This window comes from Hippocampus guttulatus, chromosome 6, assembly GCF_054856545.1.
Source record: "Hippocampus guttulatus isolate MCC_2025c chromosome 6, RoL_Hgut_1.0, whole genome shotgun sequence".
NCBI lineage: Eukaryota > Metazoa > Chordata > Actinopteri > Syngnathiformes > Syngnathidae > Hippocampus > Hippocampus guttulatus.
The window spans coordinates 12699027-12843205 of record NC_141266.1 but is presented as its reverse complement, the minus strand read 5'-3'; the positions used below and the strand labels follow the sequence as shown (position 1 = coordinate 12843205).

At 40.4% G+C, this 144179-nt stretch overlaps 7 protein-coding genes across 18 annotated transcripts in view; 3 read left to right on the top strand and 4 right to left on the bottom strand.

Moving 5' to 3' along the window:
• Window positions 1-10278, bottom strand: part of LOC147203559 (focal adhesion kinase 1-like) — a 52321-nt gene extending 42043 nt beyond the window's left edge. For 3 of the 6 annotated variants that reach the window (XM_086113085.1, XM_086113083.1, XM_086113089.1), the window contains exon 1: window positions 1-281. This exon is cut by the window's left edge and continues 954 nt beyond it. The gene's annotated coding sequence lies outside the window, so the exon portion shown is untranslated. Of the gene's footprint in view, window positions 292-6099; window positions 6127-9981 lie in introns of those variants that run through there. The other 3 variants (XR_015101147.1, XM_086113087.1, XM_086113084.1) reach the window with 2 other exon arrangements.
• Window positions 10279-12460: 2182 nt separating this feature from the next.
• On the bottom strand, window positions 12461-17042 carry LOC147203558 (protein NDRG1-like). The gene is made up of 12 exons (XM_086113887.1): window positions 16842-17042; window positions 16479-16584; window positions 16063-16183; window positions 15909-15971; window positions 15758-15818; window positions 15393-15479; window positions 15216-15272; window positions 14954-15120; window positions 13788-13887; window positions 13641-13676; window positions 13496-13547; window positions 12461-13363 (listed from the first exon to the last, which is right to left on the bottom strand). The coding sequence occupies exons 1-12, from the start codon at window positions 16890-16892 to the stop codon at window positions 13173-13175; spliced, it is 1092 nt and encodes a 363-aa protein (XP_085970013.1). The 5' UTR covers window positions 16893-17042; the 3' UTR covers window positions 12461-13172.
• Window positions 17043-30710: 13668 nt separating this feature from the next.
• Window positions 30711-39136, top strand: LOC147203557 (protein tyrosine phosphatase type IVA 3-like). 2 transcript variants are annotated; one of them, XM_086113627.1, is made up of 8 exons: window positions 30711-31001; window positions 33891-34311; window positions 34579-34610; window positions 35073-35218; window positions 35490-35582; window positions 35837-35967; window positions 36203-36277; window positions 36579-39136. In XM_086113627.1, the coding sequence occupies exons 4-8, from the start codon at window positions 35123-35125 to the stop codon at window positions 36697-36699; spliced, it is 516 nt and encodes a 171-aa protein (XP_085969753.1). In that variant the 5' UTR covers window positions 30711-31001; window positions 33891-34311; window positions 34579-34610; window positions 35073-35122; the 3' UTR covers window positions 36700-39136. The 2 variants fall into 2 exon arrangements, with proteins under 2 accessions (XP_085969753.1, XP_085969751.1); XM_086113625.1 differs by lacking the exon at window positions 34579-34610 and having other exon boundaries at window positions 30712-31001.
• A 642-nt stretch (window positions 39137-39778) lies between these two features.
• zfat (zinc finger and AT hook domain containing) lies at window positions 39779-51079 on the top strand. 5 transcript variants are annotated; one of them, XM_086114312.1, is made up of 24 exons: window positions 39779-39907; window positions 41737-41895; window positions 42542-42691; window positions 42778-42909; window positions 43091-43198; window positions 43282-43422; window positions 43514-43587; window positions 43956-44044; window positions 44186-44254; window positions 44641-44789; window positions 44961-45052; window positions 45913-46061; window positions 46135-46969; window positions 47060-47177; window positions 47764-47996; window positions 48332-48413; window positions 48609-48722; window positions 48990-49163; window positions 49348-49436; window positions 49550-49688; window positions 49942-50042; window positions 50330-50417; window positions 50495-50601; window positions 50683-51079. In XM_086114312.1, the coding sequence occupies exons 2-24, from the start codon at window positions 41751-41753 to the stop codon at window positions 50869-50871; spliced, it is 3567 nt and encodes a 1188-aa protein (XP_085970438.1). In that variant the 5' UTR covers window positions 39779-39907; window positions 41737-41750; the 3' UTR covers window positions 50872-51079. The 5 variants fall into 5 exon arrangements, with proteins under 5 accessions (XP_085970438.1, XP_085970439.1, XP_085970435.1 ...); XM_086114313.1 differs by lacking the exon at window positions 39779-39907 and adding an exon at window positions 40290-40461; XM_086114309.1 differs by lacking the exon at window positions 39779-39907 and adding an exon at window positions 40290-40461 and having other exon boundaries at window positions 50495-51079.
• Window positions 51080-51832: 753 nt separating this feature from the next.
• mtbp (MDM2 binding protein) lies at window positions 51833-77369 on the top strand. The gene is made up of 23 exons (XM_086114650.1): window positions 51833-51981; window positions 52617-52700; window positions 52888-52961; window positions 53243-53391; window positions 55515-55573; window positions 55699-55843; window positions 56006-56120; window positions 58717-58824; window positions 62680-62774; window positions 63305-63371; window positions 63496-63613; window positions 64362-64532; window positions 65955-66065; window positions 69251-69394; window positions 71528-71621; window positions 71743-71901; window positions 72241-72336; window positions 72456-72716; window positions 72795-72949; window positions 74810-74922; window positions 75968-76081; window positions 76901-76966; window positions 77050-77369. Exons 1-23 carry the CDS (start codon window positions 51915-51917, stop codon window positions 77086-77088), a joined length of 2604 nt encoding a protein of 867 aa, XP_085970776.1. The 5' UTR covers window positions 51833-51914; the 3' UTR covers window positions 77089-77369.
• Window positions 77370-95429: 18060 nt separating this feature from the next.
• Window positions 95430-130117, bottom strand: sntb1 (syntrophin, basic 1). Of its 2 annotated transcripts, XM_086113629.1 has the most exons (8): window positions 129634-130117; window positions 114726-114975; window positions 111385-111502; window positions 111181-111270; window positions 109038-109177; window positions 108120-108316; window positions 101634-101863; window positions 95430-99039 (listed from the first exon to the last, which is right to left on the bottom strand). In XM_086113629.1, exons 1-8 carry the CDS (start codon window positions 130115-130117, stop codon window positions 98947-98949), a joined length of 1602 nt encoding a protein of 533 aa, XP_085969755.1. In that variant the 3' UTR covers window positions 95430-98946. The 2 variants fall into 2 exon arrangements, with proteins under 2 accessions (XP_085969755.1, XP_085969756.1); XM_086113630.1 differs by lacking the exon at window positions 95430-99039 and having other exon boundaries at window positions 101679-101863; window positions 108130-108316.
• A 4334-nt stretch (window positions 130118-134451) lies between these two features.
• On the bottom strand, window positions 134452-138438 carry LOC147203553 (CCN family member 3-like). The gene is made up of 5 exons (XM_086113582.1): window positions 138199-138438; window positions 137518-137746; window positions 137164-137418; window positions 135853-136076; window positions 134452-135619 (listed from the first exon to the last, which is right to left on the bottom strand). Exons 1-5 carry the CDS (start codon window positions 138247-138249, stop codon window positions 135326-135328), a joined length of 1053 nt encoding a protein of 350 aa, XP_085969708.1. The 5' UTR covers window positions 138250-138438; the 3' UTR covers window positions 134452-135325.
• Window positions 138439-144179: the final 5741 nt, after the last annotated feature.

Sequence of the window (144179 nt, the reverse complement as noted above, 5' to 3'; positions counted from 1 at the left end):
GACAGAAACAGCTGACAGCGAGGTGAGCAGGAAAAACGAGAGACACGACGTGACTAAAGTGAGCGTGTCGCATGAGGAAAGACCACAGAGAGGAAATGCTCAGCTTTACATCATGCAAAGCGTCCAGGTGAATGAGGTCAAGCAGGTGTGTGATGTCAGAACAACAAATTCCCAGAGACCAAACGGATGAAGTGAAGCAAAAGTATGCTGGGAGCAACAAAAGTAGAATGAACGGGTGTCCAAAATGTTGCAGAAATGGGTTGAGGAGAAATGACACATGCGGGTGATCCAATTCCGAGTCAGGCACTGTTCTGTAGCAGCAGAGATCCCAACATCGCTTCAAAGGCTGCTGCTGCTGATCACGAGTGCAGTGCGCATGCAGTGAAGTGCTTCAGCTGTGAGTGCAGGAGCATTTGTGTGTGTGTGTGTGGGTGTGTGTGCTTAAGCTTGAGAAAAGGGGTTTACATATGCAAAAGCGGGAGCGTGTGACTGCAGATAAACATGTAGGTGACAGCAAGGGGTAGATTTGTTTGAGACCAAGCAAGTATGAGTCGACGAGATACCCAAAGGGAGCGTGTGAGGGTGCAACACGCTCTGTTATGTCTTCAGTGAACGCTGCAGTATAAATAGTTGGTCAGGGGCAAGATGTGTGTGTGTGGGTTTGAGTGGTGTTGGGAGAGCTTGGTATTGAGTGAAACACCACAAGAGTAATAAGAATAGATGCTAAAATATAAATAGGGTCACCCACTAACTTGGATAAACGGGTATCTTACACAGAATGATTTTAGCAGGTTCACATATTAGCAACTAATATATTACAGTATAAACATACATTACCTTCTTTGAATCTTATTTCATTTTTGTGTGTGTTTTTGTACGGTTAAATCCCATTTGGATTTCCGTCATCTGAAAATGATACAAATGAGTTGGTTTTTTTCCCTTCTCGACATGCTTTTGCTTACATATAGCTTGCGTTGGTCTTTTATGCATTTGACCCTGTTTATGCTCGCCCTCTCCTTCGCTCACATCAGATGCCATTCTTTTAATATTTAATTGTCGTTTTCATGGCTAACTTGCCATCTATCCAAGCAGCAACACTGGAAAAGAACCATCTGGCTAACAACGGCCGATTGTGATGCTGAAAAATTTCCCGTTGAAGTAAACAACCCTCTGGCTTGTTTTTTTTTTTTATTATGAGAAATACATTAATACAGTTCTTTCTATTGTACAGTTGTTATGTTCCTTATTTGCAGGCAACCTTTCAAGTCTTGTGATAGAAAATTCCATCCATAGTGTCTCTAATTAAATTTCTAAGCGGCCATGGACTGATGTGAATTACACTGGTTGGTTTGTCAGATAACACAATTATTATGAATATTTGTACCTCACACGCAAGAATGTTATTGGTCATCGTTGCCAAATGTTAAATAATTATTTGTTCATGAGTTAAAGTCTAAACTTAAACGGCTTTTTAGCACATTTTCAATTTCTTTTAATGTTATTCCCCTGAAGTCAAATATTTAGACTGTTAGCTATTAGATGGAATATAGTGAGAATTTAAACAGATTGATGTAGTTTCCAGACTATAGGCCGCAACTCTTTTCTCCATACTTTGAACCCTGCTACTTTTAATGTAACTGGTTATTTATGATTTTTTATTGACAATCTTCAAGACACCAATAGATTTTTACACATTATGTCGTCACAGGGGACCAATGAAACTGTCCGAGTCTGACCTCTCATATATTGAATATTCTTCAGCCATTTGCTGTTGCCATGTGCATTCGCGGGGTGGGGTGGGCTACCTGACAGAGCAATGCGGTAGTGTTTGTTTGAAGTGGCACCCAGCTATGTAAGGAGCAATTGAGAGCGAAAATAGAAGCATCTTGAGTTTGGTTCAAAGAGCATAGGGAACGAGTGCCATAAATGCAGCCAACTCTGTAGCGCGACCCCCGTCTCTCTGCTGTTTGTTTGGTGGCCGACTCCCACCATCCCTGGCAATGGACGACAGGTGCTATCCCCTAGGGACAGCAACTCCGGCCATGGAGCGACATCCAAACACCTGACTGATGGCTTTCCAAAGGCTGCACTGCGGGATGATGAAGAAGACATCATCTACAGGTGTTAAACTTTGAAAATTATCCTCATTCCATAGCCATTCTCTAGGTTGCCCAGCTTTCAGTAGTGTGTATTTTAGATTTTGTTTTGTCCAATCAAATTTTATCTTGTAAGTGTCCCCATGTCAATGTAATCTGCCCTGAGCATTAATTTCCAAAAGTACTGGCCCATGACAGACACTATTGGCAATAGTTGTTCTTTTTTTAACCAATCAGATTTCAGATTCACCAAACAAGGCCTGATCACTGCTAACAGGTATCTTGGTATGTTTCCATTCATGGACAGGTTGAGCTAAGTAGTCTTGCGATGTGCAAAAATTATCGAGGAGGACGAAGGCCAAATATTGAAAAACAAACAAAAAAAAAATTTCAAGGCGGCCTTTTCAAGACAAACAGGACATTGTGAAGATAGGTCAGACAACATGATCACTGGCTGGCTTGTTTCAATCCAGAAAAAGATTTATTTGCCACTTCCAGAGCAGACAGCTATCTTACAGCAGGAACAAAGAAAGTATAGGATGTGCTTATTTTTTCACCTATAAGGAATTCATTTACATTTTTGTTTCATGTTACTACATATAAATTGTCGTGTAGATGTTTGTAGTTGCTTGGAGGAAGATAAATAATTATAATGGTATTAAAATACTTTTTCAAATACATGAAATGCCTCCTCCATCTCTCACTCTGTCATGTACTGCAATGTTATATTGCGTTTCTGCATATTATTTTGTAAAATTGCAACAAGAGGTAGGTTAGATCACTTAATCCCCACTGAAGCCCCAGGTCTGAAATGCACCACCCACTACTGATTGGTAAAATCCAATTGGTATAATCAGGTATTACTGTATCAATGTTCAAATAGGTGATATAATTTAGGAAATCTGTGTTTTATTTTTCATTCTTGCAGGTAAACAAATTTGCCCTGTCTTAACCCCTGACATGAGTATTTTGGTCTGTTTAACTGCCTCTTCTCCTTTCCTCCTCTTCCCTTTTTCGTTTCATGGGCTTTTGACTTTTTCCGTGCCCGAATGGATTCGTCAAAAGCAAGGGATTTCGTTGATTTATGTGAACTGTGTAGGACAGTGAAGTCCTTTGAGACCCTTTTGTGAGTAGGGGCTATATAAATAAAGTGACTTCACAAAACAAGACAATTATATCTTTTTTACATTTGCTAAAGCCCATTTGCAAAACATGACTGCAGGATGAATGGATTTTCACACCTAAATTGTGTCCTGAGAGAGTTATAGTCATAAATGCTATGGGTTGAAGGCACAGTATTCTCAAGGTTGAAGTTGTCACAGCCATCGTGTTCCAAAACAGCAAGAGTGCATCATCTCATCAAGTTACAGGCCACAACACTGACGTCAGCCACAGAACAAATATCCCACTGACGTTTTACAAGTACATGTTCAGAAACGTGACTTATCTTTGAAATCTTCTCCAGCATCACATACACGCCCTTGCAAAAGTATTGGAACAGTGAGACCAATTCCTTTATTTCTGCTGTAGACCAGAAATATGTTTGTTTGACAGCGAAAGTTGAATATGAGCAAAGAAATCAGTGTTCAGGTTTACTCCCGATGTGTTTGTATCTGGATCGAACACACAACTTGAAGGTGGCATTTTTTGTTTGAATCTACCCATTTATCATGTGAGCTAAAGTATTGTAACATGTAACTGACAATTGTGTCTTGTTCTCCAAGTGTGCTCTGTTAGGTAGCACTAAATGTCTCAGATTTTGATTTGTGATTTGCCAATAGACTATATTAATACTAGTTATACAAGCGAAGCCAAGATTAAAACAAGGGAGCTGTCTACATTGCATTGCTCATTGCCAACCACTTTTAATGTCCTGAAGAAAAATGTAATCATTAGTGTAGACACCGAACACATAGACCAAAGTAAATAGCAGCAGTTGATGATAGAAACATCAGGAGAGCAGTAAGGAAAGCACCCAAAACGACAGTGACATCGGCCACAACCTCCTACGTCACTGTTATTCAATCAGGGGTATGTGATGCAAATGACTCATTCGCAAGATGAATAGGAAGGCCAGACTGAAATTTGCCAAAAGAAAGAATCAACTCATGATTCCAAAAATTCAAGCTCGTGTGAAACTCCATGGAGGTTTATGTCATGGCTTTGGCTTGCATGGCTTCTTAGGGGACAGGCCCATAATCTTCACTGGTAAAGGAAAATTAACTCTTTGATGTCCTTTCATCAAATTTGCAAGATTATTTGGGTTGAAAATGCTGAGAATGCCCTTTTGTCAAGCTATTCCAGTTGGCCAAAAATGCCTCGCACCCTGAATGGAGCAATTTCTCAGTAATATTCAGTATGTAAGTAAGCTTTGCCCTGATTGGAGAGCTACCGGTACTTGGTAGATGGAGAAATCTCAATGTCTTTTGACAGCACCAAGTGATGGCGACTCATACTAGCACGTTGAGAGCTCAACTGATGATTTCGAGTCTCATATTTAATTTTTGGTGCCAAACCCAATTTCTTTTCAGTTGATGGCAAAAACAAAGGCATTGTCCTCTGTGTTATGACACCTTTAGAGGAGAGTGTATTTCCAGTTCCAAATATACAATATGTGACTGAAGTACAGTTATCTAGTGACTGCTAAGGGAGGCTTACAACTCATGAAGTCTAGTTTTATACCATAACTAAATTCATGCTAGGACACAATAAACACAAGAAAAAGCTCTTAAGGCAAGAACTTGCGGTTGCCTAAGGAAAAAGTCTATCCATCCATTTTCACAACCGCTTATCCTGAACAGGGTCGCAGGGGGTTGCTGGAATCTATGCCAGCTGATGTCGGGGGGAAGGTGGACTACACCCTGACTGGTTGCCAGTCAGTTGCAGGGCATATATAGAGACAAACAACCGTTCACAGCTACATCAATAACGTCACAGAGTGGGAACCGATCCCAAAAGGTCCACACACAAGTCAGGCGAGTGTACCACGACACCAGGGGTGCCTAACCTTTTTTGACCAAAGATCTACTTTTCGATCAGCCAAACTCCCGCGATCGACCAATGACCACCCACGCACGCATTTACACAGGCATGGCATAATGAGCAACAGCCATAACGGCTGAACCAAACAGAAAAATAAAGTAGACAGAAACGTTTGTGAGTTTGTGAAAAGCGAATCACTGCCTACCGTAGTAGAGACCTGACGCGGCGTAAAAACGAACGTAACTCACGTGTAGCATTTTAAAATGCTTCTCTCTGCACTCCAGATTCCCATTCTTTGCCCGTGCCCTCGGTGAATTGTACATGAAACAAACTGAATGAGAACAACAATAACAATAAACGATATCGCGCAACAGCTCTGATCGCGAGCTGCACTTCCAGACTGCTGACCGCTAACTACTTCCAGTGATGCAGGTCACGCACCACCGCAAGTTAAAGGTGACCTGATTTTTAATTTAATTTAATTTTTAAAATATTTTTTGTCAAAGTGAGACTGATAGGATGCTAAGATGCAACACAAAAAGATATCATATTAATAACACACACACAGACACACAAATGTTTTGGGGTGTTTTTTTGTTTTGTTTTTCTCCTCTACACCCCTTGCGATCGACTTGGGACCAGTCAGCGAGCTACCGGTCGATCACCATCGATGTATCGGGCACCCCTGCACTAGACTATCAGTGACCTCAGAAAATGCGTGGAAGGCAAAGAGATTGCAAAGATATACTGTATTGGGTGAGCTTGAATGCAAAAGACAAATGATTTCAAGGAAGCCCATAGCATTCCTTCCAAACGGAAGCTTAGCAAGTGCTTTCTCTTGGCACATATGATTCTTTGGTTGAAGTAGTATTAGTTTATTATACTGCTTCAGTTGGTTAGTTGGTTGAGCAAAAAAGCTTTGCCAGCTTTGCCAGCAGGATATGACAGCAGAAATATTGCAAAGTAGATACTCTGGACACATGTTTAACATAACAAAGGTATGGTACAAGTTTTTACTCACCAGCATAGTGGGATATTCCAGAAATATCTGAAACACAAAAGAATTAAAGACAAATTATTATTTAGAATCACTGAATCCCAATATGATGGCAAAGCATGACTGATTTAAAATCCATAATTCCAAGGAAATCGGGACATTATGTCAAACAGAAATCAAAACAGAACTACAATGATGTGCAAAAAAACATTTCAAGCTTTATACGGTCGTACATTAAGATTTTTTTTGGGTGGTGGCCCTGCTGGAATCAGCACAGGCCTTTGTATATTCATGAATCCTGATATAGTATAAGTTTCAATTATAATTTGAAATTTTGCATTTTTATTACATCTGTATTATTTAAGTCTTTAAGAAAATACAGCATGATCATCCAAATTAAAAATGGTCATCAAAGACAGCACAGAAACATCTGCCATTGCTGTTGGTTCAAGTCATTTCATTTGCATAAACATTAACGCTTTACACTCCTATGCGTGATGCTCTTAGAATTTCTTCTCTCTCTCTCTCTCTCTCTCTCTCTCTCCCTCTCTCTCTCTCTCTTCTCTCTCTCTCTCTTCAGCTCAGAGAAGAAAATGACTGCCTCTGGGTGCAAACCAAGAACTGACCCTACTCTGAGGGCATTGCACAACTGTTATTGTTATTGTGGCAAAAACAGATTTAAATAGCTCTCACTCAGAACAGACTGTTGTGGTGGATAATAGATAGGGCTACAATTTGGACTAGAACCGTCACACAATGCAGTACTCAATATTTATTGTACTGAGAGTTGAGACCAGGAAAAAAGGCACTACTTCACACAGGAAATGTTCCAATGTGATAAGGGCTTGATATTGGTCAATACTCCAGGATTTATTTTTATCGAAACAAATGTACTGTATCTCTGGAGATGTACAGTTTATATGGTAATTTTTTGCTCGTTACTTAACAGGATAATGCTGAAAATAAATTGCATGGTTACTTAAAACATGGCTGATGGGTGGGCATAAATAACCCATTGCATTTTAAGATAAGGTAAGATAAGATATCCTTTATTTGTCCCACACACATTTTGGTAAGAATAATACAAAAGATCAAAGAATTTGACTGTTTTAAATCACGTTTGTTGTTTCAATAAGTCTGCAAGAGCAAATCTAGTTTATCTATTGAATACAGTGTGAAGTCTTAAATAACTGCAACAATGCATTAACGCTAAGCTCTACAAGGAAGCAAAGGAGATGATGTGTCCTATAACCTTCACTCAATTTTTGATGAGGTGGCAGAAAGTACTGACAAGAGAAAGAAGAGTATAAAGCAATGAGACTGTATAGAGCGGATGAGTAAATATGCTCAAAAATAAGCAAGTTCAAATGTGACATGCAACCACAGTAAAAATAGATGGCATAGCGGGCGATTAATTTTTAAAAAGGCCACTGAAAAAAGGAGGATCGCTTCGCCTGCAATTCTCATCCAACATGTTCAAATCAACTAAGTTGCGTCTCTTTGTCAGAACCAAGAATCATATATGGTGATAAAATACCCTCACCTTCAGTTGTATTTTAACTAGTTTCAGGAACTATTAAATGTTATTGCAGAAGTTTGCCGTTGCAAGAGTTAACAGTGCACTTTTCAGTGTCCAGAACACTGCTGTCGTATAAACAAGCACCCAGAGCGACCCCCACCCCCATCTTTCTATAGTTTAATACAGTTATTACAACAGGTAATTCTTTGCGTTTTCCCCACGTCGCTATGCTGCATGAAAAGCACCGACATGGAATGGGTATTGAATACACCACACCACACGCTGACACCACAGTGCATCTAATTAACTGTTTGGGCGAAGCAGAGTTGCTGTGTGAACCCATACACAGACACAGCAATGTCATTTTAGGGTTCTCCTTGAAAAACGCAGGCATATAAATGTCAGCTCCACTGTTATGTATTAGGGAGCATTTACAGTAGCAACAGAAGTACAGTCGCTATAATCTTCCACAATACATTTAATTTTCAGAACTCCACAGTCCGCATGAAAACAGACTTAGTACGACAGGTAACCGATCAAAACAAAACTGTGTAGAAGGTGGGGAAAACTGTGTCTTGGCAGTAGGATCAGAAATCACAGGGCAAATATCCGAAGCAGCACATTTTACTCGTTTCCATCCATTCATTTGTCAAAACAACCAACTAGCTTTATCAAAGAAACACAGAGCAGGCTGACACCATATCAGAGGCGTCTGTGTTCTTGTTTGCGTTGCACACTGAGCCTGTGCGCGAGGTTTCCACATGCAACTGCTTGCATGATGGCGAGCAACGCAAATTCCTTTCCAGCCCTCAACCTTTCAGACCCTTTCTACCTGGCTTCCAGCGAGGACCCACACACACCAGCTCAAATAGACTATCCTGAGCCATCTTGCCACCTACATACCTCTATTGGAGCAGCCCAGAAAATCCCAGAAGTGCATGTTGGTCGCCTTTAGGAAGAAGACTACACCTCCAGCTCAAAGCTTGCATGTATTCCCCTTGTCCTCCCCTCTCCACTTCCTCGTTGTGCACTATGTCGTCATATAGCAGGAGAACACCCGCCCCAATTGCTTCCAATTCACACACGTTTGAGTATCATAACAGATGCCTCCCTCCAGTTGATTTGTTTCTCTTCCCATGGTGCACCACTGCCATGCATCCCTCTTGCACCCAATTTCATCCACAAGCCCCTGTCCCTCGTCTTTATTTCCCCCTGTCAGAAGCCAGACAGGTGTGACCATCGATCCAACATTGTCAGTGTTGCTTCTCTCATTCCTGCCTCTTTGGATTAGTGACAGAAATGTGAGAAGTGATGCTGTAGGACACATGGAGACAAGCCTTAAGCTAGCAGAGCGATCATTTTGGGTTAAAAAAAAAAGAGTCCAGGAATTGTTTTGCAAATTACAGTTTAAACGAGAATGACTAACTATGTGTCAGTAGCCTCTTTGCAGAAAAACTAATGATAAATACAAGGTCGCACACAGTATCAGTGAGGGTGGGAATCCTAGCACTAACTCGACAAACAGTGTGTAACCAATGGAATGAAAGAACCCTGTTTAGTGCGACAGTGAGGGCAAGTACTTGATGATTCACCTAGTGACAATAAAAGCTGACAAGTCCAGGAATTGTGGTAAGTGTGTCAGGAATGCCAACAATAGCCTTAATTGTACTGTATATTTGGGTGTTCAGACAATCTTAATGAACATGTGCTGAATTATTAGTACGTAAACTTGGGGTTTTCATAGGGGTCTTGACTCATTGACTAGGAGGGAGCATGTACAGAGAGAGGGCACCCATAGGACAATCTCACAAATTATATAATATGTTATCAATCTACATTAATGAAGCAGTTTAAATTTGTGATTTGTGGAAATGGAGTAAAATCCTTAGTATGAGAGCAGACGGGAGTGACCAATGTTGTGACTACCCACACAGCCAGCGACCCAAACACCTGAAGATGGTTGAGCAACACCTATTATTATTGTTCTTGTTTGCAAGAAATCAATGGCTGCAACAGTGCATCACAACGTGGACGGCTCACTTAGACACATGACACAACGTGTTTCAGAATTGTTTTTGTGCATGACATAAATCATTCATCTTTGCACCCAAGTTACAAGAGAAGCCCAGAGGGGTGGTTTCGGCCACTGCATCACTCACTACTATCTGCTAAGAATACAAATGACTGCATCGTGTCAAAAATGACCACACTATATGGCTACACACTGCGTGGTATTTCCTACAATATCACCACACCGGTCGACAATAATGCAAGCCCCGTGCAGCATCCAGCCCATTGTCTGACTGTTAGCCCTTTAATGCTAAGCTAGCTCAGCTAACGGTGGGCTATTCCCAAGCATTCCGCTCCAAAGACGGATCAATACTCACCCGCTGAACGCTCCCAGAGCCAGGCCGCACCTACTTCCAGTCACCGGCCACCCTTTCCAGTCAGTAAGCAGGCCTTTCATGCAGTAGTCCCGGTGGTATTAAATCCGACTTTTGGAGGCTGAGTCTGCCCGCTGTTGGCTGCCTCCCTATGTCTGAGTGAGTCCACAACAGCGCCGTGGCCGGCTGTCGGTGTCACTGGCGCGAAGACGCGCGGTAGAAATCAGTTTAGCAACCGTGCGGTGCCGTGCCGCTCTGCTGCATCTGGAGCGCCGAGATTTTCCAACATGGCTGCAGCTGTCGCGAGGATTGGAGGTCCTGAATGGTCCACGCCACCGGCAGGAGCCCCAGGAAACACCCCCGCTACACCCACATAATCGCACGTATGTTACATAGATGCATTCTGACTCAATGTCAAATTCAGTATGCAACGTCACACGTTCATAATCTTGAGTTCTTCCAAGCACCGCGTCAAGGAAGGATGTCAAGAGGCGAAAATGGTCCTACCCACTCTTTTACAGATTATTTGCCCCAACAGTACTGTGAAAACAGACCTCCCAAGCATCCACTTTCCATCCATCCCTCCATCCAACTGTTCATTTGGTTTCTATACAGATTGTAGACATTAGGGTTGCAGATGAGATGACTAAAGGGAGAGGCAGCTACACCCTGCAGTGGTTCACGTGCAGACAAACAACCATTCACATCCACACCAATGGATAACTTCCATCCATCCATGCCGGCGCCTGGTGGCCATTGGGAAATTTAAGATGACTCCCGAAGAGCCATAACATGGCCTAACAATTTTTTTTCCTAAATAGGCTTTAATTCCTAGATAATTTCCTATACACTCAGTCATCTTTTGATGAAACATAATTCCAGACCAAAATCAGGACAATTTATTGGGGTAGCCCACATGCACAACACAGTGCACCATTGGCCACGTGCGCACACCAAGGGGCTGCAGCACACACGGCTCGCAGAGTGCACTTGGCCAGAGTAGTCCAGGGACAGACAGAACAAAAAATGTGTTTATGCTTTGCTGGACAGTTGCTTGTTGTGCGACCAACAAAGCAGCGGAGTAACAAGCCCTGTGCGCGTTGGATTTCAATGAGTGGTATTTTGAGTTCCATTTAATTATGACTACCTTACTGCTATTTTCAAATGGTAACACTATATTGAGGCTCTTTAGAAGCCATGCCTCCATATTTTCAACTTGATCATTCAAACACATTGATACTATTAAGCAACATCCAGACTGTGGATGGTATGATAAACAATGACATTTTAGCTATGCTCACTGTGCAGCCAAGGCCGCTCTGGGAACCTCTAAGTTGTGAGTTCTAGGTATGTACTAATGTGCTTACATGTGATCCCCACCCAATTGAAGTGGCTCCCCTCATACCCTTTAAATTCAGCATAGGAAAGGCACGCAAGTCTGCCAAATTCTCAAAATAAGCTTGTAAATTAGACTTCCCCCGGAATGACAGAAGCAAGGATTCGCTGCACTATGTGCAGACGACTTTAAATATATTCTTAAGAGATTCCTTTCATCCATTATTCATCAGGGCGTCAAATTACAAAGATTATCTTTGCGATCCAGATGCATCACCCTTCACATAAATAGATGTGATTTTCAACACAGACAGCTCATGTTTTCAATTTGTACCATCCATTTTCATCAACCTACACACTTAAACACTCAGTGCATTCATACCTCTTCATAAGATTCTTTCTGCACATACAGTACATTCATTCATGAAGTACACACTCACATTCACCGACATACAAGCCATGCTGAGAAGGAGAGTGATACTGTTTGCATGATGTATGCAATGTGCTATGCGTGTCTGCATGTAAAAAAAAAAAGGAATGATATCCCCCCCACAAATCGTTACGATACTGTGTTTCAAGTTGAAGCTTTTCAAAATTGATAAAACTGGGTGTGCGCGTATGCGCCTGTGTGGACTGCGATAATAAAGAAACCAAAAATCTCTAACGTTCAACCTTTTTTAATGCATACCATCTGTAATGGGTCAAGGCTTAAGATAAACCCATAAATGTCTCCAATACTGAGCCAGGTGAATGGTAGTCCTGTTGATACTTGACCGGGATGCACGCGGTACAGGGTTCTATTCTGACTCTGGTCTTCCTGTGTGGAGTTTACATATTCTCTCCGTGCCTGCATGGGTTTTCTCTAGGTACTCTGGTTTCCTCCCACATTCCAAAAACATGTATGGCAGGTTAATGGAACACTGCAAATTGTCCCTAGGTGTGATTGTGAGTGCTAATGGCTGTTTGTCTATGTGTGCCCAGTGACTGGCTGGCAACCAGTTCAGGGTGTACCCCGCCTAATGGCCCTCGGCAGCTAGGAAAGGCTTGCGGCCCACGCGTGGATAAAACGATTAGAAAATGGATGGATGAATAGACTTTGTGTGTAGACCAAGTTCAATGCACTGAGCACCATCTAGTGACCAAAAGGGACACTCCAAGTACAATATTTATTTGAGGATAACATTTTATTCTCTTCAGTACAGTATATTACTTGCTAATTTTATGTTCACAAGGTTTAAAACAACAATTTACACCAGAAGGAGTCACTGCACTCCCCTCACCACCAATTTCAACCAATAGAATCAACTGTATTGTAGACTCATAGCTTTCTTAATCTGAAGTAATAAAATGAAAAATAAAATAAAAATCACATCATTTTATCTAGTATGAAGAAAAGCTGTATATATTTGATCTGATTTGATATTTCTCTGAATCGTTTCTGCTAAAAAGTTTCGAAAAAAAATGATCACATTACTGTATGTCACTGTTCAGCAAAGTAGCACATACTGTAAAACACGTAGTGATAGGAACCGATTTGATCTCTTTTCATCAGTAATAAATAAAATAATTACAAAAAATAATTATTAAATCAAAATGCATGGATATTCTTATTAATAATACATCACATGTTTGCGCAATTAGTGGCAGTGGTAAGAAGAGGAGAATGTCCCTAATTGGAAAACCAAATTTTCAGCTACATCCAGGATGACAGGAGAAGCAGATTGTGGCAAATATGAAAAGGAGGCTAAAAAAAAGCATATGTTAGTCACATTTATCTTTGACTTTGACCCTAAGTAGTTGCAGAGATCAGCAAAAACCAGATGCAAGAGCAAGCTGGGTGGATCCGTGCAGCATGTGCTCTAGCATGCTACTTCATGTGTGGATTTTGAAATGATCCGGTCCATGTTGCTGTTAGAGATGCTCTCCATGGAGACATCAGTATGGGAGCGTCCTCGCTTCTCATGTGCCCGGCTCCGAGAGTTCTCCAGGGATGAGACACTGGAGCTAGATGTTGTCCGTGACCGAAGTCTGGTCATACTGGCACTGGATACTATAGAGAGAGACATTTGGTGTACTCAGTGTGGATTTCAAGGGGCTTCATATTTATGAATATCAATTTAAAGTTAAGAAAACAGGAACTGTGGCTTGTGAATTCAAGTCAGGTGAATTTGTTGTTACTTACAGTATCCAAGGCCTTGGATGAAATATTTGAGGGCTTCAATCACTTTGGCTGGCTGTTATGAGACAAAAAATAATAATTATAAACACAATTATTTTCTGCTTGGAGTGGCGATTTACTTCACTTGTCCATCAACAGACTGGCATACCTGAACCACTTGAGGAAGTCCTCCACAGTCCGCCATCTAGAAGGTCAAAGTAACAATAGCTTCGGTCACACAAAAAGGTTCAGTTTGATAAGTTACCCAACAATAATAGATGATTTAGAACACATATTTTATATTGTCCATGGTTACCTTAAGCAGCGTTGTCTTTGTTGGGTTCAGTTTGGAGTTGCAGTCAACCACAACCTCCACAAATGGAGAGCTGTCGCCTACAACCAGCAATGTGGAGCATCTGTGATTAGAACATGAATGGAGAAGTGGTTAATTGAATGTTCAGTTGTGCCTGACAACAACAAGATTTCCCCAACCACATCCACAACACTTCCAGACACTAAATGAACAAGCGCACAAGGCTCGACCCCTTGCGCCCCCCTGAATATAAATTCTTCAGCACACCAAGCTATTTGGTAAATGCTAAACTTCCACATTTCATAGTTTGGGGAAGGCCCTTTCTGTTTCAACATCCTTGTGCATGAGTGCACAAAGCAAGGTTCGTAAAGGCAGAGTTTAACTCATTCAGTACCAGTCAATTCTAGGCCAAGTCTGAAAAGACGTTTAAAAACGTCTTTGGGAGTGAATGAGTTTTAATGAGCTTGGTATTGAAGAACTTCAAAGCCCTGACTTTCTGTCATCTACTGATGGTGTGATTCCGATTCGCCTTTATTGTATAATTTTGAAAAAGATTGTCCCGGACATTCAAGAAAAAAGAATGGTGTTGCATTAGATATCCATCCATCCATCCATTTTCCGAACCGCTTGATCCTCACTAGGGTCGCGGGGGGTGCTGGAGCCTATCCCAGCCATCTCCGGGCAGTAGGCGGGGGACACCCTGAATCAGTTGCCAGCCAATCGCAGGGCACACAGAGACGAACAACCATCCACGCCCACACTCACACCTCGGGACAATTTAGAGCGTCCAATCAGCCTGACATGCATGTTTTTGGAATGTGGGAGGAAACCGGAGCACCCGGAGAAAACCCACGCAGGCCCGGGGAGAACATGCAAACTCCACACAGGGAGGCCGGAGCTGGAATCGAACCCGGTACCTCTGCACTGTGAAGCCGACGTGCTAACCACTGGACTGCCGGGCCGCCCTTGCATTAGATATATTTAAAAAAATTATACTTTCTCTACACCTGAACACACTTGCAGTACATCGCGTCACACTTCAATAGTGTTATTGACAATGGAGCAATTGAGAATTTATTCTGGGCTACTCACATCATTTTTAATTTGTAAAGAAAAAGAAATCAAATCTGGGACTTTTAGTCACAACTGAGCGAGAAGGTGGTTCTTACCTGAGGGTCCGGACATTGACATTTCCTCCAGGAACAGGCCTCTCCACCTCAAGAGCACTGCGGCTGTTGTAAGCGCGGAAGAACTGGCCCACGTTGTACTGGTTCATGGTTGTGCTGATGTTGTGGCGGTATGTAGCTATGAGGTCTTGGTTGGACTGGATCTCTTCCTAAAAGTCAGTTGTGGAAGGAAGACCAAGAGAGTGAATTAATGCAGTATCCAATGATCAGCTAATATTTTCTTGTGGTTGTCAAGGTAATTTACCTTTCCGAATAAGTGTGTGATAATTGTGTCAGGGAGAGTGTGGGTCCATTCAGTAATCTGGAGCGTAGAGGGACAAATAAATACGCGTTCACATATGGAGCATACATTTGATAATCAATCATTTTGAGTTTGGCAAATAGAGTAATCACACACACACTGACATGACACATGGCTGACCTTGTTTGTGACAGCATCTATTAATCCTTCAGCATTAGGGTTGATGTTGATCAGAACCAATCCATCCACCAGATCGGGGTGATTCAGCTATATGCGTCAACGGAAGACACAGATGTAATTAGTAGTCATAGTTGCATCTGATTCAGGCAACACATACATAAGTCAACAGCATTTGCAACATTGCATTTATCTTGGTGAAAGGTAAAATATAATGAAGTCTATTTATTTTACAAGTTGTTCTTCAGGCTTGTTGGAATCCTAAATGTCAATTACATCACAGGTATGGATATATTTCTTTCTGTGTATTTTCACTTGGAGCAACGATATTCTCACAAATGGGATTAAAAGAAGAAATGTGGACTGACGGCAAAATTGGCCAAAATGCAGGCACCTGCTCCAACTCCCAGTCCAATCACACTGTGCAACCTGTGAATCACATTCAGAATAAAGGCGTGATCTGTCGTATTAGGTGGAGATTATCATGGTAAAACCTCAGGATTATCAGGTCTGTCTCACCCGTAGCGTTTGAGCACAGCGAGCAGCGCTTCGGACAGTTGGTCTATGGTCGGGTAGGAATACCTTCAAAGTCAGAAGTCAACATTTTAGAGTGATATTATCACACAGTTAAAGCACGGTTTGAATACATTTATGAATTATGGAGACTACTCACGATGTAGGGAAAGTTTGGGCCGCTTCGTGTTGCCCTGGCGCTTCAACATGACAAACAGCAAAATGTCTGAGGATTTCCTGCATGTCCTCATGTGTAAACAGAGTCTCAAAACATGACTTGTCTGTAGAAAGCGGGGAAAAAATAGATATACTCAGACACTGTTTTATGCAATACTATTGAAATTAATAAATGAATATGAATGAATTACAATTGTGTAAACCATTTCTCACAAGACAATTCATAGTTAAAGATTCATGTTTTTAAACAATGCTATGTGAGAATTTGGCACAGCCATTAAAATTTCTGATCTAGGTATTCATTTTATTGACTACATCATGGTTAAATTTCAGTTGGAATAACAGTTCCATGTGGCTACCATTAATTTCTGGCGGATAAAGAGCTTCAGTAATACGTACGATTCAGTCCAACGTCATGATACGTCAGAATGACTGGACGATTTGCTCTCGGCAACCCCGTCATGACGCAGTGGACCTTCCCATACTGAGTGTCAACATGCTCCTCCTAAATAAAGACAAAAGAATTCACACCTGGAGATACATTGGCATGAGGATGCTTGGCCGGGGTCATTGGGTCGCTGAAGGAAACAAAAGCAGTTGGAAAAAAAACCCGATCTTACATGCTTTGCTACAAAAGAGAAACGTTCACATTTTGTTGCTGCACATTCATGCAAGACAATTCAAAAACGTGTTGAAATCCAGGTGTAACAGCCAAACCAAACAACCGTGTAAAATAGTTGATTTCTGTGTCATAATACTCACAGTGATGTGAGGCTCAAAGACAGAATCACTCTCATTCTCTTCCAGAACCATGACTCCTTTTGCACTCAAGGCCCAAATTACCGACACAAAGAAAACGTGCTAAAGATGCCGAGCAGTCCTGTGAATTCTTTCTTGCAGTAAAATATTCGTAGGGAGCACAATTATGCAGCAACCACTGCAGGATGTGTGGCAGACAATTTGCTTGAGCTGCTTTATATACACTCCAGCACTGATCTGCTGCTAAAGCTTCAAGTCCCACCTGGCTTACATGTGGCCAACTGACCTCAGTTTTAATCTCACCTGAGACTGTTCCAGTCCCACTGAGCCAGCACAGGATTTCTACATCAAGAATTAACTAAGCACCAAAGATCACCAAGACATGACGTTAAGCTTCAGTCTGATCATGTATCTGATGACACAGAGAGCAAAATAACAATTCTACATGTGGCTGGTTACTTTATTGAAGACTGAAACACATAACAGAATATAATAGAAAGTAAATGCAATTTTTAAAATTAAAGAAAGCACATCAGTGGCTTCATCATTAAGCATAGTGCACATGTTCAAAAGGGAGTGGGAATAAGTTAAAAAAAAATCATCACCGATTCTATACTTTTTCAAATGATCAAAACTCGACTTAAATAGTAAACGTTTTAAAAAGTAAACTCTAACAGGGTGTCATAATTTGAATATATGTTTCCGTGCATTCTGTAAATAGCTATGGTAGCACAATAAACAAGATGTATGTGTCAGCCACAACATCTTCAGCCAAGCCATGAAGTGGCATGTCAATTTCTTAATCCTAAATGTGCCATCTGTTCACAGAATTCTGCTTACTTGTCCTTGACACTTGACTGCAATTTACTAATGTACTGCACTGCACTATATCTTACTTTGAAAAATCTGCATGTCTTCACCAAAGTATATGTGCACACAAATGAAATACAAAAATATGCAATGTAACAAGTCAAACATATACTTCTGAAAAGTATTTGCATATGTGGCCACTGGACCTACAGAAGAAAACATGATGCTGGTCTTGCCGAGGTTCTTGTTAGTTTTTCTACAAAATTTTATTAAAAGTCCATTCATTTAGTTAATGTTGGATGAAAGGACCTGGCTCAGAATCTCTTTTTTTTCCTGAAATGTCCAATTCAGGGCCAATTGAATGTAGGTTTGGGCTAAATTTTTGCACTGACAACAACCACTCTGCAAGAAAAACCTTCTACACTCACAGTGAGAGAAATAGTAGCATTGTCAAACGCGTATTGTTTTGTGTACATTGTGTACACAAAAACAGCACAGCACAGCAAAATAGATACCGGTATTTCATTTTTGGGCTACACTGGATATTTGATTTATTTTTCTTTGTTTAGGTAAAAAAAACAACAACTGAACATTTATTTTTTATTTTTTAAAAAGTGACTCCTAAGCATAAACTGGAGATAGACTGTATGTGTTACATAAATGAAGTGCTTATACCGGAGTGAAAATTTGTCTAAAGTTTCTGTCATGTTGACAGATTAATTATAGATAACAGAAGACAGTAGAAACTAAAGGTGTGAATGTGCAATCTGAAATTTCACATTTCCCTATATCATTGCTGTTGGACAACCTTTTTTGGGTTGGAGGATAAATTCAAATGCATACAATAGAGACAGTAACATCTGGTTGAACGGAAACTAAAGCAGACTGGTTCCGCCTTTAAGATTTATTTACAATGCCGAGAACTGTGCAGCCAGAGCAGGTAATCCCTTTAGTCATGGCTGAAAGTAGAGGGCAGCAGATGGGTCGCATTCAGCTTCACGTCAGCGTGAAGCCTGTTCATCATCTTTGGAGTCCTAATGAAACACTGACCTGCTGGCCTAATTCATCACCGATGGCTGTGCCACATTCTTTAAAATTATTGCCTACCAATGTGGGCCTTTTACTCAAATTTACATGTGACATCATGACTAACCTTACTTTACCTGTTCGACTGAGGTCGGCCTGGACCTCGGCACTGTGCATATATGACTCACTGAAAAGGCTTTAACTTAATTAAAGTCTAACCATAGGAATGAAAATTAACTTACTCGGCAGTAATGTTGTGTACATAATCATAATTGTTGTTATTAGTTGAGTGAGAGGTGAGGCACTTCCTTGGGTGCCAGTCAATTGCAAAATGCAACCATTCACGTCTAATTGAGGGCCAATTAACTTTAACAACATGCTTGTGGAAAGCTGGGGAAAATCCACGCGAACACAGGATGAATATGCAAATTTCACATAGGGGCCACACGTAGCCAAGATTCGAACCCAGGACCTATTTAAGGTGAGGCACGTGTGCTAACCGCTGGTTTGTAGTGTTGTCTAAAATGACATCAATTATAAGAACATGTCTTATGGAATTTTTAAATTATGTTCTGACAAAAGTACAATGTAATCATCTTCATAAAAGCACAGGCGGTACACTGAACCCACGTGATATGTCATTTACTTGTAGAATCCACTAGATGGAGATTTGAGCTGCAGTGCTGCTGCTTGACTTGGTAAGATAACAAATTAGGACGAAATAAAGTGTGTGGTACTATTCCTGACTGATTTATTAATTACTCAAGGACTGTGTCTGATATACCTTTTTCTATAGTGCATGTGTTCCAAGGGGAGGATTTGGACCAGGGGTGGGCGACTCCCATCCACGAGGGTCACTATCCTGTGTGATTGAGATGTTTGCCTCCTCCAACAAACCTGATTCAAATGATCAAGATCATTATCTGGCTTCTACAGTTCACTGAGCTGATCATTTCAATCAGGTGTGTTGGAGGTGGGAAACATCTCAATTATGCTGGATAGCGGCCCTCGAGGACCTTAGTAGCCCACTCCTGATTTGAACAGTGAGATGGAAACTTTTGCAAGCGCTATCACAAACTGTTTCATGGAAAACATTGTCCATAGATCAGATAAAACTTCTATTTGTTTCTCTTTTTCTCAACATGTACTTTCTTTGTGATGCTGACAATAGGCTGCCATGGTAAGTACTTAGCGTGCAGGTGAAGTCCCAATCTCTGACTCTCAGCTTTCAAAACATTCTAAATATAACACAGCAGCTGCTGCTTCTTGCAACATGCTTGACTGTGTGGACGTGTTTTTTTTTTTTGTATAACTGTGTGTGTATTGTATCATGCTATTTGTGTAAATGAGCCGACATGCATGTGTTCAAGTTTTATGAGCATGGCAATATATGAGTGTATGTGTGTTTGTGCGCACGCCTACATCCAAAAGCCCACCAGAGTTTCCATGTTTCCTTTTATAGTATGAGTGCCAGTCAGGATGTGTGGTGGTCTTGTCAGGTCAAGCAAAGAACTACCGGTACTTATATTAATTTAATTGTACTTTGCTGCAAAGATCAAGGCAAAGCTTCTGAAGCCTTCAAAAAAAAAAGAAAAACAGTACAGCCACAAGCAAAGGTTTCATTTCAATAGCCCCATAATATAAAATAGAATATACGGTGTTGTAACAAGACGTATGTAAAACCTTTAGTGTAATCTGTATTTCTGCATAAATTGCTCATAATATATGATCTGATCTCCATTTAAGTGACAACTTGATGAACATTATTTTCTTAAACTATTACCACCGATGTGTTTCTGTGTTTTTACTGAACACAACATCAACACCTCAATTGTACCCCAAACAGAAAATGGTGAATTTGAGCCATCCATCCTTTTTCTGATCCGCTTATCCTCACAAGGGTCGCGGGGCGTGCTGGAGCCTATCCCAACTGTCTTTGAGCAGTAGGCGGGGTACACCCTGAACTGCTTGTCAGCCAATTGCAGGGCACACATTGACAAACAGTGCTCACACTCATACCTAGGGACAATTTAGTGTGTTCCAATTTAGTCTATTCCACATTCCAAAAACCTGCCATGCACGTTTTTAGAATGTGGGAGGAAACCTGAGCACCTGGAGAAAACCCACACAGGCACGGGGAGAACATGCAAACTCCACACAGGAATCGAACCCTGCACCTCTGCACTGTGAGGCTGACACGCTAACCAGTCGACAACTGGGCTGACGAATTTGAGCCCAATTAGCCATTTTCCTTGCCCACTGTCATGTGACTCATTCGTGTTCCAAGGTCTCAGGTGTGAATGAAGAATGTGCGGTAAAATTGGTCTGATACTTTTCTAATACTGATCACTTTCAGTTTAATATGACACATCACAGCAAAAAAGATATGAATGTGTTGTTATGATTTGTTTTGTTCCATCAAAATGACTCTCAATTGTCCTTAGCAGAGTCTGAATGCTTGTTTGTCTCTGTGTCCCACGATTGACTGGCCTCCAATCCAGGGTATACCTGTGCCTCCAACCCCTTTGTCAGCTGGAATAGGCTCCAGCACACTCGCAACCCTAATAAGGATAAGCAGTATATAAAAATGAATGGATGTCTTATACTTCAGAGTTAAATACAACTGGACTGATTGGGAGGCACACATGCTGTCCCATAATTATATTATAAGTATATAAACAGCAATCTTTTGCTTCATGGAGGCCATCCTCATTGGTCCCTTCACTTTCAGGTTTATTTTTTGTTGCCTGGAGAGCACTCAGCACCAGGCGGGGAAACCCTGCAATAAATAATACTCACTGGTAGTACACATGTAACTCTTTGTATCTATCAAATTACATGGTCTCTTAAAACTAGCTAGCAACATAGTGACTCTTCTGTTTGAACCCTAGTATCCCAGATAGCGAAGACATTTGGCCCACATTCGGCATGAAGCTGGCACAGGTGGCATTGTGTCGGCACTGGCATAAGGCATGTGGGCCAAACATGGCCCAGGAGCGGTAAAGAAGGCACTGGCTTGACTCTGGCAAACAAGATGTGGGCCAGTTGTTGAGTGAAGTATGTGGCCCAGAAATCAATTTACAACTCTGGGCCATATATGGGCAGCCAGTATTGTGCCACCCTTAAATGCAGTTTCAGATTTTTTTTCTACACACAGCGTTATTTTACATTGCAGACGTAAGCAGAATTCTATTCATCACACACACGCGCACAAACACATTGGCACACGAACACACTCATGCTTGTGCACGCTTGCTCATGCGCACACACAAATTAAACGTGGTAAAGTAAGATTATGTTGAAGTCGACTGACATCAGCGAAGGAAGGTACAAGTATTGAATTTTAGGGTGGGGGGTTGTGTTTTTTTTTTCCCTCGTACGCATATTATTTTGTTATTTTATGTTTACTGTTCTTTTAAGCGCTTTATTGCATCTGCAGCTGTTGTGAAAGCATTATATATATATAAAGATGTATTGTATGTATCACAGCCAATCAAAAGTGGAAAGAACATATAAATTGTTCTTGTACATACAGAGTCAGCCAAAATAAGGTAAAAGGAAAAATATAATCATATTTTAATGTATTATTTAATTAACTTAATAGATTATCGGTACATTTATTCAGAAATCATGACAGTAATATAGGTTACCTTCCGCCTCTATACAATTAGAAGAGGTGCTCAAACTGGTGGCCATTAGATTTCATACCAGATATTTACGCGCTTGGGTAGCTTCGGCCAAAGTGTTCAATGGGATTGTTGTGCATGCAATTCAATTTCTTATGGGCACCAATGGAAATCTGTTTTCTGCGATACACAACATCCTTTAGGGACACCTATGCAAGCTCCGTCGTTTCCTTGACTGTTAAGTGTGAAGATAACAAGTGCTCTCAAATACATTGTTCTCTCGCGACTACGCGGTTCTGCTATTGTAGATTCTGTTGTGACTGTTCCTCCTTAATTTTTCGGTTGCTGTGCAGTTTCTGAAGCTCTTTTATGCATTTCATCTTTATTCTGTCATATAGGTTTGATGTCTCACAGTAACGAAACTTGGATTACTCAGTGACATTTTGTCAGCATGTCGAGCTTTCTCCCAGTGAGAGTGTTGGCTCTCTTCCGTGTCATCAGTATCCAGCCCTGCACTCTGTTATTACTTTGTATTGTCTTCAATAAAAACTTTTACTTGTGATGTCACATGTCTTGTCAATTTCTGGGTCCTAATCCCAATCCTCACGAGACAGATTCACGATCTAATTCGTTGTTACTGTGTTACTTGTTCCATGGGGATCCTAGTATTATTGGTGTCCACTTGCACTGAAAAAAAAGTACTTGATTTTCGTTTGCGCATGATTGAACTCGGTTAAACTAACACATATCATTGGTTTATTTTTGTGGAAAAAATACAAATATTACATCAGATTACCACATTTTATTCATGTCTAACCGATGCATACGTTCAAATTAAGTACATTCAAAGGATCTTTTTATTCAGTGTAGAGTTACCCTTCATTGTTTCTTTTGTTTCGGTGTACAGAAAGCTTGACTCTTTTCATGCTGATACACAAGGTGTGCTGCCTGTTTATTCCTGTTTGTCCATCTTTATAGCAATTCAACTTTCTTTGTCGATTCAAAATTGCTTCTGGTAAATAGTAAAATGAGACTTTGGCCCGCCCAGCTGTGTTGTTGCAGCAATTAGCACACAGTAATTCACAACCTTAATAAGCACAAGAACAAAACGTGAAACTACAAAAAAATGTGTAGACTCCACCCCATCATGGCAGTCACATTTCTTAAATGATAATTATAGTTAAGTGCTCATATTCTCTTCATGTGTTTTCAATTTTACGTGTAATACACACATTACAACTTCCGCTAATTGTTATAAACCCAGACTGTGATTTTTGTAATGTTGAAAATGGCATTCTACCTGCAATAACTGTCTTAAACTGATAAGCATGTGCTCACACTGATAAATATCCTCAAACTAAAGCTGACTTATGTTACCTGTTGCAGGTTACAGCATACACTAGCCCCCCACATTGCAAACCAGCCACCAGGCCGGCGGTGAGATGCCGCAAGGCAACCAACTAGCCGCTAACATTGGCGAGCTGGCATCGTATTATATAAATGTATATAAATTTAGCCAATGACAGCTTTCCAGGTATTAATTAGCATTTCTTTGGCGTATTAATTTACCAACAGCTGTTGTGAATCAGCTGGGATCCCACCCCACAGCCATGATGTATTCCTTGTAGTTGCTGAGTATTTACTAATGCCGTATGGGTTTTTTTTTGTAAAAGCTGCAGAGTTAGACAGAACTGGCAACTATAAATCACATTCTCGCAAATTTGTTCAATCTTGAGAGTGAAAAGACCTAAAAAATGGGGGCCTCTATGATACGATGTTTTATGTATTTTTTGGAATTAATCACTTATAGACTTAAGCAAACAGCAAAAGGATGATATGCATGTTCAAAATACAACAGGAAGTTTTGACATCTTGCCCTTACATTGAAAAAAATGGTGTGTTGAATTTATTCAATTTTATTTTGTCAAGTGTTTGCACAAAATCAAAGAATCAAACTTGAAATCGTAAATCAACCATAACTTTTTTTCATTGTAGTTCCCCTTGAATGTTGTACTGCTACTTTAATGGCAAATATGACAATATGTATTGTAAATGTGTTAATCTGACTTGGATGTCAGTGCCTTAAAACTTCCTGCGCATGGCTGACCAAACTTCTGAAACATGTTTTGTGACATTCACCGGGTGAACAAAGGAACAAACAAAAAGAAAAAAAACCCGACATATTTTGGAAGAGGTATTAAACCAATGCACGCATAACCTTGGCAGAGCTGGCAGACCAACAGGCTTGAGCAGTTTATGTGTCAAATGAAGCCTGTGGCCTTCATACGTCGGAAGTGAGAGAGGCCCTGCCCTGAACCCAAGTGTCCTTTGGGCTATTCAAAAATCACAAGACTGCCAGCTGAGATTTGACGTGCAAGATCTCAGATCATATTTCCTGAGGACATTGCGACAACCATGTTCAAGCCAACTGCGCTGCGCTGTTTGAGGCATCAACACCGACGGCACTTTCATGGAGGATCAAATTGACTACTAAAGTGTTATGGTCTGTTATGACTTGGTTTGTGGCAAATTAGTCATCTCATTGTTGATCACAGATTATTGCACATCACGCCCCAGAAAGACAGCAAATGATTGCTTGATTTGGTTTTAAGTGTCCGAGGGGGTCTGACCTGTTTGGTCAGTGGTTGATCCGAAAGTTATGAAATTATGTTCATGGGTCTTGAATAATTGATTTAATGATAATTCAATGTGACACTAAAATCCATCAACCTTTGAGTTTTGTGTTTTTTTTTTGTGTTTCACTTTCTTATTGTAAAGACATCCACTCATGTTCTACTGTTTGTCGTGAGTAAGGTGGAGCCAATCCCTTTTGACTTTGAGGCGAGACAAAGCCTGGACTGGTCACCGGTCAAGAGCAGGGCATGTACAGACAAGCAATTACTTACACTGACGTTCATACGTATGGAAGGTTATCTAATCCATGAACCTCACATTAGATACGGATTATTTTGGGTCGATGCTGATACTAATATTCAGGGTTTTAAAAAAGCCCATGCCCGATATATCAGTCAACAACAATGATTCAAGACAAATAAGGAGAACATTACTATATAAAAATCTCAAAATTAAAAGTTGAATTCGTTACACTGTCAACATGAGACCTGTAAACTGCACAAGTTATGTATTGTGATTGTTTTGCAATTGTGGGCACGGGTATGGACGGTTGCATAAATGTTTATTTATCTCACAAACATCATTTACGCAACTTTAAAACACTGTATACTAGTCTTACATTGATAATGTTGGACATGGGAGTTAGCAGTTGCCTATATTTTTATTTTTAAAAATTATGCAAATCGCCATTTAATAGTACTGTATTACATTAGGTCAGTGGTTCTCAACCTTCTTAGAGGTACCGAACACAACCAGTTAATGTGCACATTGACCGAACCCTTAATTAGTGAAAAATAAATACTTTTTTTTTTTTACAAATTCAAGATGTAAAAAAAAAACACAATTATTAAAAACAGAAAAAAGTAAATAACATTTCAAGAGAAACGTTTTGTTTTTGTTTTTTTGGTACTACGTACTATCATGACAGTCACACTTGACTACTAAACGAACAAAATTTCCCACAGCACTGATTGGACAAGCAATGCCATGTGATCATCTGCAGCCAGTGATGGCCAAGCGGGCGTGTCATAACTAATACACATGTTGAGTCGGGTGTGGTGTCTTACCCTCTATGGCAGAGGTTTAGTCGAACCCCTGAGACCGATTCACTGAATCCCTAGGGTTCGATCGAACCCAGGTTCAGAACCACTGCATTAGGTAATGGTGGTTATGGAATCAACAGTTACATATAGATTTGTAAATTTCACAAAGATGCCATTGATATACTGTTAATTGCTGTAATAAACCCTAAAACTTGTGTGGAAAAACTGTAATGCTCTCCTTGATGTGCCCCAAACAGCTTGTTTCTGCACGGATGTTATTGTCGTGTTAACCATTGCATCGATTAACCGGTCGGGCTCTATTTCTCCTCCATGTTTGTTTCTGGAATGGGGAAGAAAAGGGGAATTGTATACCAATTCCACACAGGGAGGCCTAAGCTCGGATTCTGAACCTAGACTTTCAGATGCACCACCTGGCCACCTTCTTCAGAGGTTCATTGGCAGGAAATATTTGACATATAAAGTAGTGTATTTCAAAAGTCTATGCATCGCTGTTCAAAGTGGGCTGAGATAAGATTCAGCTCGCCCACAATTCTTGTGAGAATAAGCGGTCTGGAAAATTGTTGGATGGATGGGTTTATTTTAAATTGTGGCAGGTGTGTGCTGAGCACATTTAACATGACTGTGACAGTTTAATTCTGAACATAGACATATTCCTAGTTATGAGACACTGCATACTTCTGAGGTGCAAATTTTTACCTCTCCTCCATAAAATACTTTTTTAAAAAATTGAGATGTACAGATTATGTTGAAAGTAAACATTGGCCAGTAATGCGCTGGAAGAAAAATGTGTCTCGCTACTTGTTACTACCTTTATCCATTCTTTATGTTGAGTTGTAGGATTTCACATTTAAAATGCACCAAAATGCCACACGTTCAAGCAATGTGGTTATTTTTATCTGGAGGAGGCTTTTTTTAAGCAGTTCATGTGCTAGATCAGTCACTTTAACCTCCACTTCAAGTGATTGATAGTAAAGAGAGGCCCCAGTCTGGTCTGCTTTAAAAAGGTTGTGCCTGTGTCAGTCTTGTGACTCTCTGGCCTGACATACTGCACATACTCTAACCAAGTTTAAAAAAAAAAAAAAACCTGAACAAAGACCTAAGACTGCATGGATCTAAGTTTACAGGTACTGAGTTGTTGGCTCCATCAATGACTGTTGGTCCGGAAAATATTTGATTTCTACTAAATTAAGCACATATACATGTCATTTTCACATTTCACATTTTTCATGAGCTGAACCGAAGGATCCAAGACTTTTTGTGCAGAGAAAGCTAAATTGAGTTTACACATTGTTCACTAATTAGTCTAAATATTTGTTGGTGAGCACTTCTCCTGTGCCAAGATAATCCATCCCCCTCACGCGTGTGGCATATCAAGATGCTGATTAGACCGCATGATTGTCATGCAGGCGGCTCGGTGGTTGACAGGTTAGTGGTCGGCCTCAGAGTGCAGTGGTGCAGGTTTCGATTTCGGCTTCGGCCTTCCAGTATGGAGTTGCATGTTTTTCCCGTGCCTGTGTGGGTTTTTCCGGGTATTCCCACATTCTAAAAACATGCGTGGCAGATTAATGGCACACTCTAAATTGTCCCGAGGTGTGAATGTGGTTGTTCATCTATGTGTGCCCTGCAATTAGCTGGCAATCAGTTCAGGGAATACCCCGCCTACTGCCCGAAGACAGCTGGGATAGGCTCCAGCACGCCCCGGGACTCTTGTAATTTTTTTTTCCCCCAAGATGGCGCCCGAGTAGGCAGCCAGCAAGTGCTCTTCAAGAGCCTTGCGTTTTTTGTTGTTTTTGTCTTTTGTTTTGTCACATGGTGCTGTTGTTCCGTCGTGTGGACCTGATGTGGACTGTTTTCAGCATTTTTAGCCACAACATTCGTCGAAGAAGAAGAATCTGTGCTTGGTGGTTGCACCTTCCAGCACTGATTTTGATTGGGAGGAATGTCGTTGCTGGATAGCCCCGGGGCGATTGTGTTTTGCGCCTGTAATGGGCAGCATTTTCACAGCCTCGCTTTGTTCAACGGAAAAGTCAGTGCTGTTGGATAGTCTGCGGCTGGATGGATGCATGCCTAGAGGAGCCAATGATGAGAAGAAAGGAGTGTCAGCGCAGAGCGCCAATGTGTATGTGGAACTGGGAGTCGCGGTTTGGAATTGAAGCGGATTTACATGGGACAGGAGATGAGAGCCAATCTCTCTTTCGTTAATGGACACTACAGCTTCTTGTTGCTTTCAAACTTAGCTTGTAGCAGACGTGTGAACATTTTGAGCATGATGTGTTTGACCCACTGGTGAAAAGGATTCGCTCCTTTTTCATCTATAACTGCTTCAAACAACAAAGTGTATGCAGGAAAAGTGGTTAACATTGCACAACTGTCTGCATCTTATGAGTTGTGTTGTATTATTTTGTCATTTTATGTTAACTGTTCTTTTGATGGCGGCGTGGGCACCCGCAGCGGCTCCTCTTGTTGTCTTGTTGTCTGGTTGAGAGGGAAGAAATTTCATCTGTGCTGTCTGTTGCACATACAGCACATTTGACAATAAAGTTGTACTTGACTTGTGAGGATAAGCGGATCAGTAAATGGATGGATGGAAGGATACCATCCCATACAATAACCCCACCAGCACCACTATGGCCGACTCATTCCACAACATAACAATCGCATACTGCCACCACCTGACGCGATACATGCCGTCTGCCATTGCACTGTACAGTGAACATCGGGATTCATCAAGAACACCTCATCAAAGTGTGAATGTGAGTGGAATGCCCACTCAAATCGAATACGATGGTGAACAGCAGTCTGATCGAAACGCCGGTGGGGACGATAAGCGTGCAGATGAGCTTTCCTAAAATGGTTTCTCACAGGTTTTACAAACCAAGATGTCCAGGCGGCTGGCCTCAGAAAATGTTGGGGTTGAAGATGGCTTCAGTAGAGTACCGGTACTGTTGGGTTTTTCTCTCAATCAGATTTCAGCCTATATGTGCTGTAATGTCAGTCTAATCTGCTTTCAGTAATACAGGTCAATGTAACTTAAAGTATTAGAAGCAAGCACTTGATGATGCTATAGCAAAACAAATCTGCAGCAATCTTCACACATTAAACTATTCACTAATCAGCATCTACAGTGAGTATGGTGTATATTTTTCGTATGGTATTAGATCAATATTGATTTGGAACTTCCACCCCCCACTCAATCATCTCTTGTCACATCTCCTAGAGAGGGGGACACGACAATGAGGTACAAATTTCCCATTCAAATGACATTGATTTTATGCCATGATGCCAATAGAAATGCATTTCATGTAGCCTTTATTGTGTCATGTTCAGCTGTTACATATCGCACAATGCACATTCCAAAAACTACCACTGACGTTACTAATCAAAACCGGGGACATACTGTTATGTCTTTAAAGAATCCAGACATTCATTCCCAGGTACATATTATTGTTGTTTTTTTTCACAAGGCGGGTCTGAAAATGGCTGACATTGAATGAATGAAGAAGTGGTTAAGTTGGATAAGTTCCTACTGAAGGCCCAAATACCAAATGCACGGCTGGCACTAGTTATAATACACCCAAATTTCATGGAAGAAAAAGTGACAAAATCCATCCAGTCTTGACAAACTGCCTCCCAAAACAGATGTCTTTTTGAAAGCTTCATAAAAATATCCACGGAAGCTGTTCTCAGCCCCTTGTGTCAGTGAGAAACAGCTTCAAACAATAGTGAGGTTGCAGTAAAAACAAAACAAACAAGCAACCCTTCTCTGGTGATAGTTAATGCCAAGGAGTGCATTCAAAGGTTTGACTTGTCCAACCTGTCTGGTAGCTTGAAGGGCTGTCTATTTTTAGAAGGAGGAATAAGGAGGAGAAAACCCGAGAAGGCACAACCCTGGAGACCAAGATTTATTTTTATTTTATTTTTTCGCAGACGACTTCCAACTGCTGAAGAATGATTAGTTAGCACCTTATAACCAACAGTGTTGTTTGGAGTAGGGATTCCCTACTAGGGAACCACGCTATAATCGTCACAAGTGCATACCTGTCAACTCATACGGTTTAGCCAAGTTCATACGGATTTTGTGGTGAATCTTACGCATATGGCCGTATCGCACAAATCATACGGATTCTGAAAATTTCCCTTTTGTTTTATTTTAATTTTTCCCCTAACAGGTAGTTCCGTTTGCTTTTGCCCATAATGCTGCTAGTCTACTCGAATGCTTTCATTTCCAAAGTAAATATGAATGGATGCTGTAACTTCGAGCCGATGGGTCAGCATTTGGAGTTGGTGAAAAAAGTAACGCAGGAATACAACTCTGAACACAGTAATGCCACTAAGTAGAATGATGATTAGACATTAACCAGACATTGTATTATGGAGATCTACAATAAATATAATTGAAAATTTCGTGGGTTTTATTTTGACATATAAAATGCTTTGGTATGTTATAAGGATTTTTTGCTCTTTATAAGGATTTTTTTGGTAGTTTATACAGGTTGGCGCTCCGAAAAGTTGACAGGTATGCAAGTGCTAACCAAATACCTGCAAGGTGGAAGAGAAGAGAAGGGAAGGGAAGGAAGGGGAAGGGAAGGAAGGGGAAGGGAAGAAACGGAAAGGAAAAGAAAGGAAAGGGAAGGGAGGGAAGAAAGGGGTGAGGTGGATGTAGAGGAGGCGGCGACGGGGGAGGAGTGAGGCTCTTCTTCCTCTAAGAGCATTAACTGTCGAGTGTTCTGGCGGTGACAGGACTGTCAGGGTCAGATGGCTGCTCAGCCTGATTACACCGGCTCACCGTATATCCTCGTCTACGATACTACATACTGCCAAGCTAGCACGTTCTAGTTGTGCGGCGCATTTCGCTTCTTTTCTCGGGGAGGCAGAGGCAGCTCGGCGTCATCCAGGAAGGAGCTACAGGTGGTTGCACAAAAGCGTCAAGACTACAGTTTTCTGCTGGGCGTCGTAGAGAGAACCACGCGTGTTACGTCTCTCGAGAGAGATGACTTAAAGCGGTAAGGGCAATTCTCACCAGATTGTTTTTGTTGTCGCTGAACTCCCGAGATGCGCGCTGACTTTGCAGGTTGCTGCCATCTAGAAGCTAGTGCATGTGGATATAAATACTGTACTCCCGTGTGTATTCGGTGTCAAAAGGGGTTTACGAACAGACGAGCTGCAGCCTCTGCAATATCGTAGCGTAACCGCGGCTCGTCAGTTTGTGGAGCTTCCCATTCCTCTGAACCTTCCAAGCAAGAGACGTACTGAGCAGGCTCATAGAATAAATACAGAGGTGGCGAAAGTACTCTCATTCTACTTTGGTAGAAGTACAGAAATCAAAAATACTTTGGTAAACATAGATTACCGATTCGTCTCCTTGACTGCAGTACAAAAGAGAGAAGATTACAAATAAAAATCTTCCTGGCAAATCGGTACAGTGCTGGGACTTAATAACTGTGTTTAACCTGGAAGGTCAATTGTTTGGGAGAATGATTTGAACCTGTAAAGCACTTTGAGCCAAAATATAAATAAATTTTACATGTACTGTATCTGTACATGACTGTTTCTATAACGGCGTTTACTTTTACTCTCTACATTTAGACACTATACCTGGAGTTTCTACGCCTTATTTTGCCACATCAGACTTGTTCCTGTTTTCAACCTGTGGTGATGATGACAGGAAAAAGACGTAAATAGAGAAAGACAAAGTGAATTGCAGTTAAGATAATGGTTGAGATTTTGGAGTCTTCAAGGTGTAAAAACAAAAACAAAACAAAACAAACAAAAAAAACCCAAGCAGGAGCGACATTGAGGAACGGAACCAAAGAACAATTAAAAACATTGCATCAGATTGAGAGAAGCAAGATATCACCAATCCATGGAATTGTTTAAGAGAACTGTGATATTTTCGGCACATACAAGTTGGGTGCATTTTTTCAGGTTTCCTTGCCAATTTAGCTTTTTTTTTTACTCAATTGACAATTACAGCAAAGTTGGATGGAAACACTTCATTTTACCAGAAAAGTCAAACTGGCACTAGCTAGCTTTTGGTTTAAAAAATGTTTTTTAAATGGGTATTGTATAAAACTGACAGTAAAAAAATCATTTAAAATCTTTTATTTAAGTATATTTTTTAATCCATGATCTTTAAAGAAATACACACGTTTAATCAGTATGTTTAATTCTAGTAGTATTTTTCATTTATTTAACACAAATATCTGTACTTTTACTTAAGTATAGAGTGTAAGTACTTTTTCCATTTCATATACTGTGCCTGAATTGATAGTTTGTCACAAGGAAAAACAAAACAAGAAACACCTGGGCGCAAAATACTTTCCCTCTTTTTTTAAAGTACTGAGCATTGGCTCAGGCTTTTATGTTTTTAAAATAACATACTGTAGCTTTGTTAACTATGTAAACCAAATTGCTAAATTAGACACAGTAATGATAAAGAATCATTTTAGCTGTCAACATCAAATAGGTCCCCCCTGAATAGCACCCTGGATGGGGAATGTCTTGCTTCTATGAGTTTGTTACAACATCATTGCTTTTCAGGCTCCCTGGTTCATGTTGCATCTGAAAGGTCTCAAAGATCTCAGTTAATCAATCAATATCTCAACGGGGGTTGACTTCACCTCTCTCCATTTATGTCTTTTTTGTGGTGCGTCATTTACAGAGGTTGAAAAGGTTTTGACAAAGTAATAAGTAGAAAGTACGGGTACAGTACATAAACCTGTTTTAAAATGTAGGGAGTTCAGTGAAAACATCATCAGAAAAATACTTGGGTACAGATACCTGAAAAATCAACTGAAGTACAGTAACAAAGTATTTGTACTCCATTACTTGCCACCTGTGCACACAAACGATGCACAACTACATGTGTCAATCTCATCGGGTATTTAGCACGTTCCCCCCCAGCGTGACCTAGGACAGGTGGTAAGCAATGCTCCGCCCCTTTTAGGTGTTAACTGGGTGTAATTTTTATGGCAGTACAACACTGTAACAGGAATGATCCATTTTTGCCAGACTGCCTCGCTGGGTTCTATACCCTCAACCCATAGTAAACTCACTGCAGTCAGTTGTGCAGTTCTATAGAAAGTTAAGTTGTGTGTGTGTGTGTTTATTCAGCTAAACAGTTAAAAATATAATAATTTTACGTTTTTACACATTAAGTGATGCAGGGATGAGTTGAATAACATGTTGATTATTGTAATTTCACTGCATCAAATTTAAAGCTGCTTCACCCTTTTATGAACAGTAAACAAAACATTAAAAAGTCATTTTAGAAACCTTTATCAGAACTGTTTACTGATCATAAGAAGTATATTTTTTTAAATTCACATGTTCAATTCATCTCTCTCTGAAAGTGGCGATCAAAAGTTAGAATTATTGATACACATCTTAACTTGTTATTATTACAAATGATTATGTGTTTCCCATGAGTAGTTCCTCATGGCCTGTGAGTGTAAACTACTATGATAGGAAATAATCTGCAACCCACCACGGGATAATAACTAAATATAGATGGTCAACAACCTAGAATAGACGACACTGTTGTGGAACAGTCAGTGTCGTCTTTTGAGTAATTGGTGAGTAATTTGCCATGTGACAGAGTGCTTGTGCCTACTTGTGTGTGTGTGTGTGTGTTGCCAGAGGTGAAAAGGTGATCACAGATTACTCAGATTACCCTTTCGACATTCCCTGGGTGTTTGGTTGAGCCTTTGCACACGTGAATCAGAGAAGGGATTCACATTCAATCACATTGCCACACATTTATCAATAATGTAGTGTACTTACTAAATTAATTTGTCTACCATAACTGTAGTCTTTGTGATGAAAGATTTGTATGTGGGAGTGCTATTGGCAGGAATTTTGTAGTTATGGTTTGTTTATTTTTGCCTTCACAGAAGCACTGGTTGATGGCGTTTGTGCGACAAAGTGGTGACTACTGCCACGCCCAACACATGTAGACCCAACCAATGATGTACTTGTACCATGCAGTTGTGGGACCCTGAAGTCTGAAACAAAACAAATTGTGCCTGGCCAAACAAGCCATCTGATGGGGTAACAAGTGGGGCCTCCAAATTTAAGTGGAGAAGGACTGGAAGACCTTCACTTGCAGAGCATAAAGGACTGGAAAAAACTGATATCAGTTTTGTGATATTAAAACACAGAGCTGACACATTGTTGCCTCCTGGGCTACGCAAAACCGATGGGGTAAAATATTTTTCTCCATTTTGAAATCATCTTTTTTAAAACAACATTTACATCCACCCAACGATTCAGGCATCCATTGAAGTCTCAGCAGCTATACAGCTGGAAATAAAGGTAAGAAGTTTCATCAATGTGGTGACCACATTTTGAACCATAACTATGCACTGTGCTGTATTTTTGATTTCACTAGTTGGAAATGAAGTGAATTGTTTGTTGATCAGTGTAACTTTTGATGTTATCCGTCTATTTATCAGCACTCTAACAAAAATAGTTGCTGCAAACACGTTTGGGCATGCAAGGCATCCGTGATTACGGCATTTTAAATTGCATTCCAAACTGTTAACACGTTCCTGTTATCTCATGTCCCTTATTTGCATACAGGAACATGATTAAACAGTATGACACCGTACAAGGTAACACTCAGTTGGTATTGTTACATGTCACGTTTTTCTTAGACATTATGCATGTTTGGAATTCAGGTGGACATTTCATTGTGCTTTATGGCATAACTGTAATGAAGTTATTGGAAATAATCAGTAACCCCCCCAAACAGCGTTCTATGATAGCTGACGTCTGCAGTACATCACATTATTGGCTCAACAGTGGAATTTTCTCCAGGTTGGGTGAACGTTTTTTTTAAATTTATTTTTTATAGTGGACTTTGTCACAGGATTCAAATAGGGATTATTTGCCAGCAAAACCAAATCTCAACACACACACACACACACACACACACACACACACACGGTCGGACGATTCTTGCGCTAGAATTAGCGTGTTGTTTGGACTTTAAATATCTTTTGTGACAGCAGTCCTGGAATCTTTCTGACACTGAAAGACTTCAATTTCTGATATCTCCCTTCTAAAATGTATAGGTTAGAACTCTTCCCTGGACAATTGTGGGCCAAAAGTCAAACAGGTCATCATGAACCGTCCAGCTCCTGTGGAACTGTGCCACAACCACATGCGATTTCTTATTACACATAACCCAACAGACAGCACCCTGGGCTCCTTCACGGAGGTAAGACTCTTTGTATCAAACAATGTCACACAGAACAAAAACCGCAAGAAAATTTCAGTTGCACATGGTTCAAATGTGGTAAAGTGGCAGAATTTTCCCCAAAAACAATCAAACGATATATGTTGGTTTAACACATAATAATCGTGCACAACAAACGTACATGAATTAAGGAAATTCAAAGGGTTTTTTGTTGTTGTTGTTGTTGTTTTTTTTAATATGTTACTGAGGAAGTAAACTTGCAGGACTAAATGGATCTACTATTGTGTTCCAGGACCTGAAGCGATTCGGAGTCACAACAGTGGTTCGAGTCTGTGACATCACATATGATAAAACGCCACTGGAGAAAGAAGGCATTACTGTGGTGGTGAGGACACACCTATGTACACAACATTTTAGGTTCATCTGAAAATTTCGTCTCCCAAGCTTGCTGAGTAGTGTACGTCTCTCACTGATTCACTTTCACACATTGTTGGCAGCGCTCCCTCTCTCAGTCTGTGCCACCATAAATGTCCAGACAAAAACAAGTCATCACAACAAAACAAGTCATTTAAGTGTCGGTCGGGATGGACACACATACCGGTACAAGTATATGAAGGTTTCTCGCTGCTTCTCATTTAGGACTGGCCATTTGATGATGGTGCCCCGCCCCCCAGTACACTAGTTGATGATTGGGTGAGTTTACTGAAGAAGAAGTTTCAGGAGGAACCTGGATGCTGTGTGGCTGTTCACTGTGTGGCAGGCCTCGGAAGGTTAGCTCCACCTCAAATGAGGTTCAGAGTTCATACAGTACAGAAAGCACACACATGATTACAACGTTATTGCCAGACATTCCTAGATGTTGGTACAGATTTATTTAAACTACCGGTACTGTAAATGTGGGAATGGGCTGTGAGTACAAATAGCCACCGTTCTAAGACATTGACAAAGAATGCTTATTTATCATAGACGTACAGTAATTGTGTTTGTGCCTATATGTCCACACAGGGCTCCCGTGCTGGTTGCACTGGCTTTGATAGAGAGTGGAATGAAGTATGAAGATGCTATTCAACTGATCCGACAGTTAGTATATTCCAACCTTATTTTTAATTAACTCAATAGTTGCAAGAAATAATTGTGATAGGGATCACGGCAACTTGTTTATAACCTCAAATCTCCAGTCAGAATATGGAGGCCACTTGGTCCTCATGCTCTTTGGGGATGTAATTACTAATGAGCAGCCTTTTTTGTTTGGCAAAACACCCAAGTATTCTTCCCTATTTTACTCACTAAATATGTTAAACTTTCAAAAGGATGTATACATCTGGAGTTAGAATTTATTTGAAATCACTGAATTCCTATCTCAACTTTTTCTATGTTAAAGAAATCGTCGTGGAGCCATCAACAGTAAACAACTAACTTACCTGGAGAAGTATCGATCCAAGCAACGACTCCGCTTTAAAGACTCTCACGCCAACAAGAACAAGAAGTGTTGCACGATGTGAAGACACACAAACACAAAGTCAGTCACGATTTGGGGCAAAAGAAGATTGCTATACCCTATAGAGGCCTTGCCTAGGAAGTAATGCTTTTTGTTACCCCCTTTCACTGTAATGCACTGTTTTCCCGGTTTGCAATAACATTGGGTCTTTAAAAAGAGTATTTTATTTTGGATGTTTGCTTCAGTAGCTCGACCAGCGATGAGGGAATGGAAAAAGTGGGCAAGTCTGATTGTTGAGGCTTGGTGAGGTTGCTTGGTAACAGATAAGACAGTTCATTGAGGAAAGGGCGGGTTAATCTTGCAGCTTGTGATTCCAAATATATTGGGACATTTAGGTTGTTGTTGTTGTTGTACAAATATTCCGTATAATTTATTGACATCTAATTTTTTTATTCTTGGATGCCCCAAAGTTGTCTAACTTGAAACAATTCGGAGAAAAAAAGGAAGCCCGGAAGGGCTCATCTTGTCCGAGATGTTTTTCACATGAAAATGTTAATGCTGTAAGCATGTTGGTACGCATCAAGCCTTCTCTCTGGTTTTCACAGCCAATGTTTGAGTGTTTACATTTCAGAGTGTGCATTTTTTTATCCATCTGCAACTGATTGTTTTTATAGAGAAGGTTTTGGAATAAACAATATGTCAACAATAACCGTACATGTACACATGTGTTAATGACAGAAAAATTAGAATAAAAGAGAAAATAATAACAGTAATAATAAATGAAAATTAACCAGTGAAAGTCAGACAAAGCTTTTGACAGAGGTGGCCATTTTACAAAATTTTGCCAGTCCGTCTTGCGTCATTATCATTTTTTCAAGCCGAACAAAACTATAATCGTCAGTCGACCAGACCGTCATGTTATTTTAACCGGGTTTCCTTCAGTGCTTAGTCTGTCATTACATTTTTATTTTTATTTTTGTATGTTCCTTTCATTCGTCAACAGTCAGCAAAATGGGCATCCGTCATTGATGGACTGACGGACATTCCGTCAGTACTGACAAAACGCCCACCTTTGTGGTTCGGCTGAATTATTGTAAAACAACAACCAACCCGTGAACCAGGCCTGGACAAAAATGATGGTACATTTTAACTCATTTTATTACATAAACATTTGAGGCAGTTACTGCAATCAAACAATTTTTCTAACTTTCAAAGAGATGTATGCCGCTCTCACAAGGTATTTTGGCCCACTCTTCAGAAGCAAACTGCTCCAGTTGTCCCAGGTTTGAAACGTGCTCTCTCCAGTGGCATGTTTCAGCTCCTGTCACAGCTGGTCCATTGAATTTCGATCAAGACACATAGAAACCAATTAAGAATAGTCCAATGTTTTGCTCTTGATTGTTTTTGAAGCTATGTTTTGGGTCATTGTCCTCTTGCAAGACTTGTGACCTGCGACGGAGACTACGATTTCTGACACCTTGAGATTTCATTGTACCCTGTACAGATTCAAGACACCCAGCGCAGATGTAGCAGATCAGCCCCAGAACTAGAACAGAGTGTTCTGCATGTTTCATAACAGGCACACTGTTCTTTTCGTGGCATGTCTCATTTCTGAGTCTGTGAACACACAGCTGAAGTGCCTTGCCAAAAAGTTCTAGTTTTGTACCATCTGTCCAATGGACATTGTCCCAGAAGGTTTGTGGATTGTCAACCTACAGTTGTTGTTGTTGTTGTTGTTTTGGTGATTCATTTTCAACAGCTTTTTCCTCCTTGGTCATCTCCCACAAAGTTCACTTTGGCTCAGAAACGACGGAGGGTGTACTCTGACGCTGACTTACCTTGACGCTAGAGTTGACCTTTCCTGTTATTTCTTTGGGGTTTGCTCTGGGCTCTTATTTCACAATTTGTATTCTCATTGATTTTTCTTCTGGATCCGGTTCCAGGGAGTTTGGCTACAGTCCCGTGGACCTTAAATTTCTGAATAACATGTGCAGCTTCAGGAACACCAAGCTGCATGTGGGTGATCTTGTACCATTAATGTGTTTGTCTATAATTTTGTTTCCGTTTACCTTTGCTTCATTTGGTCCTTGTTTATTGTGTTTACACACCATGTCACCAAACAGCACAGGGACTACTTGTCACCCTTAATATAAGCCTAAAATGGTAATTAGTGGACACTTATTGGTTGAACATTTCCCTCTTGTCAAATTATTTACAATCTTTTCAAGGGGTCTTATCATTTATTTTCAGGCCTGTCAATTAGTTTTTTTCAAACACAGTAATTCTATTGAACTACAAATTGAACAACATCTGATTTTCATTAGTTAATTTTCATAGTTTTTTTCATGTATTTATTATTATTATTATTATTATTATGATTAGTAGTAGTTGGTTTCTTTCATTAACAGATGGGTGCTAACAATTTTGCTCCCGTGTGTACATGATCAAAAAATGCCTGAAAGGTGTGGACTAAATGTAAATATAAAAGTATATATGCTTGAGTCAATGTCTTGTGTCATTTCTTTTCTTCTTTAAGACGCAACAGCTCCAGAATTAAATATTGGAGAAAATAGTGCACAAACAACTGCCATGGCCCAAAACATTTGTTTGATTGAACAATCTAATCGTTTCATTTAGGTTCTGTAATAGAAATACACATGACAAGCACAATTGAGACAAATTTTCACTGTATAGTTTTGTTTTTTTTGAGTTTTCTTTTAACTGTTAAAACACTGTAGTCAAATTGAGCCTCACAGTTTGAACTTAGTTAACAGTACATCTCAGCAGTAGAGGTCACATTTGCTTCCTCCACGAAGAAAAACAGATGGCCTTTTCATTTCAAATTTATGAAGGTGATTTACTGTATAGCATGAACTGAAACTCTTCATGCTGAATGGTTTCAGTGTTACCAAAGCGGCCCCCTTTGAAACTACAACAGCTTCACAAGATGCAAAAGTGTAACAACTGTCATAACTGTGCACACCGACCTAGTTTTATTGCTTATCATAGGCGGAGTCATGGGATGATTACAGTATTCTTGCGAACATCAAGCAAGTTTTAGGTCGGGCCTATTACAATAGCTGAAAGGCCGAAATGCGGGTCATAGCTGGTATTTTTCAGTGAGCAGTTTGAAGCTGTATTCAGTTCTAAAGTGACAATTGTCTGCCATTATGTAATATTATCTAAACTGATTACTCGTTTGAAATAAGCAAATCACATCGAGGGCATCGGAACTGTCAGACAGCAGCTGTGAGCACAATACACAAACAGAGGTAAGTCCTCCGTCCCTCATTTTTTCCAATGATCTGCGATTTTATTATGTTCATCTGCGACCCGAGTGAGGTTTCGCGATACAGAATGGATGGATGGATTTACAGTACTGTGTATTAAAATATTGTAATTCAAGACTTTACCACTACCACTCATGACGTGGAATAGACACAAAAAAACATTGAAGAAACCTTTTTTCATTCTCATTATTTATTATTATATGCAACACTTAACATTTTGAATGTTGCGATTTCTTGTGAAAGCGTGAGCGAAGCTGAAAAAACAGGTTGAACAACCAGTTGACCCAAATTGCAGTGTCGTCCTCCTCTAAAGAGGAGGCGCTATCGGTTGTAGGAGCCACAAACCCAATCCCCTTCCGCTGGATAGGAGGACATGTTTCACACATTCGTCAGAAATGTATTATATTCGAAGTAATAATCAGACCCAAAATTATATATTTGGAATAATACTCACTTTGTTTCCAAGTTATACTGATTAATAAATTGCTACATATTTTCTTTGATTACGTGAAAGAAAATGGACGGGCAACAAACAGGTATGATTTTACGTTAGCTTTACGTCGAATATGTTAGTCGGTGCTGACTGTTAGGCCGAGTCGACATAAACAACTGTGTCAATAGTCGCTTTTTCGGTACACAAGAATATTTCGGACGACTTGCCCATTCCCCCCACCTCTCATACAAGTTTGATACGCTAGTGGCTCATACAGTTCGCAAGTTTTGAGACAACGTGACCGTCGTCGTATGGCGATGCGTTGTAGCCATTATAATTGATTACAGTATTACTTGATAGCAGAGGACTGCCCGCCTTGTACTAACACGAGTCTACCTATCTTTTTGAGTTTTGCAAAATTACAAGAAAGTTGAACGAAGTGACGTCTAATTAATTCTCATGGTGGACAGTAGTTAATTGCCCGAAGATACTCCTGATTTGTGCACGCTGTCTGCTAATGATTATCCCACACAATGAATGGAGGAACACCACTTGGCTTTCAAAAGCACGAAAACTGTCACCGAAACATTTAAACGATGTCCATGAAATTTGAATGGGAGCAACATGTCCTGGGCAAAAGAGAAAATGCCCTTTTGGATAAAAGATGGAAATCAGGCTATATAAACACAAACACTGAATGTAATTTAAAGGCATGGCTAGAGTGGTGATAGCTGCTGAACTGAAAGTCTTAACAAAATGAAACATGAGGATCAACAAACAAAAAACACATGAAACAACTCCCACTGTTATGTTTTACCAATTTGCAGGAAGAATGAGACACAAATTCACGTGAAACACATTTCTTCATTTAGGCTTAATGAAGGTTCAATAATCCAAATGTAAAATGAAATTGTGGTTACTCTATTTAATATCCTGCCCATGCATTATTTGTTGATTGGTTGGTTGGTCCATGGATTCATTTTTTTATACCAATAAAACAATTTCCATGAGATTGCTAGAGTGTCATGAGTTGTGTGGTCTGGAACTTCCACCAAATAACAGTCACAATTCAAAATGAGTAATTTACGCAGTTTGGGGTTCAAATATCGACTCTGGCTTTCGTGTGGAGCTTGCACATTTTCCCTGTGTTTGTGGGGTGTTTTTCCCCATGCCCTCTGGATTTTCTCCCACATTACAAGCCCATGCATGTTAGGTTAATTGAAGTCTCCTACTCTTCCTCCTCTTTCCCAATGTCAGCCGGGACAGGTTACAACACTACAGGCAACCCAAATAAGGACCAGTGGTTTAGATAATGAATGGATGGAAAGTCAATCCACAATGTATCTGTCTCATAATCCCGTTCTTTTTGTCTCCCCAGCTGGTTCTGTGTTCATGTGTCGGCTCTGCAACCAGTTCTCTCCCAATCACTCACTGCTACTGGACCATTGCACCCAACTGCACCCGCTTCAGGAACCTTATGAAGACATCATTGTTGCACTAAAGCCTCTTGCAGGAGTGCCCTTGGAGACCTTCGCAGGTCAGATCAAGATTATCTGGACTTCCTCATTCACAATCATTAAGCATTGACATTTTCTGGAATAACAAATACTAAACAAACATTATTCTAGCTAAATTCCCTTTTAATTTGACTCTGAAAACAATGATGAAAAGAGCAAATGAAATGTATGACAAAATATTTATATGTTATACGTTCTTGGGCATAAATGCAATTCAGATTTCAATTATGGCTAGAGCTAAAAGAACAGCGTAAATGACTTTAAGAGGTTGTGTTGGGGATTTTCATGAAAAGTCTTCACATTTTTTTTCTTTTCTTTCTTTTTTTTTACTTTTCAAAAATGCAAGATCAATATTGAGAAAATGCATTGTTTGTACCGCTTAAAGTGATCATGATAAATTCTAGCAAAATCTAGAACACTCAAATCCATAATTTAGAACATTAGATACCGTATGCCTGCCCTGTATTACAAACTATGGAAACAGGAACAAAATACTACTACTACTACAACGATGACGACCATTGATGAATAATAATAATAATAAGAAGAAGAAGAATAAAAGCTTTTTACTTCTACCCAACAGTCTTTTGCAACTTCTTTGTGTGATTTCGAGCTAAGATACTTATTGACCAAAAAAACCCCCATAATTTTGTGTGTTCCGCACAGAGGGCTCAGTAAAGCGAAAACGAGGACGACCGAAAGGCTCCACAAACAAAGCACTCACAGGTCGGAGGGATGACGGAGAAGACTCCACGCAGTCTCCAGAAGACAAAGTCCAAAGACAAGAAGGGCAGAAAGAGGAAGTAGACAAAAAAGGTAAAGCACTAAATGATAGATAGCATAGAAAGTAATCTGCTCTTCAATATGTATGCCACTTGCCAGTGTTTTCATCTCTCTACCAGGTGATGACAGCAGGGTATCGGGGCTGAAATGCAAGGACTGCCATCGTTTGTTCAGCAACAGACGGCAGATCGTCAAACATATCTGCCTGAAAGCACAGTGTGAGGAAGAGGAATATGAGGACGATGACACAGGTAATGGGGGGCGGGGGGGAACCATACAACAGCGTAACGTAAAAACCTAAAATGTCACATGTCCGAGCGGCATTCAATAATGGGTGGCCAAGGCACTCATATTGAGAGCTAATTCATAACTAACGTAAAAAATAAAATGTGCTTGATTACTCAAGGCACACATAATTTGCATGCCTTTCAGACAGCGTTTGCAGAGGTCCTGAGGATTCTGAAAATTTGGACCCTCTTGGACCAGATAAAAAACAAAAACAACAAACCCCTAAAAGATTATGGATGAAGAAAAGAAAAGGTAAACACTCTTTCATGAATAGTATTTTCCAGATTATACTGTAGTCGTGTAATTCATGGCCTAGTCTTGTTTTCTGCATGTAGGAATGACGAATTTTCAACGAAACAAGAAAAATCAAATGCTTTCTGATGGGGAAAGTCTAAACTCCAAAGAAGATGGACTTGCATCTGCAACCAAAAAAAGTGTCATTGATGTTCTTCTCACTGAAGACAAGTCACTCCCAGGTCCGTTATGTGTTGTCAAATTGTCTTTTATTTCTAGCAAGATGGGTGAGAGTACACTTTTAATTTTCTAAACTCTTTATACTTTATATAGGTATTATTAAAATGATTCCAGTAGAGAACATCTTTTCAGGTTCAGAGCGTGTCAACATTCAGGGTGAGTCTCAGGTGAGTCTGTTTGTGTACTGAACGTAAGTTACTGACCTCCCACCACTACATGTGGAAATGTGTCCTGCCCCAAGCCATACGGCTGTATAACTCCTGACAAGTGAAGCTGTATTTTTTTTTCCAGCTTTTATTCCATCATTCAAATAACCTAACCTTACCTAACCTGACCTATTTAGTGATTCAAATCCCAAATGAGAAAAACCTAAACCTGCAGTGTGTCATAATGGAAATATACTTGTATTAATAAATCTTAAATAACAACAACTACTCCTACTCCGACTACAAGAAAAATAATATATAGTAGCATATTTAATTTTATGGTTACACCTCATCTAAATATGCGCATTCATTATTTTGTGAATATCCAGGTCACGGCAGTCTCTCAGGATGAGCCAGCAGACATTGCAAGTCCGTCTGCAGCCAATGTTGAAGACCCCAAAGGAGAACAGGACCCAAGGTACTGAATCACACACTACATCTGCCAGCATACGAGAAATGTCTTTAAATAGGATACACAGTCAGGTGGTGTTTCTTTTTATTCTACGCATGAAACTGTAACATGCCACATTTGACATTTTCTCATCTATTCTAACTGCAGTTCTGACAATATAGAACCGACACCTGGAAAAGGCTTCCAGGAATATTCCATCAAGCAAGATCTTCCCAAGTACTGTGGACATGTCTATTTATTTGCATGTGTTATTATACTTCAACATCCATTACTTAATTTGGAGATGTACCTGAGTGCTCCTACGATTCATGGAAATGTTTCGAGACATGATGTTTAATAACTCTTAAATTAATGACTTAATGTATCAATCATGGGGTGGGATTTAATTTCACATGAATATGGGTTTGGTCATTGACTGAGCTCAACTCAGGATTGGTGTGTGGGTGTCCCAATACTTTTGTCCATGTACATCTCAGTCTCTGTTATTATACATAGGTTTACAGTGCTAATCATAAAATTGATTAAAACAGAGGCATGGTAGTACAGAAATCAATTTCAGTGATGATATAGTTGATAAACATGATATGTTTCTCTGTCATCAGTTTACTTCCAAGCCAACTGAAGGTCTTTGGCTGCGAGATCTGTAATAAAATCTTTAAGTTTCGACACTCGCTGATGTCCCACCTCAGGACACACACCCAAGAGAAACCGTTCAAGTGTCCACACTGTGACTATGCATCTGCCATCAAGGGTAAACCAACCTTTCTTTTTACAAAAGAGAATTGGTTTCTCCTACTCCCAACCTTGTTACATAGGTTCCATGCAGAAAATGCAATTGATGTCTTGAACTCCCAATTTCAATTCGAAAAAACATTCAACTAATCAATTCCTATTCTTTGTTTTGTTTTATTTTTGTCTGAAGCCAACCTGAATGTTCACCTGAGGAAGCACACAGGAGAGAAATTCAGTTGCCAACAGTGTTCCTTCAAATGCCTCAACCCAGGACACCTCAAGGTCTGATTTAATATTTGTGTTCGTTTGACTCAGGTCATTTTTCACAAGCAATAGTGTTTAGCATATTAGCCTCACAGTTGAGAGTCCGCGGATTAAAAATCGCAGCCCAGAACCTCTTGTGTTGAATGCAATGCCCATGACATTAAATGCAAATGCACTTGATATTTTTTTTTCTCCTCAACATTGTTGAATGACATTTTACCTTTAGCAATGTGGTTAGCCCCCAAGTATGTTGCTCTCAAGGCACTTACATATTGTACAGAGCAGGTTTGGTGCGTGGGAATAACTTGTTGCGATAAATCCATAAATCAGATCTCAAGTATTTCTCCTGGTATTCTCTGTGAATTCACCTTTCTCGTTCTTCTTGGGCATAGTCTCTTGTGTCGAATCAATCCTCTCTGGCTCTTTTCCCCATTGCAAAGAAATTTTATAAATGTCTTTTTTTTTTTTTTCGTAACTCACTTGGATAACTTTTGGGTTTAATATTAGCGCGGTGCGACCGAGACAATTAGCATGTTCACCTGCTTCAACAGTCAGTCAAAGACGGTACGTAATGGAGAGCATCCTGTGATTTTTCAAAATAGAATATTTTTCAGCTTTGGATAATAAATAAACTGAAGGATTGTAATTTTTTTTCTTTCTTTTATCTGTGCGGAACTCTTGGCCCGCAGCCCAGTGATTGGGGACCACTGTCGTACAACATGGATTCATATACTGTATAGATTTAGTCCCCATAAAGCACTATTCTGTTGTGCATCAGTGGCAGCAGATTTGGAAATTTTGTTTCCGATGTTTTTCTAAGCACCACATCGCGATATATGCGCGTACAAGTGTGCCTCTTTTGTTTGTATGTCCTTTAGGTCCACATTGAACGAGTTCATTTGAAGGTGAAGCAGCATTGCAGCTTCTGTCAAAAGAAGTACTCTGATGTGAAGAACTTGATCAAACATATAGAAAAGAGTCATAATCTGAGCGACCCGCTCATCTACAAGAGTTACCAACAACTGAGGTTTTTACATACTCCATGTTAATATTTGACACTCATTATATCCACAGCTAACCTGTTTAATGGTTTTGTCCAGGCTGAAGACTCGTCAGGGTCTCAGACAACTCCTCTACCACTGTCCCACCTGCAGCCGCTGCTTTAAGAACCAGACGGAGCGCGAGCGCCACTTACTGGTCCACGGGCCTCAGCGTCCCTTCGCCTGCTTGCTCTGTGACCACGCCAGAACCAGCCTTGCCACCCTCGCCGCTCATGTCAAGAAGCATCCCTTTTTGTACGTGTGCTGCGTGTGTGAGAAGAAGTTTGTCAGCAGTCAGAGACTCAAGAATCACCTCACAGAGGATCACCCTGAGCTGGAGCAAGAGCAGGCATTCGCGGAGTGTATTAAAAACAGCTTCTGCCTGATGAATGCAGGGGAAGTGTTGTCGGTCAATGAAGAAAGAGAGGGCAAAGAGGGAAATTTAAACATAGAGGGAAGCACAGAGGCAGGAGATGAGCGCAGTGAAGAGGTGATCAGAGTTGGCGAAAATGTTGAGTGGCGGGATGGCGAAGGTGAGTCGCAGAAAGCGGCAGCACTGGAAGATGCAGAGCCAGAAAAGGAGGACACCAAATCTCAGGATGAAAATGTGGAAGCGGGGTGGACAAGTGAAATATGTACTCAAAGTCTGGAAAGCAAAACCATTCCTGAGACACAGAAGGACGTGTGTGTTGAGTCCTCGACAACACGCAACTCTGTCGATACCAATAAGCAAGGACACACGCCTTCCTCGGATGACGCGGCCATGAATCCAGACGTTCAGTCGGCTGATGATAACGCATGCGCCATTAACACTCAAGTGACCAATCTCAGCCCATACACTCATTTGCCTTCAGCACCATCAGAGGAAAACATCCAAACAACACAATCAGAGAGGGTACATTTCTATTACTTGTGAAGACACTATTTTCTACATTACTTAAATTTCATCGAATAACATTTGTCCACATTGCTTATATCTTACCAGGACTTCCAATTAAGTGCATTCGAGCAGGTGTTGTCATCACTTCCGAAGACTCTTCTTGATATGGAGACTTTCCAGCGGCTCAGGAAAATGTATGGAGACCTGGAGTGTGAATACTGCGGTGAGATGAGGCAGAGATTTTTTTTTTAAACTTTGACCAGTAAAAGCTTGCGCATTTTACCATGCATTGTAATTCATAGCTATGACGTTTGAGAAAATTGCACCTATTGCCGAACTAAACACGAATTTATAAATATTACCATATATATTATTGTCTTACATATTATGATGATGACGACGATTAGTATTAGTAGTATATTAGCATTATTATTATTGTAAATGTGCGAGAGAGAAAAAAAATAAGGGCAGATTTGGAATCGGCGCCAAAAAAGAAGTCATCTTGAAAAGTTTACTTTTTACTTGCACCTCTGATTTAAAAAAAATTGCAAAACTCTGTTAACCAGTGTTATTAAAATAATTGTCAGTTCCCAGTCCATTGTTAAATTTAAATGCTTCTGATTGTGTTTCACAACAACAGTGTGCCACAAAGTGCGAAAAAGAAGCACAGAGTGCGACAAGAAAGCAATGCAGTATTTTATTGCTTCGTGAGCGTGCTAGCCAATTTAGCTTGCTTATTGTTATAGCAATTGCATTGTTATCTAAGTGCATTGTTCTAATGCTCAAAATTGCTTTTGTGTTCCCCATAGGAAAACTGTTCTGGTACAAAGTCCACTATAACGCCCATGTACGCACACACACCAAGGAGCACCTGCACTACTGCTCAAAGTGTAACTACTCATCCATCACCAAAAACTCTTTGAAGAGGCACCTGATTCAGAAGCACAGCGGCTTGCTGCTTTCATGTTCGAGTCCGGGATGCAAATACACCACACCTGACAAATACAAACTACAAGCCCATCAGAGGAGTCATCAACAAGAGGTAACAAATCTATAACAATCTAGATCTACTTAAATCTTGCCTATAGATCCCAGATCCCAAGACTGCCTGATATTGGTGGACGCATTTACACGTACGGCTTTGATGAAATGTCTTAAATTATTTTTTTGTTTGTTTTTGTGTAGTGGATTCTGCAAATTTGGGATATTTAGGGTGTGTTTAAATAAGCGGACAACTGAATAGAACGTAACTTTCATTGAGCTATTGAAACCCAAATAAAGCCTTGTTTGTCATTTAAAATGTTTAATATTGAATTTCACGGTGTCTTTTGATTTTATTTTTTTAATTAAATGTCACTGTTATTGCGTTGATTGCAGAGGAAGAGTGCACCCTGTCCCATCTGCCATCAAAGCTTTCCAGAGCACAGAATTCAACGACACATCCGAATATCCCACCCTGGTAAAAGACACATAAATATAGCAACATACTGAGGCCGATATACGGATTCAAGTTAAAAGAAATAAGGATAGTAGTAAAATGTCATTAGAATTCATTTAGGCTGTGACTTTGGTACTATGCTGTAACATCTGTCGACTTACCAAAGCTGTATCCTAAATACGGGACTTGACGCGTGCTTAATTGTGTGTTGAACAGATACATTGCCAGTTAAAGGGCAGATGGTGAAGCGAGCAGAGAAGTGCCCATATTGCGACTCTTACTATCTCAAGAACAGCAGTGAATTTCAGCAGCACATCTGGGCCCACCAAGGTAAGATGTCTCCCTACCATTGACAATTGTACTGATTGACTCATGAAATTACAAGTTAAGGGGAAACTCATATCGATGAAACAGACAAAATATCACCTTATTCTCCTCAAAATACACTTTTCTGTGGTCAAATACAAGAATTCTGCCTTTGTGTACATTTTATTGTGGTTGTAATTTGGAGCGGCATAGAACAATCCTTGCGTACCGACTTGCTTTGTTTGAGTTTGTTTTCACACAGTTGTAAATTTCATTTCTTTTCATTTGCAGGTGTGAAACCATTTGTCTGCAATATTTGTGACTACGCGAGCCGCAGCAAGAATAACTTGAAAAATCACATGAACCGACATAACAAGGAAAGATGTCATATCTGTGACCTGTGCGGTAAAACATTTAAATCTAAAGTGTCGTTGAAGAACCACAGACTGAGCCACACTGACCAAGGTATGTCCTCTTTAGCGGTGCGGATCCTTGGCTTGACTTAGCATTGTTTTCTTTATTTGCTTATACTTTATATTATTTCTATTTTTGGCATTGGTCAATATGTTTTCTCAAGACTTTTTGATGAATAAGGCCCTCGCATATTGACCCCCTCCTCTTTTTTTTCTTCCTTTTTATTTAACTCAAGGAAAGCAGTTCAAGTGCTCAGAGTGCGACTTCAGTTCAGTTTTCAAGGCTCCTTTGGTCAGACACATGGAGCAGCATGCCAAATTTAAGGTCAGAATTGTTTGTGGTCCCCTTTGCAAAAGACTACCGTGGCTTGTCAATTCTTGCCTGACACACATTTCATGTACAGTCTTGTCTGCCTAACTTCCTTTACTTGTGTGTAGCCATTTCAATGTGCTCACTGCCTCTACTCCTGCAACACAACCGGTCCCCTGAAACGACACTACAAGACCAAACACCCAGACCAGGAATATCAAAATGTCAGAGAAGGTCTCTCAGAGGCAGAGTATTCTACAGAGCAAGGTTTGAACTTAAGTTTCTGGCTTTCCGTTCAGTGACAGGCATTTTTTTATTCATGGACTCTCAGCAAAAATATACCTTGTGATGACCTGACATTCTCTAAGTGGCCGATTGCTCTTTTGAAGCATACATGCGTAAAATATGATGACTCCTATAATTCTCAAATTGTGACCATGCTTTTCCGTCATTTTTTTTCACACAACACAAAAAGTGTTCTGAGAATTAATGTATGGATTTTGTCTCTGTCCATGTTCAGCCCTCAAATGCCCTGAATGTAATTTTGTTTATGGCACCAAATGGGAGCTGAATCGACACATGAAGAAGCATGCTTCAAAAGAGGTGGAATGCACCTGGGAGGTACACACTCAGACATGATAATGCTCATATTGTTAAAGCACGAGAGGTAAAAATTTAACCCTATGTTTATTATTGAGGTTGTGTCATAAAGCGGAGTACTGCACATAACCATACTGAGAACTCTTTAAACTGGTTAAACCCTGTCGTATAACGAAAATAGTAACCAACATATTTTAAACAACTTTCAACAACGTCAATCACAATCATAACCACATTATTTGAATACATCTCAGGGTTTATTTATTCAGTTGGTGCTATATATGTTCTCTGTGTGAATCCATATTCAGGTGGAAGAGACTGTAGAGAGCCAATATGTCCCTTTGGTGCAAGAAGAAGCGTTGACAGAAGAACATGTAGCTGCACTACAAGACAACGGTGATGAAAGTACTCTGCAAGCAAAATAACAAATCAGTGGCATATAACAGTTGTTGTTTATGATTACGTGTGTACAGGGACTGATCGTATTCTCCAGCAAATTGTTGAGTTAAGCTCAGAAACCCACGACGCCATCACATCTATGGTCGCCATGGCTCCCGGCACTGTTGCTGTGGTTGAACAGGTAAACACCATTCTGTGTGACTCAGGGCGTCGCAGCTTTGAAAAAATTGATGCTGATTTAGAGTCATGGTGGCATTTGCAGGTGGCGGATGAGGAGGAGGCCGGCAACCACCAGCTGATGGTTGTGAACGCAGATGGGGATCTTTCTGGCGAGCAGGTGATGGTGGTGGAGGAGGGACATGAACTGGAGGCCCTGACAGTCCTCACTCAAGATGACAACACTCACCACTTTATTGTCTATGTCGAGGAACAGACTGTGGAATTCAACTAATAATGGTTATATTTCATAATAGGTTGTCAATATCTTTGAGTTATCCATAACCACACATATTGGGATATTATACAGTACATACACAAAATACCAATAAGCAGTACAGTATGAATTGTTCCACAGGTTAATAAGTTATCATTACATGTGCAAAACCTTAATATGTCATTTTTTACTTACACAGCGCATTAAAAAAAAAACCTGGTTTGTACTTGTTGGCGTGTTAAGTGGTTTTATTTACCAAGTGAAACAGAATTTCTATTCAGTGAATAAATGGAGTATTTAGCAAAGACAAAAAGCCAGTAGTTTATGTGCTACTTTACAAACTGTCCCTTGTAATGTTATTCTTGATAATTAATGGATTTCTTTCATGGGCAGACACTGATCATAATCTCAAGAATTAGTGAACAGATAAATATCAATATACTAGAAATCTAAGCCAGTGTCAACATTCCCAGAAAATCACAATGTTCCCTCACCGGTGAGCTATTTTTAGAACAGGCTCGCAGGATACTCATGGTCCTTGGGGCTACCTGGTACCTGCGGGCACCGTGTTTGTGAACCCTGATGTACATAATTATTCACTTTTTAAAAATTGAACTACTCAATCAAATGACATTTTCCCACAATAGTATTTATTGAAATGGAGCAGTATGCTGCATTTGGTACACAAATTAGTGGCATCCTTAGAAAACTAAATAAGATGAATTTAGGTTGGGCAAGCATCCTGCAGTTCTACATTTTCAATAGAAAATGTTCGAATCAACTTAACTATGGGAAAATACGGGGACAGGAGAGGCATAAAATGTAATCCGTAACGAGCAAGTGAAAAGTGAAACAAAGTTAAAAAGTAAAGTAAAAAGAAAAAAAAAATACTCAATTGTATTTCTGTCCAGTGGGTGGCAGTTGTGTATTTTCCTGCCTAGACTTGCAAACATGAAAGAGAAGAAGACCTAGTGGTGGGAAATTTGACAGATGGGCAAAATTTGTTGTCAGCAGTTTTAAACAAGCGGGCTTTTATGCTATTATTCGCAAGATAATACGACATGGACAAATATGTGCTTGTTTTATCCGTCTGTCAGGCAGATAACGAAGAAACTGAGGAGTGCAAATGTAAGTTTTGACTTCCTTGTGTGAATTACCGCGCTACCAGCGTTTACTAACTAACCTTTCGATCGTGGTGGTTTTTGTTAGATAATGAACGTGTCTTTTAAAGACGAAAGGAAGATTTACATTTGACAATACATTACTAGAGTCACTTAAAGACGGTACAAACACGCCGATTACGTGCGAACCATTTCCAAGCTAACTGTAAGTTTGCATTGTTTTGCTCACTCACTTAAAACAATTTGCATGGTTTCATTTTATTTTTTTTGTTGTTTCGAATGTTACAGCTAACGTTCAAGAGATTCGATGACAATACACAAACTGTCCCCATCATTAGGTACACTTAGACAATTTGATGTACAGTAATGTCAAGAGTACAGTTTATATTCAAGACAACAGCGCTCAGCTCTGACTGGCACGTCACAGAGTTATATATATATATATTAATTTATTAACGTTTTAATCACTGGATTTATTTTGTGGTGATACTGGACTAAGTGTAACATTTTGATTATTTAGCTTTTGTAAAGTGCATTTTCAAACACGCCCCTGGGATGTTTGGGCTTAGATTTCGCATGTGTACCGAATGTTGTGACTGGTTGTCGTGATTGTCAGTTTACATCTAATGTTGTCTTGCACAGGTCTGGACCAATCGAAGCAGATTTATGAAGAAATTGTGACATTTTCCTCTCAGGAAACAGCCAGAGGAATCTCTGTGCTCCCACGTGCGTTTTTACATCTATCTATCTATCTATCTATCTATATCTATCTATGTCTATCTATGTCTATCTATGTCTATCTGTCTATCTGTCTATCTGTCTGTCTGTCTGTCTGTCTGACTGACTGACTGACTGACTGACTGACTGACAAAACCATGTTGTTACTGTAAAATTTACTTCCTTCTCTTTGTAGCGTGTTCTCTCAGTGGAAGCCCTTCATTTCAGAGGTGGTACTTTGCTGTTCAGGCTTGCCATGGCGAAATGCAGGTAGAATTTTGAAGTTGAAGTGCCCCAAAACACACAGTTGCTGTTTGTGCTTGCTTTATTTTGTGATTCAAGAAATGCCATAGCCTATGCACAGAAGAAAAATTAATCTTCCGGTAATTGCTTCATCCAACACAACAGAGTCATAAGATACTGGTAAAAATACAAAATGCCCAAAATTCATAAATGAAATCAAAATAATGTAACGAACTGAAAAACAATTGAGGTAACTCTATTGAATGAAAGGTGACAATAAATATGTGCATATACTGTATGTGTTGTAGTTTTGTAGCTCAGACTGGGAAGATGTGGGTGCAGTCCACCAGAGAGTGGACAATGAAGAGGAGAACCAAACTGCTTTGGAGCTGTGTGTTGCTTCCCTGAGTCTTCAGGAGGGATCGGTTCAAAAGTGTGACGAAGCAACTCTAACTGAGTGAGTTTTGATTTTCTCTGCAGTTATGTAGCTGATCCTTCATTATTTTTCTATATGCATGGTGTGAGGCTGTCCTGAAATTGTTTGCAGAATACATGCATATTCAAGTATGAAGACATTGATGAATCACACAAATGCGCATCAAATGTGTGGACACACATTTTGTGCACAAATTGGTGCGTACGCATGGGTTGTAAATGAGGGCCAGTGTTTCAATGAATTAATTTGATCATGGCACAAAACTGTCACCGTGACAAGACCTTTATTAACTGCAGAGGCAATATTTTAAGTAAGATTTAACATTCCAAACTGTCATGAAAGTCTTAAGAGAAGTCAAATCTTCAGCAAAATCCCGAACAGTCAAGTAAAGGAGTCTACACAATGTTCTCCTTGATCAGAGATATTTGCAAAGTTTGATGTGAAGTGTTCAAAGGTCGACCATATCCAGCTACTATCGCAGTCAGAATGAGAAAAAAAAATCTCATTTGAAATACGATGGTTTGTGGCAAATATCCCTGGAATATGCCATTTGTGGATGGTGCTTAACACAGACGGTAAGAGAAATACAACTGCAACTGAATGTTATGAATGTTATGAATATATAAATATGAAACACCCGGCCAACTTTTACCCTCTCGCATTAATGTAGGTAAGTGATTGCGGCGTGAGTGATGTCTCGCCAACTATTCTTGCTTTGTCAGTGGTACAGGATGTGTCTATTCAACTTAGCCAAGTAACACATCATCCGTCATCTGTTTGGTGGAACAAAAAGTCTTGGCGACTTGCTCTTTAAGGCAACTGTTTTGCAGCATATTTTAATTTTTTTTCATTTTTTTTTTCACCAATGTAAGTCTTGTCAAACCCCAGATCTTTGTTTTTGTACGGTCGGTTTTGGTGACAGTATTAATACCTGATTATTTAAAATTGCACGTGGTGAAAGAAACTTTGATGCTAACATCCAGTGATAGATTTCGTCGATAGGCATTGCTGGAATGAGTAAAGCCTTCTGATATTTAAATGCACGATACAGCACAGATTGTCAGCAAATAGTTGAGAGTGATTGATGTCTGAAAATGTATATGATTGCCTGTATTCGTAGATATCAAAATAGATTAATGCAATTTAACCTAAAAAAAAATAAATGGCTTACATTACAGATAATTTGATTAGTTTGTGTGTACATGCAGATCCAGCGAAGATTAACAACCCTGGCTAAATTTAGTTCCTGTCCAACATACAAAGCTTGCCTCTCAGTCCAGAGGTATCAATGAAATATACCTCCTTGACAACAATTTGCATACAGTTTTTTTTATAAAATTGCTTATCTAGACAGGGGCTTGATGGCATATTGTGGCATGTTTCAGGAACAACACAAAAACTACAAATATGTTTTTCAGTAAATTGATGGGAATAGGTTCCATAGAGGAAAAAAAAAATTAATCCATGAATGGACCAATACATTTCCTGGTTCAATTAGAATTTGCATTTAAATTGCTCTCTTCAGCCTGCTGTTCACATTTTTGACATCATGAGACCAGGACACATCTGATAGTTGATGTGCTATATCACGCTCTTGCAAGGCTTCAAAAAATATCTTTTCAGAGGATGGTGCCCACTCATCTTTGAGTATCACTGAGTGTCATCAGCAGGTTGGAACATGGATGCAAAGTGATTGAAAGGCATAGAAATGAATGTCTTTGAAGAAGTGCTGATCGAATGTATCAAAAACCCTCTGCGATTTTTGCATTTCACCTTCTTGTGAGAAACACTGAACAGTTGAGCATTCATAAATTTAGAAAAGGTGAAATTGTGTTGATCTGTAAAGTTTATATTGCATTTAGGTTCATCCTGAAATTTCACCCAAAAGCTGAATAGCCCTCACTTTTCGTTAGTAGTGTATATATAGTGGCACTATTCAGATTCCATTCAAATATACCTTTGAGGGCCTTTGAGATGAAATATCAAAGCTGTAAATGCTGCAAACCTGTTTTGCATTTTATTTTGCAAAATAACATTAGTGCAAATGCTCTCATCATTCACTTCACACAGCTATTACCCAATATGTGGCGTTATGAGAAAGAAAATCATCGTGAAAAAAACTTGTCCCGTTGGTTCTTTAATAGATTGCTCGAGGAGGCTGCAGAAGGAGTGCATGCATTGTCAGACAAACTTCCACCTCCAGGTAGAGTTAACCAGTCCATATTAAATAATTGATTAGATTTTTTTAATATGCTTTTATAGGTCCTTTTATACTGTCAAATCTGTAAAATCCATCTATTTTTTTTTCTGCCCGATCCCTGTTCCTAGGTAAAGCATTGTTAGATGTGCTGGTGTTTGGCTGTGTTGAGGAGTGTCCTGCATTAAAAATCTTCCTACCACTGCTGGGAGCCCTTCGACACATGAGCTCCTGGCACTCTGCCAAGATCACTGTCATCACTCAGCATACGACAGGGTATGAATGTGTTTCTATTTTTGTACCGCTGGGGGGCATTAGAGGCGTACTCAATTGCACATGGTACATTATCTGCTCTTGAACTTGAATCTATGATTATATGGACTAAAATCTTGGATTTTACAGTTTAAAGTGAATGTTAACTCACGATCTTTGTCTCAGGTGGCAAAAAACTGCATCATACCTGAGTGCTGGTCTGTTGGAGTGTACCGAGTTAACCAGCTGTATCAATGCCAGTGAACTTTGGAGAGGGGGCTTGGCCATCAGAGAGAAGAAGGTAATGCTGGAAGTGTGTGTGTGTGTGTGTTATGGTTACATATTTTTTTAAATTACATGCAGTTTTCAATTCTTTTTGCCCATATGTATTTTTTACCCTCACCATTATTTGGCCTCGGAGTGTTCATGGATGAAAATATGTTTGCCAAACTGGAAATAATTTTTTTTCTCCCTGGACATTACTAGAGTATTGCTCTTCAGTAATCACACAGACAGTGCTGCATAGCAAATAATGTAAGATGTGAGAAATCATCCTGTTGTTATCAGGTGTGTTTGCATGCAGTGTGTGATCATGTATGAATAATCACTGGAGGGCATGAGAGTTGCATCTTTTGAAAATCACTGGCCCGACTAGTAAGTACTTTGTTGTCTTACTGCTATGAACACTGGACAGCACAGCTCAACAAGCCGACATAAGTTTAATGGCATCTAGGGTGATTTAGTCAAGTGAAAAGCTCACAAAAAACCCCAACCAAACAAACAAACAAATAACAATAGAGTATAGCTTGAAAATAATTAATTTATCCTGGAGTACTGCAGAAGAGGCGCCATGATGTCGACTGGTTAGCACGTCCGTCTCGCAGTGTAGAGAGGTGCAGGGTTCGATTCCGGCTCCGGTCTTTCTGTGTGGAGTTTGCAAAAGTCGGATTCTTGATGGCCTTCTGTTATATTTCATCCTCATAACATTTTTAATTTTACCTTAATTTAAATCACATATGAACGTAGCAAGCACACAGCTTCTCGTTGACCTTTTCCAATAAACTGCTGCGAGGAGATGTGAGCAGGCTTAGGCTGGCAGTTGGAGAAAGCTGCTCAGCGGGAGAGCACAGGATGAAGGAATTCCCGGAGGAGCGAAAACCAGCAAACAGATCCTCGAACTGCGTTGTGTGTGTATTTGCACTATAGGCGTGTGTGTGTGAATGCGCGTGTTCCTCTCTGGTGGCTCCTTTCCGAATCTTCTGCGAAATGCACGTTGAACAACAGTCCATGATTCCGTTTTTACAAATTCAAGCACACAAAATGCCTTTTCTGGTTGAGTGAACGCCATTAATGGGCCTGAAAAGAAATAAAAAAATCAATAGCCTTACAAAAAACTTAATGTAATTAGCTTTAAAATGGCAAGACTTTTATCTTACTACCATTCATAGTTAAGGAGATATGAGAACTTCATATATGCCCAAGACTTTTGGAACACCTTGTATATCCCATTTTTCATTACCATCATTTTTCATGTGTCCCTGAATATAGTTGTTAACAGTACAGCCAGCTTGCTAACTGAAGCATGTTGCTAGTGAAGGTCCACCAATTGCTTATCGAACACTAACATGAGCCAAGATCGTCCACCATGTCTGCAAGCTCCAATATTGTGCTGTTAACATGTACTTTACATTGTCTGTCTGCAGTTATTTTATTTTTATATGAAATTATGGGAGCTTGACTAGTATGTATTTCTAACAGCATAACATCTACCCCAGGGTCTACAACCTTGTTGAAACTGAGAGCTACTTCTTGAGTACTAATTAATGCATAGTGCTACCAGTTTTGAGACACACTTTATAAGTACCGTACCTTTAAGATTTTATCATTAATAAATGATGGAAATGATCTATGTAATGAGGTTGATCATGTTAATGCATTTTTTTACAATAATTGTCAACATTGATCTATCTAGATAGTCAACAGATACAGTTCATATCAATATGCAACACTAAGGACTTTCTTTCCGTGACTAGCTCAAGTCTGACGCCGTGTGCTGCATAAATCTGCACGGAAGTGTGTTAAACCGGGTGTTGGTAATTGATGTATTAGGGGAAAAAAAGGGGAGGGGCAAGGTTGTTGCCGTGAACGCAACTGACACCATTCACCACCACTCAATTAAATTTAAATGTGGTGCACTCACATCACACATGGAGACATCTCTGCTCAGAAAAGGACACAGCGATCCCTTGCCTGACCAGAATATTGTCGCTGTGCTTAGTCGGTGTGGCAACAGACAACGTAAGAGGTTACCCTCATTAAATGAGCCGGTGATAACCGCTACCGACTTAAAAAGTATATGTCCACGGATCTCATGTAGCCATCACCACACTCAAGTCATGAGCATCACATTGTTCACTTTTCACCTGTTTAAGCATAATGCTGGCGCCAGGCCGAAACTTCCTATGTCCCGAATTGGTAAATTTCATATTTTTTCACAAATTTATACAATGAGTCAATCCACATGCCTGGGCGTTATATTTTTACTAATTATTGACCAATCTAAAATGTTTAAATGGGTTGCTCTTGCTGATTTTGGAGGTACCCTGATTCTGTCCAACACCAGCGATAACAAGAATTTCTTTTTGTTTCATATCAAATTTTTTGTCTTTCATTTTTTTTCCATTCCCATGACAGCCATTTATATGGCCTGAATCTGAATCAGTGCTACAGTTTGCTTCTCAGAAGAACCATGCAAAATTGCCTCCATTCCATCAACAGTTTGACTTATATACTGTCCGTACCTAATTCAGCCTGAGAAACCGCGTTTGAGTTCATCACCTGCTGCCGCTGCAACTACATCTGGCATTTTCTGATATTTTATTGTTTGTTTCATTCAGCATGTGTCCGAGCTTCGTTTCGATGGCTTTTCTCTGCGCACTCCTGATTATAAATCCGGTCACATGGAAGAGCCACACTTTACTGCTGACCCCAAACTAGAGCCTGAGGTAATTTCTTTCGACATAACTTTCTTTTCAAGCTTCATTCACTCTTGTTGTGGAACTTGATTGCACAGGAAACTGTCAAGTCAAAAGCACCTCCAAAAATGTCAACTAAAATTCTGAAAATATTCCTCAAAACCTGTGTTTTGGAGAAATTTGGAGTTCTCATCATCAGTGTGCATGATTTCATGCACATTTTTCAGGGCAAGACAGTGAGTGTCTGAATGTTTAATTGTCAATGTGTAAATAACATAAGCCATAGACCCAGAATTGTAATTTATTGTTTATCTATTAAATACCAGTTGTATTCACAAGAAAATCCAAACATAAATAGTGTGTAGAGACTAGCAAAACAGCAAATGATGAAAGTGAATATAAACATAAACCTTCTGTCAAACATCTTCAAAGAGCCAGTGTTTTTACCTAGCATGATAGTTTGAGTCATTATTTCCAATGGAAAATCATTTTGTTTGTCTTAACACAAAACCATTTTACCTTCAAGAGCGGTTAAAATAATTTCCCATTCCCTTCTTTCATGAGTTGCTAGTGTTGTGGAAACCTGTTAACCAGATTGTTAAAACAGATGACATCACTGCCGCTTTGTGCCCTCTAAGTATTAAAGCCCATGGCCCACTGTTCAAGCAAGTAATGATAGTGCTGTGTGAATTTGTGGCGCAGCTCCCCGGTGTTTGTTTAAAAGGTGTGTAGTGCACAGTGTGAAAGCTGTGAATTGATTTAGAGAGAACACTTGATGTGAGACAAGGTCTTTAATAACATTTGGTAGAGAGCTGAATTATAATGAGCTTTTTGATGTAGATTAATAGCCATAACAATAAAAACCAAGAGGTCTGCACTGTGCATACAAAGTTATGGTTAGTATGGGGTCCATCACACACACAAAAGTGTGCGCGAGCGGGTGTGTGTGCATTAGAGTGAGAGTGAGAGAAGGATCAAATGAAAGCTCAGAGAGGCAGATGGTCGGGATCGTCTTGGCACACAATAAAAAAAATATGTATATACTGAAGGACAGCAAAACTGTCCCAGTGCTGTTGTACAAACTATATGCTTGCAATGACTCCATCGTAATCGTGACTCTTCACTCCCCCAATACGTTTGACCACAGGAGACATGGTGGCCACACTCCGATGAGCTATGGAAAAGCCAGACAAGTTTATCTAGTGAGGCATTTATTAGAAATATGAGTATTTTCTAACCCTTCTTTTGCCGTCCACATGCGAACGCTTTAATGATCACAATTTGAGCAGCAGAAATGAGGGATCACATCACGGTATTATACTCACCATCAACCAATAAATTATCATTACGAGGCAGAATCTTATTGGTGCTGCATTTATCCATAGCAGCAATTTCAATGGTACTATATGGTGTGTAAAGTGAAAATGTTTAGTCAAAATGTATGACAGTTACAAATGAGCTGAATACAATGGTAAAGGTCCAAAGGGAAGAAACATGAATGTTTGCCACAGCTTAGTGGGCAAATATGAATACCGGTAAATACATTCGTTTTTTGTTTTTTTTTAATTGAGAAGGCAGCCGTCACAAAGATATTTTGCTCTTAAGATTTTCAGTGGAACGTTTAAATAATTGCTTTGGCACATCAGTGTGAAGCCAAATTGCAAACTTGACCTTTGGCAGCAGTCTGAGTGACTTTTTAGAAAGAACACTCACGACATTACGTGACTGAAAATAAACACTGCTTGGTGATGTGGGCTTGAATTCTTCTCCGATATTTGCATTGGAGGTGTTTATGACTGAATTGTGTTTTATCGCTTCATTCAGTTTGATCTGATTGAAATGAAGACCCTCGTTTTACAGGAAATAAAAATCAGGAACAGTGATTAGCTTAAATGCACCCCACTCAAAACCCCCAAGAAATAAAATTACTGTATGTTTTGATTATTTTGTAATTATAATCATCTACCATCAGAATCAGGATGTGAGTCATTTATTATACTGGTCCACAAATGTAAAGAAGGATTTTTTATGGTTCATTTGTAACAGGTGAAACAAAGTGGTATTTACTTGAACATTGAAGACTTATGGGGTAATTGGAGTGGCCCAGTGGTCGACTGGTTAGTGTGTCGACCTCACAGTGCAGAGGTGCAGGGTTCAATTCGGGTTCCGGCGTTCCTGTGTGGAGTTTGCATGCTCTCCTCGTGCCTGTGTGGGTTTTCTCTGGGTACTCCAATTTCCTCCCAAATTCCAAAAAACATGCATGGCAGGTAAATGGAACAGTCTAAATCAGTGGTCCTCAACTAGAAATGCTGTCGGTCCACTTTTATTTTTATTTTTATAAGACCAATGTCCCATGCACGGCTGTCATGGGGAGCAGGGCTATATGCCAATTTAGTATGGTCAAGCCAAGCTTATACAAATCAACACTCCTCACAACCAACCAATAATGGGGTGCATGAAAATAACAATTATTCACTTTGCCAGTACGCAGCAAATAATGAGAGGTATTGTGTTGAGGCAGAGGAACTCTTTTATTTTGTTAAGTTGTGCCTGCTTAATAATAGAAATAGCCCTTTTAGGGAAATAAGACATTTTTACTTTAACTTTGTTAAACAGTAGTTGTCTTTTTTCCCTTAATTTAACGAAAGCAAAACAAAATACTCATTTTACCCAAATAAATAATAAATATGAAAACAAAAATATCCTTTTCATTTGTACAGTTCCCCTTTTCAAATCCCCTCTGAAATCACTGAAAAATATATCAGAAGAGGAGTTAAGAACCATTTTAAATACTGACACAAGGGAGCACAGGAATGTGCAGTGCTGTTCTTCCACTAAAGGTGAATGCAATGTCTGAGGCATGCAAATATTATTTGAGTACGCCATTGTGATGTTCATTTACCATGTTGCGGTGTTGTGCTGTTAAACAGCCGCAAAGATCTCCGGGTAGACGGTAGCAAAACTGCACACGATCGAAACCTCCCGCGATTCGTCCTGTCTAATTGTCTGTGTGCGGCTCTTCTGTGCTGAAGCTGTGAGCACACTGTGGCGTCGCGCATGCGTCTGTTTCCTGACACAATCAACCATTTTGAATGCGTGGCGCTTATGTATGGGCACACCTTAAGTTCAGAGGAGCCAATCAGCGCATCGTATATGCTGACGCTTATGTATGGGCACACCTTCAGTTCAGAGGAGCCAATCAGCGCATCGTTATCGCCGACATGCCCTGCTCAGCCTGCTCGTCTCCAGTTCGTCAAACATTATACACACACAGTCGCGCTGCTGCGTCCTCTGCAATACATCTGTTCGTGCACGCAAATAATACAACGGATAATTTTAACAAGCGATCGCGGTAATGCGCAGATTATAGTCCAAAAATAGAAAATGTATAACGTAAAAATCACTTTATAATTTATTATTTTATAAAATTCGCTGAGGGTCCGGACAGAGGAGGTCGGCGGTCCGGACAGAGGAGGTCGGCGGTCCGGTCGTGGATCGCGGTCCGCCAGTTGAGGAAGACTGGTCTAAATTGTCCCTAGGTGTGAGTGTGAGCGCGGATGGTTGTTCGTCTATGTGTGCCCTGCGATTGGCTGGCAACCGGTTCAGGGTGTCCCCTGCCTGCTTCCTGACGAGAGCTGGGATATGCTCGCTCCAACATGCCCCGCGACCCTTGTGAGGACAAGCGGATCAGAAAATGGATGGATAGGATAATTGGATTGATCTTCTAGTTGTGCAATTGACATGACGATCGTCATTGGAAAAAAATCTAGATGGCTGAGACAGTCGTGTTAATATAATCAGCTGTCTGGACAAATAATTATTTAATATTCCTTGTTTACAAGTGTGTTTGAGACATGTTGTCATTCCTGTTCTTCACGTTTGCAGGTCTTCCAGTACTACGCCCCGGTTTTAGACCTGCTTCATCTGGTTACCCTGTCAGACCTGCCAAGCTTTCTGATGTCCAGCACACACTTTGAACTGTATCCTCACTTCTGAAGTCTGTGTTTCCATGCAATGAGTCAGACTCAGAGTCCCCCATTAGTGTTCATAATAGTGCTGTACCAATTTCAATTTCAAGGACCTGTAATAAGTTACCCTTAGTTTTAGATGCGAAGCGTAGAGATATGTATGTATGCAAATTGAGGAAGCCTTTAAACGCAGGAAAACATTAAAGAACCTGCAAACCAGCACCTGCAGGCTAAAAAAAATGCTTTGATTAGACTTGGAATGATGGAACTTTGCAAAACACTGCCATGCTACCACCACCCGCTCATCGTCATCATAAATATCAAACATAAAACCTTTAAGATTGTGTTTGCTTTGGAATTGACCAAATATTATCCCATTTATCAGTTATATTTCCAAGATACATTTTGGGCATGAGGCATAAAATATGGAATCACTTGTTTTGAAGCCTGCATTTTTTAATATATAATTTCAACTTCTTCTGCAGCACCCTCTTACTTGTCTTGCTCTATTTTATGCACCTTGACAAGAAAAACAACTCAAGAGTGCTGTCTGGTAAGTCAGTGAAATCTAAACTTCTTTTGGAACAGCTCAAGTCACTGCGTGGAAAGGTATTAGTCTGACTACTTGACTTTTTTTTCTCTGACATAACTTTTAACCTGCCATACTCAAATGCATTTTGGTCAATGAGAGGTTGTCTGCTAGGGGCAATCAAATATATATTTATATGCTCAGGTAGGAGCTTTGTTCAGCCTTTCCTGCATCGTCACCTCCATGGCCCAACCGTCAGCAGCCCAAATCAGCTCCCAGCGCTGGAGAGAATCTCTAGTCAGGAGACCCAAGTCCTTGCTCAGTCAGTTCTTTCATTACCTCATTAAATGACGCATATCTTGCGTATCGGAAATAAACTGGTAACATTGTTACAGATGACAAAGCTTTCTTTGCATGAGGCAGACTCGCAAGTCAAAAACACTTGATAGAAAAAAATATGATTGAAATATGATCTTAATATAGTGGGTTTTAGGGACGTGCTGATCACACTTTTTCGGCACCCGAGCCTTTGCTTCTAAGTATCTGCTGATACTGAGGCAACTTTAAAAAAAAAAAAGTGTGCATACAAATGATTTCAAATTAATGTAGAAATGTACATACAGACATGTATAAATGGTACATAAATATATATACACTTGTATATGTTAAATGTTAATACAAACAAAGTATAGACACATTTATATTATATGGGCCAATCCAGTGATTTAATGCAAGTTGCTTTTTGTAACTCTCAAAATAAACATGTTTTTAAATTTTTTTATTTTATTATTATTATTTTTTTAGCCATATGTTTGATGATACACCTTGGGGGTGGGAATGGGGTGAAAACTCCTATGTTAGTGCCCAATAGATCGAAGGCACATTAAATGAAGTGAAAAGTCACATATGGCATGATGCACCAGGCTAAATCAGCGCCAGCTAATGCTAACCTTAGCGCACGTGACATCCCTCATGGGTTTCATATTGTAGTGCAGTAGCAAGTCTTACTGTAATAGCTTCAGCCAGAAGAATATATCTGTCTTGACTGACACTAATATTTCATCTTGCAGTACCTGATGTCGAGGTCAAGGGAGAGAGTGCTCACTACTTCTTGTTGGTCCAGGGTTCAGACAATACTGAAGATGGAGTCTGCACAGTCAGGGTGTTGCACTCTGACTGTCAAATTAATGGCGTGCCAGCCATGGCATCATTCTTGGGACAGAAGCTGCTGCCATCATCAGGTACAGTGTATTATAATACTGGATGTATGTATATTTTTGTGAGGTCCTACACACCAACATGTTCCTACTTGATTTAGTTTTCCTTTGATTTATTATTGAGTAAGCATGTTGAAGCCATGAAGAGTAATCACAAGAAAAGAGTTATCCACATCAATATTTGGGACTTATAGAGTGTAATGAATGCCAGCAGTTCCATTCACCTATCCTATGCACAATGAAAGGACAAGATGGCAGGGTTGTGTGCAAACATAAATCATTAGTTGAGAGATGAGAGAAAAGAAAATGTATTAAGTGGAAGAAAAATAAATAATGCATCAGACTCCAAGCAAAAAAATAAATATATAAATCTATAATTGAGTAATTGAAAAAAGAGGAGTTATTGCCGTGGGAAGTGAAGGTTTCAACTTGGTGTTTGTATTTGTAATCCACAAGTGGAGCTCCAAATAAAAATGTATTGGATGGAATCACACATTCAGAAGTTGTAAGAAATTTACGCTCACCTTTAAAGAAAAAAAAAGATATATATGATTATTTTTGTCATGCAGGCACTAGGACTGAACCATTGACATGGCATTGGGGTAGAATGCAATTTTCAATTCGCCGATAAAAAATGCTATGGTATATTTTGGTCGTTCGGTAGCCACTGATTTGTTTGCATTATTCTTGTCATCAGATTTATGATTTGCTGTCTTTTACTGATGTTTACGCCACACTTGTTTGTTAGTGTTTTGTGAAGGTATAGTGAATGCTGCAGACTGCAAAAGTCCTGATAAATCTGATATTGTTTAATGCAATGCACAATACAGATTAATTTTTTACTTGTTTATTAAAAAAATACATAGCAAACAGACCTTGAAAAAAATGAATTTTTAATTGAAAGGAAAACAGTAAAAAGCCACCATTAGATTTTTTTTCAAAATCGTTCATCCCCGGCAGGCCCTAATGTGTGTGCATTGGTCCATTCTCGGCAAGCATCACCCTATTGTTTTAAAGGGTGTCCTTGTCTGCTCTTCGACTGCAAATGATATTCAAGATAGTTCCTACCATTGTTAACATTTTATGCAACCTTCAGAAGACATCTTTAAAATACTGTCAAATATGCCCCAACTGCGCTGCCATGAGTCAGCAGAGTTTTCACGATCACTAATCTCCCCCCCCCCCCCCCCCCACACTCAAGTGTGGAAAACCATGTCTTGCAATTTTTGGACATGTCTTCTACTGCCCTTTGTGTTTATTTTTGTCTGCTGAAATTTTGGTGTTTACTGTGCTTGATATTGCTTTGAGGTGTAGCTTAAGGCAGTGTCACATATCCCATGAGACCTTGCCCCAATTCAGAATGAAGCTTTGCACGGAACATTCTCAGCTGGGCTGGTAATGCACATTCATCTGGCCTTATTCATTCTCCGCTTTTTCTCCATCCAGGAGGTACAATAAGCGACATCCTATCTCTGCCTTGTCTCCAAGGAGACGGTCTGCTGAGGAGAGAGCGGAAGGTGGCCCAGGTCCAGGCACTGGTAATTAAAGAATACTTCAGTAAGTACTTGTTCGATAAAGCTGGTGACATGAAAAAATAATGTGACCAGATTCAGAGGGGTACGGAATGTGGTACATCCTGAGCATATTACATTGTTGAAAGTGACCACAACAGTGTGTAATGTGGCATGCAAAAAATCACTGAATTCATTTTGTTAATACTGTAATAATAATAAAAATAATATAACCAGGAAGTATCGACTAAAGAATATGAAAATGTTATATTGTAATCATCACGAGTAATCATTACGATTCTCAGTACTACTACACTAATAATAAAAGGATCAACCGACTCCAAGAAATGCGCTAACTTGATGAGACAACAGTGATGTATTTCATAGTGGTGTGTCTCCATCAAAATCTAATTTATATGGGGCTTCTTTTTATCAAATAAAAACACTTGGCACACGAAACAATGTTTTGGATTTTAATCGATGAATAAACAACAAAGTTCATGGATAAATATTTGTTTTTCATTAGGCTCCTACTCACACAAACAGATTACTGTGGTGCCAATTTTCAGTGAAAAAATAATGAACCGGTTGCACTTGAGGCTCCAAAACCAACCTTTGTCTTTTACGTACTCTGAAGCAGTGTTTGCTGAAACCTTTTACATCAAGTATAAAAAAATAGCATGATTTGCCATGAATTAATATGCCACCTTATTTAATATGCTTCTCCCAAAAATCACCCTTAAAAAGCAAAAATCTTTATTTGTGGATAAATCGGCCCCCTATTTGCTGGTATCCTTTCTCATCAGAGTGAATAATATGAATGAATAAAGAAAGGACAAAGACAGGACCTGATTATGATATCATTGCGATGCCTAAGCATTCGAGCTAACACGTCAAAGAAGTCCTTTACTTCTACACTGTGAAACCATCTGGAGGTGTTTAATTGGGTTCGTTTGCACATCTTTCCATCCACCCATTTTCTGATCCGCTTATCGTCACAAGGGTCGCGGGGTGTGCTGGAGCTGATCCCAGCTGTCTTCGGACAGTAGGCGGGGGACACCCTGAACCGTGTGCCCTCCAATCGCAGGGCACACGTAGAAGAACAACCATCTGCGCTCACACTCATACCTAAGGACAATTTAGAGTGTTCCATCAACCTGTTGGGCATGTTTTTGGAATGTGGTAGGAAACTGGAATACCGGGAGAAAACCCACGCAGGCTCAGGTAGAACAGGCAAACTCCACACAAGAAGGCTGTAGCTGGAATCGAACCCTGTACCACAGCTTTTTGTGACCGACACACTAACCTGTCGACCACCGGGCCGCCTTCGTTTGCACAATGTAGTCTTATTACAAGAGCAGAACTGAGGCAGTCTTTCATTTCAAACAGTGTTAAGCCCCATTTTTGTTTGGCGTGTGTACACCACACGCACACACATTCATGTTTTTTATTCTCCTTGGGTTCAATTGGCTTCTTCTTTGTACAAAACACACTATTTGTACAAAACACACTATTGTGCTCACGTCTTCTTCTGTGCTTGTAATTGTGGTATAAATCGAAGTACAGTATTCATACTATGGCCTCTACGCAGAATATCGGGGTTGGGATTTTCTTCTTGATTTTTTTTCAACCGAGCATTTTATCAAATGCATTTTGAGTTAAACGTATTGTGCTGTACTAAAAGTTAATTAAAACTGGACTGTCCTGAAAAACTTCTCACTCACTCACACAACACTTGCTCGCTTCCTCCCTTCTGCCTGATCGCTGTTGAAGGGGCTGCAGACAAGAAAGCACCTACTAAGGAGTTGACATTAATGAAGAATTTAAACGGCTATATTATTATTTTTTTCTCGCTTCATTGGTCTACTATAAACTCTTTCATTTCCACTTGCACAATAGACATATTTTAATTATAGTAAAAGTTGAAGCCCAAAATCTGTGAGTCATCCCTTCTGCCGTATCAGCCATTTTGGGGATTATTTTCAAGTGATGTGGTATGACCAAACGTCATGCTGCTCACACTGAAGTAAAAACAGAGAGCAGAAGAAAAACAAATACAATTTATTCCAAACTTTACTTTTTTTTTCTTGGTCGATACCTCACCGGACTTGTTTTTAGTGTGTGTGTGTGTGTGTGTGCGTGTGCGTGTGTGTGTGTGTGTGTGTGTGTGTGCGTGTGTGTGTTCAATCCCATAGGAAGACATCAAACCGATAGCTGAAAATGAAAAACAAAGACTACATTTCATAGAATGATACTCATTGGCAGAGGAGAACAGATATGAGTCAAAATATTGTCTTTTCATGTGTGTTGCATTGATTGATTTGCTTGTTATTGGGGTTGTAATTTGCAGTAGAAAAATGGTCATATTGAGATTATTTTCTCGTAGTTTGCCACACAGAGATGGCTAAACAATTTACCGGTACCTAAGATGTCAATTTGCAACAAACTAATGTCGGTATAAATTATGCTGTTTGAGGTTCAGTCTCAATAAACAAAGGCATTGTTTTTTTGTTTGTTTTTCTCGTAGCTACAGTGAAGGAGATCTAACACCATCCCATCAGTGGCCTCGCTCAGCTTCCTCGTTATTGCTTTAGGCATTGCTGGTGCATAGGATGATTCGCAATATCATTAATTTCAGACACAGAGCAGACAGCGCAAGTGAAGCTATAGTGGAGTACAGTGAGATAAAAGAAAATGAAGTTCTTCAACCTTGAGGAAACAAACTCCGACTGCGCTTTGACAAGACTGCGAGGAGAGCTGACATACCACAGGGCTAATTGAAAATCGCTATATATACAATTATTTCACATTAAAATGAGGAGGCCGCCTGTCTAGTTACAAAAGTTAAGAAGAAAAATTGAAATGGAACAGCAAGTTTAGTTACTGTCTGATGGTTAAGCAAAAAAAAAAAAGCGGGGGGCAGTTGCAGTATTTCTGAATTTATTTTCTGTATTTTATGACTCTTGGTTGAGGTGTGGAAGTCATTACTTTCATGTGCCATATGTGACTATGTACCCTGAACAAGCATTTCATCAAGTGGTTGCACAAAATAAGATCATCTACTACTACTCCACAAAAATGAAAACATGTAATTGGGTTTTGATGCTTTTTTGTTTGTGCAACCACTTGATGAAATAAAAATTGAGTTAATTCAACATACCATTTTTTTATGTGTACTAATGAGAACTTGTCTACCAAAGTGTCACTAGGCCACTCTGTTTGTGTTTTTAGGACAGAACAAAAAATCCTCTTTGGGACCCCACAGTGACTTGAAGGCTATTCTGAACATGGCTAGGGAGCAATACTTGAGGAAGTCTGACTCCATGCTTCCCCACGCTTCTTCCCTGACCGACAGCATGGCCACGAAGAACCCAGGTACGATTAGAGTGATACAAGTTGATGCGTGCACAGAGTAGTCCCAAACTGTTTGGACGGATTTATGCAATACCCGTTTGAATGAAGAGTACGCTCGTTGTGCTTGTAAATCTCTAACTAAAATGTTATGATTGAACTGCTTGTTGTATTTGACCTTTGAGAAGTCTTTCATAATTAAATCAATTCAAAACTAGGTAATCAGAAATATGAGCAGTGCAGGACGCATTGACAATACATATAACAGAAACAGATAAAGATTTCGCTGTCACTCTTGCAGTTTCCCAAAGCAAATATTCTGACTTGCCGATGGATTCTTACACAGTTCTGTATCTGTTCGCTTAAGTCAGCAATGCATTTATTACGAAAAATGTTGTGCACTTCGAGCTGGAAATGAAAACAAGAAAGACGATTCTGCCTTTAAGGTCCAAGGTCAACTTTATTGTCAAATATGCTTACATGTGACATGCAGCAGAGGTGAAATTTCTTTCTCTCAATCCTCAGTGCAAATATGTATCTCAAGCACTTCACATATACGAAACACTAGAGTTAAAAATGTATGCAACTAGACAAATGCTAACCATTTGATAAGTATTTATTTATTTATTATTTATTACTAGTTCGCAAAAATAATTTCAAACCTACTCAGTTGTCATCTGTGTAAAATTACACAGGGGTGGGGCATTGGCAAAGCAGGAGCCATTGCGTTTTGGTGTCGATCTGGTTGGTGGGATTTTTAAAAAAAATTTATTTGCACCTTGAAATAGCCTATACAATGACTTAATCACATTTTACATGAGTTCATGTGCACGGTTTAATTAGCTTTGTAGGAACTGTCGTAATCACTTACAACCAGAGGTCATCTTTGGGCATGAATCAGCTACTACTTGAAACCGCTAGGTCAGGGGTATGTGAGTTTCATTTACAAACTCAATGAGCCGCTACAGAATATGCAATTTTAATAAAGTTTTTAACAAAAACCTTTTGAATTCTGAAGAAAAGACACTTTGTTCTTTCAAATAAAGTAGTCAATGTCTATTGGAGTTGTCCTCATATTCATGAAAGTCAAACTGAAACGATCCAGCCACAGCGAACCAAAAATGCCATCTGCGTCCGTGTTCCGTCATCATTTCATTGTGTATGCTCTGTGGCGTGCGAAGGTGTGTTGATGCCCAATGCCAACGTGCAGTTGCAGGCAGACTTTTACCCACGGGAAACCAATTGTCAACAGGGTGGATGAATGCCCACCTGCCTTGTTTGACTGCCCCCAAGCGATGTTTGTAAATATAGCTCCTGCTGGCTGTAGTACTGTATTATTAAACATTCAATTTTTTTTTAGCAACTTTTCTTGGATTTATCGATGGCTTACCTACCGGCAGGGGAATAGCTCAATGAATCACCAGGCACCAGTTGTCGCACATTGGCGGCTGTGACGCATAATTTTGAGCGACAAAAAAAATTCATAAATACATTAAAAAAGCATTGTTTTGCATATTGGTGAAATTAATTATTTCATTTGAAAAATGCACAAATTAAAATAAAAACTAGTTGAAATGAATTACTCAATATTTATTATTTTCCAAAGTCACAGATGGATGAAATAGTTAGATGCAGCTTTTGAGCCGCAATTTGCTGACCCCTGCGCTAGATCTTTTTTGACCTTTTCTGCACTCTCGGTCACCCAAACAGTCTGATCGCCCAAACACAAAAAATGCAGTGGTCATACATCAATGTATTACTCACATTTTGGGCAGTGAGATTTCAGTTCCATCTGCCATGGGTTAAGCATCTTGAACTGGCTCGAGCTAAAAGTTTGTATAACAGCTGCAATCCATCATACTGTGCAGCTTACCGTGTAGGGTATGCGCATGGAGGGAGACTTGTAGGTTTGTTTATGATTGCACCACAGGTCTTTTGTTGCCCTTACAAAATGCTTTCCTTGGGTAGTAAATTAATTGAGATGTACAGCTCTCATATGTGTTTTTCCAACCTTCATCTTGTTCTTCACCTCATCTGAAGGTCAAGGTATGGCTCAACAACATAACAGCGACTTAAAATCTATTATAAAGCTGAAAGACAATGTGATTTGACTTGTCAACTCGCTACACCAAGTCCCACTTCTTTCTTTTCTAACAGCATTAGAAACAATGTCCCACACGCAATCTGTTTGGCCCGAGAGGAGTGTACTCCATAACATTGAGAACCTACAGAAAAGACGACAGAGGGGAAGGTAAAGTTTACTCTGTGGCATCTAAATTATCTGTTCACATCGTTGTATATTATTCAACATGCTGTATGAGCATTCAACATGAAGTATATCGCAATTATTCATATTCTATATTGTCCATTAGACTTGGCTTGTTAGGTTCTGGCTCCAGTGACAACCTTCTGGGTCCAAAAGAATTTGCTAAGGGTTCCACAACCTTACTGGATGCCAAAGAACTTTTAAAACACTTCACACTCGATGGCAAGCCAACCAGTGAGCTACAACCTCTGCCCCTTATTAGAGGGTAAGATGAGTCGTTTGAATGAGCACTGTTTATACCTTTTTCTGAAAGTATAGAAAAGCATTAGAGTCGGAGACAACTTGAAAACATGATTGGGGTAAAAAAAAAAACCCACAACCACAATTTTATTGGCAGACAGAAAAAAAGGCTAACACAAAATGACTGTATTCTGCAGTTCATTGCTAAGAAGCTCGTGCAAGGTGAGAATTTTATTTTGATCATTAGTCTCCCTCTGTAATACCTGTGTGACCTTTGTTGGAACACCATTTGGAGGGAAACATGATTAATTTTGGCTGACAGACCATCTCATTCTACTCTATTATCTGTGCTGTTTTGCTTCAGTCATAATGCGTTCCAGTTGTCATCGGACTTGTGTCCCGGGAGTGTCAGTAAGATGTCCTTTAAAAAGGCCACATCATCCCATTACCACGGCATCGAGTAAGTATCTCCCACCTCAAATTCCTTTGTGAGTTGGTGATTGGATTCTTTTCACTGCACATTTAAAATTTTTATTTTATTTAACAGTCTGACGGCTTCCTATCTTTGGGTTTTTATAGCTTCTGCCTGGATAACCAGTGCTCCTTAGACCGAGACCAGGCTTTTGTACGCCTCCAGTCCCGTCTCATTCGCTACGAGACGCAAACCACCTGCTCCAGGGAACCATGTGTCCTACCGTTTGCGACCAGCCCCGCCCCTTCTCCCGCAGTGATGTCAGAACCAGGAAGCGTTCCTGATGGGGAGACTCTGCAGAACACTGACGTAGCTCGACTCAAACGCAGGTCCTGGGACACAGATGTTGGAGGCTATCCCCGCAAGAGGTAGTGGAGGCGTGGCTTAATGAGTCGGTGGAACCATTCCAGTCTTTAACTGTGAAACAATTGAAATGAATGATATAGGCAGGCCAAGTCAGAGAGCAGCGACTCCTTGTGTTCTCAAAGCAGTGGCGGTAATGGGACACACATTAACATCAACTCACAACGACAAACACCCAGATCCCAGTCGGTCTCCTCTTCCACACCCTCTTCCTCTTCTGCTCCAAGAACATCATCTGGTAAAGTCAAATCAACCCAACCTTAACCGAACAACTTCATCTTTTGTACACATTTTATTCCTGTTCACAATTTTGGAGAAACGTAGCAACTCAATGACCAATTGAGCATTGTCAAAGCTGAACTGAAGTAAGCAAAACATATTTGTCAATACATTTTACAATCTCTTTCTTTGGGTTTATCAATACCGTGGTACCATGACTTATCCCTTTCATTCGGCCAAAAATCTCCAAGCTCATAACTCAATTTTCTTGTGTATCCAGTCAGTTTTCCCTATTAAAATGAAGTGAATTTGATTCAATTCGAGCCCCCATAAAGCGAGCACAATTATTTGTTATTGTATAAAACATAGTGAAGCATAAACAAATGCATTACTGGTATTAACATTACTGTATTGTATGTCCTTTGATAGTGTTACTGTATTTGTGTGTTGAATGTGGTGTGTTGTGACGGTGTGCCTTTTAAGGTACGTAGTGGCTTTTTGAGTGACGTCAGGGCCTGGAGTCAGCTTGTGAGCAGAGGTGGGCATCGTCAGTCCGGTGAGTCCATCAGTGAGTTGCCGTCAGTATTTCAGGCCGTTCCAGTCCGATGAGTCGGCGTCGGCAGCTAAATGGCGTCGCACGAACGTACTGGTGGTCATACGTAGGTGGCGCACACTTGACACTCAGCCAAATACAGGAAAATCTCAAAACTAAAACTGTGTTGTACTGTAAATCTTGCAGTCCCACAGACCTCAACAACATGTCCTGTATTGGTGTTATTTGACCAATCACCACGCTGTGCGTGTGTATGTCTCTTGTTTTTATTAATTTTTTTCTTTATTTGGCTGTGTGTCGGTTGGCGCGCCGCCTGTATGCGATATGGAAATTATGTTCTCACGTGGGTCCGCCTGAAACAGCTGACATGAATCAGTGACAGACTGACAGACCTTCCGTCAGTCTGACGGAATGCCCACCTCTGCTTGCGAGTGTTCTCATTTTGTGTTTGTGTGTTTGACCGTTTGTCCCATTTAATAAACCTCCTTGCCGACATGCAAGGGTGTTAGAGTAGCGATTTTTGTTTTTTCCTTTCACTTGAGCGGTGGCTCGTCGTTCGAAAAATTTGTAAGTTAGGGCACTCTTAAGTCAAGGTATTGTTTTTACACCGAACATCATTGTACAGTGATCCCTCGCTACTTCGCGGTTCGTTTATATATATATAAAAAAAAATATATATATATATATATATATTTACATATACATGGAGTACGCGGCCCGGTAGTCCAGTGGTTAGCACGTCGGCTTCACAGTGCAGAGGTACCGGGTTCGATTCCAGCTCCGGCCTCCCTGTGTGGAGTTTGCATGTTCTCCCCGGGCCTGCGTGGGTTTTCTCCGGGTGCTCCGGTTTCCTCCCACATTCCAAAAACATGCATGGCAGGTTGATTGGACGCGCTAAATTGTCCCTAGGTGTGAGTGTGGGCGTGGATGGTTGTTCGTCTCTGTGTGCCCTGCGATTGGCTGGCAACTGATTCAGGGTGTCCCCCGCCTACTGCCCGAAGACGGCTGGGATAGGCTCCAGCACCCCCCGCGACCCTAGTGAGGATCAAGTGGTTCGGAAAATGGATGGATGGATACATGGAGTACAGTACTGTATATGTTGCTCTATGTGACTCGCTGTTGTTTTGCAGCTTCTCGCGGACCGTTTGCGGACTTAAAAAACAAGTTTTTTTTTTACCTGTTTATGTTAATTGGACGCTACTTCGCGGATTTTCGTTTATCGCGGGTGGTTTTGGTCCCCATTAATCGCGATAAACGAGGGATTACTGTATCTCTCTCTGTCGACGCAGTTACATTGCTTTAAGGTTAGCTTTGGTTTCTTCCCAGGTTTGTTGAATCAATCTTCAGCCGACAAGCATAAAACGCAGGGGCAGAAGACCGATCACAGGCTGACAGACAATAACAATGCCAAGGAATCACGTTCCCAGAAACACAATAGGGTGAGTTTTTTGTGTGCCGACGAAAAAATAAATACAATTTACGATCATTACTCATTACATTATTATTTTACCTAACACTTAGTGACTCTTTTCTTTTGAAACTGTTGCTTTTTGTGTCTGTATAAGAAAGAGAAACATTATCAACAATTTTACAAACACTTGTGTGTAGGAAACTTTCTAAGAAAAAAATGAAAACATTATGCAGACCCCCTGAAATCTTTCATGAATAAAAGCCTTAAATTAAGACTGCCACTTACCAACACACACCATCTTACACTCTGGAGGCCGACAACAAATTCAACCACAGTCCTTCCAACAAATCAGAGTTGTATAATTGGTTTAGCAAATATACATGATGTATGTTTTGGATGTTATCGCTTGCCGTGATTTCCGCTTATTTACAACCTGCTTGTGCACACATATAATAAAGCGGTTCGGAAGATGAATGAATGAATGAATGTGCACACATATGGAAATGACGCATGACGACACACTCACTCGATTACCTGCGCACACGTCGCGGGCTGAATCCTGACCTTGATGTGTTCTGATCTCTGAACATTATGCTAACAGGATGTGTGTGCAGTCAGCAATACTAATGTGCAGGCGTCTGCACGTGTACAAAAACAGTTGGCACAATTCAGGAATAACGACAGCGGTTAATTTAGGACAGAGATTAAAAACAGTCTCTTTCTTTGGACCTGAAATGATCTCTGTGTAATTTAGTACATTTATTCGGATCTGCTTCTGTCGAAAGAGTGGTTCGACAGAAGGTGGCTCCTTTTATTCCCGAGCGTGCGCTGTCAACTCTTTGACTAAAACGGTGTGCCTTTTACCTGAGAGCTCACACAATCGTTTTAGAGATAGTAAGGCCATCCTTCTTCAAAGTCATGACGTTTCGACATCCATTCTGGAAGAAGGCAGCCTTGCTAAAATTAGTTTCTGTGAAGCGAGATGACGTTTGGCGATAAGGGAATTAACACAAGTAGATTTAAGGTTTCAGTATTGTGTCCATGAGAACGTGGGTGTCCTCTGTTGCCCTCAGATGCTGCAGGAGGTGGTCATTAAAACCCTCAAACAGCACGGGATCAGTGCCGAGCATAAATGCTTTGAGGCTTGCAGCAAGAGACTGTTTGATATCTCCAAATTCTTTCTCAAGGTTGGTGCCCACACACTCTAAGCGCTGTCCACTCGTTCACTCCGAACTCTCTTTTTCAGTTGGCTCCCTCCCGCCAGGATTGCAATGTCCACCATATGTTGTTTTTTGGTTACAAATTGTGCGACAAATAAACCTCAATGGGAACGGTTTGACTGAACCTCCCTTGCTTTTCTTCCCACTATGTATTCTTTATTTATTTTGAGCTCCAATTGTAAAGGGGACGCATAAAGGAAAGTGGACTTTCAATATTTATGTACAAGTAATTTGATCTCTGGGGTGCCTGGACACCTATTAAGTGTTAAATTCAACAATTAAGTAAATAATTGGGTATCTGCCTAGTTTTGAAAAATGTTTCTCTGAACAAGATGTTCTGTACCTCTGCCCCAACTGTTACGGCAATTACAGACTAATTAACATAATAACCATCCCATACCAAGTTTTTCAGCCAGTGACTTGACACTTTGGCTGGTCAAAGATTCAGAACAAAAGAACCACTTTCACATGTTGGCGGAAGCTCTTTTCAACAACAGTGGCAAACCGAGTTGCAGTGTCAGCACAGATTAGTGTGCCAACAGTGCAAACATTAGTTTCTAACGTTATAATGTTCCTCTAATTTATCGGCCTAGGCAAAAGTGAACACTGTTATGAATAAGTTATATTGATTTTAAAATAATGGCTAAAAAAATATTTGTGGTCTTTTTCAAGTGTATTCGTTTTTGTACATTTTAGAAGACGCTCTTTTAAACTTTTGAGCATTGACTTCAAATCTTCACATAGCTCGACAAAAAAAAGAATAAGAGTGGAAATGTTTGTTCTCAGGACCTGAAGACATCTCGCGGTCTGCATGATGAGATGAAGAAGGCAGCTTGCAGCAATGCTAAACAGGTTACCATCAACGTGCATCAATGTTCCCTTCCACACGTTAACGCATTCAAATCCTCTTCAACTCATATGTTGTGTTATCATAGGTCATTGACTGGGTGCTGGAGAAGACCTTGAAGAGCTGAAGATGTTTTTGACAAACACATATTGAGTCCTACTTTCAAATTTCCATGTTTTACTTTGACATGTTTTTGTATTATTGTGTACCTGTTATTTTATATTTTTTATTGAGTCAATTTTAATTACTTTTAAAAAAGGCCCCACTTCTGTTTTAACTATATACAGTATATATATACATATATATACAGTATATATATATATATATATAGTTATATATATATATATAGTTATATATAAATATATAGTTTTATATATATATAGTTATAGTTATATATACTGTTTTATTTTTTTTACCATTTGAAGGACAATAAAATTTTACATTTTCCTTCCCTCTTGTCTGCCTGTATGCATCCATTTAATGGCATAGTTAAAAATATAATGAAGACAACTGGGATAGACTCCAACACGCCCGCAAGGCTAAAGACAATGACAATGACTAAAGACAATGACTGTGGACCATATAAAGTTTAGATTATTAGTTGAAGTTATGAACCACTTACTGTCATCCGTGATTGTCATTGACCATTTGGTCACTGACGTTTTCACATTTCTCACTCTTGAAACTTGTTGCTTGGTTCAAATGTTGCCCATGCAAGGCATGTGGGAAGGAGCTGCCTGATTTTTGTTCGTTAGTAGAATGGTATCTCCCTTCCCCTGCCCCCGGCACATTGTTGAACTCCTGCACAGCTCATCAAAAACTCAAGTCATGTCCATCTTTGGTGTCCATACAGATTCACGGCGTCTGTCTCTGCTTCAAAATTGCCATCAGTACTGTCTGATGTATGACAGCTTGTCTTGCCTATGCATTTATGCACTTTGCCCATAATGCATTGCGCGCACTTGGGTTTATTACTTATTCATCGTGGATCATGAAACGGTGAAGAACATTTAGACGCAAAAGTGAGATAGAGGCATTCAGGGGTGCTACAGGGACTTGGCAATGGTGTCCAGAACATTCCACACACACACACACACTGCACAATTTACATCTCTTTTATCATGCAGTTACCAGTGAGTGGAAGTATAAAAACAGGAACCGTCACAGTGCTTCTGCACACAGAGAGGCCATGGTGAGGGCAACCAATGGAAACACACATGAACAAACGTTATGTTTCAAATGTGTGTGTGTGTGTGTGTGTGTGTGTGTGTGTGTGTGTGTGTGTGTGTGTGTGTGTGTGTGTGTGTGTGTGTGTGTGTGAGTGTGAGTGTTTTGCACTCAGACAGCAAGAGTCCTGCAACAACAAACATGATCCTGTCTGGTGTTGAACTGAAGATGGCGTTATTGTTTGAAGCACGGTGTGCGGAAGGGTCATCCATCATCATCTTTTCCATCAACAGATGGTAACAGGGACGCACGGAGGGGATGATCATGTTCTTTCCATGCCTTTTTACTTAAATGAGGGACTAATTGTGTCACTCGACAGCTGGAATATTGCACAAGTCATGTAACCGCTTTGTTTTTTGGTTTGTTTGTTTATTTAAACTTTTTTTTTGCACATTGTGGGCTTTTTTTTTTAACTTCCTTTTAATGTAACTGACTTAAATGACGTGCAGAGGCACTGTCAGTTACCTGATGAAAACGTCATCTGTACTATTCCAGAAAGTGCAGCATAAATCAACAATTCACACAATTGCCACATTTACGAGTTTGAAAACTGTATTAACACTATACCTGCATGTATATATGCATGCTAAAAAAAACAACTAATTATGGCATTTGCCATTGCTTTGTATTCATTTGAAGAGCCTGGGAAAGATGGTTTTACATCAGTGGTGTCAAATTTATTTTTGTTGTGGGCCATTTTGAGTCACGTCTTCTGACAGAGAGCCGTTACAACAGTGAAACCACAAAATGTTTAATCGCATTATTACTTTTATGGGAAACTAAATTATTGCAAAATCTCAACGTCATTTATCACATGACAATTTGACATGTTGGTACATTTTTTTAGCAAGGACATTGATGATTTTCTTTTGGGGGCGGGGGGGGGGGGGTCACATAAAATGATGTGGCGGGCCGGATTTGGCCCCCGAGCCTTGAGTTTGACTCTTGTGCTTGACGTTGATGCCGTTTCAAATTAGTTAGAAAGTGTGACGCTAAGCTAAAAGCATTTCGGTAACAATGACGTCTGCTACCCAGAAGCAATGCTCAGTCCCATTTGCTTCAAACTGTTTCTCTTTTTTTTTCTTTACTTGTCCATACACATGAAGGCAGAAGGGGGGGGGGCACATTTAACAAAGTGAAGACTTTGAAAGCAAACTCAGGGGACAAACATCTCGTTTGCAATTATATCTTGTTTGAGTAATCAATGTAAATCCTACAAACATTTAAGTTCAGATTTCTTTGGGTCTGCCTGCCTCATCTTGCTCAATACCTTTCCAATTTCGAACGTTGTCAGTTGGGTCCCTCTCTCCCTCCTGCCAACTTCAACCTATAAAGCCCTCGCATGCAAACATGTATGTCTTTGGAAGTGAACGGGTTTTTAAGGTCACCCAGGGTTCCACTTGCTTTTTATTGATGGACCTTTTGAGGGCTAATTTACCATTTTTAAAGGACTTTTTCTCCATTCAGCAGGGGATTCACAGTGGACTTATTGAACAGAAAGCCACATATCACTGAGCTAGTGTTCAAATCATTGCTGCCAAAGGAAGGGCACATCTTTATTTTTAGGGGCAATCAGCTAACCCTTAATTTGACATACTGTATGTCAAATTGGCCCAAAATGACCCGAAGTGATCACGTGATCATCATTGGAACTGATCGGAGACGGCGGGAAAAACAGAGCGGGAACCAGGAAGGCATGTAGCCCGACAGCGAGGTTTGGCGGGGAAGATAAGATAAGATATCCCTTTATTTGTCCCGCAATGGGGAAATTACAGTCAGAATTCAGAAAGGAAAACGCTGGGTAGGGTGCCAGGCGCATTTTACGACAAAACTATTCATTGGAAGGGTGGGGAAAATGACATACAGAAATGAAATGAACACCACAGGCTCATTTTTAAGGATTTTTATTGATTTTAGAAGCTTTCCCTGAAAATTAAGAACATAATTTCCAACTTTTCTTTTTATGGATTTTTATTAACTTTAAGAACCGTGGGCACCCTGTCATCAAACAAATGTAAAGAGCATACAAAGATAACCTAAGTCAATCTAAAATGCAATTACTAAATAGTCATTTGGATGTAATGAAATCTACCTAACACATTTTCAGTTCATTTTTCACTAACCACACCTAAGCCAGATCTGTTCACTCCAAAAAAAAAAACTTGTCTGACCAAATGAAGGTGGCCAAAAGATCTCAAAAAGCTGCAACAAAAGGCCATGATCCAAATTAACTCAAGAACAGGTACGAAATGAAGTAATTGACATCCATCAGTCTGGAAAGGGTTAAAAAGTCATTCCTAAGGCTTTAGGACTCTAGCGAATAACGGTGAGAGTCATTATTCACAAATTGAAAACGCTTGTAACGGTGGTGAATCTCCTCAGGAGAGGCCAGCCTACGGAAATGACCCCAAGAGAAGAGCACAGCGACAACTCATCCAGGACAGTGTCCAAAGAACTGCAGGCCTCCCTCCCTCACCTCAGTCAAGGTCAGTGTTCATGACTCAACAATGAGGAAGAGACTGGGCAAAAACGACATCCATGGCAGAGTTCCAAGGTGAAAACCACTGCCGACCAAAAGGAGCATCAAGTCTTGTCGTACTTTTGCAAAACACATCTGAATAATTTCCAAGACTTTTGGAGTAATGTTCTATGGACTAACAAAACGAAAGTTGAACTTTTTGGAATTCTGCCCATCATTTTTCCACAGAAAAGTGAAAGCTCATTGGCATGATAGAAAAAGCTTGATTTCCATTGTTGCTGCTGAGACGTTAACTGGTGATCAGATTGGAATGGCGAGCTGTGTGGCAACTGAATTTAAGATTAATAGTTGCTAGCGAAATATGTTCAGTATTAGCATTTTATCTTCTCCTAATAAAGGGTGTCCCAAAAAATGTATACACACCTTAAATAATTGTAAATTTGGGGTGTATTATAATTCGAATAATTGTCAACATGTAAAAGAATTTACAAATATCATTCTATTGTCTTGTTATTGCATGTTCTCAAACTGATGTCCGTTCTGCTCCAGACACTGCTGACAACGCGAAGCGATGGAATGGCACACATCATGGCTACCTCACGACTAGCTTGCCACAAAGACTTTCTTGGACTTCGTTGAAACGTTTCCAGTAATCTTTCTTCTTTTGTAGGAATTGTCGTTGTACGTGGTCTTCCGGAACGCTTCTTATGGACGTCCTGAACAGTTCCATCAGCTTCAAACTTACCTCTAATTCGAGTTGTTGGTGGTTCTTTGTTAAACTCCCTCCTAAATTGTCTTTGCACTTCTACTGCGTTTCCATACTTCCAGTAGCATTTTAGAATGAATTTCCTTTCTACAAAGTCAAGTCTGGCTGCCATCACTCGGTTCAATGGGTTCAGTCTATCAAGAAAGAATAAGTAATTGAGTTATCAGCTGAAATGTGTATAAAAATTTTTGGGACACCCTATATTCTACTTTGGAACAAACAAAAGGACAGGTTTTAATTTGTTTTTGTCTTTAACGGTTTCAAACATTTGTGGCCAGTTGCTTATGCATCCTGCCGACAGTTAGAATAAAGAGGCGTCAGTGTGTGTCACCGAGGCCATTCTTCTCTGAGTCAATGGGAAAGCTCAGTGACCGTGCATGTTTGGGTATTCAACAATTTCTTTGTGTATCCGCCCTCACACAACACTGCCTCACAGAAAATTTGTTGGTATTATGGTTTATGATCCACAGAGGAAAGAGGGCCTAATTCATCGGGTTGAAAACATTATCATAAATCTTGTGGTGAACAATCTAAGTCTGTCGAGTTTTTATTGAACCACGCAAATGTGTTCATTAATGCCTGGGAGCGTGGATGCTGGCTCTTTAATTGCAACTAAACAATGTCAGAGTCCCAATTGTGCACAAAGTACTTCGTGCGGCGTTGTTATTCCCTGGCCTCTTCTCCACTTCAAGACACTTGGATCTTTTCTGCCGAGTGGGCAGAAAGAAACGCCACTGTATAAGCCACTATCTCTACAATAAACTACCCAGTCAGCAAAGGCATCTGGCCCGGATTCGGCATGAAGCTGGCACAGCTGGCCTTGAGTCGCCACTGGCATAATGCATGTGGGCCGAACACGGCCCAGGAGTGGCAAATGAGGCACTGGCTTGACTCTGGCAAACCAGATGAGGGCCAGTTGTGGAGTGAAGTATTTGGGCCAGAAATCAATTTACAACTCCGGCCCGTATATGCCCAGCCAGTATTGAGCCACCCTGAAATGCAGTTCCAGATTTATTTTTTCAACACAGAGCCTTGTTTTACAATTGCACACACACACACACACACACACACACACACACACATATACACACACACACACACGCACGCACACACACACACACACACACACACACACACACACACACACGCGCGCGAGGTTCAATCAGGACCGCAGGATAATTTAAAAATGAAAGTCATAAAAGTCACAGTAGTAATATTTTTAATAGGGTGCAATTCAGTATCCGCAAGGGGACACTGTTTTGATCAGAGAAGAAGACAACAGCAGCCTCAGTCCGTCACTGAGACAGACCCATGACAGTAGACGCTATCAATAGCTCTCTCCTTAGTTTTTAAGGTGTAGGCAGGGATTTTATATGCACGTGTAAATGGTTTAAAACTTCCTTTCTTTATAAATCTTGTTTAATCATAAAGTGCATTACTATATTTTTCAATACCAATTACTTGTTAAAGTTTGTACAATCAGTGGGATCAGTTGCAATGCATATATGTGAATGATAAAAGTAAATTGCACATTTGTTGAAGGAAATGTAAGGTGCTTCATGAAATGTTTTGTAAAAGATACGTTCATTAAATTTCAACATTTTCAAAATGTTCTTGTGCTTCTTTATATCAAAACAAAGGAAAGACATATTGTTTTGGTTGTTTATAGCAAAGTATGGTATCATTTTAATGGTCCGGTCCACTTGACATCTACCGAGGCCGTATGTGGCCCATCATGTGAAAGGAGTTTGACACCAGTGATGTGTAGTAAGGCATTTTTAGCCGAAAAAACCCCACCATGTACAGAAAGGTGTTTTTAGCCGAAGAAAACGACCATGTACAGTGTAATAAGGCGTTTTTAGCCGAAAAAAACGACCATGTGAAGTAAGGTGTTTTTAGCCGAAAAAAACGACCATGTATAGTAAGGCGATTTAAGCCGAAAAAAAAAAGGACCACGTATCGTAAGGCGTTTTTAGCCGAAAAAACCAACCATGTATAGTAAGGTGTTTTTAGCCGAAAAAAACGACCATGTATAGTAAAGCGGTTTTAGCCGAAAAAAACGACCATGTATAGTAAGGTGTTTTTAGCCCAAAAAAACGACAACGCATAGTAAGGTGTTTTTAGCCCAAAAAAAAAAGACCATGTATAGTAAGGTGTTTTTAGCCGAAAAAAACGACAACGCATAGTAAGGTGTTTTTAGCCCAAAAAAAAAGACCATGTATAGTAAGGCGTTTTTAGCCGAAAACCCCCCGACCATGAATAGTAAGGCGTTTTTAGCCGAAAAAAACCAGACCATGTCTCGTAAGCCATTTTTAGACTAAAAAACGACCATGTATAGTAAGGCGTTTTTAGCCGAAAAAAAACGACCATGTATAGTAAGGCGTTTTTAGCCGAAAAAAGGACCATGAATAGTAAGGCGTTTTTAGCCGGAAAAAAAACGACCATGTATAGTAAGAAGTTTTTAGCCGAAAAAAAACTACCATGTATAGAAAGGTGTTTTGAGCCGAAAAAAACCCGACAATGAATGGTAAGGCGTTTTAACTAAAACAAAAAAAAAAACGACCATGTATAGTAAGGCGTTTTTCGACGAAAAAACCAACCATGTACGGTATATATGAAGGCGTTTTTAGCCGAAAAAAACAACCATGTATAGTAAGGTGTTTTTAGCCGAAAAAAACGACCATGTATATAGTAAGGCGTTTTTAGCCGAAAAAAAACGACCATGTATAGTAAGGCCTTTTTGGACGAAAAAAACGAACATGTATAGTAAGGCATTTTTGGACGAAATTTTTAGCCAGAAAAAATGACCATGTATAGTAAGGCGTTTTTAACCGAAAAAAAACGACCATGTATAGTCAGGCGTTTTTAGCCCAAAAAAAACGACCATGGATAGTAAGCCGTTTTAACCCCAAAAAACGACCATGTATATAGTAAGGCGTTTTTCGACGAAAAAAAACGACCATGAATAGTAAGGTGTTTTGAGCCGAAAAAACCGACCATGAATAGGAAGGTGTTTTTTGCCGAAAAAATACGACCACGCATAGTCAGGTAATTTTCGCCCGAAAAAAAGACCATGTATCTAGTAAGGCGTTTTTAGCCGAAAAAAACGACCATGTATAGAAAGGTGTTTTGAGCCGAAACCCCCCCGACAATGAATGGTAAGGCGTTTTAACTAAAACAAAAACAAAAAAACGTCCATGTATAGTAAGGCGTTTTTTGCCGAAAAAAAAGACCACGTATAGTAAGGTGTTTTTAGCCGAAAAAAACGACCATGCATAGTAAGGTGTTTTTAGCCGGAAAAAAACCCCAGATCATGTCTAGTAAGCCGTTTTTAGCCAGAAAAAAAACGACCATGAATAGTAAGGTGTTTTTTCCGAAAAATACGACCGCGTATAAAAAGGTGTTTTAGCCGAAAAAAACGACCATATAGTCAGATTCAGGCGTTTTTAGCCGAAAAAAAAGACCATGTATAGTAAGGCGTTTTTAGCCAACCGCCCCCCCCCCCCGAGCATGGATAGTTAGCCGTTTTTAGACGAAAAAAAACGACCATGCATAGTAAGGCATTTTTAGCCGTAAAAAAAGACCATGTTAGTTAGCCGTTTTTAGCCGAAAAACCCCCCCGACTATGTCTAGTAAGCCGTTTTTAGACGAAAAAAAGGGCCATGTATATATCAAGGCGTTTTTAGCCGAAAAAACACGACCATGTAGTGTGAGGTGTTTTTAGCCGAAAAAACGACAATGTATAGTAGGGCGTTTTTCGACGAAAAAAACAACCATGTACTGTATATATGAAGGCGTTTTTGGCCGAAAAAAACAACCATGTATAGTAAGGTGTTTTTAGCCGAAAAAAAAGACCATGTATATAGTAAGGCGTTTTTAGCCGGAAAAATAAAACGACCATGTATTGTAAGGCATTTTTGGACGAAATTTTTAGCCAGAAAAAATGACCATGTATAGTAAGGCGTTTTTTGCAGAAAAAAACGACCACGCAGAGTCAGGTAATTTTACCCCGAAAAAAAGACCATGTATATAGTCAGGCGTTTTTAGCCGAAAAAAAACTATCATGTCAAGTAAGCCATTTTTAGACAAAAAAAAAAACGACCATGTATAGTAAGATGTTTTTAGACGTAAACAAACGACCATGTATAGAAAGGTGTTTTGAGCCGAAAAAACCCCGACCATGAATGGTAAGGTGTTATGAGCCGAAAAAACCGACCATGAATAGGAAGGTGTTTTTTGCAGAAAAAAACGACCACGCAGAGTCAGGTAATTTTACCCCGAAAAAAAGACCATGTATATAGTAAGGCGTTTTTAGCCGAAAAAAAACTATCATGTCAAGTAAGCCATTTTTAGACAAAAAAAAAAACGACCATGTATAGTAAGATGTTTTTAGACGTAAACAAACGACCATGTGTAGTAAGGCGTTTGTAGCCGAAAAACACCCCCACCATGTATAGTAACGTGTTTTTAGCGGAAAAAAACGACCATGAGTAGTAAGGCGTTTTTAGCCCAAAAAAAACGACCATGTATAGAAAGGCATTTTTGGCTGAAAAAAAACGACCATGTACTGTCTATGTATTTTTTTCGGCTAAAAACGCCTTACTATACGTGGTCGTTTTTTTCGGCTAAAAACACCTTATTATAGGTGGTCGTTTTTTTTCGTCTAAAAACGCCTTACTGCTTTTTTCAGCTAAAAACGCCTTACTAAACATGGTTGTTTTTTTCGTCTAAAAACACCTTATGGTCGTTTTTTTTCCGGCTAAAAACGCCTGACTACACATGGTCGTTTTTTTTTCGTCGAAAAAGAGCCTTACTATAAATGGTCGTTTTTTTCGGCTAAAAATTTCATCCAAAAATGCCTCACTATACATGGGTCGTTTTTTTCGGTCAAAAATGCCTTACTATACATGGTCGTTTTTTTCCGGCTAAAAACGGCTTACTATACATGGTCGTTTTTTTCGGCTAAAAACAAGTTTCTATACATGGTCTTTTTTTTCGGCTAAAAACGCCTTACTATACATGCTCGTTTTTTTTTCGGCTAAAAACGCCTTACTATACATGGTCGTTTTTTTCGGCTAAAAATTTCGTCAAAAAACCCTTACTATACAAGGTCGTTTTTTTGAGTCAAAAACGCCTTACTATACACGGTTGTTTTCTATACATGGTCGTTTTTTCCCGCTAAAAATGCCTTACTCTAATTGGTCGTTTTTTTCGGCAAAAAATTTCGTCCAAAAACGCCTTACTATACATGGTCGTTTTTTTCGGCTAAAAATGCCTTACTATACATGCTCGTTTTTTTCGGCTAAAATTTTCGTCCAAAAACGCCTTACTATACATGGTCGTTTTTTTCGGCTAAAAATGCCTTACTATACATGGTCGTTTTTTTCGGCTAAAAAAATTCATCCAAAAATGCCTTACTATACAAGGTCGTTTTCTTCGGTCAAAAACGCCTTACTATACATGGTCGTTTTTTTCGGCTAAAAACGCCTTACTGTACATGGTCGTTTTTTTCGGCTAAAAACGCCTTACTATACATGGTCGTTTTTTTTCCGCAAAAGATTTCATCCAAAAACGCCTTACTATACATGGTCGTTTTTTTCCAGTCAAAAACGCCTTACTATACATGGTCGTTTTTTTCGGCTAAAAATGCCTTACTATACATGGTCGTTTTTTTCCGCAAAAAATTTCGTCCAAAAACGCCTTACGATAGATGGTGGTTTTTTTCGGCCAAAAATGTCGTCCAAAAATGCCTTACTATACATGGTCGTTTTTTTCGGTCAAAAACACCTTACTATACATGGTCGTTTTTTTCGGCTAAAAAAATTTCGTCCAAAAACGCCTTACTATACATGGTCGTTTGTATCGGCTAAAAACACCTTACTATACATGGTAGTTGTTTTCGGCAAAAAACGCCTTACTATACATGGTCGTTTTTTTCGTCCAAAAACACCTTATTATACATGGTCCTTGTTTTCGGCTAAAAACACCTTACTATTCATGGTCCTTTTTTTCGGCTAAAAATTTCATCCAAAAACGCCTTACTATACATGGTCGTTGTTTTGGGCTAAAAACGCCTTCCTATACATGGTTGTTTTTTTCGTTCAAAAATGCCTTACTATAAATGGACGTTTTTTTTCGGTTAAAAACGCCTTACTATACATGGTCATTTTTTCTGGCTAAATATTTCGTCCAAAAATGCCTTACTATACATGGTGGTTTTTTTCGGTCAAAAACGCCTTACTATATACATGGTCGTTTTTTTCATCCAAAAACGCCTTATTATACATGGTCCTTGTTTTCGGCTAAAAACACCTTACTATACATGGTCGTTTTTTTCGGCTAAAAATTTCGTCCAAAAATGCCTTACTATACATGGTCGTTTTTTTCAGTCAAAAACGCCTTACTATACATGGTCGTTTTTTTCGGCTAAAAACGCCTTACTAGACATGGTCGTTTTTTTCGGCTAAAAATTTCATCCAAAAATGCCTTACTATACATGGTCGTTTTTTTCGGTCAAAAACGCCTTACTATACATGGTCGTTTTTTTCCGCAAAACATTTCGTCCAAAAACGCCTTACTACACATGGTCGTTTTTTTCGGCTAAAAACGCCTTACTATACATGGTCGTTTTTTTCGGCTAAAAATTTCGTCCAAAAATGCCTTACTATACATGGTCATTTTTTTCGGCTAAAAATTTCGTCCAAAAATGCCTTACTATACATGGTCGTTTTTTTCAGTCAAAAACGCCTTACTATACATGGTCGTTTTTTTCGGCTAAAAACGCCTTACTATATACATGGTCGTTTTTTTCCGCAAAAAAATTCGTCCAAAAACGCCTTACTATACATGGTCGTTTTTTTCGGCTAAAAACGCCTTACTATACATGGTCGTTTTTTTCGGTCAAAAACGCCTTACTATACATGGTCGTTTGTTTCGTCCAAAAACGCCTTATTATACATGGTCCTTGTTTTCGGCTAAAAACACCTTACTATACATGGTCGTTTTTTTCGGCTAAAAATTTCGTCCAAAAATGCCTTACTATACATGGTCGTTTTTTTCGTCCAAAAACGCCTTACTATACATGGTCCTTTTTTTCGGCTAAAAACACCTTACTATTCATGGTCCTTTTTTTGGGCTAAAGATTTCGTCCAAAAATGCCTTACTATACATGGTCGTTGTTTTGGGCTAAAAACGCCTTCCTATACATGGTTGTTTTTTTGGGTCAAAAACGCCTTACGATACATGGTCGTTTTTTTCGGCTAAAAATTTCGTCCAAAAATGCCTTACTATACATGGTTGTTTTTTTCGGCCAAAAACGCCTTACGATACATGGTCGTTTTTTTTCGGTCAAAAACGCCTTACTATACATGGTCGTTTTTTTCGGCTAAAAACGCCTTACTATACATGGTCATTTTTTTCGGTCAAAAACGCCTTACTATACATGGTCGTTTTTTTCAGTCAAAAACGCCTTACTATACATGGTAGTTGTTTTCGGCTAAAAACGCCTTACTATACATGGTCGTTTTTTTTTGGTCAAAAACGCCTTACAATGCATGGTCGTTTTTTTCGTTCAAAAACGCCTTACAATACATGGTCGTTTTTTTCGGCTAAAAACACCTTTCTATACATGGTCGTTTTTTTCGGCTAAAAACTTCTTACTATACATGGTCGTTTTTTTTCCGGCTAAAAACGCCTTACTATTCATGGTCCTTTTTTCGGCTAAAAACGCCTTACTATACATGGTCGTTTTTTTCGGCTAAAAACGCCTTACTATACATGGTTGTTTTTTTCGGCTAAAAAATTCATCCAAAAACGCCTTACTATACATGGTCGTTTTCTTCGGCTAAAAACGCCTTACTATACATGGTCGTTTTTATCGGCTAAAAACACCTTACTATACATGGTAGTTGTTTTCGGCAAAAAACGCCTTACTATACATGGTCGTTTTTTTCGTCCAAAAACGCCTTATTATACATGGTCCTTGTTTTCGGCTAAAAACACCTTACTATTCATGGTCCTTTTTTTCGGCTAAAAATTTCGTCCAAAAACGCCTTACTATACATGGTCGTTGTTTTGGGCTAAAAACGCCTTCCTATACATGGTTGTTTTTTTCGGTCAAAAATGCCTTACTATAAATGGACGTTTTTTTCGGCTAAAAATTTCGTCCAAAAATGCCTTACTATACATGGTCGTTTTTTTCGGTCAAAAACGCCTTACTATACATGGTCGTTTTTTTCGTCCAAAAAAGCCTTATTATACATGGTCCTTGTTTTCGGCTAAAAACACCTTACTATACATGGTCGTTTTTTTCGGCTAAAAATTTCGTCCAAAAATGCTTTACTATACATGGTCGTTTTTTTCAGTCAAAAACGCCTTACTATACATGGTCGTTTTTTTCGGCTAAAAACGCCTTACTATTCATGGTCGTTTTTTTTCGTCGAAAAACGCCTTACTATATACATGGTCGTTTTTTGGGGTTAAAACGGCTTACTATCCATGGTCTTTTTTTTCCGCAAAAAAATTCGTCCAAAAAAGCCTTACTATATACATGGTCGTTTTTTTCGGCTAAAAACGCCTTACTAGACATGGTCGTTTTTTTCGGCTAAAAATTTCATCCAAAAATGCCTTACTATACATGGTCGTTTTTTTCGGTCAAAAACGCCTTACTATACATGGTCGTTTTTTTTCAGTCAAAAACGCCTTACTATACATGGTCGTTTTTTTTCAGTCAAAAACGCCTTACTATACATGGTCGTTTTTTTTCAGTCAAAAACGCCTTACTATACATGGTCCTTTTTTTCGGCTAAAAACACCTTACTATTCATGGTCCTTTTTTTTCGGCTAAAAATTTCGTCCAAAAACGCCTTACTATACATGGTGGTTGTTTTGGGCTAAAAACGCCTTCCTATACATGGTTGTTTTTTTCGGTCAAAAACGCCTTACTATACATGGTCATTTTTTTCGGCTAAAAATTTCGTCCAAAAATGCCTTACTATACATGGTTGTTTTTTTCGGTCAAAAACGCCTTACTATACATGGTTGTTTTTTTCGGTCAAAAACGCCTTACGATACATGATCGTTTTTTTCGGCTAAAAGTGTCGTCCAAAAATGCCTTACTATACATGGTCGTTTTTTTCGGTCAAAAACGCCTTACTATACATGGTCGTTTTTTTCGGCTAAAAACGCCTTACTATATATACATGGTCGTTTTTTTTGGCTAAAACTTTTTTTGGTCTTTTTTTTCGGTCAAAAACGCCTTACTATACATGGTCGTTTTTTTCAGTCAAAAACGCCTTACTATACATGGTAGTTGTTTTCGGCTAAAAACGCCTTACTATACATGGTCGTTTTTTTCGGTCAAAAACGCCTTACTATGCATGGTCGTTTTTTTCGGTCAAAAACGCCTTACAATACATGGTCGTTTTTTTCGGCTAAAAATGTCGACCAAAAATGCCTTACTATACATGGTCGTTTTTTTCGGCTAAAAACGCCTTACTATACACGGTCGTTTTTTTCGGTCAAAAACGCCTTACTATACTGTACATGGTAGTTTTTTCCGGTCAAAAACGCCTTACTATACGTGGTCGTTTTTTACCGCAAAAATTTTCGTCCAAAAACGCCTTATTATACATGGTCGTTTTTTTCGGCTAAAAATTACGTCCAAAAACGCCTTACTATACAAGGTTGTTTTTTTCGGTTAAAAACGCCTTACTATACATGGTCGTATTTTTCGGCTAAAAATTTCATCCGAAAACGCCTTCCTATACATGGTCGTTTTTTTCGGTCAAAAATGCCTTACAATACATGGTAGTTTTTTTTGGCTAAAAACGCCTTACTGTACATTGTCGTTTTTTTCCGTCTCAAAACGCCTTACTATTCATGTTCGTTTTTTTTGGTCGAAAAACGCCTTTTATACATGGTCGTTTTTTTTCGTCTAAAAACGCATTACTATACAGGGTGGGTTTTTTTTGGGCTAAAAACGCCTTACTATACATGGCCTTTTTTTTTGTCTAAAAACGGCTTACTATACATGGTCATTTTTTTCGGCTAAAAGCGCCTTACTATACGTGGTCGTTTTTTTCTGCTAAAAACACCTTATGATACGTGGTCCTTTTTTTTCGGCTCAAAACGCCTTACTATACATGGTCGTTTTTTTTCGGCTAAAAACACCTTACTATACGTGGTCCTTTTTTTTCGGGTTAAAACGCCTTACTATACATGGTCGTTTTTTTCAGCTAAAAACGCCTTACTATACATGGTCGTTTTTTTCAGCTAAAAACGCCTTCCTATACATGGTCGTTTTTTTTTTCCGGCTCAAAACACCTTACTATACATGGTCGTTTTTTTCGGCTAAAAACACCTTAATATACGTGGTCCTTTTTTCAGCTAAAAACGCCTTAAATGGTCGTTTTTTTTCAGCTAAAAACGGCTTCCTATACATGGTCGTTTTTTTCGTCTAAAAACGCATTACTCTACAGGGTGGGGTTTTTTTGGGCTAAAAACGCCTTACTATACATGGCCTTTTTTTTTGTCTAAAAACGGCTTACTATACATGGTCATTTTTTTCGGCTAAAAGCGCCTTACTATACGTGGTCGTTTTTTTCTGCTAAAAACACCTTATGATACATGGTCGTTTTTTTTCGGCTAAAAACACCTTACTATACGTGGTCCTTTTTTTTCGGGTTAAAACGCCTTACTATACATGGTCGTTTTTTTCAGCTAAAAACGCCTTACTATACATGGTCGTTTTTTTCAGCTAAAAACGCCTTCCTATACATGGTCGTTTTTTTTTTCCGGCTCAAAACACCTTACTATACATGGTCGTTTTTTTCGGCTAAAAACACCTTAATATACGTGGTCCTTTTTTTTCGGGTTAAAACGCCTTACTATACATGGTCGTTTTTTTGGGCTCAAAACGCCTTACTATACATGGTCGCTTTTTTCAGCTAAAAACGCCTTAAATGGTCGTTTTTTTTCAGCTAAAAACGGCTTCCTATACATGGTCGTTTTTTTCGTCTAAAAACGCATTACTCTACAGGGTGGGGTTTTTTTGGGCTAAAAACGCCTTACTATACATGGCCTTTTTTTTTGTCTAAAAACGGCTTACTATACATGGTCATTTTTTTCGGCTAAAAGCGCCTTACTATACGTGGTCGTTTTTTTCTGCTAAAAACACCTTATGATACATGGTCGTTTTTTTTCGGCTAAAAACACCTTACTATACGTGGTCCTTTTTTTTCGGGTTAAAACGCCTTACTATACATGGTCGTTTTTTTCAGCTAAAAACGCCTTACTATACATGGTCGTTTTTTTCAGCTAAAAACGCCTTCCTATACATGGTCGTTTTTTTTTTCCGGCTCAAAACACCTTACTATACATGGTCGTTTTTTTCGGCTAAAAACACCTTAATATACGTGGTCCTTTTTTTTCGGGTTAAAACGCCTTACTATACATGGTCGTTTTTTTGGGCTCAAAACGCCTTACTATACATGGTCGCTTTTTTCAGCTAAAAACGCCTTACATGGACGTTTTTTTTCAGCTAAAAACGGCTTCCTATACATGGTCGTTTTTTTCGGCTCAAAACGCCTTACTATTCATGGTAGTTTTTTTAGGCTAAAAACGCCTTACTATACATGGTCGGTTTTTTTCGTCTAAAAACGGCTCATCGTTCACTTCACTCTTTGTACCGGCTCGTTCGCGACCGACACATCACTTGTGAAAATGTAGGTGATTGAACAGTCAGAGGTGCTGCCAAAAAGAACCCTTTCTGCACTGAAATACAATGAAATTAATTTTTATTCTGTTTGCTGCAATACAAACCGGATACTTCATACTTGACCATAAAGTTAATTCAAAACCTCAATTCAAAAACAAAATTTGACGTTGGAAAAAAAGTCGTTTTGTATTTGTAAGACTGTATATGAAAATAAACAGAATTTAATTTTCAGTGAGGATCAAATACAGTTTCAAAGAAAAAAAAATCTATCGTTTCAAATTCAGATTGTACAATTCAGATTCAGTTATTCAATATGATTCAGAGTAAAATATTCAAATCCATCCATTTTCTGAGCCACTGACCTTAAATTCACGTAATTCAAATTCAGTATAAACTATTTAAAAGTTATTCACATTTAGTTTTTGGTGGCAAATATTCCGCCCCACAGCGTCACACCTAGTTTAGTTTTGGTTGTAAAGTGTCCTTGAGTGTCTTGAAAGACGCCTATAAATGAAATGTATTATTATTATTATTATAAGAAATCTCAGGGGTTATTTTTACTGACCATTCATTGTTCCTGACATGTACAAATGTTTGTTTTCCTAACACACTGTCCATTCTTGTTTTCTTACAGTTCTTACAGCCGCTGTGAGACCTAACAGCCTAACATCTAGGGCCTCATGTGATTGATGTCACAATCTAAAGATGGCTACATCTGGCTCCTGATCGGGATGGTGACAGGAAGGAGAGCATGAGAAGAAAAGAGGACATGGACAGCGCAACAATTTGATGGACAGAAAAATACCGTTCAAGAGTAAGCTGCATCCCAAGTTGGACTTTGTGTTTACTGTTAAATAAAGAAAAGTGCATTTTTCCAGTGTATGTGGAGTTATATGTGAGGTTCACGAATTATGACAATAAACATATTTTTATAACAGTCGTTTTCGAGACTTTCTTTTTTTAAATGTGGATCAAATATGGCTCATGAAAGATGTGGCTTGGTTGAGGTTGAATTCAGGCTGATATCAGGAACCTGTTCTGGCCCAGCGTCGGGCCGGAGTAGGGCCATATATGGTTTTACAATGCGGCTCAGATCTGGGCCGAATGCGGCCCACATCATGGATGCCAGACGTGGGCCACTGCAGGACCGTCATTCATTGAGGTAAGTGGGCCGAGTGTACGTGCCGTGTCTGCCCCAGAGATGGGCCAGACCAATTTTGCTGACTGGGTAGTCAGACACCTGAAAGCTTTGTGATCAGGAAATATGTCTGGGGCAAGGTCAAGTACATTTCCCTTGGGGAATACTTGGGAAATACACTATTTTAAAGCCAGTAAATACAGCGTTTGTATTATTTTTAGCTGTCCTTTTTGGCTTTCCTGTGTGGAGTTTGCATGTTCTGCCCGCACTTGCGTGGGTTTTCTCGAGGTACTCTGGTTTCCTCCCACATTCCAAAGACATGCATGACAGGTTAATGGAACACTCAAAATAGTCCGTATGTATGATTGTGAATGTGAATTGTTGTTCGTCTTCATGTGCCCTGTGGGTGGCTGGCAACCAGTTCAGGGTGTCCCCTGCCTACTACCCGAAGACATGAGGATAAAGGGGTTTCAGATAATGGATGGATGGAAGGATAAACATTTGTTTTGAGTGTATCTTTTTGCATTATCATAAACCTTCTATAGTACATTTGTTTTGTGTGCCCAAATATATTTCCTTTACCTCTAATGGGTGAATTGTGCTGACAGATGAGCATTAATCCCAAATGAGACAAGCAGGCCAATGAAAACAATCGTAATCCATTTTAAATATGTCATTTATGTGCATCCATTGACTTAAAAACATCGATTTGTTATTCAGCATGACAAATGAAGGCATTATTCCAAAGCAGCATAAAACCTCTCACCGCCCACTTTGTGATTGTGGCATTCGTTGCTGTTATACCATTGTTGCGGTGCCTTTATGATGTGTAACGATCAAGTGAGCAAGACGCAAAACATGTTGTAAAATCATCATTGCAGTGCACAACAAAAGGGAACAAAGCTGTGAAAACTCAAAACATCAAATGACTGCTGCCAATGTGACAAATTAGAGACACAATGTTACTCCGCCTTCATCCTATGATGTATTCCTCCCAAAACGATCCGTTTCCAAGGCACAAGAATGACGTGGTTGCGTTAATGCTTGATTGCCTCACTGTGAAAGTCCTACAAACAATACTTAATTATAGTATCCTGTCTTTGATTAGTATTATTTTGGTGAATTAAAGATGTTCACCCCCCCCCCCCCACCCCCCCTCGCTAGCAGTGGTTGTATGAATAGCAGAATGTAATTGAGGTTTGCGCAAAGATCATCATTTTGATCTTGTCTGGGTGGCCAGCGTGAAATGAAGGAAGTTCAACGAGACCATCATCCCCCACAAATACATCCATATTTTTTTACGTTTAAATTTTTTTTTATATATAGTTGTCCAACAAAGCCTTGCGAAGTGACTCTTTTTGTTTTAATTTCAAAATTCCCCAACATAATTTACTATTTCCATTCACATGACAAGTAACACATGTCAGTTTTCCAAAGACAAAAACATGAATGGGAATTGTGTCAAGTGAATCATGCCGTGTAAAACCAGCCACTGTTATTGAGTGACTGTAGCTCAGTTTCAAACTGTGGCCATGATAATACAGTGGTACCTCTACTTACGAAATTAATTGGTTCTGGAAGAAATTTCTTAACTTGAAAATCTTGTAATTAGAGATGGGTTTTCCATGCAAATGCCCTAATCCGTTTCAAGACGACCCAAATTCAGACATAAATGTTTCCGAAAACATAAAAATGCATCAAAATATTTAACAAATACATGCTACAATTAGATTAATGCACAACAAATGAGAGCTGTGCATCATGTAAAAAACAAAGAATAAAGAATAAAAATGATGGTGATTGAACTTTTAACTGCATCCTCATTGTTTTTTGCCCTCTTTAGTTCATGGTCTCTCTCAGAAGTGGTTTTTGGCTGGGGTATTGTAAAGAACTGATCCAAGGATGTTTGCTTTTGTCGGCTTTTAACAATCCTTCGAAAATGTCCAAGGCAAACATCAGCATAGTGAGCGATCGCCCGATTGGTGAACACTTTTTCTGGGTGATTCATTTATGTAAAACTGTCGGAACGCCTCATGGCCCGGACGAATGACGAGGACGCTGCATAGCCAATGGGATGCCAGGATGATGCTCGGTCATAGCTAATGGCAGAGCAGCTATGAATATGTTGCGTTCAGAAAACTCGGAGCTGTGAGTTGCAGGCCATACTGTATATTAACTCATTCACTCCCAAAGACGTTTTTAAACGTCTTTTCAGACTTGGTCCAGAATTGGCTGGTACTGAATGAGTTAATCTTTCGTATCTCGACATTTCTTTCATAACAAGAGGAAATATTTTCCTGTTGAGACGTTTCGTAACTTGAAAATTTCATATGAAGAGACAGACGTTCGTAAGTAGAGGTATCACTGTTCTACGGTTATTTCTACAGGCAGATATTTTCAACTGTATAAAAACACTAAAAACAAAACAAAGTCATTTATCTGTAACATAATGGAGAGGGAATAGGAAGGTGTTTGCAAAGTATTGCTGAATCTTCATTTTTGGGAGGGGGCCAGTGGGGAGTATTTTACTTCGAATTGTATGTTTGACTTTGGAGCTTCCGCTCTAAGATAATGTGGTGTAAGTAGGTGAATTTTGTCACATTAACGCGCTCAGTTACATGTACAGTACAGTGTGTTACAAATAAAAAATAATAAAATCCAGGCCACCATACAATACATAATTAAATGGAATGTTGACTACCTGCTGTCACTACAACAAATGGTGAGAAGGCCGACAAAGACAAAACGACCATGATGACCTTTGGATCAGAATAAAATAGATCTACAGGATGTAATTAATGGGATTGCATTTATTGCTCCAGGCAGAAAAAAAAATCCTTTTAAGAACAGTTGAAATCTTTGACCATTAGAGCGATGACAGTAAAGTGGTCATACCCTACATCGTCCTTAGCTTTCATTTCGTTGCTTTTTTCATGGGGCCTCAAATACAAGCACATCAATATTAGTGCTTGTACTTCGCTGGCAAAAAACAATCACGCCCTCACTGGGAGTCGCGGCTTGGAGTTTGAAGCGGATTACGTGGGACAGGAGAAGTGAACTAATCTCCTTTTGTCAATGGACGCTACAGCTTCGTGTTTGCTTTCAAAACTTAGCTTGTAGCAGACGTGAGCACATTTTCAGCATGACGTCTCTGACCCACTGGTGAAAGGACACTTTGATCCTCTCCTCTTTCATCTATAAACTGCTTCAGACAACAAGTGTATGCAGAAAAGTGGTGAAGATTGCACGACTGTCTGTGTCCTATGTGTTGTGTTGTGTTATTTTTGTTATTTTGACTTCAAAATGGCGCCGCGAGAGTGGCTGCCTTTCCAGCAGCTCCTATATTTTGTTTTCTATTTCTTCCTTTCATAACTTTGCTGCTATTCAGTTGAATTGCTCCAATTGAATTGGGAATTTCTCCATTGCGAGACTAATAAAGGTTTTCTTATCTTATTTCAAGATGAGCAGTGTATATGCATGCACGATTACCGGTAGTTGTAAGGAACAGACAGCCGGATTTGTGCCAGTGGTATAGCTACATTATTCCGTGAGACACTGGAGCTCCAAAAATATAATTTGAGTCGCAACACTGTAATATAAAGCACAGCTGGCTTTTGAATGACAACATTTTAAAGCAATACTGTCACGTAATTACACTTAACTGAGTTTTCTATTCTGGGAACATACGACTTCATCGTAGTGAAATACACATAACATTTCTCACAAAATGTTAAGTATATTTGGCTTTGGATGAAAATTCCAGGATGAATCGCCAGTGTACTAAAAATTCTAAGTTGACTCAATTTGACCTTGTGTAAAATTTTGAATGCAAATGCTTAACTGTCCAATTTTTCAGTGCTCTTTGCACAACTTACTGTTCCCGAACAAGGAGCTGAACAGACAAGAGGTGTTTGATCCATGGATGCACAAATACATTTTTTGAGCCGAAGAGAATTTGCTATTTAAAGATGCGGCTGACATTTGGACATCATGACACCTCGCAACTGATCAACACTGAGCTTTGAGTGTCACAGAGCGCCATCGGCATGTTGCAACAGTGCTGCGTTTGGGAATTGTGCCATTTAGCTCCTTCGAAATAGAGAGCAGCAAGTTGTGCAAAGGTCTACTGAATAGCTGCACAAGTGCATTCAAGTTTACTGAAGCTCAAATGAACTTCACCTGTAAAAGTTAAAGCGCATTTTCAGTTTACCTTTAAGTTTCACCCAAAAGCCGGATAACATTTTGTGTGCATTATATGGTTGATGAGAAATGCTAACATTGCTAACAAGACAAACAGAAAACAGAGTGAATTTCTGAAAGTTTGCACATAGATCATCAATAAATTAAATAAAACTAGTAAATGAAGTCAATTTACGACAATATTAACCAAAACAAAAGTCATGAATATGTCAGTAATGCCCTATCGTTCTTCACATTTGTCACATCCATCATTCTGCTTCGAGTCCACTCGAGGTTTTGTTCTCTGACGGCAGTTTTCAGTCTTCACAGCTCTTCAACAAATGACCAGGAACCCTCAACGTGTTTCTTCATTGTTACTTTGACCAAAGAGAGGCTCCATCTTGGACTCAATGTCGTCTTCTGCACGTGGGTTGCAGAGATGTGGACACACAATAACAGAAATCCATTCGGGGGTCACGATCAGGCCACTAACCCCAGCCTGGACATCTTAGCGGAGAGGAAGGAGTGGACGATAAAGACGATTGGCTTGGGACACGAGTGGAGATCCAGTTGCTAGAAGGAGAACAATGGATACAGTGACATTCTGCACATGTAGCATGAAACACGAAGGAAGGAAAATAAACAGGCATATCCTAACGTAGTGTAAAAATGACATGAAAAGGTCAACATTTCCCATTGCAATGCAAATTAGCCGTCATGTAAAAGAACAAGCCCCTTTTTTTCTTCCTCATTTTACCATGAGCAATTTCACGGCTCTATGACTCACTTTCTTTCCTGAGGCTCGTAAGGAAGCTTCAACCTATAAATTCCCTCTTAAACCACTGTTTGCTTCCTCCAATAAAACTTGGATAATGACTGCTTTTCTCCAGTAAAACGCATCGCATTAATTGTAGGCTGTCTATATCAGACCGTTTAAAATAGGGGGGGGGCACACTGGGGATGGGGGGGGGGGGCATGTGTGACTGAAGGAACTTTTTTCTTGTTGTTGCTGTAGGCAGAATATCCTAACATTAAAAATTTGAGTTCTTGCATTTAATGTTGGTTTCTTGGTCAGCAGTTTTGTGCCGTCCTTGAATGGTCGTTCTTATGTAAGGCAGCCCTTTGCACTACAGGATGTGGTTATTTTGTTGTTTCCTTCAACCCCCTTTTTTTGTTGAGGAAAGAAAATGAATCTTTTATACATTGAAAACTATACTATTCAAAATGAAATATATCAAGAGGATGTATTTTGCACATGTACACACATTTCATTACACAATATGTAACCCATATTTAACACAGCTTTTTTGGTCATATATCTGGTGAAGAAAGTGCGCGGTCCGAGGTGCCCCCCCCGGCCTCCCCAAGTTGGTCTAATGAAAAATTTAGGTCCCTTCTGACATTTAAGTAGCCCATCCCTGATCTAGATGAGTCTAATAAACTTAAATTTAGATTAGTGGTTTTTGTATTGAGAATGTAAGAGTTTTGGACCTTTTGAATTCTTTTTTTTGCACACCCCCTAAAAAAACCCAAAAATAAAAACAAAAACAAACAAAAAAACATCTTAAAGTGTTTTGCCAGGTGTGTAATTTTCAGATTTTTTTCCCCCCCTGCTCAACTCAATTTGCCAGTGTATAAATAATTTTGGGCAAAAGTGTATTTCTATTTGGAGACAGACAATTCAGACTGCTTGTAAACATTTCAAAACAGTCATTATACTTCAATGTCTGTTAAAGGCTATATTTATGTTCATAGTGCGACAGCTGTCTAATAACAATTGTTTAGTGCCGTGTTTTTATGGAACACGGTACCGTAAAAAACGCTTTTTTATTGATCCTGAAAAAAGTCTTGATAAGTAACCTTTTACACCACGGCGATTTATTCTTCATTTTGGAGGACTTGAAGAAGCCCGACAGTGTTTCTAAAGTGCTGTCAAAAATATTTGGGCCCGATTTCCATTCTTTTCATTTTTATTTCACGCAGCTCTTCGGATGGTGACCAAACATCTCTCCACCGACGGCATTGTACTCGTGCTCGGTATGTACAAGTTAGTGATAATAGTTTTCGCATGCTGATGAATGCATGACGCACAAAACAACCTTGTTCTCTCTTTAGTGCAGCCTTTAAATGTAGCTCAAGCATATGCAGAACTGCAATCTAATTTTCAGATGCCTATTTTAGTTTGGTTCAGTCCAACTGTCTCTCCGGGAAAGGTAAACAGTCAAGTGCGGAGACAAATTTAGAAACACAGCGTGTCTGTGCCAAATAATGACAGTACAGTCAACATGATGAAGGGAAAAGGGCCAGCGGATTTGTCTTTCAAAAGTTGAGCTAATGAGCCATCAGCCAAATCCACGAGTGCCTTGGGATTTTTATGAAGCCGTGTTGACAATAAAATCCCTCTTCATAGCCAACAGAGAATTTTCATTTATACTGAGCTGTAAATGGCGAGTGAGACATCTTTACACAAACAGAACATCTCCATTTACATTACTTCATTCCCATTAGCCAAGAGGGCGATTAATTTAGTGCCTTTTAGCATTTTGACTGCTGTCTTCCTAAAAACTGTTTGTCTTGCAACTGTAACCCACATTAATATTCATAGCGTCATCATAAGTTCTTCAGGGAATAGAAAAAAAAGTGACGTTTTCCCAAATGAAAATGCCAACATTTCATAAGGCAGAGGCACATGTGCTGTTGATTTGTTAAGTTTGACTGTAATCGGTCCTGACTGCTGCGTAAAAAGAGCAAGCTCGACCAGTTACGCAGTGATTGGACCTGATTAAAAGTCGAACAGGATGGGAGAGACCTCAGGCTGCGGGTGATTTTATTTCAGGAGTTTTTCTGTGATGGTGTGCGGGAATTTTCCAATGCATCGCCGCTTAAAGGTTAGGCCAATAAAATATATATTAGGGCCGGCCTAACCCGTATCTTCTGTTTGACCGCCTTTCAGAGTCACCTAACCTGCACCACTGATTTGAATAAGATGATTCTATGAAACTTTAGGACACAATAAAAACATCAAAATCACGTCATATACCGGTCACACACAAGTCCATTACACATCCACATTACACAAGTACATTATCACTTGTATCCAAATTGATCCGCCCACTTCCACATGTACACGTGTCATTTTCTTGCTTAAAATAAAGGAAAGCACTCACAATCTCCCCCTCTTTTCCTCCAAAGTCCAGGAATAGCATCCGAACGCCATCGTCCGATGACATCCTCAGCTTTTCGTAAGGGTAGGATAGGAGCACTCGTTTTTTGGTTGGCGTAAGGGGTCGCCCCTCGTCTCCATTCTCACTGTCACGGGGTTTGGGTTCAGCCAACACGGAGAAGCCCTGCTCATAGTGGATCACCAGTCGGCACTCCTGGCCCAGGTAGAGACAACCTGAAAGATTCATTGCATAGCATTCATTAGTTCTTCAGGAGGTTTTTTTTGTGTCTTCCATCTAATTTGTGGTTGATTAAATAGAAAGCACGATCAGTTCATAATTGAATATATTGAGTTGAGGAGCTTAGCCCATCTTGAAGGAGTAAGGCACAAAAATGTGATGCATTTTGAAAATACCATATGGAATTGTTCTTTCTTCCAGGCAAGCCTATCAAGATTAAATTGTGTACCAAAACCAAGACCTGATGGAAAAAAAATGATCATCTTAGACACCTCAAGCCTTTTAGATGTGCAAGGCTCTTTTAAAAATGTAGCTTTGAGATAGACAAAGACAAAAATACGCGAGGCTTTGAAGAAGGACCAGGCTGACCACTCAACTATTCACCACAACAACCTCAGCCAATTTGTGTCAGAAATCCTTCAAAAATAAATGGGATTTTAACTCTAACCAAGGGAAATAATCCTTTCATACTGAAGTAATTTGGTTACGAAACCTTGGCTATCATCAAACGTGCTAATAACATTGGACCATGGAAACCTTAAGGGTTTTGGATGGGAAAAAAAATCCCCATGAAATGAATATGGAGCTTGTTCTAACATAAGTACAACACAGAAAATGGGGGGGAAAAGTGATCCGTTTGACTGTGCAGACAGCTTTTGAAGTAACTTTATCAATGGTCATACAAGCGTAAAAGTTTGTTAATGACAGTTAATAGTAAAACCTATAACATTAAAGAAAAAAAATACTCTTTTCAAATTATATATTTCACCCATACAATAATTATTTCTATGAAACACAATGAACCGAATGAGTGGAAAAGTAAAAGCAACACAGGAAATTTCAATGCACAGAAATGTAAACAATGAAAAATCCATCTATATTTTTGTGATACAAGTTTCACAGTTGAGGCAGTTCAATATATTGCAAGTGGCATTTGCTGGTCCTTTATGGAAAGCGGTGCCCTTACGCAACCAATTGACAATAACAACAATTGGTGTTCTCCAAAAAATTCTAATGGAAAAGCCATTGCATACTTCACTTAGTCGTGAGCAGCACGCCATTGCTATTCATTGTTTCTGTACTGTGAGGATGCGACAATGGAACGCCCTGCAAGATGGCTTATGCAATAAGAGAGGGGCTGGCAGAGTCATTTCAAAGTCTTAACAGCAATAGACCAACCAGCAGGAAAAGCATCCATGCCACTTCCTGGTAGGTCACGTATCACCCATGTCCAAATATGGGCAAGCTTGCACCCGAGGACAGTGCATTGTCGTCGGGTGCCAGCCAATCGCAAACGGTGCAATGTGAAAAGGTCTTATTGGCCAGAGCCATTTCTGTGAATCCAGTACAGTACTTCCAACTGATAGCACCTATTAAAAAGTTCTAATGTGAAATTCTGAGACAAAACCTGAGGGTTTGGAACAAATACTAGTCTGCTATTGGCTGGCAATCACTTCAGGCTATGCAACAGTCGCTAACAACGACTTGAGAAATCTATCATGTATTCATTTAATATATGTCAGAGATTTTCTCGGACAAAGTTAAAGAAATGACTCGGCACACAGGAAAATTGTCTTCAATATCGGCGGAAGCGAATCTCTGAGAGCGAACGACGGTTAGTTGCTCCGCGATCACACTCCAAGTCCCGCCACCGCGAGTTCGACATTTTATTGTAACATATGCAAAATACAAGAAAAACACTGCCCCCGATATTTGCATGCCGCACCCCCGGTCCGGCCCCTCGGTAGTGATTGGTTACCTGTTTTTCCAACTTGAACCACCAGTACATTGGCGCCTTTTCTGGCTGGTCTACATCCAATTAGCATGTTGTAGACTTTGCGGATGGCCAATGTCGTCTGGGCGCGACGGGTGTTCTCAACTCATCTTTTGTTGCTCAACCGCTGTTCCCGAATTATTCATTCCCCTTTTGTGACCGAGTTTCGCCCTCTCCCCCGTGATCGCCCATCTGCATTGACGTGCTAATTGTGGACTTCAACAGCCCTTCGGCCAGGTAGCCTTTATGCACAGGCATTTGGGGGTGCTGGATACGCACCCAAACGTTTCGATGTGTCCAAATTAAAATGAAACTTTAAACATGATACAATTTTGCTCATAGATTCCTCTAACAATATATCATACGGGCTCATCTCCATACTGTATGCTCCGTGCTTATTTGTATATGTTACGTTCACAGTGACTGATTATTTGCTGGCTGTATGCACCATTCGGTATCATTTATCTCTTCTGCAGCACAATTTCTCTCTTTTTTTGTATCTTTAACAGCATTAAACTTGCTTCTTAGTTTACACGTAACAACGCTGTTGTTTTATGTTACATTGGCTTCACCCCCCCCCCCCCCCCCCCCCACACACACACACCACGGCCGTTTTTCTTTTCTTTTTTTAAATGAACAGCATAAGCTCCTCTATCTTGATATCATTTCCTCTGCATGTTTGGGCAAAGAAGGGGAAGAGAGCCAGAGGCTAGTTATTATCTTGCCATTGTTTACTGATAGCTTGAAAAGAATGTGTATACACTCACTGTGTGCTCACGCGTGCGCGTGTGTACAGGGGGATCATATTTGCACGGCAGCGTGTGCTCATTCAAGTATGTAGCCTGCCTAAGCATCTTTTGTCCGACTAGAATGGTTTTTGTTGACAATCAAACCTCATGTAGTGAAGCACGAAGGTTCTCAGTTGCTCACCGATAATGTGCATCACATTATGATTTGGATGAATTTGGAAATTCTTTAACTTGTACAGAGTAGCAGATGGTTGACTTACACTGTACAATAATTTACACTGAATAATTCTGGAGAAAAAAAATTGTTGTTGTTTTGGCACATCCTCTTAAACATGCAACAGCTTGAATAAAAACATCTTTTTTGGTTCTTTTTTTTTTTTTTAAACTAAAGGCACTTTAAAAAAACACACCAAAACAAATTGGCTCACAATTGCAGTCACTACTTAACATATTTTAACTTCATGTCACAGCCAATCATACCCATTTATTCAGCTATGGCAACTTGCATGTCATTATGAGAGAAACAGAGAGCCCACTCATGAGCAGCAAACTGCAATTGATTCTGATTACCGCTGCCTAAAATCTTTTACGTCAAAAGCATGAGTGGTTAATTCATCAGTTGCTTGGATACCATCTAACAGATTTGCTGCACCAACTCCGCCCCGTTCGGTGGCAAACGCTTCCATCATTTGTTTAAAACTCAGCAGTTCGCTTTGTTGAGAAAATCTGCTTTCGTGGTTGTACAGCTCTGGTAAATGCAGTATAGATGACAAATGGTCAAATTATAGTTGGAGTATAGTCTGGTACTGAGTGCAGAGGTGGAGTGGATACCGAAACAATTAAATTACTAATCAAAATGCAACTGGATGATATTCTACTAATGGATGTCTACTAATGTACACATTAGGTCCTCGATTTGCAATTGTTTTGTTGAAATTAGTTTATCTTCTGGACTAGGAAAATAAGTCCAAAAAATAATAATAACACCGTGTACAGTCGAGCCTCCAAAGTTCAGCACAATCAATTCTGGACGCTTGGAAAACATCATGCTTACATACTCTTCCACGTTGATTAGCAGGATAAGCTATTCCAATTTTGTTTGATGGGGCCATAACCTAGTGTGCCCTCCTGTGCTGCCTGAGCACGTATTGTTACAATGCGCTTCCCCTGATTTATTTATTCACCTTCTTACTCCAGTAGGGAATCTAAATTCCGACAACTATTCCTCTGAAAATACTTATGAAAGGTTACCATGTTTTGCGAAAATGACTGACAAAGTTAGTATTTCTAATGCAGATCCGTGCACACAATTGGATCTTTGCATCAAATCCATCAAAGTAGTGCACAACAAAAGCACACACATTTATATGATAAGAAGGTCAAGAAATATACCTTGAAAAGGTTGAAGAAGAACCATTAAATAAATTGTAAAATGTTTCTGTATAATTTATAAAGTGCAGTGTTTGGACCACGACATATACTGTAATATAGAATGTGGGTGGCATGTGCCAGGCGCACTTTGGAATATTAATGATGTTTTTCCTTCTCTACTACATTATAAAAAAAAACCTTAGAATGTAATTATTTTGAGCATATACAGTACATTTGTTTCACATGATTGAAATGAGGAACCTATTTCTGTTCTATTTAAGTCTATTTAAAGGGCTGCCAAGGGCAGCACGGTGAGCAGTGCAGAGGGCATGGATTTGATTCCCGGCCTTCCGGAGTGTAGAGTTTGCATGTTCTCCCTGGGCCTGCATGGGTTTTCTCCTGGGCCTCTAGCTTTGTCCCGCATTCCAAAAACATGAATGGCAGGTTAATGGCACACTCTAAATTGTCTTTAGGTGCGAGTGTGAGCACAGATGGTGGTTTGTCTGTGTGCCCTGCGATTGGCTGGCAACCAGTTCAGGGTGTCCCCCACCATCTACTGCTCGAAGACGGCTGGGACAGGCTCCAGCAAACCTGCGACTCTCACAGGATAAAAGGGTTTCAGATAATGGATGGATGGGTTTTTTTCAGTGTCGGAACTACAAAACAATGTAATGTCACTACGAAAGAAGATGAAAACCCCAAGTCAGCATGATAAGATCATCATTATATTGTGGTTGCTAGTTCAAAGAGAAACTCTATTCATCGACCAGAGACTTTTGCTACACTTGAGAGAAAGAATGGGAGAAAGGGTCAAAGTAAAGAGTGAAGTGATTTTTGAGATAAGGAGAGGATCTAATGTAATGCATAAGATCCAGGCATTTTTTCTGCTGTTTAATCTAGAAAATGACATTAGCTGTCCGTTCCGCACTAATGATTTTCGAACCACGCTGTTCTGCACTCTGAGGTGTCACCGCGGATCAATTATGGTAATTCTTAACTTCCACTCTGAGAAAATTGCATTTTTAAAAAATGCACTATTAGCCATACAGCTTTGAAAAAAATCTGACCATTTGAAAAAGCTTGAATACGCAGATGTTTGTTCTGCAGTTATTTCCCACATACAAAAATTATCTTTGATTTTGGGTGACCTTTGCCCCAAGTGTCCTTGTGTGAACTAACAAAACTCAATAGAAGCAGGTTAAAAAATATTTATAGAAAAACAAATCGCCTGTCGATTGTAAGACTGCTACAAAGGTTATGTCCTTCTGTCTAGACAACATTTGATCATGGTGCTAAAAAAAGATGAAGAAGTCAAATTTTCCCGCAACTAAGCATGACACACAAACTGATTTACGATCGACACACAATATGATTTACGATACTACCCCTTGAGGCCTCTAAATGTGCCAACTGCACACCCGACTGAACACTGTGTTGTACAAGTGACTGCAAAGACAATGTCAAAAAGCTTGGCTGTGACAAATGCTGACATTGACGGGATGTGAAGCTGGCGTCAGGCAGACTTCGCTGCTGGATACAAGAGGGACCGAAGTGAAAGTTGGCACTGTGTGATGAGTTAGGGCTGGTGAGGGGGAGCAGCGGGGGTGGTCATGGTCACCCACGGGAGACGTGCAGTTCCCAGGACATTTTGTACAGGGACGGAAAAGGAGAGGGGAGGGGGTTCGGTTGGAATTCCCTTGACAGTGAATACACAATTACAAAAACACAGAAAAATGCCGCTCGCGTCTATAAATAGTTTGCAAAGGTCTCCCATATGGCTCCCTTCTACCTTCTGTGGGCGTTTGCGTTGACATTCTGCTTCATGAGCTTGGTTTAAGATGTTATTTTAATCTTGCAGCGCTTCAGGCACTGTACACCGAAGAAGCGTCGCAAGATCTAGCGCAGTGACCTGGGCAGCATGATTTATTCCATCCTCATACTTCTACGTTCGCCAGCCTCATGCATTTTTCTCTTGGTTCACAGAGGATACAGTACGTTTCATGTGACATTGATTTTAGGGAAGCTTTTGTTTTTAATATACAGATGTACCTTGACTTATAAGTGCCCCAATTTCCAATTTTCTTTTTGTGAGGATAAGTGGTTCAGATAATGGATGAACTATCAGTTCTATTTTACAGCACAATGCATTTTTTTTTTAAATTATAGACATTTTGTAACGTTTCATCATTTTGATTCGTGCCATTTGAATTATTCCCAATGTGGAAAATGGACTTGATATACAGCTAAATTGCGCTCGGTACGCAATTAGTCATGGAATGAATTAAGCTTCAAGTCAAGTCAAGGTACCACTGTTTATCAACATTTATGTCAGTGTCAGTGCGATGTAGCCGTACTCACTAGTACTGACTTCTTTGATCATCTCGGCGGATGCGTGACAGCCGTTGACTATTTGTCGAGTCCACAGGGATAAATCCTTGCTGGTTTCAGCCCGGAAAAGATGAGTCTCGATTCCAAGGCGAGTGCCGGTTCGAGTGGCGAAAAAGAGCTCTGCGCCCGAGTGAGGAGAACTCATGTCAGGCCCAGAGTGCACCAGACTGGAGGAACACAAAAGCTCACATTTGAATACACGGTAGAATAATCTGCAAAGACATTATCTGACTTCCAAGTTGTTCTCATTTCAATCAGATTTCTCACTAGAAATAATGTCAAGTGACTCAATTTGTTCCAGGCTCAAATGATCTTAGTCATCAAAGATTGGCAGGCTGTGTTTCTGCTTATATTGGAACGTCCCTTAATTGAGTGAGGGAATCTTTATTTTCTTTTTTTAACAAACAAGAGATACAGTTGGCGATGTATGTTCTTACATTTCGTGAACATGACATTGATGGAGTCTTCCTGAGCTTTTTTTATATGACAATGGATAAAAATGAGTCTAAAAGTAAAAGCTTTATAAATAGGTGACATTATCATCATGGTATACGTCACACATTCAAGACGGCTAAATGTTATGAGCCTGAAAACGCTTTTGCGAACAAAGTGTACAGTATGCTAGGCCCAGCAAAGATGTGCGACTCCCAAAGCTCATATTTTCCACCCAAATAGATGCTGCATACTAAATATTAAAACTATGCTGTTTGACACAAAAGAGAGGACCAGAGTTTTTCATAATACTGTACACAGAACTTTTGAAAAACCCAAGCACTTTTCGAGCGTTCAATCTTGTATAGTATAAATCTTTGACCTACAACTGTTAGCTTTTATACAGTGGAATCTCACCAACACGTTTCGGTTGTATTGCCGTGAGGATGGACCCACCGTGTTGCAAGAAGAGGATATGTGTGTGCGGGACTGTGCCAGGCCTCCTTGCTCCGAGGCAGGCTGTCATAGAGCAGAAGGTCTTTCTCCGTCACCACCACCAGCACAGGCTTCCAGCACTGCTTCTCGCTTTCGCTTTGCTATGCAAACACATGAAACGGAACTCGGTTGAGTGTTGACCTCCAACAGTCTGAACAATCCTAATTGCAATCAACAGCAAATGGCGTGTGTTCTTCAATATCAACTTTTGCATAGGCTTGAGTTACCGTATTTTCCGCACTATAAGGCACACCTAAAAGCATTCCATTTTCTCAAAAGCCGACAATGTGCCTTATAATCTGATGCGCCTTGTACGTGGATCAACATTCTGATTTCTTTGATGTCATATTTTAAATGTTCTGTAAAGCACTTTATTACAGCTGCAGCGGTTGTGAAAGCTCCATATCAATAAGGCTGTATTGTATTCCCTTTAGCATATCGCCATCTAGTGGATGCACGCGGCAACCACAGCCACTATTATAGCTTCTATTCTATGCGCATTATAAAACAGATTAAAAATAGGCCATTCATTGATGGTGCGCCTCATACTCCGAAGTGCCTGATATTGCGGAAAACACGGTAATCAGAATGTCAAGAGATTAAAGTGACTGCATTATTGGCGAACTCATGCCCCATTCTTGAGTAAACTGTCCATTCAATCATTTTTTTGGTAATATATACCAGACTTCGGAATTATAGCTTATGGACAGCCATGTAAATTCCCCCACCGTCCCTTAACTTTTATGATAGGAGCTTTGCAATACGTGCACGGATGTTCCGGGACAAGATCTCACTTGATTTGTTATTCGGATAATTCCACAACGGTGGCGTCACACACAGGTCACGGAGAGTCTAGTGGTTCAGTTCCCAACCAGTGATGATGTAAATGCGAGTGTGAAACGGTGTCTCTCCCAATGTGCCCTATGTCTGACTGGCGACAAGACCAGTGTGTAGTTTACTTTTTGCCCAAGGTCAGCCTTGATGGACTCTAGCTCATTGTGACCCTACAAGGGAAAAGTGTTTTGTACACAGGTTAGATGGATGATGGCATACTGTCATTTAATTCATGACAACTCTGGTTATCTGACGTAAAAAAACAAAACAAAACAAACAACAAACAAACAATAAAATAAAATAAAACAAAAAGAGCTTATTCCATCATTTTTAAGCACTGGAAAATTGTCTTTATCTGTGCAGCCATCCACTAAAGCTAACGTGCATTTTGAAAATGTTAGTGAATGCGCAAAGTACTGAAAATGTTTTCTTCCCAAAGTTGCTCAAGCACAAACTCAGAGAAGTAATGTGTATGGAATACATAAATCTGTATAACTGTGTTTATATGCAGACCTAACATGTTTTGTTTTTCCCTTCTTTCGCAAGTCAATCACCGAATCAGAATACCAGAGAAATGTTGTCCATTCGGGAGGTGTGATAGAAATGCAAATTTATTTCTAGTGCTGGTGCATAGGTACATGATTGAGACATTTGCTTTTCCCGCACAACCCCCACCTCTCAAAGAAACCCCACTTGCTTTTCCTTCACAAGCCACAGAGTTAATCCTTTACATTCAAAGTGCCCATCTCCATACCGTATGCAGCTTGGTATTTCACATTCATAACTATTCCCATAGAAAGACTTGATCTGCAACCCAGCTAGGGAATCCTAAGCTGCCTTTTGAAGATCTGTCTGAGCCACATGGGAGGATTTTACAGGATCAAGGGTCACATGATGACAATTTGTCGCTAATGAACAATAATGGTTAGAATTTGATCGGAGAATATTGTAAATGTTGGGATATAATTCAACAGATGCAGTCATTAAGGAGAGTTTCACGTGACTGGAAGCTTGCTGTACACACGAGGATATTCCTAATGATTCTGTCAGAGTGTGTGTGGGGCGGGGAGGGCAACCAAACACCACATAAAACACTTGGCACTTGCACATCTTCATGTTCCAGCTTTTAGGTTTCCAACATGAATCTTAACTATCTAAACTCCCCACCTCAACCCTAAGAGAGTGCAAAGTGAGGCATTTGGGTCATCAAATGCAGTGGCACGTATGATTTTCATTCCTTCCGTGATCAGGATACACATTTGCTCCTCACCTTGCCTGCCAGCCATCCCAGGTGTCGAATCTCCTTGCTGCCAGCAACCCCTGACCTGGTTGTGTGATGAATCACCTCAGCTAGTGCTTGCTGGAAAGAGATGACGTGATCATTCAGTACATCTACATTCTTGTGTTGTATGTATAGGTACAGCATGTTAGAATAAGGAGTATGCTATAGCTGTTGTGCAATTGTGCGACAGACCTGTGTCAGTGTGGATGTGACAGCATGCATCACAGAGAACCAAGTGAGGGCGGATGACTGGTCTGGACACCGCAGTACCACGGTGTGCCTGGCATCGGGGGAGTGCAACTCCACTTGTCTGGACAAAACAATTTTAGCAAAAGAGGTAAGGAAGTCAAATTACAGACAGTCTATGATTCTTTCTCCCGCCCCCTTTTTTTTCTTTCTGGCTGAAAGCCACAGGCCAAAAAAATTCTTGTTTTAAGTTTCAGTCTTAACTTCTCTGATCCTCGTTAAAAGGCAGTGAAGTTGCCGTACTTGAAAAACCTCTGCGGGCCATTTCAAACAAATAGGCGTTTCTCTCTAAATTTCCTGAACTGATCTCCTTTTACCATAAGGGAGTATTTCTGTCCTCCATAGACACGTATCTATAGAATGCTCCTGGGCCTCAGCGAGCAGCTCTTTGATCGTGTGCTGAGTGAATGTGAATTTTAAAAAGGCCTTCTGTCACGGGTTTCACGGTACATCATATAACACGCTGCCTTTTGAGATTGTTAACATCATGCCCGTTAAATCCTGTCGACGAATTATCTCAAGAAGCGTAGGAGGTCAAAGGTATTTCCCGATATACGAGTGATGATTAATGCAACCATAATACACAGCTTCATACACGTATGAAGCATAAAAATGTGGGATTGTTGAGTTAAAGTGAGAAAACCTGATTACGTCACACCACCCAGCTATGCCAGTCCAACACGTATGTCAAGCACTAAACACCCTGCCGTGAAAGGAAATGAATCAAAACGAAACATTATGATGAGCTGGAAGCAAACTGGGAGGAAATATTTAGTTTCATCCTCAACACTGCGCAGGATGAGTACAACCGCATTCCTTTTCTCGGGTGTTTACCACCAACTATTTCCAAACTCAATAGTCATCTGTCGAGGTGCTCCCGTGGGTGGTGGAGTGAAACTACTCCTTACCACGTGTGGTTTGCGCAAACAGGCTTTCTTTCTTTTCCCTTTCCCACACACACACACACACACACACACGCACGCACGCACGCACGCACGCACGCACACACACACACACACACACACACACACACACACACACACACACACACACACACACACACACACACACACCTGACACAGGACACCTGGAAAATCCCAAGTGAATGTAATGCATCTGCAAGTCGGACACCACATGCACTGTACTGTACATCCACTCCAGGTGTTGCTACTTGAGGTTAAAAATAGATAGATATATAAATAGTTCAGACCTGAGCGAAACTTCGGGTATGAAAGTGATCTTTGTTACACTGAATGTAATGCTCTCAGATATACCTTCCAAAATAAACGAGGGATCACTGTAATGGCTATTTAACGTCATGTGAAATGGGACCTACAAGAGCACAATGGGTTGCTGTCCTAGTTAATAGAAATAAATAATGGGGGGGGGGGGAGATGTATTTTTTTAATACTTAACTTTTGCACCTGCAACTACTGAAAATGACACTCCAGAAAATGTGGAAAACTCCACAAGACATTAAATCTTAGATCCACACGGCTAAAAATAAGACTTCTATCACCAAGCCGTGACACGCAACTGCCCCCCCCCCAAAGTAAGAACTCATGAACACACATACACCCTTGACACACAAGTGTAATTTAATGAAAAAGATCAGTTTCCTATTTTATAAAATCTGCGCAATCCCTGACTGTACAGTAAATAATCACACCACTACCATATCATAATACGAATAAGTGGATGTTGAAAACATACAGTGTGTCATTTTTTTTTTTAATTGTGTGTTGACATACAGTATCTATTTTCTTTAGCCCATCGGTGCCTAACAGATTGCAGTCACTCCTGTGACAGTCACAATGAATTTGTGTCCTGCTGTTATAATAGAGTCTGTCTGTCAATGTGTCCTTTTTTCATCAAACTGCAAAACCAACAGCTCTGTTACTGGACAAATACCGTAGTCTCACGTTGGTACACGAGATTACGAGTTGGGATATTGACCCTGAATTCTTGTATAAAATAGAGAGCGGTGAAGTGGAGAATCGTGCCAACCCAGTGAATGTTCAACCACTATTATGCTCTCAGATTGTGTAAGCCAAGTGTGAGCTTTGCTCAAGTACAGCTAAGAGTGCCATCAAGACTTCGCCGTGACAGTGAACGTGACATCTGGTGCAAACATTTCACATCTTTTTCATATATTTATGAAGAACATGAATACAGATGAGGTAATTTGTTAAGAAGCAAGTGAAGACAATTAAAGAGACTCCAAAACAACAGCTGACCAACAATTAAATGACTGGTTGAAAAGCGGTGTGTCACATTTAGATTTTTGTTTTAAACCACAAGTCTCCTTCATGCAGCATTTTGCAGCGATACTGAATGTCACACGCACCACAATCTGATGTCACAGTTACTGCTACGAAATACTAACATGAGAATAGCGATGTACAGTATATGCATCTGACATATCACGGCCCCTAATGGGACGAATTACAATGGTGTCTTAAATGCCTGGTAAATTTCCATGGGAAGTTAGGGGAGAGGAATTTTTGAATTATTCCAATGTGGAAACTTTCCATCAAAATTGTAGAAATGTATCATCATTAACTGGGGATTGAGGGTAATTTAATAAGATTGATAATAATAATAACTTGATTTACATAGCACCTTTCAAGCAATTCAGCAAACAAATGAAATCACATATACATCCAGTATATTCTGGTGTCATCCCATGTAGTGCTTTGAAGGTAATTAAGAACATTTTAAAATCAATTCAAAATTGCGCTAACGAGACAGAAGAGCTATGATATTGAGGGATAAAAGATTTTTTTTTGTGATACACATACAGTAGGTCAATGTAAATAGATGGCTCACTTTCTCCACATTGGCATTTTTATTTATTCTTTAACTTACTCGAGCAGTGGTGGATCCAAAACTTGCTTGTACCTCAATTGTTGGCTTGTAACAAAAAAAAAAATCTAATAAATAAATCTAAATTATGCTAAAACACACAGCAGTATACTTAGATTCCCTACTAAGAGCCAACCTTCAATTTGGTCAATGCTTGATTAATTCTCACTCTCATTTATGCTAATAAATTCCAGACAATGCTTGTGGAACATTTGCAACTGTAAAAACTCGTAGAATGTTCTGGCCTCTATTAAGAAAGTAGGACATTTCGGGCTAAGACACCAAATACTGCATATTCTTCCTGGTAGATAAGAGTCAGATGACCGACCTATAGGAAGAGTTCATAACTGGGGGGAAAATGACATTCGGCACACGAGGCAAGAAATGGTACAAAGAGCAGAAAGGATAGATGAGTCAACTACCTGTTGTCTGGATCGGCTGTGGTCATGGCTCGGGTTACGTAACACATTTTAAGTGGAATGCATCTTCTGTTGCCCTGCAGGGACAGGGAGGGCTGAAGAGGAGGAGGGCTTCGAGTCTCCGTGGAGGAAGAGGAGGTGATGACAGGAGTGCCGCCGAAACGCGGCGACTCAGGCGGGGGGGTTTCCCATCCGATCTCTGACACAGGTGAGCCCTTTTTGACGTACGGGGTAGCCTCTCGCATGTACTTGACTGGACAGGGAAGAAAGAGTGGGAATGTCAGCGTTCAACTGAAAACATGTGACTAAAGCGGATAATTTGTTCATGACACAGTTTGTGGTTCCTTACAGGTTTCCAAGACAATAGCCGCGCTATTGTTTTACAATTTGGTAAATATGCAGCATGTGAACTTTGAGTTGCTCCCTTATATGGTGTATATAGAGTAGTTACTGATTGTGGAAGTTTTCATATTTTGAAACAAAATGTCAGCTTTATTGATGAGCGAACATCATGTCATTATTTCTAATATTTTCTCTTCAACGTTTGGAAAAGATGTCTGGGGAATAGCAAAAATGAAAAGATTATTTCAAGCCATTACCTAATGAATGGGTTGAAATAAATGAATGAATGAATTCACAAATGTTTGCTCATCACATTTAGGCTCGTTCCTCATTCCCTGTTAATAGCAGGGGTTCGCCATGCATTCCAACCAACCATACTGCCATCCACCCATCCATCCGTTTTCTTGTGGTTGCCCTTATCAGGACCATCGCAGCTGACTTGGGACAAGAGGCGAGCTACACCTGGATTGGTCATCAACCGGTTGCAGAGCAGATACAGACAAACAATCATTCACACTTACATCAACGGTTATGGACGATTTAGGGCAGGGGTCACCAACATGGTGCCCGTGGGCACCACGTTGCCCGCAAAGACCACAAGAGTAGCCCGCGGGCCTGCTCCAACAATAGTTCACCAGTGATGGGGCATTGTGACTTTCTCGGAATGTCGTATAAGTGATCATTTGAAATTGTAAACAATGGGAGAGATTTATCCAAATAGAGCGGTGTATATTGGTAATTATGTTTCCCTATTATTGTGAGAAATCGTTAACATGATCAATGTTTTCACATAAATGAATATCATTCATTATTAATAACTAGAACTGTCACTCACAAATATTTTTTACAATTGACAATCCTATTGATATTCCATCATCACTACATCTCTCTGTATAGTATTTTTATAAACCGGTAGTTGTCTAATTGCACAAATGCAACATCAGTTTGGTTTGATTAAATGGTGTCGCTGCACCATATCAAATCGCATTGTAACATTTATGAGTGAAGCACACAAAGTGAGCGGGGCAACACTGTGGCTAGCACGCCTCCTGCATAGTCAAAAGTTTTGAGGTTGAATCATGGCTCAGAATGTTCTGTGTAGAGTTTACAGGTTGTCCAGTGTCCTTCCACAATCCGAAAACATGCAAGTTTGGTTGACTGAAGAAGGTAAAGTTGGCATATTCCACCTTTCATTCAAAGTCTGTAGAGGAATGCTCCAGCTCATTCGGGAGTCTCAACAAGGAATAATAATTATAGCAATGATGCTGCTCTCATGACCAAGATGCAAATTTCTCAATGAGTGCATGAACTGTCAATAAAGATTTAGCCAATGGCAGTAAAGACTCTACTCAGTTCTAACATGCAGGTAGGTGGGAGCGAAAGAGAAACATATCAAAGCACTGTCTCAAACATCCCGTAGGAGTGTTAACATAATTTAAAAATGAAAAAAAGAGGCTTGTTATAAGTTTTAAAATGAGAACAGTGGGTCATTCCATCTAATGACAAGTCGTACAGTATACTCCAGTACAAGGTTCTGCAAAGAAATCTATGCTCACTTTCAATTGACACTATCACAGAGCTATACGGAAGAGCAAACGACAGATCACACATGGAGAAAGCGACACAGACATGCAAATCTCAAGTACGGGCTCAATCTGTCGATAAAACACATTTTGAGTCCTTGGTATGCTCCGCTTGTTATATTGAACAGAATATTCAACTGTACGCACTGTGTATAATTGGCAGATGGCCGGTGGCATTTGGGATTCAGCGTACAAAGTATTCTCAAGAGAGGCATGGTGAAACGGTGACGAGCCTACCCGCCAACCTGTGAACAAGAACAGACAAGCTTTGGCGAATGGAACTGGGGCTTTAAGCGACTGTCTTCAACGGCCCTCTGAAGACCGTGTTTGCAAAACGAGAATAACCCACTGAGTCACATCGGCAATGTCAGATTAGAGAGCCAAATAAGGGCTGACGATTTGTTCTACCGCATGGTGACAAAGAACATGCAAAGACGATACATGATAAAGACCTCCGGTAATCTGCTCCAGCCGGGACGTGACAACCGTGTCTCGCCTGTGTCTTCATTCATGATCAACAATGTTCGGCTAAGAAAAAAAAAAAAAGGATAATTCTCTGTGTTGAGTCCAAAATGTACAGTGCGAATCCAGCCCAGTTTGCTGCGGTCCCAAATATGACAAAAAAATATATATTTTTTTAATCTACAGATGGATCTGACATAATCTCGTAGACACAAAAAGAGCTTCATTGGGTAAAATGGTTACAAAGTGCATGTGTGTGTGTGCATACTCCCACGGGTCCTGTTTCTGTAAGAGCACCAACTATGCGTCAGACCCTATAAATGGCGAGCAGCGAGAAGAAAATACAGCGCAACCTTACAATCAACCTTGGGTGATTATAAGCAAGTCTAGTATAATGTTTAGATTTCAAAACTAATCAACCAATTAAGATCAGGTATATATTGGTAAAACTATAGCCATCATACAGTATGTCTGTCATAAACTGTACAGGCAATGTTTAAAGTAACATTTTAACAATATCAGCAAGTCAAATGAAAGATGTTGACTCTTCTAATTAGGTCATGGAAAGGCCCTCTTGGAATTGCTGCTTTTATTATTATTAATCTTCCCGCAAATTAATTGCCTTTTGGTGGGCTTCAACATGGCCAAAAACCTTTTTGGGGGGGGATGCAAACGTATCCAGGTCAAAAGATGTTGAAGAATTTTAGGAGTACTAACATAACGCCTAAAAATTCATTGATGATTTCCACTGGGAATTTTGAGAACAATTTGGCATCGACATCAACGATGCTGTGTGGACGGGTCATCATCATCATCATCATAAGACAATGCATTGAAAAGACTGATGGACTCATACCCGAAATGCGACAGGAAGTTGGCCGTGTGCAAATTCCAGGGCTTGTACATTGACTACAAAGGAACCCGATTGCCCCAATGAACTTGGGTTGGGCAACACCCCGTTGCAAAGGTTTTTGCCCACGCTATCTATTGTGCTTGGAACATGGCCTCGAATTTCAATGATTCGTCATGGAGAGACACACTGAAAAGCAGTGGCGCACACTTGTAAAGACTCTTATCTTATTTTCATTTTTAACATTCACTTCAAATCAACCATTATGTACATAACGTGCAGTAAAACATTAAAACACGCTTTTAGAAGCAACACTTCCGCTCTGTCATCCAACTGACGAGCGGCATTCATTGTCAACTATTGACCTTGAAACACTTGGAAAAGAGTGATTGGACACCAGCGGGTGTTTTTTTTTTTTTCTCGTCCCGTTCCTTTTCTTCTCTTAAGTACTGTCCTGATTTCAGACAATGTCACCAAACAAACACACACAGTTGATGCTTTTATGCTGCCTTAAATAAAGTCTCGTGAGGTCATCACGCATTGTGCCAGGTTGACGTTCAACATTTGTATGACATTTCCAGCAGGTTTTTCCATAAAATGATGTCCTTCTGCTGATCGTCTGCGCAAATAGACTCTGCCAAATTGTTTCTCTTGTAACTACTCTGCATCTCATTTCGAGGTCACTGTTACAATTCTCCTGATGAATGACAACCTACCACCAGCGACCAGCTGCACGGCCCCCCATTAAAAACCCCATTCGCTCGTCAAAAAAAACACTTCACTTGTTAAACTCCCCTCAACCCCATCCAATTACACATTTTGTAAATACGACAGTTTATTTCCTCAGGAGCTGAAGAGTGTTGACAGTATCGCCGGTTGTGCAATGACTACAGTCTCATTAAATTGTTTTCTTGCCACTTGATTTTTTTTTTTGCCCTGCTCACCCGAGGTTGAGGGGGGCTTTCCATATGGTCTGAATGGGACTCTTAATTGGTGAGTAAATGTAGCGGATAAAGTACGAGAAACTTCTTCTCATTAGGCCTGTGACGAATAAGGTAGGAGTTGAAAGGAGAACAGACTGGAGTCAGAAAAGTAAGAAAAGGCTCCTGTGATTGCAGAATGAAAGCTTCCTTGTAGGCCCTGAGCTGGTAGCTGGATATATTTAGAGCAGTACAACGCCTTCACGAGACTCTCACGGCAACCAAATTCAAGGAATGTTACGTCTGATTCTGAACGTGATGCAACTTCACCTTCGCCTTTAACAAAAACAGAATGAAAGCTGGCGACTGCATTGTGCCTCTTGACTGGAACAACACACACACACACACACAAACCAAGAGGGAATGAATAATGACGTGCCATTTCTATGAAGGAAATGCATCTTGGAGTGCAGGAAGGAACTAAAGGAGCTTAAGGACTTAAGAACCACAATATTGGCAGCGACAATGACTACCATGACTATGAAGTCTCTGACGCCGATAAATAAATAAAATAAAATAAACAGAAGTTGGAAACAAGATGGAGAAGACAAACTCCAATCAGATTTGGTGACCGAAGAATCTACCAACGTATGCCACATTGGTAGTTCCTTCTATTGGTTAAAAATGAGCCAAAATAAAAATCGTTATTATCATGAGAGAAAAAGACCATGCTTATTTTAACTGAGTCTGGAAGTGTTTGGCACTCCCCCGGTTCCTGTTGCCTCCAAAGGATGACACACGGAATCCAAGCGCTTCCAAGTGGATCTCCCCGAGGAGGCCGACTTGAACAGCTGTCACTGAAGCTCTCAAGTCATTCAAACAACACAAACAGACCAACGAAGAGGTTGGCATGTGAAGAGATCCCTCAGCTCAGACAACAAAGACCAAAAGAAGTCATCTCAGATTTTTTGGAAGCGTCATCCTCCCTGAAATCCGGACATGTTTAGCTTGCACAAGCACTGCGGGAAAACTGTCCTGCGTCGTGAGTTCATTGAACCGCTGTGTGAAGGCCTGAGGAATAAGCAAGAGGAATACAACGGTTGTATTTCCATCGGCAACAACCTAACTCACCCTACATTTCCCCCGAACCACAATCGCATCACTGATTCTCTCAGTGAGCTGTTGACCAGTGAACATCAACACAGTACAAAGAGGCCAGTGGGCTTGATGTGTCAGCGATGTTATGAGCAGTCCACTGGATTTGGCTTCACTTTTTCCCCCTTCAAGTATTCATTCCACTGAAGTATGTAGGCCTTTGGATAAGAATGAATCCTCCAGTTTTGTAACGACCATTAAAAGAAAATTGGGTCAACTCGCAAAAGACGGAGGAACAATAATTACACCTGGAGGCAACAGATGTTTTTCCTTTTCCTCTCACAAAGCTTGGAGGAAGCATCTCTGCTTTTGTTTTGTTTTGTGTAAGCGTACTGTATACAAAGCAGTGGAATGAAAAATTGCATGGCGTATCTTCAGCACAACAACACTGTTGTCATTAATACCGTTATCATCCATTCTAAGTCAGCGTGTGATGATGAACAGATGATGGCTTCGTCACTGGCTCTCACAAGCCAGCGCGCGCACGCACGTACACACGCGTACACACACACACACACACACACATACATACACACACACTCTCTGACTGGAACGTCGGTCTAGACTACAGTGGCCATGACTGAATACAACGATGGGCACACACACTAACACTGCCTCATCACAGTTGTCAGGTGATGACAGGCTTGGATTGCTGGGTGGCGAAATGAAACAGCTTGGAGGCCACTGACTCATATTCTTCCAGCTCAAGCAGGGCAGAGAGTTTAATTGCATTCCTTTTTTTAGTCTGCGTTCATGCACAGACGGTGAAGTGTGCGACATTATGGGAAACATACAGCTTTAAAATCGCAAAAAAAAAAAAAACCTCACGAGTTCGAAACGTCGATGTTCAACAACATCTTGTGAGTCACCAACAAAATGGAAGCATTTTGAGCATTTGTTTTAAAGTCTTTGTTTCCACAGGTAAGGGAATTCAGTGCCGCACATATTCTCCTATTGCCGCTAAAGTCATTTCCGTATGGGCCTGCCACGCATACTTCTAAGTTGCAGTGACACTTCCATCCAGACTTCTGAGACATCAACCCCCGCATGAACCTGAAATTTGTGCGCAACAACCAAAGACACATGATTCAATGAAGTCTCAAGGAGGCCCTAATTTCCGATTGTGGGGTTTTCATGAGACCCGTTGAATTCCATAGAGAGCTGTTTGGAAAATATGTCACGCTTTAAATGTGACATTAACTTGTGGGGCCCTATTTTTATACCCAGAACAGGTCTAGTGCAAAGTGCACTCTATGTGCATGGGTAGAGTTGTCTTGGTAGTATTTTCCTAGACGTGTACAGTTGGAAGACAGCATAAGATGAAAATGACAATAATTCGTTCAATTAATTTATTTCTACAGCAGTTCAGAGGGCTCGATGCCTACTGTCGTCATACTTATAAATGATGACTTCAACCACACATGTCCGTGGAGCCCAGAATCTGACTGTGCCTTGTTTAAATACACCAAAAGCGCATAACACCATATGCCACACCTAAGACCTGGTTTTAGGTCTAAAATCTAGTCTATTTGTGGTCACCAAATTGCCAGATGTTCTAGGGGTGTGCAATCAAATACGCTGCAACACCTAGCGTGGTCGACCACATTCATAAACTTGCTAAACTCGACTTGTCCAGGCATGAAAATGAAGATGCGCCAGATTTTACACCAAGTGCAGTCTACCTTTTGTCACCAAATTGTCCGGTTGTGCAAGGGGTGTGCCCTGAGCGCACCAGCGCCACCCACTGGAGCGCTCAGCGAGGCGCAACATGCTCCCAAACACGGTAAACTAGACTTGCCCTGCGCTTCATTTTACACTATGCGCACAGGGGCCTCTCGATGAAAATAGGGCCTACGTTGTGGATCTGGAAGAGGCGACTTTGAATGGGCATGCATTTTTTTGCATTCACATTTGTAGTACATCCAGTACAAGTAATTTAAGAAAACCATGCCCATGACGGAACACATGGAAGCAGTGCAAAGAGAATGAGAGTTGATCATGTTGCCAGGCAACGAAATGCTTGAATGCCTCACACACAATGGAACACAAAAAAATCGGAAAAGATCACGGCTCATTCTTACATTGACTGTTGTATGTGATCGACGCTTCAACTCCGAGCCCCCATCAGCATGTGAAAATGCTCCTCACAGGTGAAAAAAAAGCCACTATAAGACTATAGTAACGAAGTAGGGACACATGCTATAAACAGCCATTGGGCAGTCGGTGAGTGTATCATATATGGGCCAGGTGAACGCAGAAGCAGCATGAGCAGACTGCGGAGTGGTCACCTTCCCGATTGGCCACACAATTGGCCAAGTGGAAGACTCCATCTGCCGAATGCGTTGACTGGGGGAAGAGACAACAGAAAATATATTGCTGGATTGTCCTGACATACAACCAACAACACGAGTAAACATGACGACGCCGGAGCAAATTGCGAGAGAACCCAAACTGGTGTACAAAGTTTGGGAGAGATGGCACAAGAAGACAGAGAGAAAGCTGCAGCAAAGTAACTAACCTCAACAAACCCAGATGGAAGACTGCTCAACAACAACAACAGCAGCAGCAGCAGGCGCATCTTTTCTGACTGAAGAACACGGAAGAATATGCACGTAATGGAACAACTACGGACTAACTCATGGAACGACTGTGTCTGACTCATAATTTTTGCTGTTGTTGTCCAACTAGCATGCTGAAGTTGTTCTAATACAGTGAAACTCCTCTACAACGAAATCATGTTTGCAGCAAGAAATTTTTCACAACAGGTGGTTTTTCACTGTAGCAAATTTGATCTCAGATGCAAACACACACACACACACACACACACACACACACACATACAAATGTGTACACGCACACACAAACGTACAGTATGTGCACTCTTTATTTTTATTCCAATAGTGCATAAGTATGAGCATACACTTATTTGACACTTCATATAGTCAGTGTAGAAAGAAAAAAAGGGCAAGAAATTGCAAAATTTACGATCAGCATTCACTTTCACTTACATCAATTTCTTGGATAATGTCTTTTATCTTGCTTCCTCCATCTTTCATTTTGATCACTTTTACCCTCTCTTCCAGCGTCAGAGCTCTTGTCTTAGCTGCTTGACATCCAAATGTCCGGTTGTAGCCATTTTAGCAATGCAACGTTCTTGCTGCATCTGGAACTAACAATAACAAATACTTATTGTACAACTGCGCATGTGTGAACCAGTGTGGTGTTTGCTGTTGCCGTTTCCGAACAAAGCAGAAGAGGTCGCTGTTGGATTAGACTTTGTTGTCGTGAATCTCGTCGCCAGGCAAGAGCAGAGAAAAAGATTTCGTATAACGCAACAGGGGGGGGGGGGTTCGTTGTATGGGGGGCAGGAAAGTGGAAATGGTGTTAATGCATGAAGATCTTTTCACACTAGGGGTATTTTCGCCCATGTAGGTTTCATTGTAGAGGAGTTTCACTGTAGTGTGAAGAAATGTCCTACGAGTTGCGTGTTGCCGTCCACTAACAGTGTGTAACTACATGCTAATAGCGGACTAGGGAATGTTGTTTGAGCATTTTTTCAGTAGCTTCCATATACAGACTAAGTGGTAGGAAAATGTTACTGGCAAGACATAGATGTTCTACTAGTGCACCATAGTTGTATTACTAGTGAAGTGTGGACATACTGCTAAAGGACCTGAAGATTGAGTATCAAAGGAAAGAGAATAATTATTCAAAGAGCTTTCTATAATCAGTCTAACTCAGGGGTCCCCAACCTTTTTTGGCCCACGGACCGGTTTATGTCAGACAATATTTTCAGGGACCGGAATTTAAGATGTGGCGGATTAATGCAACAAAATAATATGGTATGAGCTGCATGAAAACTGTGGTGTTTTCGAAATATAATAATAAACACAAGGAGTGTCTAATCTGGCCGCAACACTGATCGCTATGGTAATGTGTAATGCCTTCAAAATACGATGCAACGCAAATTCAAAGTGCATGAAAATGACGACTCACCACAGCCCCGAGCTTGATTTTCTGCAACTAGACGGTCCCATCTCGGGGTAATAGGAGACAATGACACCTCAAGTGTGTGGTTTATGTCCAGTCTACTTCGTAATTTTGTTTTAGTCGCCGTTGCTGCAGAACCCCCCCCCCCCACCTCACACAGGTAGGATGTCGGAAATAGCAACAGTGCTATTGTGGCGATCTCAGAGTATTCAGCCATAACTTTAATCCAGTTGTCTCGGACGTACTTTTAAGGCCGCCGCCATTTGCGATCTCCAGCAGTTTTTAAACTCATTTTGCGACCTCCAACGTTTTGTTTTTAGCGTAATCGGTCACGTGACGGAGAAGTGTGGTTTGACGTGAGACAAGCGTGACACCGACGGATGTAACAGAGAATCCGGTAATGTTTCAAAATAAAACATCTTTCGTATTCCGAAATAAATAAAACGGAATTCAGGCAAGTTCTTTCTGTGCGGCCCGGTACTAAATGCCCTGCGGACCGGTACCGGACCGCGGACCGGATGTTGGGGACCTCTGGTCTAACTGACAAGATTTCAGGGAACGGAGCAACAAAAGAATAACTAAGTGCTTTTTTTTTTCTCAAAATGTGTGTCAACACTTATTATAGGTCCAAAGTGGCCCTGCATCAAATGAGGGTTGTGAAAAGATCGTGACAAAAGAAGACCAAAAATAAATGTGGTGTTTTATTGATCTTTTGTACAATCGAAAGAAAATTAAGCGTCAAAATGATGCGTGAGGCGCAGCATGGTGGTTAGCCTGTCTGCCGTACCGTTGTCAGAATCTGGGTTGAAATATCGGTTGCTTCTTTCCGGTGTGAAGTTTACATGTTCTCTTCGTGCTTGCATGCATTCCAAAAACATGCATGTTAGGTTCAGTGGATACACCAAAATTCCTCCGATGTGTGAATGGTTGTCTGTATGTACCCGAGCAGTCTCACGCCCTTTCCGTCGCTTTATGTGGCCTCCTAAATTAAAGTTTGTCTCCCTAGTGTGTCCAGCTATGTGTTCATAGATTTTGGAAGAAAATCTGAAACCCATTTGCAATTTGTCTTCAATTTTAAGAGCCATTCCAAATCCCCTTCTTAACATAATCACTCCCGATTTCAAATTCCTTTTGTTATTAGCAATGAATTGCTCGGGTAATTATGTACGCTGTTGGCCAGATACCGCTATGTCCAAATGTGGTGAATTTCAGATTTTTTCACCAAATCAATACTGTTGGTCTGTCCCCATGTCATCTGTTATTTTTACACATTGTTAACCAATTTAAATACTGTAGTTGTAAAAAGCTTGAGAACAAATCTATTAACGCTCTTGAAATTTGAACCTGTCTCTTCCTCACTTATCGGGGGCCGTGCAGCATTACATCGCTTCAAAATTGAAATTCTCGATGTCTTTTAGACAATGCCGTGTGAAAATAATTAAGGTTGGATATATCTGGGTGCCGGTAAGCCTGTTTTGTGAAAAACTGGATAGCTGTAATGCTTTGGTGCAGAAGAGAGTGTCAGTCAAAAAGGAAAAAAATCATTTCCACTTAATAATATACACTGCTTTCGGAACTCATTGTTTGATGTCTTGTAACACTAATCCGAGAAGTCTGAAAATGAAATTGGGAAGATAATGCTTTTTGTGAAGTAGCCTTTTTGTGCTGTCAGGATAGCAATATAAGGTATATAATAGCAGTATGAACAAGCAGCGTGCTTTAGTAACCCAAGCCAGATGATGTTTTGGGGGGGTTTTCCTTTTTTTTTGAGAAGCAAGAATTCCACTTGACAGCGACAATATGAAATTGTAAGATTCATATGATTTTTTACAGTCATAACAGCTCTCTGAGGGCACCCTGCTTTGAAAATGACTTTGAGACCTCTGCTTTATAAATTCGCAACAGTTCACCTTCAAGAAATGAAAATGCCTCCAGTCATCCCCAAGGTGTTTGATGAGGGTGAGATCACGATGATCCTCTCGGACAGGAGTGTCATACTCATTTTTGTCGCGGGCCACATTGTAGTTACGGTTTCCCTTGGAGGGCCGTTATGAATTTTGGCAAACCGTATAAATGTTTAATCACCTCCACATATTACACACACAGTGCACAACAAATTGATGGACAACAAGTTTTAAAATCAGAAGTCAAGAATAATGACTGTTATTGTGGATTACATAATTTTGGTTCAGACTTTAGCAAGCATCATGGAACTTGATTTGCTTTCGCGGGCCACATAAAATGATGTGGCGGGCCAGATCTGGCCCCCAGGCTTTGACTTTGACACCTGAGCTCTAGGGGCCAGTCATCCAAACATGCCGTTATAGACCTTAACGCATAGGGCACAGGTAGAAGGACCTTTTCAAAAACATTGTTTGCTGAAGTCCTTATGGTGTGCATCATATTTCCTACGGAAAGGTTTGCTGACACAATCTTCTTGAGCACAATATACAGACAAAAAATATCTCTTTGAGCTAACTTTTGCTTCCATTTACATTTCATTTATGTACACAAGCATCTCCGCGGAAGCGTTCACCTGCGTATATTTAGCACTGACTGCTTCTGACTCATTAAGCAAATGCACAGAAGACACGTCTCACCTCTCCAATTAATTTCTTCTTGATCTCTCTCTCTCTCTCTCTCTCTCTCTCTCTCTCTCTCTCTCTCTCTCTCTCTCTCTCTCTCTCTCTCTCTCTCTCTCTCTCTCTCTCTCTCTCTCGTCCTAACCGCGTCTCTCCAGTTTCAGAAAGCGACTTACAGTAAGGACTAAAGGGAACTCTGGGAATATCACAGATCACGTGTTTCACTAGGAATGAAACATACACGCTTGGGTAGATGGATGGCTGCCTTCCAGGTTCACAGAGATCCATTACTGACTGCACATCCACTGCTTTTCCCAAATGAGTGCACCATAACCTCCCGGCACTTGTGTACCCTGAAGTTTACCTCCGCGTCTTTGCTTCACTCTCTTCGCCTCCCTTATTAGCTGTCCTGCAGTTTTGCTCTCCCTCGCCACATTTCTCCATTAAAATCGCAATTCTACTCCACGCTTCCCCTGCTCGGTTCCCTCTGCCTATTTTTCTTATCAATTCTGCGTTTCCCCTCTGCAGTGTGTTCCCCTTGTTCCCCTAGGAAGGATCATCACCGTGTGTGTATTGCACGTGCGCTACTGAGTGAGGGAGGGAGAAACTCGTCATTCAAGAGTCCTCATGGGAACAGGAATAAACTCAGAAGTGGGCACTTACATGATACATTTTCCTGTGTCTGGGTGTGTGTGTGTATGTGTGCAAAATGCTGTTCAGCTTTCAGAGTAATCTTCTATCAGCCCAATTTTCATCTTCTAAAAGCAACTGTTTATGTTGGTAAACTCGTGTGTGTGTGTGTGTGTGTGTGTGTGTGCTTGAGTGAGTGAGAAAGCGAGAAACTCAACAGATTTGCGTCTTGCATCGGGAAAAAAAAGCAGCAAAATGAATTCAAACACGAATGTGCCGCTCAGGGAAGGTCTGGTTAAGCAAGAGCATTTTGAGAAAGAGAACACATTTTTTTGTGCTCCAATTAAAAATACAGTGGCACCTCCATAGACAAATAATACATCTTTTTCCTGTGATATCACACCACGGCTGCCGTGATGGAGATCAACGTGTTGTTTTGTTCCGGTGCATTTCAAGTTTTTTTTGTCACCAGTTTTTAAACAAAGTGAGAAAATTGAACGGAAGGAAACAACTGGCTTTCACAAATCAGTAGAGTTGATATCATTCCGGCTGGATAGCAAATCTGAACATCCCTGTTTGTTCTGAAAACTTGGTTGAAGGTAAGCTTTTAATCATTATCATCATCATTGGATTCTTGGATTGCCTGAATGGCAGCTGACCCAATCCAATTTTTAGGCCTCATTTTAGGAGAATGGAAACTGAAAATGTAGCCGATACAAAAAGAACGAATGAGAACAAACAGGTCACCAACTCTTTCCGAGCTTATCCTCCCGGTCTGAGGCAGACAAACAAACACAAATCACATGATTGAAAACTCTATAGGTTACTGGCTCAAATCATCATCGTAAAAACTCGAAAAGCCGTGTTTTAAGAAATATTGCAGGGCTGTAGTTCTTGCGTTGGGACTCTCCGCTTTTTTTTTTTTTTTTTGTCGCGTACTTGACTCTGTCTCCTTGAGACTTCACTTGGACTTGTCTCGGACTTGGCCATTGTACTTACAGAATATATTTATTGACTCGATCGAGTCCAACTATGTTTTAATTTCTAAAACTAAAGTCCTCTTTCAAAAGAAACTTGAAATAAAGTTTTAAACATGATCAAAACAGCCATCTGATTGATTAATGCGGTTGTTTGTCTATGTGTGCCCTGCGATTGGATGGCAACCAGTTCGGGGTGTACCCCGCCTACTGCCCGAAGACGGCTGGGATAGGCTCCAGCATGCCCCATGACCCGAGTGAGGATAAGCGGATTGAAAAATGGATGCATGGATGACGTCTGATAGCCAGAACCTCAACTGCATCGAGTTTGTTTGCAGATTTGACACATGGCTATAGCACATTGCAATTCTTTTCATTCTTCTTATGTGTGGTAAATGTAATAATCTCCCTACCACATGACTGTGTTTATCATTTACAGAGCTTGTTTTTAAAAAATTGCGGCACACCTTTGCGGACCAAATAAACTGATGTGGTTGTGACTTGTCACCTGTTCTCTAAAGCCAGTGGCGAACCACACATTTGGTACATGAACCCCATTTGGGATTTACCCGAATTCGTCCATTTTTTATTACTACCACTAACACATTGCACACTACCTCGTGCTCACTCCTCAAAACCGTACCTCCTGCCTGGCAGTCAAAGACAATCTGTTCCTGGGTCCAGTCTGTGTTCAACTGTCCGAGTGAGCATCTCTGACACATTGCAACAATAGAAATTAGCAATACTATATAAGGATGCAATGTAACACCAACTGTGCTAATACATTATCAATATTTAGCTAACAAGTTCAGCATGGCAAAAACAAAAAATAAAATTTATGATATAATCATAATAAATGTTTGTCGGTTGTCGAAATTGGCTTTTGAAAGTGTTTTTCCTCTAGTTAGCTAATCATCGAAAAATGCTAAAGTCAACAAGGGTGCCAGGAGGGCGTATTTGAAATCTGATTGGTTAAAGAAACAGTCCCATTGTTAATTAAATTGAAATTACATCAACCAACACTACTGATTCTGGAGGCCGAGGCAGATTAGAATGGCATTGTAGTATGGAGTGCTGAAACCTGATAGGACAAAAAAAAAAAAAAAAACTACAGTCTGCATGTTGCTAGTGAAAACAGCAGAGCCAAGAGAAATGCTACAAAATGTAAAGAATAGAATATTCTGAATAAAAGGATAAAATTCATGGATCATAAATGGAATTTAGGTAGAAAAGTAGGCAGGGTAGTGTTTGGGCCAGCAGAAGAGCCCTTGCTGATCCTGACAGCACACCACAGCCTACAAATACAACTAGAATGCGCCCACAGGGACTACCATGCCAGTAATATCTTCCGTCTTCGACAACTGTGATTATTGTGGTCGAAATTCGCCACGTTGACTGCACCCATCACCACGATGCTTACCTTCCAGGGTCACGTCCTTGCCTGCCCGTTTGAGCGCCTGCACCGCCTCGTCGTGGCTCGCGTCCCTCAGGTTGACCCCGTTCACGGACAGGATGGCGTCCCCAACGTACAGCGCCTGCGTTTCGTCCGCAGCCAACCCCTTGAAGATCTTGCTGATCAGGATGGGCATCTTATTCTCCCTGCCGCCCTTAATGCTGATCCCCAGTCCGCCGACGTCCTGCTTGGTCACCTTAACGCACCGCTTCCTGTTGGCGATGGTCTCCGGGACGGGTTTGAGCTGGTCCGGCAGCCTCGGACCGTTGTTCGAATTGTTGTTGTCGAGGTAGGATCCATTGGTGACGACTCCGTTGGAGTTGACGGCGTCGTCCTCGCAGCTCAACGTGAGCGCCTCCTCGTTTAAGTGCACCCAAACTTTGTGCCAGCGAGCCCGCACCAAAACCTCCACAAATCCACTTTCCTGCACGCTCGCTGCAACTACGGCCATGTTTGAAGCATGTCTTCAGCGCACGTCCCGCTTGCTCCCGAGCTGCCAGACTTTGACCCACACAACTTTTCTCCACGCGCCTCTGTGCGAGCAGCACGTATTTTAGCGCCGCACTCGGCTACAGGTTGTGTGCGCGTGTGCGTCTGTTGGGTGGAGTTTGCTCCCGGCTATCAAGCGATCATACCTGCGGAACCACCGTGTGCACGACGTGCCAACATTTGGACACTCGCATGGAGCTACGCGAGAATGAAGAACCTCTAAATGTGCACTTCCTCATTTGCACCGTCCAAAATTGTCATTGTGGCGGCACATAGCATCTCACGGCATTATCTAAAGTCGTACACTAGATTTGGCGTTTTCAATCAACCGTGATTTGATCAAAATGTAGATATTATTTGGTTTTAAACGGCAATAAGTAGAATTGAAGTCCACAATCCTTTGCTGTCTGTACGTTGTGTGCGTGTGCGTGTGCGTGCACGGATGGAGGCGTGGGGTCGGTTGCGCGCCTCCAGGAATGCGCTTGTTCCGGTTTTTTGACATTTCGAAAGAAAGACAGATCTTTTTTAATCATCGTCATCATCATCGTAATCATCATAATAATGAAGATAAGATTATCTGCACTGGATGCACATATGCTGTTCAACAGCATGTGTGGAGAAACTTTCCAAAAAAAACCCTGTTAGATGACTGATGTTGCTCTGACACCTACTGGTGTGATGGAACACTTACTTTTACGACATTAAGCGTGTGCTGTACAATATATCGTCACCTTCTTAACCTTAGTCTGATTTTTATAATGCCTTAAATATCTCATGATGCTGGCCACCTCTGCTAAAATCGGCTGCATATTTTGTTAAAATATTCTGTTATCCTCCGAAATTGTTCATAAATATCACAAAGAAATCACAATTTGGTTGTGTTTTTCATGTTTTCTGGGGAAAAAAAAGGTGTGGACGTGGGGGACTTTTATAAAGTTTTCAATTCAAACAAAGCCGGAAATTGGTTGGTTGAATCCGATGAACAGTCAAACTGTAGTCAATTACTGCACAAAACTGCACAGACAAGTCTGGGGGAAAGTCCTTCATTAGAAGTGAAACAAGCAAAGATGGGATGTGGTTGAATTGAAGAAAGAGAGAATTTTTCACAGGATATTTGCGTTAATGAGGTGTGGTGTAGCAGCTCGGCTTTTTAAAAAACAACAAACTTTTATATGGAAATGAGATATCCACTTCAATGCACATTCTTTGTTGTGGTAATGACCTTCAAAACATTTTAAAAAATAACAAGCAGAAAAAAGGTGGTCTTAACAACAGTATGCAGTGGTTGATAATTAATTGCTATTTGAATCTGGGAGCTACTGCAGGAACAAATGTTCCCACGCTCTTTGGCCTTACATCACAATTCAAGTCAAGTTTGCACATTAGTATTACATGAGATCATCAGGTGTATCTTGGGAAATTGTCCCATTTCATTTCATTGATCGGAAAATTTGTATTTATTCACGACAAATAATGTTCATTTATTTTACACTCTTTACGTGTGTCTTCAATTCATGCGAGACGAGATCATTTTTCACTAAACCTGGACTTACGAGTGACCCGACTCAAGAGTTTTTCATGACATGAGTCACCATTGCGGCCATTTTTTTGAGCACTAGATTCTGCCAACAAATTTCGCAGATAGCAAAAAATTCTTCAAACACGTGGACAAGTTCTTGCTTCTCAGAAAAAAAAACATCACTTCACTTGTTTTATTTTGCAGGTTTTTTTAGAAGCACAACACACATCACACACATGTTAATTTTTTCAAACTGAGTTTGTCCAAACAATATATAAAAAAGGAGAAAAAAATATTTCAGGTGACCACAGAGCAAAAGCAAAACCAATTGTGGAAGTAAACGAAAGACTTCCCCCGCCTCTCCCAAACACACACAGGGTACAGGTGCAGCACCAATATGGAAACAGGGATTGAATTGGAACAAAATGGCTACTTGTGAACTTCTTGATGTTTTTCAACTTTGTTATCTTAAATGAATAAGAAATATTTTAAAATGTAAAATACAATGCCGGAGGGGATTTACCGGGGCTACACAGATTTCTGACTATCTCCTAGTCTCGGTTTAGGGCCGTGCTTGAAAAAAACAGTCATATCAATCAAGGTAACCAGAAAGGTATATTACTCCTGTCAATTGAAATGGAAGTGGTGACGTGTTGCGCAAGTGTCGTGTTTACTCAACTCAACTGTATTTATAGAGCACTTTAAAACAACCACCGCTGTATACAAAGTGCTGGACATGGAGCAAAAATAATTCATATAACAAACAATAAAACAATAAATGAATAAAGACAGTAGAAACCACTAAAACAGTCAAACTAAAAATCAAGTCTGAGTAAAGCAGAGTCAAAAGCCAAAGAATAAAAATGAGTTTTAAGATGAGCTTTGAAGATGGGCAGTGAGGGAGCTTGCCGAAGGTTCAGTGGGAGGTCATTCCAAAGAGATGGACCAGCAACGGAAAAGACTTGATACCCTATGAGCCTCCGCTTAGTTCTTGGTACCTCTAATAGTGTCTGGATCTGAGGCACCGGCAGGTGCGTCGGGGTGGAGGAGCTCAGAGAGGTAGGATGAGAGGTAGGCTTTTTAAAGATTTGAAAACAAATAATAGGATATTGACAAGATCACTAAAATGTATAGGGAGCCAGTGAAGGGATGCCAGAGTAGGAGTTATGTGCTCCTTCTTACGAGTTCTAGTCAATAGGTGAGCAGCATTCTGGACCAACTAGAGACGCTTACTGGAGGATTGGCTAACTCCAAAGTAAAGTGCGTTACAGTAATCCAACTGGGATGTGATGAAGGCATGAATTACTGTTTCAAAGTGCTCTAGAGAAAGGAGAAGCTTTACTTTAGCCAGCTGCCAAAGATGAAAAAAGCTGGATTTAACAACGGCAGCAATTTAAACTCTCTGTCCAGTTTAAGATTATGAGCCAGGGGGCCCAATTCCGCAGGATGGGATGTACAAGGGACTGGGACCAAACACCATCCCTTCTGTCTTCTTTTCATTGAAATTCAAGACATTTTGTGCCATCCAGGTCTTGATTTCCTCCAGACAGGATAAAAGTGGACTCAATGAGAAAGTCTTTTTTGCTCAGCGGGACATGGATCTAACAAGTCATCCGCGTGGCAGTGGAAGGCATACCGTGTTTAATGAAACATTAGCGTCTACTGCTGGACAGAGAAGAAAATGCAGGCAGAAATGAAAGGTACTCCAGTTTGATCCTTGTTATTATACAGTATTTAGACATTACTACTCTGGGAATGCCTATGATTTGAGAAATATGTTTGAGTGGGAATGTGAACCTTATGGCAGATTCGTGGACTTAATGAGAGAACACTGAAGAACTCAGGCCTGTGAGTCTTGTGGGGTGAATCTTTTAAATGAACAGCCTCTAGACGAGAGTCAGTCCAGTCAAAAGAACTGCCGTTGCCATCACTCGCCCCCATTTGAAGAAGTAATTGTTTACCCCTCTTGTTAAATTATGAGTTAACTGTGGTGAACCACATTTTTTTGGACAACTGAGTTATAGGTTTCACTGGCCAGTGGTCACACCCACACGTGATTACCACCAAATTTGTTGAATGCAAATTTCATTTAAACAGTATCGATCAGACAAAATGAAAGAGACCAATAGATCTACCCCGCACACCCACCCCAGCAATTATTCCACAATACAAATCAGGTTGATAACAAACAAGACACAAAGAAATTAATATTAGTTCGGATATTAATATTAGTTCCCAGAAGTATCAGTTAAGTAAAACGACTCCGTAAGTGCAAAGACCCATCCAGGAGGCTATAAAAGAGCTCAGAACAACATCCAAAAAACCACAGGCCTCACTGTCTTAAGTTAAAAATGGAGTTTTGGACTCAACAATAAAGACCCCATCCTAAAATGTCAGCCACGGGAGATGTCCAAAGTGAAAACCAGTGCCCCCCCCCAGAAAAACTAAAAATAACATTTGTTCTTAATGATCACAAAAACGTTGGAAGAAATATTCCGTGGACTGACAAGACAAAAGCGTAACTTTTAAGAACTGGGGCCGCCTCATTAGAATGCAGGAAAATGACACAGGTAATGTCAAGTGTTAATTTTGGTAACTGTCACTAAAAACAGACAGTGGGCTGCAAATAACATCTGAGACCTAGTCTGGAATCCCCTAATATAAGATAAATAATATATCAACTCTGTAGTTGTGGGCAACAACAGAAAAGCTCTTTGATACAAAAATACATTTATTTTTAAAGGACTTTACGGACCCATAGGCAGAAAGGGGTTAGACAGAAGTTATCAAAAAACAAAACAGTTATTATGAGTGAAGAATGTGAAGCACAGGCGCGCACACACACATAAACATGTACACGCACACACACACACACGCACGCACACGCACACGCACGCACACGCACACGCACACGCACACACACACACACACACAAAGAAAATAAAACTGTTACAGCAAGTTTTAACAAGAACCTTTGTCATTCATACTAGGACTTAAATATGCAGCTATTATTGTGTTAATAGCCAGATACAACAAGGGAGGACATCGGGCAGATGTTAGAAATGACACAAAGTCCCAATAATGACCTCTGATCAAAGGTTGAGCCCTTTCTTTAGGGCCAGGTCATAGAGCACGGTCCAGTTATTTTAACAAGGCATCCCATACTTGGAGACTACACACCTCTACAGTAATCATAACGTATTGGAACTTATGTTAACATTTTTACATGACACTTTTGACTCTCAGAAAAGGGGTTCCATATTGATTTCAGTTTTTATTTTACACGAACACATCCGCAGGGCTAACTGAAGCCGTCCAACACTCACACAGCGTAGACTGTCCTGTGTCGTCCCATAAATGCTTTCAGGATACCTTGTGAATCTGTGATGAATATCCATCGTGGTTCATTCTCTAAATGTGATCTCCAAAAGAGGAGAGACTCATTACGTCACATGTGCTAAGTGCTTTCACTCTAAATCAATGCTGACTTTCATTTGTGCACAGAAGAGTCCACATCGTCACGTTTGCATATTTTGGACTAAAGAAGAGTTGATACAACTCATGTTCAAGATTTTGCACAAGAACTTGTCCAACACAAAGGAATTCCAAATCATGAATTCAGTCATTGCCTGTAATGACAAAAGCTTTGACCTATACCGTCATCCCACTGTAGCCCAGCTCCGAAGGCTGCCACACTGCATTGTCCCGCTGGCAGTTTCTGTGGCAGACGCAGGTCAGGATCACCATGACCGGCCTCTTGCTGGTTTTACCGCCGGCGCACGTGAACTCCACCAGGGCGGTCTTGGTTCTGTGTGGGGTGCAGCAACGGCCGTCTATGCAGGAGCCGCAGTAGCGAGGTTTGTAAGCATGGACGCTGGTGCAGTTCTTGTAGGAGAGGTGGACGGCTGCATCGCTTCTCACCATTCTTTGGCATTTACTGCCTCTCTGGGGACACAATGTGAAAGGCACATTTTAGCACACATGTATAGTATGTTCTCCCCATGCCAATGTAATATCTTCATCAAACGTCTTCATCAATTAATGAACGACAGATCTTTCAAAAAGTATTATTATCCCGTCTGACCTTGATTAATGGTGGGGTAATCTTTAATCGTATACTTTGTGGTACTTGTTTCTGTTTGGCACCCATCCCAAAATAAGCGCAACTTCAAGGATACCCTTGGTTGAGAGAGCGCTGTCTGGTCCTGCTGGTCATGGCAGGGTCTGATCATGCACCACCGGCTCTGCTTCACCAGCTCACAACGGCGATTCTTGTTTGTGACCCTGGTGGACACCCCCATGCCGCATGTGCGAGAGCAGGCTCCCCACTCTGTGGTCTGCTCAATGCAGTTCAATCTGGGGTCCCAGGAGTCAAAGCTCACCGTTTCCTCTTGACGAAAAGCTGCAGGAGTACGTGTAGGTGAGGAAGGTTAAAAACATTCAAATTAGCCTTTCACCTAAAAAAAAAAGGACAAAAATCATACAATCACATCAATGCTTCACATTTGTGGTGGAGGTGATAACACTCTCTTTCCTCTGTGTTGTGCATCATCCTGGCCTTTTCTTCTGACAGGTCAGAGCTAAGTAAATAACCTTTCAACTCTGAGTGTCTCTCACTAGTGCGACGCCAGGAGTGTGTGTTCCAAGTCTGAGGAAGACTGTGTGTCTGCATGTGGCACATTCATCAAATGAAATCCAAGACAAATATCTTATTATGTCTGCCTTATTGCATTTTAAGGGGCATGAACTGTTTGGCAGCCAATCGCCGTATCGTATTTTCCGCACTATAAGGCACATCTAAAAGCATTCAATTTTCTCAAAAATCGACAGTGCACTTTATAATGTGATGTGCTTTTTATATGGGTCAATATTCTGATATCTGATTTCTTGGATGTAGTATTTTAAGTGTTCTGTAAAGCATTTTGTTACAGCTGCAGTGGTTGTGAACGCTCTACATAAATAAAGCTGTATTGTATTGTATTGTATTCCCGTTAGCGTAACTCCATCTAGTGGATGCATACCGCAACCGCAGCCACTATTGTAGCTTCTGTTCCATGCACCATTCATTGAAGGTACTCCGAAGCACCTTATAGTGTGGAAAATATGGTAAGTGTCTTACATATTATATTATTATTATGTGCAAGAAAAAAAAATCTCAGGCAGATTTGGAATCAGAGCAAAAAAAAATAATCACTCAGAAAAGTTCACTGCTTCAATTTTTAAAAATTGTTGTCCAGTGTTTTTAAATATATATACTGTATGATTTCAGTATTGTGTAGCAAAGTGGACACCCTTCGCATTAATCAGTGCCGAAGAAGTAGCCCTCATTTTCAAAAAATGTTTATGAACCCTGAACTAGACGTAGAAATAAATCTCCAACTTTCTCAATCAGATATCAGGATTATTATCTGGGTAAAGGCAGCCCGTTGGTGCAACTCTTGTAACTGGATGGATGTTACCAGATTGCACCGAATGAAATGCCCGCCTACCTGCCATAGCAAATCCTCCCAGTGCACTGGCTTCAGCCGGGGAATCGCACACCCATTTCTCGCAGCACTCGCCAGGGACGTGGACTCGGCGTGGCACAGGGCAGTCGGGCCCCGGCAGCATGACGTCAACGTTGCAGCGCGGTATGCAGCCGATCTGCCCCTCGTGACACATACACTGGTGTTTGCAGCTGGGGAAGAAGGTCTGGCCGTTCTGGTAGACCACACCATCCAGAAGACAGACGTCTCCTTCATGGGCTGGAAGACAAAGACCGTCGCACAACCAGGAATCATGTTGTATTTATTTACAATGCCATGCAATATCTCAATATCTGGATACTGCGCAGTCTGACTCACCAACGCATACGCCCGTCTTTTTGTCTTCTCCCGAGGTGAAGTCGCACTGCAGGCCTTTCGGTGAGTCACAGGGATTTGTTTCGGAACAAGCCTGACCTTTCTGGCGAGCGCACACAAGGCAGCAGGCGCAGTCGTCCAGGATAAGGGGCACCCCGGGGAGGCAGATCGGGGGCTCCTCCGGGCACTTGCATCTTTGTGGACACACTTGGGACCGGGCTAATGTAAACATCTGATTGGGGTAAACATAAAAACAATGTTTCTCCAATGTGTGTACATTTTCAAAACGTAAGGAATAAATGCGCAAAGGTGGAATGCATAACATTTTGTCAGCGATGTAAAGCTGGCAAAGTGAACACATTTAATTGCCGTGAACAATTAAGCAAACTGTGAAGAAAAGGAACCAAGGCGAGTAACGTAAGTTAAAATGTACTCCATGATCCTTGCCATTTCTCTTAGCCAGTCAGCTGCGATGCTGATTAGAATGACAAGTTCATGAGTGTCATATTTATTTAAATTGTATATTTTAAAAAGGCTGGTAACAATTTACCAGGTAAAAATGTGAATTGAAAAGTTCTAATTATATGTGTAATCGTGATATTTAAATCACATTTTAAGGGCTGCTCACAGTTAAAAACAAACAAACATGAATTTCCAAGATTATCTGAAGAATGGGATTCCTACCTGTGCAGTCAAGCATATGAGAAAAAGAGCTGTATCACACAAAGAAGTCATAGTTTCAGCATGCAGTGCTGGGGGAAAAAAAAATATTCGGTGTAGAAAGTGTCTATACTGAAGCTCGCTTGAGTCCTAGGATTGAGGGTTGACGTTTCCCTCCTCTCTCTGTCTCTAACTTGCATGAAATTCAGAAGGTTGTACTCTCTTTGTCGTTGTGCCTCAGGACTGAGGAGGGGAGGACCTTATATAGAGGAGCTGTCCCGTCGTCACCATGATGACCAATAGCGAGGAATGTGACGCCCAATGTGTTTGAGGAGGACCTGCTGCCAAAAGGAGATTCCACGTGGGACAATTTATACCCTAAAATGCAAACAAGAGCAGTAATACTGTTGTACTGTATTGCATTAAATGAATACCTGAAAACTGTAATACCATCAAGACATGCTGGCTAAAAATACAGACAGACAGAATATAGACAAAGATAATGATTTAAAGTGGCGGGGGAAAAACTCCATTCATTTTGTGCGGTTTGCCCCTCACAATAGACAGCTGTTGTGCAGACATATATTAATAGTCAAGAAAAATTAATAGAGGAATGAAAGGATGGTTACGTTTCCCCTTTGGGCTACATGATTGGAAGATTCCAATTCCTAGTTCGGGGGGATTCTCTTTGGTCCATCTACCATTAGGCATGATGAGCCTTTGACCCATTTCTTTGGGCGCTTCTTGGGAGGGCACACATGGAAAAATCCGCAACATCCACAGGGATCTTGACTGTTTCCAGAAATGGAAATGTCCGGAAAGTTTTGGATGGTCATCAGCTTGGATCGGTGGGAGCCTGGCACGGAGGTCATCACATCTGCTCAGAAGTTGTGTTGTGGTTTGGCCCCCGTTGAGACACAAGGATATTTACACGTGAGCAATTTTCGGTGACAGAACCCGTCATCAATCTGTACCACCGATTCCCAACACCGTGAGAGATCATCAGGTGTGCCGTGGGATATATTCACTTTCTTCACACTTTCATTTTAGGATTCAATACGATATTTTACCGTTTTGTCACTGACAGAGCTCTCAAGGATCCGGCTCCTCCATATTTGGTGGCTTTGCTGTCATTTTATTGTCCTTTTAGGTAATTGAAGTCTGCCTTTAACTTGATGTCCATCCACCCATCCATCCATCCATCCTCACGAGGGCCACGGCCGTGCTGGAGCCTAATCCCAACTAACTTCGGGCAGTAGGTAGGGGACACCCTGAACTGGTTGCCAGCGAATTGCAGGGCACACTAAGACCATTCGCGCTCACACTCACACCTAGGCCCAATTTAGAGTGTTCCATTAACTTAACGTGCATATTTTTGGAATGTGGGAGGAAACTGGAGTACCCGGAGAAAACCCATACAGGCACGCGGAGAACATGCAAACTCCACACAGAAAGGCCAGCAATTGAACTTATGACCTTTGTACTGTGAAGCGGACATGCTAACCAGTCAATCACCGTGCCGCCGTACTTGATGTCTCACCCACTAAATTAAAAAGTGTCATTCAGTTTCAATAAAATATTTACTTTATTGGATAGAAAACAAATATGTATCTTCCATATACTGAAGTGGAACAATTAATATCCTTCAACAAGATGGCTGGGGTACAGTTGACCTGTTGCTATGTAACAGAATGACAGCCACTAAAAATCCAGAAGAGATAATTATTTTTTTGTAATATTGTTATTTGGAGGTGTGCGGTCAGATTTCTCTGATGTAAAACGCATGGCTTGTTTTAGCATTGGCTTGTGTCCTGTGTGTGAGTGGTGTGGCCTTCCCAAGCTAAATCATTTTCAGTAGGGGACCATGGAACATAACGAACAATCTTTTTGTAGATAACATTTCATTAGATCATCCGCTCAAGGCCCTTTCTTTGTGTGGACAGTATAGCATGTAGACTACACAGTATATTCTGGCAGTGAGTGGACGAGAGCTTTCTACTTCAATAGTTGTCCCATGCGAGCAAAAGAATGTTGAACTTCACTGTGTGGTTGTGTTTGCGTACCGTGCCGCCTCATGCCTCTTCCATTGGTCTTCTTCAAGCTCAACATGACACAAACGGGCGCTGCCAGCAGTGCAGCATTGCTCCCCTGACTTCACTTTTAAAATTGCTCACTTCAAGTGTTGTATATGATGCGAAGCACCTCAAGATTATCTTTCGAGCTCTTTGATAGTTTTGCTTACAAAAGATCATAAAACGTAAACGTACACTTGTATTGTTTGATGTGGGTAAAAAAAAAAGGTCAATGTTGATTAAATGTTGGTCAGATGACAATATGATGAAATTCCGTACTTCCACTTCTTTTCTGGGTTAGAAAAGCCAGCTAGCAAAAACATGTCCTGGCTGATGCGCCATTCACGTAAATGAGCCAAGGTTTCCATGGAAATGATAGCTTGTGAATATCTTAACTGATTTAAGATCTTTTACCTGTGAATATATGTGTGACACTTTTTCTCCAAAAGTCAATATGCAAGTATCTGTGCAAAAACTGAACATATTGAAGCTTATTTACAGTGGAATGACCTGGCACAGTACGTGTGATATCAGAATGAGGTGGGAAGTCTGCATACGCACATTCATGCTATCTGTGAAATAGCTGCAGTGAAGACATGAAGGAGATGGAGAGAGCCGAGACGAAAGCAAAGATGTCATATTTCGAGGAAGGTGAGAGGAAATACTGCCCCAGTGACGACAGTCACGCCATCTGGACCACTGAGGATGTACCTCGCACCAGATGTTATGATCACGTTCGGACAAAATGCACTTTGTTCAGTCCTAGGAAATGTTTAACTGACACTTTGAAATGGGGTTTAACTTTTCCAAACAAAGACACATCCACCACGATCGTAACCTTTACTGCCTGCAACCTGTCATAAGGCTTCACGCACTTTCTCATGCGGTTGGCCCACACAAGAAAATACTGCGAAGTTGGACATCATTAGCATGACTGTGTGGCATCTATAGGTTATTATTATTATTTTTTTTAATGTTGGTTATCACATTCACAAGCCATAAAACTACACCGACTAGTGTTTCTAACTTTGTGACCCTCTCATGTAGCAACATTTGGTACAGGTGAAATACTGAAAACGTCTCTTAGGATGATGCACTGCGGTCATATGCCATACATGAATTTTGTTCACATTCTGAGTGTTTAAAAGTACTCTTCAGATCTTATTTCCAACAAATTGTAATAAATACTTGTAATTTTTATTTACTGTAATGTGTGTGGGGGGGGGGTGCATATTTGCAATGAAACATGCAAATATGCACATGCATTCACCGACTCGTTGAAGATCTGAAGCTGTGTGTACAAACTGCTTGCAGACCTAACATCTGACAACCATATGTCATACTGCATAACGCTGTGATTCCAAACAGTTCTAATTTAAGTGCACCTTGAGCTTCATGGATGCGACTGTTGTGAAATGATGTCTTCCGTGCACTGACTTCTTGTCTGTGAAGTGAGCCCAATGAATCCATGTGCGCTTGTCGACCTGCCTCATAGCTTTTTATCACCACATGGTGAGCTGCGTGGAGGCACCTGTTACCGTATTTTCCGCACTAAAAGTTATTTTCCACACCTAAAAGCCTTCCATTATATAAAAGCTCACAGCACGCCTTAAAATCCGATGCGGCTTGTGTATGGTCATTACGGTCATATTTCGACCCCAAAATGTCTCCTTGTTCGAGATATGCTGACAACGCAGAGTTCAAACTTAAGACAATCGGTTAAGCAGTTAAACACAGAAATAGAGCAGTGGCAAGAGAGTTCAATGTTAACGAGTCAATTTTATAACTTGTTGCTGTTTGAGTGAACTGTGCCACTGCTTTATTAAATACGTTTTCCTGACATCTGATCGTTCTGTTGGCATTTCCTTGAGCGTAGCTCCATCTAGTTGATGCATTGTACGTTACGTCTTATAATGCGGTGCGCCCAATGTATGATAAAAATGACAAAATAGGCCATTCATTGAAGGCGTGCCTCATAATCCAGTGCGCCTTTTTGTGTGGAAAATACAGTAGTCTAAAAGACTAAAACATGCATTCAAACTGAATAGCAATTATTATCCTTTTACAGGAAGCACAGCAATGTCTTCTCTGACAGTTCTATGCTTCACTGTAAATTGTCTTTGACACTGCATTCATTTTGACTTAGTTTTCCACAATCTTCAATGACTACACTCTGTTTCTCATGATATCAATCTGCAAATAAGGTGACACAACCATGAAGAAATGTCTTGCCTTGTGAACTGAGGGATGGCTACAGTGAAGAGTCTTCGATTGAAAGTCTGGTCAACACAACGGATGAAGAATCTTCCTCCTCAACAAAAGGTCTACGTCAACAAGGGATATAACTTCATGTGGATGCGTTCACCCCGTTGAGAGATTGTTAGATTTAAAATACTTCAATGATATGATGATGAGAGTTGTAATCGCAAGACACTGGTGATGGAAGTGAGCAGGTGATCTAAAGGCAGAAGGAGTCAATCAAACTCGGAAGACAAGCAAAAGAAGCTTAAGTGCAACTCAAACAAAGCACAATAGTCTGGGTCACAATAGTTTTGATGATCTGATGTACGATCATGTTGTCACTGTGTGGATCAAGCGATTTCGGGTCAGTAAACACCCAAGTGCAATGCTGGGCCAGTGGTCCATAAAGCAATTTGTCATCATCAACCAGAATTGTTGATGTGGATGTACAGGTAATGCACATTGCATACCTCTAAAATAAAAATGGACAGAAATCTTTAAAACATCAATACAAATTTAACCCACAGAGGATTCATCAACAAAATGGCAAGCTTTGATTCGCTTTTCACTTATTAACGTCCAAGTAAATGTTTTTAATTGGACTCCAAACAATACAATTAATATACAGTAATTGGACTTAATATACTACTTCTATTATTATTTACAGGGTCAGCCATGAGGTTTTAAGCTTAAACGCCCTCTTTGAAAAAGTTGCAGGTTGTTAATCTCTCGTGAGCCACCAATCTGTCATGTTTTTCCTCTCTGGCTGTGACAGGACACCCTGTTAAGGGGCGTACAGTGCGTCCGGCAGTAGCCATGCTTGGACGGCTTCTCCGCCATGAAGGCGTTTGTGTTCACTTCCTCGGATGAAGGACCTGCCCAACATATGGTTACCATGTGGGGGCATTACATATAAAAATAAATCTAAAGTATTGCAATTTTTGGCCACATTTTAAAAAGACAGTATTTTTAGAAAAGCACACAGAAAGAGAACTAAAAGTAGCTCCTTTCAGAACCATGAAAGCCGATATTTAATCTTGGATTGGGTCACATGACAGACACTCCACTAGGTATTTATGTGTGTACGTGAAATAAAATGTGCGGTTACAGATCCTAGATGAGGGACCAGACAAAGCATGGCTCATCGACTCTTATGATAAACGAAAACATTGGACAGCGTTTTCCCTTACCCGGATGTGGGTCACCGGGGCCCCCCTCTGGAGCCAGGTGTGGAGGTGGGCCTCGCTGGCTCAACCCCAAAAACTGGTGTGTGAAGAGTTCGGGAGGCCACGGAAGCCGACTTCCGGAGGTCTTCGAGGAAATTCTGGTCCACCGCTCAGGAGGAGGAAGCAGTGCACCATTAACACTGTATATAGTGGGGATGGGGCGCTGCTGATCCTGACTCGGGACATTGTGAGTCAGTGGCAGAATACTCCGAAAACCTCCTCAACTTCCTTGTAGGAAGCAGAGTCTGGGCACTCTGAGGTGGGCTTAAAGTCACCGAAGTGGTTAAAAAGCTCCTCGGTGGCAAAGCCCGATGAGATGAGATCCGCCCAGAGTTCCTCAAAGCTCTGGATGTTGTGGTTGACACACCTCTGCAACATCACATAGTTATTGGGGAGAGATGCGGACTTTATATCGGTCTGTCGTGGTGAAGAAAGAGCTGAGCCAAAAGGTGAAGCTCTCACTTTA

Excerpts from the sequence above, each read along its gene's own strand:
- LOC147203557 (XM_086113627.1), top strand. The coding sequence starts at position 35,123 with ATGAACCGTCCAGCTCCTGTGGAACTGTGCCACAACCACATGCGATTT. Across the intron at positions 35,583-35,836 it reads AAGAAGGCATTACTGTGGTG|GACTGGCCATTTGATGATGG; the intron begins GTGAGGACACAC and ends CTTCTCATTTAG. Across the intron at positions 36,278-36,578 it reads GCTATTCAACTGATCCGACA|AAATCGTCGTGGAGCCATCA; the intron begins GTTAGTATATTC and ends TCTATGTTAAAG.
- zfat (XM_086114309.1), top strand. Across the intron at positions 45,053-45,912 it reads TCAACCCAGGACACCTCAAG|GTCCACATTGAACGAGTTCA; the intron begins GTCTGATTTAAT and ends TATGTCCTTTAG. Across the intron at positions 49,164-49,347 it reads ACTGAGCCACACTGACCAAG|GAAAGCAGTTCAAGTGCTCA; the intron begins GTATGTCCTCTT and ends ATTTAACTCAAG.
- sntb1 (XM_086113629.1), bottom strand. The coding sequence starts at position 130,117 with ATGGCCGTAGTTGCAGCGAGCGTGCAGGAAAGTGGATTTGTGGAGGTT. Across the intron at positions 111,271-111,384 it reads TCACATCCACACTGACACAG|CAAGCACTAGCTGAGGTGAT; the intron begins GTCTGTCGCACA and ends ATCTCTTTCCAG. Across the intron at positions 108,317-109,037 it reads TATCCTCTTCTTGCAACACG|TCTGGTGCACTCTGGGCCTG; the intron begins GTGGGTCCATCC and ends GTGTTCCTCCAG.
- mtbp (XM_086114650.1), top strand. The coding sequence starts at position 51,915 with ATGGACAAATATGTGCTTGTTTTATCCGTCTGTCAGGCAGATAACGAA. Across the intron at positions 52,962-53,242 it reads CTTGCCATGGCGAAATGCAG|TTTTGTAGCTCAGACTGGGA; the intron begins GTAGAATTTTGA and ends TATGTGTTGTAG. Across the intron at positions 71,902-72,240 it reads CCTCTGCCCCTTATTAGAGG|TCATAATGCGTTCCAGTTGT; the intron begins GTAAGATGAGTC and ends GTTTTGCTTCAG.
- LOC147203558 (XM_086113887.1), bottom strand. The coding sequence starts at position 16,892 with ATGGTTCTGGAAGAGAATGAGAGTGATTCTGTCTTTGAGCCTCACATC. Across the intron at positions 15,972-16,062 it reads GCCCAAACTTTCCCTACATC|GTATTCCTACCCGACCATAG; the intron begins GTGAGTAGTCTC and ends CTGACTTTGAAG. Across the intron at positions 13,677-13,787 it reads CAAAGACAACGCTGCTTAAG|ATGGCGGACTGTGGAGGACT; the intron begins GTAACCATGGAC and ends TTGACCTTCTAG.
- LOC147203553 (XM_086113582.1), bottom strand. The coding sequence starts at position 138,249 with ATGACTTCTTTGTGTGATACAGCTCTTTTTCTCATATGCTTGACTGCA. Across the intron at positions 137,419-137,517 it reads AAAGACGGGCGTATGCGTTG|CCCATGAAGGAGACGTCTGT; the intron begins GTGAGTCAGACT and ends TTTGTCTTCCAG. Across the intron at positions 136,077-137,163 it reads GGGAGGATTTGCTATGGCAG|CTTTTCGTCAAGAGGAAACG; the intron begins GTAGGCGGGCAT and ends GTACTCCTGCAG.